Consider the following 144,179-nt stretch of genomic DNA (forward strand, 5'->3'; position numbering starts at 1 on the left):
TATAATTTGCTTGAGTCAGGCAGGTGTACGAGTATGTTTCAGCTATGGCCTTAATGTATGATTTAGGTCCCTCACAGTGTCCATCATTTTGTTCTCCATCTTCTCATCATTAGTCTTACTCAAACTCTCATCCTGGTGTCTTAACACAAGCCCTCATCCCAGTGTCTGTAATTCTGCACATTACACATATCCTACCGCCTGTTAGCCTTGTACCTTTATATATCTGCCATTTTCTGCTATTGTGCAATGGGTGCTGCACAGTTTGAATCTGTATATGCGAGTTTGTATAGGAGAATACGCCATAAATGTGGTAGAAACCTGGTAGACAACAGGCAATTATATTTGGCATTAAAAACAGCTGTGGAAGATAGCACAACTGCACTTAGTAAATTCATACCAAACCAAGCAAGACTGTATAAATATATTCATACATATGGGTCTTGCTATCTATATGTTGCTCAGCCCTGCCTCAAAGTATATCTACACCTATGCCATTATTATTTTTCTTGGGGTATCTTTTTTCTGGAACCCTTATTTTTTGTTTTTACCCTATATTATTCTGTCTCTCTATTCTCCTTATCACATAGCGCCTCTACTTTGTATTTCCAAAGCGCTACAATGGAAACCAGCTCAAGTCCACTACATAGTCTTTGTACATTAAACTTTATTTACCTATATCTTTTGCATGGTTTAGATTTCTTCCTGTAGCATTGCCTTTATTGTTTGGCCTCCCGATAGCACGCAGAGATCTATTTTGTGCAAATTCCCTTTCTTTATCTCACCCTCTAAGTGTATTGGCAAGCTATCAGTTTATCTGTGTGACCTTCTGATTCATCAATAAAGATCGTCTATGCCTGGCTTCCCAGCTTTCTCTAGATACGAGTCTGTGTGACTCTCAGTAAAGAGAACATTTCTTTTGTGTCCCAATGTATATGTATAGCTTTCATATTGCTCTGTCCATGCCTCTCTCATCACTCTTTCCGCTATGCTTCTTCACTGTAGATCTCATTCCTCTGTGTAGGCCGCGTCCTTCTGTGTGACACCCTGCTGCTTTGTTTAGATCTCTCCTCTATGTCCATCTGTCTCTGAACAAATCGAATCGCTCTGTGCCCCTCTAAAGAGATCACAGATCTTTCTATGGCCTATGACTCAGGTGTATAGGTCTCTCTCTCTACACCGTGCCCTTAGGCTCATCCCTGTGCATACAGATCTTCTCTGTGTCCCTGTCCCTCTTACTCTTTGTAAGTAGCTCATCCCTCTACCTGTATGTACCCTTCAGCCTCTTTGTACTGAACTGATCCCTCTTTCTCTCTCTGATCAAAGATTTCAAATTTCCATAAATCTAATGTCTCTGTGCATGTCCCTGCTTGTGTCCCTCTTTATTACACCCACCCCCATGCTTCTGTATAATTACAATCCCACTCTGCCAGTGCTAGCATTCCCTCTGTACATATCTGATCATTTACTTAATCTCTGTCACTCTACCGTGACTGAAATACGGGAAGATTTCAAACCCTTTACACGTATGTATATTAGTGTACACTATCATTATTATAATATTTCACTTAGCGCCAACCAATTCTGCAGAACTGTACAATAATGCATGACGTATTTACCCAGAGACAGAAAAGCAGCCTACACAGGGTTTTTCTGTCCCACTGTTTCCGATGCTTCAAACCTCTGGTTAAATTGTAATAATTGAAAGACTTGTACATTTGTATAGTTCTAAATATGTTTGTGTTAAACAGTGCCAAGAAAAAAAAAAACTACAATAGATTTAAAGCGGACTAAAAAATGGTTATTCAATAATAAATCTGACCACAATGTACTCCATTAGGTCCGTAAAAAAGCCCCGATGGACCGAGTGCGTGTTATTTGTGTATCTGCTGTTTTGAGTGCTTACTGTGTTGCTCTGTACATCTGTGAACATCAAAGAATGTCTTTTGTAAAATGTAACCGTCTCCCCCTCAGTCTGCTTGTTTGGATTCTGTTCAGGTAATATGTATATTAGCCGTATGCCAGTATATCCTTACATCTTATTTCTGTTTAAGCATAGCTCCTTGACTCTATATGTCTGCCTCTTGTTACTACTTGGCCTCTCTATTGGCATAATTCTTCCTCTATGTATGCATGCTCCTCCTCTTTCTAGCTCTAGCTATCCTTCTCTCTTAACATTATCCTGTCTTGTAAATCTGCCCCTCCTCTCTTTCTCAGCATATGGGTTCATTCTCTTAGTCTTACAATTACACTCTTTGTAAATCAATTGTATTCTCTTCATATACCCAGTCGCTCGCTGCACATCATATTTTCTGTATTATTCTGCCTCTGTATCTGTATCTTTCTGTAGCCATCTACATTCTGCGCCAAGTCCAAAAACAGGGACAACTGTCAATCACAGACACACAACAACTGTGATGTCACAGCGCATACAGGACAGGCGTGAAGGACTCTCAGGCCAAAGCATCTTTCACTCTCTATGCCTCTTCCTTTCGCTGTCCTAGGTTTACCTACACACATCCCAGCAAAGGACTGACCATGGGACTGTGTGTAATGTTTGCATGCATGGCTATGTGTCGGTGCTTACATACCCGCGTACATCTGTGTATACAATATCCCTGACACGAACATATGAACATATATGTATGGCTCACACCCCTATCATTTGCAACATTGTTAGCATGCCTTTTTTAAATTGGTTGCCTTCACATAATATACAGCTATTACACATATACATCTATATTTTCTAGAAAAATATGAAAACATTTCAAGCATACGTACATCTATGCATACAGAGTATAAAATTGCTACATATAATTGCACACCTATATATATATATATTTATACATATATATAAACATATCTAATTTATATATAGATATTCATAACTGTAAGTGGATGAATGCATATATATATATATATATATATATATATATATATGTATATATATATATACCTATAAACACATATATACCATTATATTAGGAAGGATAAATTTAAACATTCCGCTATATAATTGTATACGGGTAACATTTTTTGTATCTGTATACAGTGTACGTATATATTTATATAGATGTATCTGCTCCTCTCAATCAATCGCCTTCTGACCTACAAGCCACAGAAACAGAGAAAGAGGGAGAGAGCCGAAAAGAGAGAGAGAGGAAAAAAAACAGGAATAGATTGTAAAATCAATGCTACTTACAGCTTAGCTGGTGCGAGAGGATAAAGCTGTGTCTGAGGGATGCTGAGGAGGCGGTCTCTCCCTCTCTCTTTCTCGCTCTCTCTCGGGCTTTCTTGCTCCCCCTTTACAGAAGGAAGATGAAGACTAGGAAAAAATAAATCAATGTCTTTGTGGTGTGAGGTACTTTCTCTGTGTGGACAGGGCTTTTCCTATTGATTTACAGTCTCCGAGACACCTCTCCCTCTCCCCCTCTCTCTCTCCCAGATCCATTCACAGACAGCTTCTCTCCCTCTCTCTCCCCAGCACAATGGAATAATCAATACGCACAGACACACAGACACACACACTCACACACTGTACAGTGCTGGGAGACTGAGCAGGTGCAAACAGAAGCAGCCTGGGAGAGATGCTGTGTAAAGACACAGCTCCTCGGCTCTGGGCATGAAGGGGTGTACAGAGTGGGAGGTAACAGGAGGACAGTTTAAAGGACAACAGAGGTGTCAAGATACAGACACAGAAGAAACCGTTCCTTCACCTCTCATATGCAATACTGGAGAGAAACAGACAATAAACAGAAACCATAATGAGACCAGGAGAGACAGTAACCTTCTAGGACACAAAACGTAGAGCGCGAAATAAGGGCCAACATCTAAATTTGAGGCCATCCAACCTGTCCTTCCAGGGTCTTCGGTGCAGGAAGAGCAAAGTGAGAGCGTGCATGTGCAGTTAATCAACAAACTTCGTAGTACTCACCATTAACTGATTCATTTCAGGGGCAATAATTCAAAGAACTCTCAGGAAAAGGAATGCTTGTAGTATTACGGCGCTGGGGTAATAAGAATTGCATTTCCTGTAAAAGATATATAAAACATCCTTTAGTTTAAACCTTAAGCAATGCAACGTTGAACATATTTGAGCACATTTGTAGAGCGTATGTTGCCTATGAGTATGTGCCATAAGGTATATGGTCATTTAGGTGTTTTGCTCTTCCCGTTCCTACTTCTTGTTGGATTCTGATTTTTCAAATTTGCTTTATGGCTGTCTAGTCGCTTTTTTTTCCCTTTCAATGAGGAGAAATTAGGAAAAGACTGGAAACTTAATATCCTGCCACGTTTGATGATTATCACTTGATTAACTGCCCTCGGTTACCATAGTATGAATAGATAGCCAGCACCATTTGTGCCAATCATCAGCAGTCAATAGTTTATTTTCCTTGCCCTACACATAGTAATCCTAAGGAGGTCTTCCAATCCAGTAAAATATACTTGGACACACTTGCAATTACAAGACCCTTTTTGGAGATAATAATTAATATTAAGTCATTGGTTGAATAATCTGATACTTGTAGAAAAACACATCAAGTAGTAGTCACACTACTGGGTACTATCTGAGTATGTTCTGATTAAAGGTGGTCTTGAAATGTCAAACAGACAGGGCCTGCCCTCAAAATCTGCTGGGCAACGATCAAATCACATTAGCTAGCCACTCAGAAGTATTTCATCTTACTTTGATCAGTGATTGCTGGTTAGGAGGTAAGGAGGGCCTTGCTCAAAGGAACTTACAATCTATTACCTAACTGTAGTGGGTAAGGGTCCGAAAGTGCTTGGTATCCACGTGAAAGCTCCCGCCTAGTATAATGTTAGCTTGCAGAGTACAGCGTAGTTGTGGCATGTTCGTATGATATTGGCTTTCCGTGCACTAATCCAGCCTTAAGGAAAGAGGTCATTCTACAGTAACACTGAGTCTTCATTTGACTGCAGATTAATAATGAAACTCAGTTTAAAATGTCTTTAGCTGTAATGCTACAGAACTATAGAGTCTATAGAACCTCAAGCTCTATAGACCAAAACCATGGCCATCGATGGAGCCTGCTCACATGACTCAGGTGTGTTAAGATCTTGTGCAAGGGGAGTGGCCTTATGAAAGGTAGAATTTTAGTACATATGTTGATTCCCCCCCCACACTTTATTTGGTATATTGATTATTTGTGTTGTTTTTTTTCATTTAACAGTGAGAAGGTCTGATCTCCGGTTAGGGTTTTTTAAGCACTTTTTCTATACTGCGCTTTTCCCCCCCTCTTCTTTTCCATTACATATTCTATTGCATACATACCCAAAAAATAAAAATCACTGTATTATTTCTACAGTGCATTTCTTTACCGTTAAATCTGAAATGACATCAGTTGTTATCACACAATATTAATATTTTAGTAGTGCATTTAGTGGCGTTATTAAGAATAAAATATAGGCGAGACCTATAGTATTGGGGAGTTACGGGCATTTTTCTTCCCAAGTGCCATTGGATGGGTGGATATATAGTAATGTTCTACCCATATGGCAGACACGTCTAATTTGTCTTATTATGTAAGTAGCGGCCCAAGGCAATGCAGTTTTGAGCTTTGCCTAACTGGTTGTATAAATCATAACCGGGCACTCCCAAGAAAGTTCAATTGTTGTATGTATAGCCAGCAGTACTCAGGAATAGTTACTTACCATCCTGGGCTGACCGTAGTTTAATAGGTGGCGACGTGATCAGCATCTAATGCACCCTTTATTGGTTGAATAATGTATTCAAAGCCAACCTTTGCATTGGTCATCTTAGGCCAGGCCTAACTTTTACACTAGGTTGTAAAGCGTGCAAAGCCATCACACTGCACTTTAAAATTATTTAAAAAAAAAAAAAGTAATATGGAGAAACTGGCTCATGTATTTTGGGCGCCGGCTATCTTATGGTTGGCGATATTACGCCAAGCAAATCTACATTCATAGGCATGCAACGTAAGCGTGCGAAAAAAGCATGACACCAGCGGGTTGCTAGCACTGGTTATTAAAATTATTACTAAAAAATACCTAAAATGATATAGGTTACTTCAGGTAATTATTATTTAATTGAAAAAATACTATATATATACCGTATTGGCTCGGATATAGGCCACCCCCGTATATAGGCCGCACCCTAAAAGTTTGGTGCTTTTTTAAAGAAAAAGTTTTTTTCTTTAAAAAAAGCACCAAAAAAACATGCTGCCACTCTGTCTCCCCCCCCCCCCCCCCGAGATATGCTGCCACTCTGTCTCCCCCCCCGGAGATATGCTGCCACTCTGTCTCCCCCCCCCCCCGAGATATGCTGCCACTGTGTAGGTATATATACTGTTTATATATATAAAATGTGTGCGTATATATGCGTAGGTAAATATACCGTATGTGTGTATATATATATAAAGTTGTGCGTATATATATGACGGCATATATATATAATGTGTGCGTATATATGCGTAGGTATATATACTGTATATATATGTATAGGAATATATATATATATATATATATATAAGATGTGTGCGTATACATGCGAAGGTAAATATACTGTATGCATATATAATTGTAGGTATATATATATAAGGTGTGCGTATATGTGTATGTATATACTGTGCATGTATATATATGTGTGTTTATATACATATATGAGTGCTTATATGTGTAGATATATATATATATATACACTGTGTATATATATATATATAATGTTATGGTTTTTATTTTTTTCTCCCCCCGAATCCCTTCCTTCGTATATTATCGCAGAAGCCGTGAGACTGGAACCAGGTCTGGCCCGTGGCCCGTCTTTGTGTTTCGTGCTCCCACAATCCTCTGTGTCGCCATGTGCACCCTTGGAGGCCCCGCCCCCTCCGGCCATGACCCTCTGCCCTGCACGGAGCGGCTGAGTCCATGTTGATGGGTTAGCAGCCACCTGCAGGGCTGAGGTGTACGCAGTCTGCGGTAAGAGCCGGAACCGGCCTGCGTTATACTTATCGCCGGAGCGCACGCATCTGCATTGCTACTGATTATGGGAACGGGTTTTTCCTCATCCTTGTTTCCCTCTGCAAGGGGGAGTTGATTGCGTTGCAGGTGCGCCGCACGGGGGACCGTTCCGTGCAGGTCCTGCTCGTGATCCGAGGCTGTTTTGTTTTTTTAATATTATTATTTAGAGAAACGAGCACATTAGGTTGTCATTCTATTACTCTGACAAATAGGGGGAGCGGGCTTATGATTCTTCAGTGCTTCACCGCGAAATAGTCTAAAAACACTGGAATGATTCAGATTCCGAGCCCCATGACGCTGAGTTGTTATAAATGCCTATCGCAGGGAAAGTTATTTTTAGATGTGCTGGTCCCATGGTCCGCCCTAAATGTCTAATCAAGTTTTCCCCTCAGTAAGAGTTTAATCAAGTGCCTTCAAACTGTCTCATCTGTCTAGTTGTGACAAGCTTGCCCATGTCTCGCTCATCTGGCCCCATTGAGGTGGAGAGGAAGTTTGTCCCAGGGCCAGGTGTGGAGGGCCACCTCCGTTCTATGGGAGCAGAGTTGCAAGATGAGATGGTGTTCCAAGATTCCTATTATGATACCCCAGACCTGCGCCTCACCCTGGCTGATCTATGGTTGAGGAGAAGAGGAGACACCTGGGAGCTCAAGCACCCACCCGTGCGAGGGGCACGGGGATTAACCGGCGCCTCTACCCAATACCGGGAGCTGAACTGTGAATCAGAAATAAGGCGCAGGGTGAGTGAGGAACTAGGTGTCCCGTGTCCTCCAAGCTTGGAGAATCTGGACCTGGAAGAATTTGCGAGATTTGTGACAACAAGGCGTAGGTTCCTGCTATGCCCACAAGATGGTTCTGACTTTAAAGCGGTGGTGGTGGATTTGGATACAACCGATTTTGGATTTGCCGTGGGAGAGGTGGAGGTTCTGGTTCAGACGCAAGAAGAGGTGCAAAACGCCATGAAGAAAGTGGAGGATATCTGCAGGCAACTGGGTAAGCGTGAAAAATAGAACGCAAGCAGAATGGCTACTGAATTTAATGTTGGTAGCCGATACTATATTATCCATGAATCTACTGAAGTGCTATTCCTAGGAATCTCAATCAGCCGGGGGGGGGGGGGGGGGGGGGGATTGGAGTGATGCAATAGACAGAGCTATTTGGTAGATACTCTTCTCTGACACAAGCTTTGTTTGGAACATTCTAGAAAACATGACGAACACAACATTCCATAGTGTATAAAGAGGCACTTTTGTTTGTCAACAACAATATTGCCTGGCTATATATTTTTTTTAAATCAGTTTAGAATGATTAATGTATCAATGCAGAACTAACAATGTCCACAAAAAAAGTGAAAAGTTCTATTTTTGTGTTACAGGCGTGCTGAGCGAGTCTCCAGTTCCAGGTAAAATGACAACGTTTCTGCAGCGGAATCGTGTTGAACATTACAGGCAGCTGCTGGAGGCGCATGTGCTTTAAAACCCGTTCTGCCACTCTTCACAGCATGCGGAATGCGACCACTACTCTTACAGTTACGTGCCCTTGCATGCCTTGTTTTCAGGTTTTGGCCTGACTTGGTAATTAAAAATATTGTATTAACCCTTTTCTACTCGATTACCACATCAGCAGACTCTCTTTGTATAAAATACAATTAACCCGAAATTAAAAAAAAAATGTTCTGGAGTACCATCCAAGCAGTTTACAGAACAGTTTGGTAACCTATTTATTCCCATTAACAGCTCTAATGTTATTGTAAATTTCTATTCATTTTACCGTGTCTCCTTTGCCAGCGATTGAGATCTTTTCTACAATGTTTGCAGCAAACAACATGTGAGACCGAAGCCAATCACAACCCAGCCGATTTTGGCAGAAATCAAATCTGGATGGAATAGCTCTGATACTTATTTCTACTCCTATCCGGTTTCTCTGTCATTGGATCTCACTTATTCTCATTTTGTCTCTCCCCCTCCCTTGGTCTCTGCCTTTCACGGCCTCCCTCGGTCTCTCCCTGCCCTGCATTGATTTCCTGCTTGCGCATATTGACTTTCACTTAGCGCTGATCAGTGTTTAAGTTGTCTGAAATCCGCTGCCTTCTACCCGCTCAATACCTTCGATCTCATCAGCTCCTCCTAATAGCCCAACAAGATTGTTTTACCCCCAGAGGTGGGGAGCCAAGGCCAATACAGGCTGCAGCTTAGCAAGACGATGGGCAGCCATACTGAAAAACATGTGGGCTAACCAATTACAATAGAGGTGGTCACTCTACTTCATGCCATTAGTAGCCTGGGTCATCAGGGTAAATAGCATTTCCTGCAAATCAGCATCTAGTGATTTTATGGCCGTGCTCATTATTTATACTTCCTGGTTCAAGCAGCAACATAATACCGGCAATCAGAAACAACTTTTATCGTTTTCCTTTCTGTTCTTTGTATTGAGACAATCCACACAAGCTAAGTAGCGAGACCACTTTCACAGCTAAATTTCGTTTTAGGCGTGTTCTTTCATTCAATCCCAGCTTAAAACTTTACAATCTAAACATGCCAGGAACAGAGTTAAATCTCCCACTTTGATTAAAATGATCTTTTTCCATAAGTTAGTAAGTTTTTAAGTTTTATTGTATCATTGAGAGCAGATTAACAATTGCTAGGTCTGATCGAAATACATGTTCTTGCTCTGGACATTGGTCTAGAATACCTCCCATGGCTGTGGCATTTGACATTTGATGGAACGTGGAAACTATTTTCTGCCTTTTGCTCTGCGTGACAGATGTTTCTTCAGAAACAAGATCTGGTAAATGGCCAAACAGCGATGTAAGATTGGACCGGTGGTACTCTGGGCTGTCAGAACTCAACGTTTCCGGAAACCTATAGAAAGTAATACAATTCCAGTTATAATACAAGATATTTGTGAAGATACTAACAAAAGACATAGCAACAAAGAACACACTTACCTCTCTTTTTCTTCCCTTTCTTGGGGCCCTTTTTTGATTTCTTACCCGAAGGTACCAAGTCCTAGAAGACAGGCATAGTTTGCGATATATGACGACATCACCGACCATTACATATCCTGCACAAACTAAGGCTACATTATCTTATTGACTGTCCGTCTAAAACCTGTATTCTAGAATTTAGAATCAAAAGTGTTTTGAAACACCCCCATTATTCTCTCTGTAGCCCCTTCCTTACGCTGCTACTTGTTCTTACCTCAGATCTCCCTTCCCCTCCGGTCAGTGCACTGATATCCGTGAAGTGGGTGAGAGAGTTGAGCTGGGATGTCATGGAAATCACTCTCTTCTTCCGTGCCTTTTCTTGTCGTGTCATATTCAGACGGACCATCATGGACTCCTCATAGTTGGTCCTATAAATAAGTTAGAAAACCATGAGACTGGATCACACAATGTCCAATACAAGAACTCTGACAGACTGATCATAGCTACTTACCGGTGCTGCTCTTCCCTTTCATGTCGCATCATATGATATGCTCTGCCTTCTCGTATCTCTTCTGGAGCATCTGTATACTGCTCCTTCAGTTCCCGTATAACAGAGCTGCTTAAAGCTCGTTTCTTTGCACGTTCTAGAAGTCTGCGTTCCTTCTCCACCTCTGTGTCATCTGATGGGGAGACATTAAAAGCAATGACCAAAATTATAGGAAGACGGCTCCACATATATTTCCAGGATAAGAAAAGGACAGTTTTCTATCTGCAGATTCTAGTTCAGGATGCAGAATGTTTAATGCTGGCTTTATGCTATGGGACTGTACTGGGCACTCGGCTCAAAGACATCCCAAAAAAAATAAATCCTATATATTTCATAAAAGGACACCAGTGTCCATGGCTAGGTTTATGAAGGTCCATAAAACATTAAATTGTCCACTGCCGACCCCAGTAAATGTCCACCATGAACAATGTTAGTGCCTATCCCAGCACAATACATCGGTGAAACAGTCCCTGTTAACGCATATTAACATTTTCAGGCCCAGGGTTTTTTTTTGTGATTTGATTTTATTTATTTTTGTAAACAACATTTGTTAACCCCTTCATTCCCCTATAGACGTACCGGGACGTCCAAAAAACGCCTATTAAGAATCCCCTATGGACGTCCCGATAAGTCCAGCCCTTCGTGCAGCGTCAGGGACAGCCTGTACTCCCCACTGACAGCAGAAGCCGGCATTGCCGGCTTTCTGCTGTTTACAGCATGAAAGCCGGTAAGCTGTTACACTGTAAACTGCCCGATCGCAGTTTCAAACGTGCAATCGGGCATTCCCTTCCGGGTTGCGTCACTGCTGACGTAACCTGGAAGGTCATCGGAGGACAGGATATCCCCTGCGGGGATATCCTGCCCTCCGATGAGGCACAGAGATCACAGTGTGATCGGTGCAGGGGAGTGAGAAACCATGTCTCTCACTCCCCCCAGTCCTGAAAGAGAAAAGCTGGAAAAAAAGAAAAAGTTAATTCGTTAAAAAAATAATATTAAATAAATCATTAAAATATAAATACTAAAAAAAATTATAATGTGAGCTGTGATGTCATTGTGACATCACTGGCATGTTCAGGAGGTCCCTAAGAGGACCTCTAACCATTTGTGTTAAAAAAATATATAAAAAAAATATTAAAAAAACCTTACTTCCCATTGCCCTAGCAAACCATCTAGCCAGTATAACCCCCAAACCCGTTAAGCCATAGGCATAAAAAGTATACAAAATTGTACACCTTATAGTATGCTCCCTGATGCTGGGAAAGTCTGGAAAATCTATATAAATTAGGTATTTCTGAAATCAGGACACCTGAATTGATAAACTTGGAGGGGATTTTCCATCACTTTACCTAATTTTGTGAGGATTCAGAGGGAAAATGTAAAAAAAAAATTTACTTAATTTCTCATTCTAAATTGTCAGCTAATCATCCAACTATGGTATCAAACGAAAGCTCTATCTCTCCTTGAAAAAACAATATATAGTTTACATGGGTACACTATTCACAGGAAAGGAGAATAATCGCTAAACTGACATACCCCAAAAATGGCAAACTTGCTCCGGGCTTTGAGGTACCAAAAACCCCTGGGATTGAAGGGATTAAACCACGATTCGCCTGTTCCATATTTAATGGAAAATTACAATTTTGTTCAGGACAAGTAGGACCTTTTAAAGTCATAGATATACATGAAACATAATTATTAATGCTAATCTGTACCAGTTAAAAAAGAACTATACTAAAATAGAAATACATTTTTTTTTTTTTACAATTTTCCATAGAATTTCTTATACACAGTTGGTCGCACAGCTAAACAATGACCCCATTTATGTTCATCAACATCCCCTGACTACATGAATACCCAACATACATATTTTTTATATGTTCCACATCAATGTTACCCTATATTATCCATTTATTAATACTATTGGCTTAAGGGGTTTCAAGTTATATAGTGTGTGTATATATATATTTATTTTTTTAACATGCAGTTGTAGGGCTATGAGATATAAAGGCACAAAAAAAAACCATTTGCACTGTTCCTAGTGCAGTATGGATTGAGACCCTTTTGGACCTCATACATTTTGGATGCCACGGACGTCAACTTATTTTATTTTTCTTAGTCTTTGGAGGGGGGGGGGCTTTTTCCTCCTTCTCTCCCCCCTGAACTGTCTGTGTTGATAACACTGATCAGCAAGCAGGGCTTCCTAGCCCAGCATTGCTGATCGCAATACGTGCGATTAGGCAGCAGGGGGAGTAATTGTAGTCCTCTGCAAAAACTAGAAAGACCCTGCTGAGTCTATCCTGTGCTCAAGTGAACTTCGGGTAGGTGTCAGCGGTGACACCTAATGGAAGGGAATGCCTGATGAGGGATTCCTTATATAATGTGTGGCAGCGTTTGAGCCAAGCACTGTTGGATACTACTGGTGGGTAGGAACCCAGCAAAGCTGGCTTCTGCCAATAAAATTGTCCAGGTTGTCAATAAACAGCCTGATCTCCCTTATAGCTGCAGGGAGATGTCCCGGCCACCCAACATAATCAGGACCGAGTCAGGTACATCCTGCTGCAGCCACGCAGATTTTAAGGACGTACCAATACCTCTTAAGGCGTGCAAAGGGGTTAAGCACTGACTAGCAGTTACTGTAACAAATAGTCCTGTCCATAAGCTTACACCCATTCTATCAGGGACCCAGTGTGCATAAACAACTGAAGATACATATAGAACGACCAACATTCAGAGCATACCTCGCAAACCAATTGCTAGAACCTACCATAATGCACAGGTGCAAGCCGCGGGGGAATGTATTTCCTGCTTTTGCTCTGAGATTTCTTGGCTGCCCCATTTTCACCTTCCTCTTCACCATCTGACTCTTCAGCAGACTCTTCAAGCTATAGCAAATTTGAGGTCATAAAATATGAGTGACAAGAGTTTTATGCAAGAAAAAAAAAAAAGGTGTGACAGTTCCGAACAAGAGACAATGAACCAAAGTGGTAGTCACCTTTACGAGACAAAACAAAGCTATTTTTAACACTACCGATAGCATGTGCCTTTTCACTGGAATTCTCCGGCTTTATGTTTAAAAGCTTAACTCAAAGAAGCAGAGAACCGTTTACACAACTTGCATTATCTTATTCATTTCCTGTCCAGATATTCCGTTCCTTGCTCTCCCCAACTTTACAAAGGCTCCTTGAACCAATCAGAAACTTAATATTGGGAGACAACGGGGAGGAATGAACATCCAAAAGAGACATTAAGAATACTACTCCTGTTGCATACAAATAAAATGTAAATTCCATAATATAGTTACCGTCATCTGTAAATGCCATGTGTTTAGAGTATTGGTCTGTAGCCTTCGGGGGGGAAAGGCCAGATCCATATAAGTCATATAACCGTACCTTACTGATTAGATTCTTAGGGTTGGGTTTGAAATTCAGAGGGTCATTCTCCCCTAGGCTCCCCGTCACAGCAGCTCTGACCAGCTTATCGATTTGGTATTTCAGTTTCTGATCGATTGGGCGCATCTTCTCTAACACCTATGGACACATATGCACAGACAGTGGATTCAAACTACTAAACCTCCACATCTATCAGCGATTGTAATATTCGTTAACATCACGCCACATTCATCACTAGCAACATATTTCACAGCTTTGGCACTTGAAATATGCTAAGATTATTTATTGCAACTAAGAGAGACAATAGAGTGAGGGCTGGGATTGAAACTCAGTAAATAAAAAGAAAACCGTGATTATTATTAATTTATTTATTTTTAATACAACCGGACTGGCTTAAGTCGTGCTTTGTCTGAAATAGTCCACTTCACTAGCAAGAGCAGGGGATTGTGTTATATTTCATTTACATCAGCACTACAAAAGTCTTGTTCTAAACCATGGCAACAAGGTAAAAATACACTTGGACCACGATACAGGGAGAGATCTACAAATTCTGGCCTACAATGCACATTTTAGGTATTCTATAGGCATAAATAATAGGCACCGCATTAAAACAAGGGGTAAGAATAGAAACACTATACCTATATACAAATTACCATCTTTTTAAAGATGCTATAACATCCTTGGAGGGGATACATACTCAAAATGCTTTGGTCAGCTTATTTCATTAAAATGTGCAAAGTTTCAAACTTTCAGCGGGTGCCGTTTAATGACATTACATGAGCCGCCGTCTTTGAATTCTCTGTAGGTGCTAACAGAGCTGTCTCTTTAGAGAGACGGTGAGAGAGGATATGCTCAATGCAACAGGATTCCTCTGACACAAACATTTTCACTTTGAAAAAACATTGCAGAAGTCAACAAAATATTGGGCAACACTGTCCCACCTTATCGTTCCTAATGAATGACGCACATTTTGCACTTTTCACCATAACCGGTACTAAAATAAAGAAGCAGAGGCTCAGCACTCAAATGATAAGGTCATTTGAGTACTGAGCCTCTGCTTTTTTATTTTGGATTTATTGAGGGACTTGGTGGTACCCTGGCTCATGCACCATTTCACTGCTGAGTGCTGCATTCCAACCTTTCTTTTTGTGCATAACCGGTACTAGACCCAGACAGACAACACGTTCTGACACAGTAAACCAGAGTGAACGTAATGTACCTGAGCTGGCGTGCCATAACTAAAGACTATACCAGCCATAAAGAGTTGAAGGGCATAATTGCTGACTCTTTAAGAAGCCAGGGATACACTGATGATGATCATAACAAATCCTTCCTTACGGGTGCCAGCAAACTATCAGGAGTGAGCCAACATGCATCCCATAAATAACAGATTTAAAAGGTCATTGATTATGTGTGACATCTGTCACCTGGGAGATTATATATATATATATATATATATATATATACACACACACACACACACACACACACACACACACGCACACACGCGTGACCATAAGAAATATTAACTTGGAGTAAGTATTCCTGCAGTACAGTATCCCGTTGTAAGAATCTGGCCTTACTGTGCGTATCTCTACCAATCGCATTATCCCTGGATTTCCTCGTATAGGTTTCCCACATGTCTTCTCCAGGATGAGATGGGTTAGATCCTGCAGATACAGAAGAAGCAGCTGATCCTTCAGCTCCAAGAAGCTTAAACCCTGTAAACAAAACCATGAAAGTATTAGATGCAAACCATTAGCACGAGCCAGTATACAGAGTACACACAATTCACATCTTCTTACCTTCTCGGTCGGATAAACGCCATTACGGACCTTCTGCGTCAAGTTTTTTATGTGTGCAGTAACTGCCGTCACCTGCACAAGGAGGAAAACGTAAATACTTTCAATTCAATAAGTAGAACATCCTGATTGGCAGCTTAATCGTCCCGTGTATTTAATTTTATACATTTACGGTCTACACGTATAGGTTTAGGGACACTTGAATGTGCTATCAGAGGGCATGTACACAGGAGACGGACCCCCGTAGCACAAAACAACCGCACAGGGAAATAGCCAGCTGTATGATGTAAGGATGAGAGCATATAGTCGCACAGTTTAATGCAGTTATTCGGTGATATGGACAGCAGCCAGTGGGAGCTTAGTGTTTAGGAAGGTGTACAGTTGCAGTGCAGAAGATGATTATCAGCGATATTACGAAAGGTCTCAAACTTAATGTATATCTTTGTGCAGATGATACAGAGAGTACAGGTGGAATAACCCGAACGGCAAGCGAGTTAAATTAGGAGAGTGTAGAAGCTGTAGTTTAATGTTCATTAATGTAAACTAATGCACTTAAGAGAAATCCACAAAAAGGACAAAATATAGAGTCTGTCAGTGACAACCAAAAAGAGGTTAAATGTGTGAAGTTTTACTTTACTGGGAGGGTGGTAGATAGGTGGAACAGCCTCCAAGCAAAAGTGGTAGAAGTGAAAATGGCAATTTAAAGGTGCATTGGATAGGGATACAGTACTCTATGGTAAAACCTAGATAAACCAGACGGCCAGAATGGATCTTATACGCTGTGAAATTCTATATTTCCATTCAAACGGAAAATAAACATGAGATGCGGATGTAAGCATATCAATGTATAGTCAGAGGAGGAATTAGCACGAATAGCTTTATAAATATGCCACCTGATCCTGAAGATTGGTCAAAAGGCTCTGTGCTGCCGGAAGATCCTCAGCCACGATTTCCTGGAGGAAAAATGCACATCAGTAAAGTGTGAAGGCCGTTAACGTGTTTTAGGAATCTACGCGTTCAATACACACAACCACAAAACGTGATACGAGAACGGAGCGAATCCCCGTACACAACGCGGTCTCACCACAAAACATGCCGGTAACAAACAGCTTTCCGTGCGCTAAAAGCATTTTAACCCGGGCCTCACTACCGGCGCGTATAAAATATACCAGCTATGTATTTTATTAATATTATTAACACGTGGGTTTCTACCCCTTCTCTCACCCCCGTTGTCGCCATCGTTGACCGTAACGGGGAGACGTGTAAAGGGGCGTGCCTACCACGCAGGCAAATCAGAGACCTTCCCGGAGCTGGAACCGGAACTACCAGGACCAACTACACGAAGCCACCAATCACGAGGCAGAAGTTACCGGCGAGCAGTAGTGACGTAAACAGACTTTACAGAGCAAAAGCTCTTCAGATTAAATATATGTGGTGTATATACTGAACATTAAACTACATTATATTCACGTTATTAGAGGCTGCTATTCGCCTTTAATAGAACTGTCTATATACTAATACATATAATATGACATTATATATATATTATATATATTATGTAATGTGTGTGTATTTGTGTTTTCTATAGTTACGTAGGGTTTAGCGTTCATATCATTCAGAATGTGTTGCTCCAACAGATGAAATATGGCTGGTCAGGTATGCACCACTAGCGTGTCATCAGAGCACCATCTAGTGGGCAGCATTGATAGTGCATCGCTCTTAAAAAATGTGAGTTACTCCTGCAAAGTGCACCTTTGTGCTTCCATTCCTCCTTTTTCTACTTTTGTTTATTTTTCACTGTGGTCCTGCAGTAGCGTGTGCCGCTGCTAATTACATTTCTCCGTCTCTTGTCGCTTTAACGACACAAATTATATATACATGTATTTTCCCCAGGGCCTTTTAGAAACATTACGTATATAGATAAACCATTATTTAGTAGAACCCCTCCCCCCAGGTTTTCAGGATTATAACTAAATTATACATAGCTAGTGCAGATGAAATACATATTTCATATATATATATATATATATATATATATATATACGGTATATATAATTTGTCATGATTTTGGAAGCACCGCACATGCTATATACCATATATGCTTTTGGCCAGAGCAGGTTTAAAATTGTATCGCGTACACTTTTTTTGTCGTTTTATCGCGTACACTCTTTTTCAATTTATTTTCATGATTTTGTATCCTAAATCTATGGACTTCAAAAGAAACCAGCAGCTACACAAAGACTGTTGATCATTGTATAACAGTGAGTGGCAGGTTTTGTAGGGACCTAATATTATGACCTTCATGCTTAAAGGGTTAAAAAGACAAGCAATTGAAATATTCAACATATGTTACATATAGAGTATTAAAGCAGGTGGATACAGCCACTTAAGTGGAAGAGCTGCCTGCCTGCGGATCATGGGAGTTTTTGCTCTGTAACTGTTGAAGAGGAACCCGTTAAAACTCAGCATCATTTTGAAAAGCAATTGTTTTTGACTCTTTTATTAAATATATTAACCCTTCCATACAAATGCTTTTCTATTAGGACATGGTTGACGGTATTTACTTAAAACTTGCTAGTTTGCTTAACAGAATATGTCTCAAATGACCGGTGAACTTTCAAATGAACATGACTAACAATAGGCCAAGTTAAACGTCTACCCTGTTTGTCCGCTGCCATAAAGGATCCAAATGCAAGCAGCACAAATACGACTTGGACAGAAGCGGTATCCATCTCTGCCAGCTATTACGCGTTTCAAATTACAAAGGCTTAATCATAAACACGTTAGACATTTTATGATTTAGTTTGTTTTCTTTCCCGCTTTCTAACTTATGGTTATGGAAATCTGTTCATAAACAGGACTATGCATAGGACACGTGGTCATGCGTTCAGACTGGAAGAAAGGAGATTTGGTCTAAGGCAGAGGAAAGGGTTTTTTACAGTAAGGACAATAAGGATGTGGAATTCTCTGCCTGCAGAGGTAGTTTTATCAGAGTCTGTACAGACGTTTAAACTGCAACTGGATGGATACCTGGAAAAACATAATCTTCAGGCATATAATCTTTAATTATGGGGAAACGGCTTATTGATCCAAGGAGAAATCTGACTGCCATTTTGGGGTCAAGAAGGAATTTTTTTCCCTGGTTAGTGCAAAATTGGAAAGAGCGAAACCGGGGTTTTTTGCCTTCTTTTGGATCAACAGCAACAAATTAACAGATATAGGAAAGGCTGAACTTGATGGACGCATGTCTTTTTTCAGCCTATATAACTATGTAACTATGGTGTTGGAGAAATAAAGTTTGGTGAGATGTTTTTGGCTGTCCGCCAAGTTCCATTTACATTGGTATCCCAAGCGCTCGGTTTCATTCACTGTTCCTTTATCCATCAACCTGTTGGTAACCTGTGCAATCCAATACTTTTAAAAAGCCTTTTTTATGTTAAATGGAGAATTTTAGCTTGGGAGACGACACTTTAGTTAATTGGGGTATTTCTGCCTACATTCTCTCATGCATGTTACATTTCAGACATGTCTTCTGATTCACAATAACAAGCTGTGCTAACACAAAACACCATTCACTGAAACAACATTCTCCTGGATCCTGGATTATGCATGCGCAGAACTGGATGTATCGAATCATGTTGCATTTTGTTTGAATATGCTGAACTACCAGCCATTCAACAGGTACGGAGAGAACGCCGCAGCCAGGCATTACAACTTCCTGAGACACCAAAGTATTTTATCAGGTACCCCCGTGTCCACTTAATTACAAGTTGCAAACACCCGTTCCGTAGCACCGTGCATAATACCAGTCTTGTGTCGAAGTTACGTTAAACGGAGGCCGTATTGAATCAGTAACCTCCGATACAGAACAGGGAGATGTGTTACTATGTATTAGTTGTACATTAATCTCCATGTCTAAGAGGTACAGGTTCGGCTAGCGAGACAGCTGGGGCGTCTGCGACATGCATCCACAGAGCTGGAAGACTTTAAACTATCCTGTTTCCCTTAAAGATGTTTCTGGCATAATTCCCTCGCCTTGTGTCTCATGCTACCATGCATTTTGATGGCTTTAATTGGAATCTCCAAATACTTGCTAGGCAACTTAAATAAAACATTGCTTATGAGACTTGCCAATTGTGTTGTGAGTCCCTGGATTGATGCTGCAGCAGCCTTCACAATCCAGGCCAGGATTGACACAGGTAAAGCTAATTGTAGTTCAACTGGTGTTTAAAAATGGCCAGGCTGGTGAAATTCATTCTCTCACTTATGTCCATGACACGCGGGTGATAGGAAACTGCTGCATTGGTTGCTGTTTAGCTACAGTGTTTGTATTTAGTAGAGAAGAGGAGAAGCTGCACCGTCCCCACTGAGAAAATGCAATACTTTAGTGCCCAGAAGATCAAGAATTAGTTTAGTTTGTGTTGTTTCCTGCTGTTCTGAAGAAAATAAACACACTTAATCCCTTCAGGCTCAGGGGTTTTCATCACCTAAAGACCAGATGTTCTTTAAACCATGATTCCCCTTTTCCATATTTGATGAACCTGCCCAAATGATATAATCGCAGAAATACATAAAACATAATTATTATTTGGAGTTTTGCTGAAATGTTCTTCTATATTTCAGGTTTATTTTATATTTCTAAATTTAAAGTGTATCATACAGGGTTACGTTAAACTCCAGTGCTTTGGGTGACCACATCAGCTAATTTTTTCCAGGACACATATGATTGACTGGCATATGTAAAGTTTTACCGTGCGTTATATGGGATCTATAATTCAGTGATTACTTCCTGTGAGTTTACACACCGCACATAAACTTTACATGTTCCGGCCAACAGTATGTGTGTGTCAGAGAAAAATGGCTGATGTGGTCGCCTTATAAACTATATAAGTTACTATTGTAAACCACTAATGTACAGGATTGGATAACCACCAAAATAACTTAAATCAGTGGTTTAAGGTGGATCAGGATACAAGGATCCTTCAGTGTTTCTTCTTCTTGGCTTGAATTTCCAACTTTGATTTTGCTCACCAAGACTGAGACCACATGCTAAAGGTTTATGAAATATTTATTTTCTGCATGTAAAGCTTTACAGTTGAATATATGCCGTAACAATTATTAATATGAAAAGGAATATAAAGAAATCAAAGTATAAATGCAAAAAAGGATCCCAAGAATTGTTAACAGGCCAATTTTAAAGGGCATGCTTTGTATTCCCATCCCCCACATTCTCTCCCCTTTGCCAATCTGGGGATAGCAGGAATATTTGCATTAAAGCCCTGATCACCCAGAACAGAGCTAGGGATTAGTAATGGTTCTTGAAACAGCAGCTGCTAATACCACATGCGCATCGCATATTTCTCTCGCCTTACATAGTATCTCCTTATTAACACAATGTTTTATTTACCTTCCTTCTGTTTGGCTTCCTTCCCCAAAACTCAACTCACCCCTTATCCAAAGTGTCCTCACGACCCTGTTCTTTTATTTGTTCTTTTTACACTTCTCTGTCTCTTGCCTGCTCCCCAGTTTGAAGCATGAAGGCACTGGGAGAAGTATCAATGTTCAGAAATGTTTATTTCTAGCTCTGTCTGCCCACTACATGTATAAAGTGTCAGTGATACGGGGAGAGGACATAATTGCAATCATTCCTTTTGTCTTTATCACTCACCCTTTCATACTAAGATGGGACTGTGTCACGTCCTACCCAGGCTGTGGAGCTGCATATCTCACTCTTGCTTCAGTTTCCCTGTTTTGCTTCGATCCATTCCTGGATTTCCTTTTGCTCTGTTCTGATCTTCCATTCCTTGCTTCTGCTTCAGCTCTTTGCTTCAGCTCTGTTTCCTTTATAAGGTGTGCTCCACCCGTGTGTTCTGTTTGTCTGTCTGCAGTCTAAAGGTATGACTCAGTGCTATGTGTTTGGATTACATGTTTGGTTTGTTTTGTACCACTGTCAGCAGGGATTAGCGTTAGGACCCACCGTCATTGGAGTACTTTGGCGTAGTGGTGGGCTAAGCATACTATGGCCATATCATGTGACGGAATCTCCAATTGTTATCACGTAGTTCTAGGCTAGTTCCTGTATTCATGTTTGCCTGTCTCTTATGTACCTTTGCCCTTCTTCCTTGTATCATCTCAGAGATGATATGTACCTAGGATGCATTTATCCTCGCTATCCCACAAGTAAAAAGGAACACTAGAAATATAATATCCACCCAGAAGGCCTTTATCCCGGCTATTCTATGTCCACGTTCATATGAACAAAAAGAAAAGACACAATACAGTCATATAGAAATACATATTTTATTGATAATCAATATATTCTTCATTAACCAATTCAATATATTTTTAATTAATAGTAATTCTCTTAGTGGTATAGGAACATATATTTCATTAGAACATAATATACCATTTTATTAATAAACTTAGTATACTTTTATTCAGAATAATTTTAAATATTAATATTTTTATTTTGTTATTTATTATATCTTTCATAGCAAATATCCATACATTTCCCATACATACATAATTTGATAACAGAGTGTCTTTGAGAGCCACATATAAAAACATTCTTATAAGATGAATTAATTAGTGCTCCCACTCTACATCACATTCACATTTATATGTATATAAAACATTTCATGATGTTTTTTTGCTTCTGGTTGGGAATTCTTCACCGTTCCCATCTATCATTTCCTTTATGTTTGCCCCTTTAATCCTGATTCCCTATAAAAGAAAGACCAATACGTAGGATGACGGACACCGCGCACATCTAGGTTAGACGCACGGACGTCGGGAAAAAAACGATGGCGCCCCGCATGGTTTAAAAGGACCGCGTACCGGCACTGAAGACGCTCCTGATGAAGCCACAAACCTGGCGAAACGCGTTGAGGACTATTTCTAGAGCTCTTTTTCATTACCTTTTACCAGATCTTTTATTGTTTTTTAGCCCTGAATAAATAGCATTTATTTTATATAATTATACCTTGGGATCTGTTTAATTTACTTACTGGATGCACATCCACACCAGCTGAAAGCTGGGAAATATCCTGGCAATCTGGAGGCAAGCAGAGGAGAAATATCTGAGCTACATGGGCAATATATTTCTACACAAAGTGTAAGTGTACATCCACTCTGGCGTGTTCCAGAATTCTTTGATACCACACCATTGTGTTCCTATGTGTTTCTGCTTTCTTTTATATATACTTCACACTGCCACCCGGAGGATTTGATGCACATAAGGCTTGAATATAAACATACACATTGTGAGTGCATAAAATAGATACACAGTTTGATTGTCTGTATATACTACTACACTATTAGTGTTTTCTTGTTTTATTTTTTTTTCTACCGGTATACACGAGCGCCCCCTAGTGGTCTTTCTTGCATCTACATATAGCTCAAGGTGCCTAAAAAGGGATCAAGGAACTTTTTTGTGGAATTGGACGGAATGCCTTATTTCTCCATGTACAGGCAGATGGCCCATTTCTGGTCCTCACCTACAGGCCATTTTTAATGTGTCATTTTCTGCAATGCCGTAGCATTTCTGCTGTTCCTGAATAGCATAACTGTCCTCCGTCGCCTCTCCCTAGAGGCCAGTGATTTGTCTTTATTATGCCACATGAACAGGAAAGACAGTAATCACGGTGATTAGAGTAAAGCATCCAGATAGACCCAAAGTCAGCCTGACATTCCAGACCAGTATTGGTGCCAGCTCGGACAGCCCTTGCACCATGTGCTCATGATGTTAACAACTCTCTCCATTTAAAAACAGGTACAGAGAGATGTGTAAATGCATATAAAAAGAGAGAAGACATTAGATGTCACTAGGAGAAGAAGATTATAGCATCCGTTTGTGGTGCTTCCACTGTAGATGGGCTTAATAGTGTGCTTCAAAGACACAACTGGAGTCGGCCTGCAAAGGTCCATACCTGAGCCAAACTAGGATACTATTAAGGCCATGTAACCTTTTTTTCCGTTTTATAGTAAGTTTAACAGAACAGTAATTAATACATCAAGCCCATCATTTTCTCCCCCTTGCAAATGATTGGAGGGATTCAGCCTTCCAACCTTTAGGCTTGCACGTGTTTCTTTATGTATTGGTTTGTCTCTGTGAATCTGAATTTATCATACATCATATACAGGTTATTATTATTATTATCTTTTATTGATATAGCGCCAACAATTTACGCAGCACTTAATACAATACATATATTCAAGGGGTATGACAAGACGAGAATTGGCAGACTAAGACGGATACATTAGGTGGAGAGAGCCCTGCTCGTATGCTTACAATATTTAACTCAGAATATCTTTACCTTCTTACACAGTTTTCATAACAACTATTTAGATTCCCTCATACAGAATAGCTTCAACTGAATAATTTTGATGGGCTATTGAAAGGTAAATACTTGAAGGTTCTCAGGTTCTGCATATTTATAACCTTCCCATGAAGCTGGCAGGGGTACAGAAAGGTGGGTGCATGGCACATGATCCCGCAGTAGTAGTGTGGCTGCTCGCACACACAATGCCAGCTGCATGAAGATAGAGCTCCATGCAAACTAAGCGGGAGAGCATGCAAACCCCATGCAAACTGCACTGATAATAAGAGAGATGTGTTTGTGTGAGCAGGCTTGGCCGCTGGCCAACAGAGCCACAAATTCACCTGATCTGCCTCTCCAGCTGCAGTGCTCAGGTGTTGCAGTGTGAACCACAAGACACTGGATATTCCCAGCTGCACGCTACGTGCACATAATAACATAGTGTGCGTTTGTGCATATCCAGCCGTTGGCCATATACCATATACCTGGGACCTTCCAGCTCCCCAGAGCCCTTCCTCTTTGGGTAGCCTAGTTATGTCAGTGGGCTTTTGATGTCGATGGGAGGGCCCTCGACATTGTGAGCAGGGCTAGCCCCAACCACTTTATATTTATATGACCATAGGAGAAGGGAACTAGCCTTGGCCATGCAGTGGGGCGTGTCTAGACCCAGAGTTCCCAGTTGCAATTGCTTTCATATAGTGTATGGGGTTGGAGTAAGTGTGTGTATTAGTGTTTGGTGTTAGCATGTGTGTGTGAGTGTATGGTAATTGCGTGTGTGTTGCTATGTGGTGTTAAAGTGTGCATGTCATAAGTGCTTGTGTCAGCATATGATGTTAGAGTGGGTATGTTAGTGTATGGTGTTAGCATGAGTTTGTGTGTTAATATATGTGTGTTTGTGGGTATTTGAGTGTATGTGTTAGGTAGGCGGGCAGCATAGATATGCATTTGGGAAATTCTAAAGTTACCCACAAGACAATACAAACTGGTGCTCCAAAAAACAAACAAACAAAAAACAATACAATCCTTGTGTTATAAAGAATCACACTATTTTTATTTTTCTATATATAAAAGGTAATACCAAAAGGTAAGAACCTCTCCTTCACCACCAGTAAGCATGATTACATTTTTATTATACAGTTTTATAATCCATTTTTATAATCAATGAGGGTTGGTGCTGCTCCCCTCCTGGAGTATTGGTCGTATCTGCACCCAGCCTACTCTTTCTTCAATGTTTCAGCTTAAGGAAGGGAGCAGCTGACAACAATTGCTGGATATTAAAGCAGAGGTGACCTCTGCAGACCAGCATTGCCTTTTAAAGCTGCGATACGAAGATAAAGGATACTTTGGTATTTATAGAGACCGACCTTTCTATTAAAATTTCTACCCTCCCCCACCAATCTGCCAGCAATTGTCTCAGATATGATGACAACTGCCATTCAACTAATTGTATACCTAGTTTGCACGTATCTTCTCTAAATGATGTTGTACAATTGTGAAATTGACAGTGTTAATTGATCTCTTATATAGTATTATTAAAACATGTATGTATTTTTTGAAATGCCTCAAACCAGCTCCTGCAATGGCTTACCCAAAGGGTCCAACGAGACCCCCTTGCACACATTAGCAGAATGTGCTCCCATTGATTTCAAGCAGTGGTGCCAAAATGTGACCATGGATGAGGTGGTGCACCGCTGCTCTGGAGTTGCAGCTTCTCTTTAAGGGAAATGCCTTTCTTTGTCCTACAGGTTAAATAATGCATATTGACATTCGCGCTGGTTTAATACACACCATTATGAGTCTTAGTGCCGCAGAGCACTGTGAAACACTCATACCTAGCAAACGTTTTGCACTATAGAATAAAAGGGAAATCAAGGGCAAAGAGGGATTTTGAGTGCCAAAGACGTACCATTGGGAGTTAACACATTCGCCAGTTTACTCCCTTATATGCAGCACTATTAAAATGGGAGAATGGAGCTATTTCAAAATTATTGAGTTTTCACACATAGGCACCACCCATGTCCGAATAGGGGTACACACACCACTGGCAACTTATGTTCCCAGAAGGAAAAAACTGCTTATAGGCAATCACGCTACCAAAGCAAGAGCCAACACCAGCCAAAAATCACCAGCTTTTTCTAAGAAAATCCAGGGAAATTTTATTTGATGTTTCATTTATTCATTAACAAGTCATAAGCAAAGGGCCAGAAAATATACACTGTATTTGGTGGAATTAAAAAAAATGCATTCATCATTTAAGGGTTATCAGAAATAGACATGTTTGTATAGGATATAAATATAAGTTAAACAAGTATTATATTTATATATATATTCATATACCGCACATTAGATATAACTGATTTTATATTTATGAGAAGTATTCAATAGATTTTTGTTCATGACTGCAGCAAATATCCTTAATGATAATTAAAGGAAAAAATGCATTTAAAATATAATTGACCTTTGTGAAAGTTTTCACAGTAGAATTCTTGGGACAGCCACATCAGGCGTTTTCTGCTCCAAACATCACAGATCAGTTTTTAAAAATGTTTTGTTAATTTTTAGTATGAAAAATATATATTTACTCAAAGAGAAAGGGTTAATTCCTCCCACTGCTAATAGGGGTCAAAAGTAATATTCTATTAATACAATTTAGGTAGTGAGTGAGTTAACTAATTCCCACAGTGAACCAGGGATCAGAATTGCCCCCAGTGGTATGTCACACTTGTTGTGTGTCTGCATTTCACGTGTCCTCCACAGTCCCCCACCACAATTCCAACACAGTGACGTGAGACCCTCAATTGTTCTTTGTGGTTTTATTTATTTCTTTCTTTTTATCGGGGTGTGGCTCTGTAACAATGATCCATATCTGGATGGTGGGATATGACAGGTGCGTGTATATATATGTGCGTGTGTTTTGTGCACAGAAAAGAGAACGAGGTGTACACAGAGCTGTCTCTAGAATCTGTAGCCACTAACCGACTGCACTCAGGTGAGAACTCTGTTCCACGATGTCTGTACCATTGAATGTATATTTCTTTGTACACATTTCAGGTCAGGGTTCCAGCAGTATCAGACAATAATGGGTTAGTGTGTGTCTGTGTGTGGTATGTCACATTTAAAATGTGTGTAATTCACTAATGTCACCATGCATTATGAAAGGCTTACCCGGCTAGCTTGTCCTCCAAGGTCAAGATGGGCATGCCCTTTATAATAGCTAAGTAAATAATTAGGGTAACTCAAGACATGTCACTGATATAATTGTGCATTATGCAGGAGCCAACTCACTTCTTCTTGCAGGCAAAGATCACTAGGGTTGGCCTTCGTAATCAGTGAGTTGAGCTTGAAATTCTCCTACAAATTCACCTGAAAACTCCACCTTTAGTGAATAAACATCAACAAATATACACCATTTGATACTCAAGCTAGGTTTGATGAGAGAGGAACCAGACATTCTTTGGTTTTTATAAAAAAAAAAAACCTCTTTGGATCTTATTTACAGAGGGTTTTGCTTTCCAATACATAATTTCAGAGGACAATCCCAAAGGAAAACTAAGTATTAAAACTCCGCTTTTAATTTGTAATTCATTAAAATATAAGCAAATTGGGCAGAAAGAAATGAGCCAAGAAATTAATGAAGTATACCTAATCTGATCCCTTTCTGTAGAATAGTATACTACTCCTTGCATGGAGTAGTTGAGATTGTACGCGACACCCTGCAGTATACTAGAATACATTCTCTAATCTGTGGTTAGGATTCTAGTCTCATGCATATCATCTGAGCATTAATAAATTCTTCCTCACAATGAGTGTTTTGCTAAGAATCTCTTGGCTCCCCCAGAGCATAAATGCTCAGTTATTCTGAGATCTCTCACCGTATTCTAGGGATGGAGGGTGGGATAGATGCACCGTTGTAACAGGACTACCAGACAAACATCAGGAATTGTTAACTAGGTTTGTTTAGTGTAAAGAACTGTAGAATTTGAGGAAATGTGACAAATCTGCTTAAAGTGTGAATTGTCAAGTCATTTTAATAAATGAATTAATCCCTCCTTTAAATTCCAGCAGACGTCAGTTACTGCCATAATTTCCTTGACGAAACAATTTATTTATACCTACTGAATCGTGGGACCCTACGATATATTTTAAAAGACAAAAAAAAATGATGAAATGATTTATCCTAACGTGTTCTTACATTCCCCAATAGGTACAGACATGGGTGATGCTGCAATGTCAGAATTTGGTGTGGCTGCTCCATATCTGAGAAAGTCAGACAAAGAGCGGCTAGAAGCACAGACACGGCCGTTTGACATGAAGAAGGACATCTTTGTACCTGATGATAAAGAAGAATTCATTAAAGCCAAACTGGTTACTCGAGAAGGAGATAACATTACAGCAGAGACTGAGAATGGCAAGGTGTGTACTTATATATAATAATAATCACATTTCTTTCTAGACTGATTATCGTAACCACAATCCATTTTCTCTCAGCCTTTTCAGACTTGTGTGTCTGTGTGTTTGTATTTCAGACAGTAACTGTCAAGGACAGCCTCTTGATGCAGCAGAACCCACCAAAGTTTGATAAAATTGAAGACATGGCGATGCTTACCTTCTTAAATGAGCCAGCTGTGCTGTACAACCTCAAAGAGCGCTACGCAGCTTGGATGATCTATGTGAGACTCCTTCCCTGAGACATAATATGTATCCCAAATTACCTCCCAACACAATGACATAAACTCAACCTCGCCGTCCCTTGTCACGAAATATACCAGCAACAACTACAGAAAAGCACAATGGTCACATGCTAATTAGATGGTCCATTTGCATACTATATACCAGGCATGTCCAAACTTTTTTCGAAGAGTGCCAGATTTGATGAAGTGAACATGTGCGAGGGCCGACCATTTTGCCTGACATTCTTTGAACCATTAAAATTAAATGCAAATTAACTATTTTATGCAAAGTTTATTGAAAACGGCATACTTTTCATTTTGTGACTTGGATGACAAATCTAAACAGGTGTTAAATCACTCTGCGTTTAATATCAAAAAAACAGATCTATATTTGGGCAACTTATCTGTGGGGCCTTATCAGTCCGGAATGCGGGCCGCAATTGGCCCTCGGGCCGGACTTTGGACATGCCTGCTATATACGGTTCTGGAAGCCACATTTCCAGAAGGATGTAACCAACTTAACAGAATTTTAAAAGTTGGCCTTCAAAGTGGAACACAATATAAATATAAATAGTAGGTAGGATGGGTTGGGAAATCACTGGGGTGGCACTAGCAACAGCATGTTCATCCTTTGCCCCCTTATATTTTGTATTTTGTCTGTTCTCTCAATAAATCTGTTAGATATAGTTCTGTATGACCTGTATGTTATCTCTCTTTGCCAAGACATACTCAGGTCTCTTCTGCGTGACAGTGAATCCCTACAAGTGGCTGCCTGTGTACAATGCAGAGGTTGTGTCTGCTTACCGTGGAAAGAAGAGGAGTGAAGCTCCACCTCATATCTTCTCCATCTCTGATAACGCTTATCAGTACATGCTAACAGGTCTGGGATTATATCTATCTGTCCCATTTGTACAATCTGCATGTCCCTCCTATTTGCTTCCTATTCATAATATCCATCATAGTACAACAACTGCATACAACACACAACACATGAACTGCAACTGAAATAACAGTCTAAAAAATCTGATTGTAAGCCTGTTACAAGGTGGACATTACACAAATATACTGTTTCCCCTCTCATCCTCTTTTTTTTTTTTGGCTATGGAGTTACCGTGTAGCTGAAGTAATGCCAACATAATGGTTACTTAGATATTGCCTTTGGTTATAAGAACCAGTTGATACTAAAATTCCGAAATGCAAGGTCAGCAGTTACAATATTTACATATTAAAACATAAGAAGGTACAAACAGTGTTGATAACACTATAGCACGCTAATTAACAATGCTAAGCCTTTCCTCACATCCTCACAAAATGTGATCTTTTAAAGAGTCTAAACAAGAGCCCCGTGCTTTGATCCGCTACCAAATCATTCTAATCCTGGGAACTGCCATTCAAAAAAATCACCAGCAGTGAAATACTATCTATAGCTCTATAACTCCCGGAGAAAGTTAGTTCTTTGTTACTCTTTCCTGCGTTATAAGTACTCACAAAGGGCCACTAAACAAAACATTTTAAGTGTCATTAAAGAGGTTTGGTAACCTTAGGTAACACCCATTGCTATCATTAAAGTGATGGTCTGTAACACACAGAGTAATTCTTATTACATAGATAAAAAGTAGCCTACACAAAGAATGTACTTTTAATGATGCATGAATTTACATTTCCAGTGATGTACAAACTATGAAGCTAAGGTCGCATTTAAGTAACCCCTCCTGTTTTCTTCTTTTTTTCTAGATCGGGAAAATCAGTCTATCCTTATCACGTAAGTAACCTGTGGTTGTTTTGTTACTATATATCTTCTTTCTCTTTGTACGTACCTGGAACTCTAAATTCTGACATTCTGACTGTCTGCAGTGGAGAATCTGGTGCCGGAAAGACTGTGAACACCAAACGTGTCATCCAGTACTTTGCGGTCATTGCTGCCATCGGAGATCGCAAAAAGGACACGGGTCCAACAGGCAAGGTCAGAGCGAGACACAAGAGTGACAACTGTAATCATCCCTCTCGGAATTAAATTTGCATTACTTACATTGGTGCTGTATTGTTCTCAACTCCTGCCAGAGGCCTCGGGAGCTGGAGGGCTTCAAATGTAAAATGGAATTAGCTGAAATGTCACGTCATCTATTCATTTAGTAGACATATGGGCAGCTCATTAAGCCCTTTAAACTATTGTTCAACCGGAGGCTTGCTGGCAGGACACTGCCCTCAAGGGGTCTTGTACAACACCATTGAAAACCTTTAGATTCTGTTGCATCTGGAGTCTGGCCCCCGAGCCTAAGCATCTGAAAGGTGCTCACATAATGATTATCTGAAGTTTAATTATATAACATAAGCATATGAGACCTTCATTAAAACCAGCTCCAGATTTGATAAAAACCAACCTGCAATCTTGGTCATGTGTCAGAGAGGGTATTACTTATTACGTAAATTTGGGGATCACACAAATATGGTTGTCTTTTCTCAGGGGACACTAGAGGATCAAATCATCCAGGCAAACCCTGCCCTTGAGGCCTTTGGAAATGCTAAGACACTTCGAAATGACAACTCCTCCAGATTTGTAAGTACTTTCTTGAACCACTGTGGACATTCTGACCATGCTCTCCCCTTAGCTTCTGAACAAATACATGTATTCTTCAGATAATGACCTACTCTCTGTTTCTTTTCTTTCTGTTCATCATTTTCCCTCATACACCAGGGGAAGTTCATTCGTATCCACTTTGGTGCCTCTGGGAAGTTAGCATCTGCTGACATAGAGACCTGTGAGGAACATACTTTTGCTGCCCCTTCACTTCCACTGATTTCATCCTTCCAAAACATCTAATTTCTTAGAACCAGTTCATAACATCCTCCATTCATCTTACTTCTACATCTTTTCCCATTCCCTTCTTTTCATTACATTATACCATTTCTCTTCTCCTTTTACAATGTTTAACTTTTGTTTAATATCTCCCCTTCTCAGACCTCCTGGAGAAATCTCGCTGTATCTTTCAGTTGAAATCAGAGCGGGATTATCACATCTTTTACCAGATTTTATCTAATAAAAAACCAGAACTTCTGGGTAAGTTTAATAAACATCTATCACTGCTAATTAATGTTGTACCTGGACCTCTGTGAGAAGTAATGGAGGACTCTAGAGGTATACAACACAAACAAACAAGAAGACCTACTGTATACTAGCCCAATAGCAATATCTAAGACAAAGTAATCAAGTGTAATCCACAATAGACAGAATTCATCTCTATAACAGTTCCTATAATCAATACTCTAGAGCAGTGATGTTGAACCTATGGCATGTGTGCCACAACTGGCACGCTAAGCCCTCTATTGTGGCACAAGGCCAGGTTGCCGACTGGCTGTTCTAAATGGGCCCAAAATAAAGGAAGCGAGAGGTGTGATTTACTGCTCTCATGTGAAGACTGCCGTCTATTGATGTTCAGCACCAGAATATGATATCGTATCCTTGTGCTCAGCATGAAGCCGCACGCACTGCGATGTAGCACTGAAACAGAGATCTGTAGAACAGGCCTTGCGCTTCCACCAGAAAGGTAAGAGATAGAGAGAATGGGGAGAGATAGAGAGAATGGGGAGACAATGAGATAGAGGAGAGATGGGAAGAAAGAGGAGAGATAGTTGCAGCAGCAACACATGGGTTCCAGCTGAGAAGCCGCCAAACACCTTGCACCCATCCTGTTTAATTTTAATATATTTATATACATTTAGATTAAACAGTATGGGTGCAAAGTGTTTGCATTTATATGTGTATATATATATATATATTAAAAATGATGGCTGCAAGGTGTTTGGTGGCTTGTGAGATGGATACCATGTGATACTACCACTGCAGTTTTCTTATGACAAAACAAGGGTTAAACATATTGCAGATTATTATTCAAATTGATACATTTATCCCCCAACAGAATCATATATATACCCGTATATATTTACTGTATATATATATATATATGCCTTCCAATATAAACTGTATCTGCCAAGCTGTGTGATCTTGACGTCTGCACCTTTGTTTCATGCAAATAATTGGTCGCTCAGACCCAAAAACATTTACCATCATTACTCTACAGAATCAAAGTTCACCAGCTAGTCAGAAATAGAAAATTAGAATGATGTAATCTCCATATAAATGCAATGTATGCCAAATATAAGCATCTTTGAAGGATCAGCTCTCACCCAATCCAAGTTATAGTCAATATAATGCAGTCTGCCACATGTATAGAGGACAAACAGGAGATGTACAGCCTAGTATAAACTAATCAATATAATATTAATATAAAACTGGTATACTTTCTTTTGTTCTTTATATAAATATTTTTGGAGGATTATATTTTAGTCACCTATACGGGTTGCGTGGTGATTTTTCCCACTTCACTCAACAGATATGATGCTGGTCACAAACAATCCATACGATTATGCGTACATCTCTCAAGGGGAAACAACCGTAGCCTCCATTGATGATGCAGAAGAACTGTTGGCTACTGATGTGAGTACAAACATGCATATTAAAATATTGCAGAAAACATACGATTCTGTTTTCTTGCTCTTGCACTGTTTTTAAGTTAATGACAAACACCTGTTTCACAACCAATAGAGACATTGTCATCCAATGACACCTGCATTCTAGTCCTAAAATTATTTTTTTTATAAATATTGTCCATTTGGCATGTTTTTTCTCCATATACACTGACAGATTACATTTTTCTGACAACATACTCTAGAACACCCCTTAAAATCAATGGGTGTTCCAATCGCTTTTGTGACAGCCAGTGGTACGTATACTAACGTGTATACAGTAGAATTAAGTCCCCTATAGCTTAAAACGAGTATTACAGCACAATTGCTAAGCTCTTTATTTCACTATAAGCAGACAAGGGGAAAAATTAGAGAAAATTCATCCCACTTTGTATGTTGGATTCTTAGTAGTGTGCAAGAGTTGGACATCATCAAGACAAATCATGGATATTGCATGCCTCTACGTGTTGTATCTTTGCTGTACATTGCAACATGTAAATGTACTGCATTGTGTCTTTCTATGTAGAATGCTTTTGACGTCTTGGGTTTTTCTCAAGATGAGAAGAATTCAATCTATAAGCTGACTGGAGCCATTATGCATTTTGGGAACATGAAGTTCAAGCAAAAACAGCGTGAGGAGCAGGCAGAGCCGGATGGCACCGAGGGTGAGCTGGGACAGCAGCTGTGTGAAATAGCCACTGATTGTATGGGGGCAAGACAGCGAGGGTCATACATTACGTACATTGGGCATTGTTTTCTGAATCCTAAGTATGGGCAATCACCATGATAATCAATGGAATGTTCTGCTGATTGCATCACACCAGAGTTACTCTGCATAATCATGGAACAATGTGAGCGCTGTATGTTTAAGACAATATATTTCAGGGATGTACATTGGGTGTTGTTTCAGAGGCTGATAAAGCTGCCTACTTAATGGGCCTAAATTCTGCCGACCTTCTCAAGGGATTATGCCACCCCCGTGTCAAGGTGGGAAATGAGTATGTCACCAAGGGACAGAATGTCCAGCAGGTCAGTTTATGAACAGTTTATGAACTTAAACTCACTACAGACATGTAACATGTGTACAATGCATTGTAAGATATTATCAAATTCCTCAAAATGACTAATCCAAACCAAAACGCAATCCTATAAATATTATAAAAAGGGTGTTGAATAAGTTAAATATTGCTACTTAGTTTACAAAATTACATGAAGACAAAACTAAATTTTACAAATAATTTTAACATTAGCCAAATTTCCCAACCTGGCTATAGACTAGTAGATACTAACAGATACTAAGGTACAGGGTGACAAACAGTACCTGCCTCTACCAATTTGTTCTTCCCTTTAGGTGTACAACTCCACCGGTGCTCTGGCCAAGTCAGTGTACGAGAAGATGTTCCTGTGGATGGTGGTCAGAATTAACAGCACACTGGAGACCAAGCAGCCCAGGCAATACTTCATAGGAGTGCTGGATATTGCAGGATTTGAGATCTTTGATGTATGTAAAAAGTGAAGATGAGAAAAAGTGGAAGCAAATTTAATGTTCACATTGGGTTTATGTAGGGGATGGGGGGTTAAATGAAAAATAAAAAAAGGATGGGTGTAAGCAGGTAGGGGAATGAAAGATCTTGTATGTGGACATTAAGTGAGAAAGTTAAGAATGTGTCTTCTAGTGTAAAATTCAATAGGAAAGTTTGTTTATGCATGGGTAATAATGTAGGCACTCCATATGTTGTTGTTAATAAGATGTGGGTGGAGGAGCCATATCAGACTCTCTCCAGTTTACGTTTTCCAGATTACTTTGCCTCCCAAGTTTTACAAGGTTTTCCATTAATTTCATGCCTAATTTGAATTTTTTTTTCATTATATAACTTTCCTCTCTTAATCTCACCTGTAGTTCCATTTGGTGTCATTTCCACATGTATTATTGTACCAGTTACACACTTCAATCATGGTTTTGCCCCCTGCAGTTCAACAGCTTTGAACAGCTCTGCATTAACTTCACTAATGAGAAGCTGCAGCAGTTCTTCAACCACCACATGTTTGTGCTGGAGCAGGAAGAGTACAAGAAGGAAGGAATTGAGTGGGAATTTATAGACTTTGGCATGGATCTCCAGGCCTGCATAGATCTCATTGAAAAGGTGAGATATGCCCAGCAGATCCAATACATACTTTGTGTGACAATTTCAGGTCATACCATCATTTTCTCTAGAATCTTCAATTTGCTTCTCTTTATTTTTCTTGTCATTTCAAGCTTTAACCCATGTTTCAAATAATTGCTTTTTCCCAACCTACTCCCATCCTTATCGTTCCCCTAGAGTCAGCTTTTTATAGTTAAGAATTACAGTCCTGATAAACTTTCTTCTTATTGTCAAGCTCCTCGATGTCATATTGAAAGTCCTCCAACTCTTTCTTTCCACAGCCCATGGGCATCATGTCCATCTTGGAAGAAGAGTGCATGTTCCCTAAGGCCAGCGACATGACCTTTAAAGCTAAACTGTATGATAACCATCTGGGAAAATCCAATAATTTCCAGAAGCCCAGGAACATCAAGGGGAAGCCTGAAGCTCACTTTGCCCTGATGCACTATGCCGGCACTGTGGACTATAACATCACTGGCTGGTTAGTGAAGAACAAAGACCCCTTGAATGAGACAGTGGTAGGACTCTACCAGAAGTCTTCACTCAAGCTGCTGGCACATCTTTTTGCTAACTATGCAGGTTCAGATGCAGGTAAGAACTATATCTGACTAATCAAAAGGAGATGGCTGTGCGTGATTTTTGTATTTCGATGGAACCCTGGCTTATATTATTCATCTTTACCTCATAATTTTGTATTTTCCCCCTTTATTCAGACATGCCAGTGATCTCATTAATTTTTCTCATTCTGACTCTCCATTCCGGAACAGCCTCCATAGTCTCTTTACCCTTTGCCGTATGTCCTTCTGAGGCAGGGCACTGGGATATGATATCATATTCCAGTGCTCAGCAGAGAGGACCGCGGCCACTGAAGTATATTGTAGAGGTCAAGCCTACGGTATGGCAGTGCCCAAACATGTTTAATCTCTTTTTATCCCTATACCTTGATCTTGTTTAACCATAACTTATCCTTAATCCTTTTCTCTCCACTCAGATCAAGCTGGAAAGGGTAAAGGCAGTAAGAAAAAAGGTTCCTCATTCCAGACAGTGTCAGCTCTGCATCGGGTCAGTCATGCCTAAATGTTTCATATTTCATTTTCACTTGTGAAACCTTCTTATTATACCGTATTTGCTCGATTATAAAACGAGGTCTTATAATCGGGGTCGTCTTATAATCAGACCTCAAATAGGTCTGACTATGAGACGACTAAGATCCAGATCCCCCGCAGCTGCAGGGGACCTGGATCCTCCTGTCTCCCCCCGCCCGCCCCACTTACCGGTACCTCTGAGTCCCCAGTGTGTAGCTGGGGCAGCGTGTAGATGTCTACGCGATTCGCGTAGACAACTTCCGCTGCAGCAGGAAGGAGGTGTGGCTAGAAGCGGGGGTTGTCTGCGTCCATCGCGCAGACCTTCCCCGACTGTCAGAGATCAGAGTTCCCACACCGGTGCCGGTGCGGGGAACTCTGATCTCTGACAGTCGGGGAAGGTCTGCGCGATGGACGCAGACAACCCCCGCTGCTAGCCACGCCTCCTTCCGGCTGCAGCGTAAGTGCGTGGGATCTACACGCTGCCCCGGCTACATGACAGGGAAGTCAGAAGCACCGGTAAGTTTGGGGGGGGGCGGACGAGTGTTAAATGGGGGGCATAAGGCATTTCTGGAGGCAGAGTGCTCTGTGAAATGCCTTTTAACCCCCTTAATGCCACTCTGCCTCCAGAAATGCCTTTTCAACCCTCTATACGCCACTCTGCCTCCTGAATGCCTTAAACCTCCCTATATGCCACTCTTCCCCATAATATGCCTTTTAACCCTCTAAATGTCAAAGTGGCATATAGGGGTATAAGGCATTTCTGGAAGCAGAGTGGCACATAGGGGGTCAAAAGGCATATCACGGGGCACAGTGGCATATAGGGTTAAAAGGCATATCATGGGGCACAGTGGCATTTAGAGGGTTAAAAGGCATATCATGGGGCACAGTGGCATATACGGGGTATAAGGCATTTCTGGGGCAGATGTGCATAACTGGGTGGCAGGTTGGAAAATAGAAGGAAATAAAACCAAAATATTTTTCTCAATCATAGCTTTTATTTAAAAAAAAATAGTTTAGATGAATTAACATTTACTGGTAAACTTTTTTCCTATAGGGTCGTCTTATATTCAGGCTTTTTCTTTTTTTCCTAAATTAATATTCAGATTTGGGGGGTCGTCTTATAATCAGGGTCGTCTTATAATCGAGCAAATACGGTATATCTTATACAGAGTTAAGAAACTACGCCTTTAACTAGAGTTGGGTCACCCTGGACAGCAATGACTTTGCAAATCCAAGTGAATTGACCTTATTGTTGTAACCATCTAATTTGACTAAACTATCCCCACACTCTATTCAGTTATTGATATCTCTATCTGCGCTCACACTTCTCCATCCCATCCAGGAGAACTTGAACAAACTGATGACAAACCTTCGATCCACTCATCCTCACTTTGTACGCTGTATCATCCCAAATGAGTCTAAATCTCCTGGTGAGTGTTCCACATGCTTATCAGTCTGTCTGTGGGTCCGTGACCAAATACACACACAAATATATAAATGTTTATGTTTCACAAATTGTATTAATAACCACAATAATGTTCACTTACCCCAATCTTGCTACAGGTGTGATGGACAATCGTATGGTGATGCATCAGCTGCGTTGTAATGGTGTCTTAGAAGGTATCAGAATCTGCAGGAAGGGATTCCCCAACCGCATCCTTTATGGAGACTTTAAACAACGGTTGGTTTTTGACATTTATGCTAAATTGGCCGCTCACATAGCAAACAGCCTACTAATAGAAACATAAAACACAAAAAATGAATGTTACAATGACCAATATGTGAAAATACCTGCCCTGAATTTTGGTGCTCAGGTACAGAATACTGAACCCTGCAGCCATCCCAGAGGGACAGTTTATAGACAGCAGGAAAGGAGCAGAGAAGCTCTTGACATCACTGGAGATAGACCATACCCAATACAAGTTTGGACACACAAAGGTATAGGAACCACCACAGGAAACAATAGGGGTACCGTATTCTGTTACTGACACAAACTATTGAAACCCTACAGGTATTTTTTAAAGCTGGTTTGCTCGGCCAGTTGGAGGAGATGCGAGATGAACGACTGTCCCGGATCATAACACGAATTCAGGCACAGTCTAGAGGTGTCCTCTCCAGAATAGAATTCAAGAAAATTGTGGAACGCCGGTAATGGTTTTCTCTGAAAATATCACTGTCTGGATTCAGAAGAGTATAGTTTATGTTTGCTTACGCATATTGACCTTCTGACGCACATACATTAATTGAGACAAGTGTAGATACACTCCATGTATTAAACATGTTGATGCATTCCTATATCATTGCTTAATTTATTTATATAAACATTATACATTTATATCAAACTAAACACAGTAATATAGGACAATTGATGCAAACTCCTAATACAAGCCTTTGTAAAATTATGTTTCAAACTGACCAGAGACGCCCTCCTGGTGATCCAGTGGAACATTCGAGCTTTCATGGGTGTCAAAAATTGGCCCTGGATGAAGCTTTACTTCAAGATCAAGCCCTTATTAAAGAGCGCAGAGACTGAAAAGGAAATGCAAACAATGAAAGAGGAGTTCCAAAAGTTAAAGGAAGCTCTGGAGAAGTCAGAGGCCCGACGTAAAGAGCTTGAGGAGAAAATGGTTTCTCTACTGCAGGAAAAGAATGACTTGATGCTGCAAGTACAGGCAGTAAGTGGTCAGCTTGGCTGAATAGATATGTATCCTGTAAGATTCCACACAAAACCCTCAATACACAAGTACAAAACACAACTGACTGTGTACCTTCGGAAATTCAGAGGGTTGATACTTAATTAAACAATATCTCCACAACCAAGTATTCTAATTTATCAAAACTTACTCATTTACTTAAACATTTTTGTTTAATAATAGAATAAACTATAATGCTGACATGGCGCATTTAAAATAATTGCTACAACATACAAAATATACACAAGAAGCTCACCACACCACTCCAAAAATACAGTTTAAAAAGCAGAATCAAACAGTAATATTTATTCACAAAGCTAAGGGTTTAACCTCTCTCCTCTGTCCCTGGTGCGTTTCAAAAAACTTCCAGGTTTTTTTGCTCTTCCTTATCTTCCCTTTTTTCTTCTTGAGCTATATAATATCATATTAGTGATGGTGTTCCAGTTGCTATCTTTTGTCAGTATACCCGCTTCCCCATTCTATGTCTGTTTATTGGCCAATATAACCAAGGCTACTTCTGCATATTTTACAAAAATTTTAATTGAACAAACTACATGTGTTCCTTCAAGGAACAAGACAATCTGAATGATGCAGAGGAGCGATGTGAGCAGTTGATCAAGAACAAAATCCAACTGGAGGCCAAGCTAAAGGAACAGACCGAAAGGCTTGAGGATGAGGAAGAGATGAATGCAGAGCTCACGGCCAAGAAGAGGAAGCTGGAGGACGAGTGCTCCGAGCTTAAGAAAGATATAGATGACCTGGAGCTAACTCTGGCTAAAGTCGAGAAAGAGAAGCATGCCACAGAGAATAAGGTAGATCACGACATTTATGATTTGGGTTAAAATCATAGTTTTCTATCCCTTCCTTTTTTGTTATGGGGTTTATTCACATTTACAGGTCAAAAACCTAACAGAAGAGATGTCTGGCCTGGATGAAATTATTGTAAAGCTAACCAAAGAGAAGAAGGCTCTCCAAGAGGCACACCAGCAGGCACTGGATGACCTCCAGGCAGAAGAGGACAAGGTCAATGTGTTGACTAAAGCCAAAGCCAAGCTGGAGCAGCAAGTAGATGATGTAAGTAACATTTGTTTTTGATAAGTCAAGCAGTTTGTTATAGAAAGCGCTTTTTCTATTGAAGTAACAATTAATTGACTTGTGCAGCTAGAAGGATCACTGGAGCAGGAAAAAAAAGTAAGGATGGATCTAGAACGAGTGAAAAGAAAGTTGGAAGGAGACTTAAAACTGACTCAAGAAAGTCTTATGGACCTGGAAAATGACAAGCAACACCTGGAAGAGAAGCTAAAAAAGTGAGTGACAACTTACCTAAAGCAAAGTCAGAGGAAATTTAATTACCACTGCTTTGTAAACTACCACATATAAACTAAAGTTGCAGAGCAGACAGCTAAGTAGATACAGATCCAGAAGGTTTTGCATTGTTACTTCTTACATTTATACCATTTAGACAGCAATTATGACAAGGGGGTCACCACATAATTAAAGTTGCATCTATAAACTATTTTTTTGCACTATTTTTTTTTTTTTTTTTTTCTTTTTCACTTTTTTCTAGGAAAGACTTTGAGATGAATCAGCTAAATGCGAGAATAGAGGATGAGCAGAATGTGGGTGCTCAGCTCCAGAAGAAGATGAAGGAGTTACAGGTAGCGCTGAATTTGCTTTAACAAAGTTTAGAGCTTTTCATAAAAAGTCAAAATACAGCATGTCAGTGCAGAATGTTGGTAATTTAATAGTGTATGGAAGTTATTTTTATATCTAGGAATACCTAGCTATATGTAAAAGGTATTCCTACTCATATTTCTCCCTGCTTATGTCCATTAAACATTCCTTATGTTCTGTTCAACAAAGGCTCGTATTGAGGAACTAGAGGAAGAGCTGGAAGCTGAAAGAACCGCTCGAGCCAAAGTTGAGAAGCTTCGCTCAGACCTGTCACGAGAATTGGAGGAGATCAGTGAGCGTCTAGAGGAGGCTGGAGGAGCCACCTCGGTGCAGATGGAGCTCAACAAAAAGAGAGAGGCTGAGTTCCTAAAACTCAGGAGGGATTTGGAGGAATCCACTTTGCATTCAGAAGCCACAGCTGCCACACTTCGGAAGAAGCATGCAGACTCTGTGGCAGAGCTAAGTGAACAGATAGACAATCTGCAGAGAGTCAAGCAGAAGCTGGAGAAAGAGAAGAGTGAACTCAAACTAGAGCTAGATGATGTGGCATCAAGCATGGAGCAGGTGGTAAAAGCTAAGGTAAAGATGTGTCTGATGATTTGCAATGACTAGAATTCATCTCAATTGCCGCCTAGTGTACAGGCACACCAAAACACGAGCATGCTCTTCATCCATAGTCATAAAAAAACATATAAATGTCCACTAACTCTGGTATATTTTTATCAGAGCTTCTCTTGCTCCTCTTTCATAGTGACATTTCCTTGGTTCCTATAGGCTAATCTTGAGAAGTTATGCCGCACGTTAGAGGACCAGGTCAATGAGCATCGTTCAAAGTCAGAGGAGACACAGAGAGGTGTAAATGAGCTGTCCACACAGCGTGCCAAGCTTCAGACTGAGAATGGTACTGTGGGTTCATGGAGCCCCAAACTTGCTGTATTGTGTGGCAGGACCTCAGATGAAAAATGAAACTGTGACTCTCATTATAAAGGATTTGGGGAATATGTTATCTCTTTCTCTCTGTATGTATATAAGGGTTGATAAGTAAGACAACCACTCAACAGAAGTAGTAGAGGCTAGCACAGTGAGGGAATTTAAGCAGATTGAAGATAGCAGTATGCCTAACCTGTCAGACAAAATCTGCAGCCTAGATGGGCCAAGTGGTTTTTAAATGCCTGTAGTGTCATTATGTTTTCAGAGATCATGAGCTACAGTAAAAAGGTGTGTTTTCACGAAAGAACATCTTATCTAAGTTGTGAATAAATTCGGCCACAGGGGAGCTATCGCGCCGTCTGGACGAGAAGGAGTCACTAGTATCACAGCTAACCCGTGGCAAACAGACATACACCCAGCAGTTGGAAGATTTGAAGAGGCAGCTTGAGGAGGAATCCAAGGTGTGTTTATGGCAAAGCAAAGTTGAATTTAAAAAATACATGGAATGCCTGACGCCTGATGTTTTTAGTTTAACTACCTTCTTTACTGTTCTTCTTATTAAATAAGGCTAAAAATGCATTGGCCCATGCTCTGCAATCTGCCCGCCATGACTGTGACCTGTTACGGGAGCAGTATGAAGAAGAGCAAGAAGCCAAAGCAGAGCTGCAGCGTGTGTTGTCTAAAGCCAACTCTGAGGTAGCTCAATGGAGAACAAAGTATGAGACTGATGCCATCCAAAGAACTGAGGAGTTAGAAGAAGCCAAGTATGTGTCTCATGGCTGAGAACCAAAACTACCTCAAAATCATATGTTAACTGTTACAGCAACAACATCCTTCTTTCATCTAAATGTGTTCATGTCAGCATTACTAATTAGTCATTAACTTGATAGGAAGAAGCTGGCACAGAGGCTGCAGGATGCGGAGGAGGCTGTAGAAGCGGTGAATGCCAAATGTTCATCCCTTGAGAAGACTAAACACCGTCTCCAAAATGAGATTGAGGACCTCATGGTGGACCTGGAAAGGTCAAACGCAGCAGCAGCTTTAATGGACAAAAAGCAAAGGAACTTTGACAAGGTGAGAAAAATAATGTTAAATGATGCCCTCAAATGCCAAATGTAGAAAATGTCTTTAAGAGGCATTATATATATATTTTTATAGATTCTTGCTGAGTGGAAACAGAAATTTGAGGAGTCTCAGACAGAACTGGAGTCGTCTCAGAAAGAGTCTCGTTCTCTGAGCACTGAGCTCTTCAAGCTGAAGAACGCATATGAAGAGTCTCTGGAACATGTGGAGACTTTCAAAAGGGAAAACAAAAATTTGCAGGGTGAGGCAACTGTTATTTAGGACCAGTATCCAAAAGTGGAACACTGAAATACAGCATGTAGCTCTTGTACGTCAATGCAACTTCAACACTATCAGTATATGGACTCAAGAGTTTCTGCAAAGTAAGGCTTGTGTGCGGGTAAACTCTTGATTATAGAAACAAAGACACTTATCAGCCAGTGATACAATACCTTGGTACCTAAAGGTGGATTCTATGTTAGCTTTTTTTAGTATGGTTTTATCTTTTTCATCCTAGAGGAGATATCAGACTTAACAGAACAACTAGGGGAAAGTGGGAAGAACATCCATGAACTAGAAAAGATCCGGAAGCAGTTGGAACAGGAGAAGATAGAATTGCAATCAGCTCTGGAGGAAGCTGAGGTAAGAATCTGCAGTCATCTTAAGAGACCCATAATTGAGACACATTTAACACAAAACTACCAAAAATCACACTTATGCTCATTAAAGACTGACCCACTTGCAACTCAGACATGTATCAATCTAATTGTTCCATCCACATCCCACAGGCTTCTCTGGAGCATGAGGAGGGTAAGATCTTGCATGCCCAGCTGGAGCTGCACCAGTTGAAGGCCGACTTTGAGCGCAAATTGTCTGAGAAAGATGAAGAGATGGAGCAAGCCAAGAGAAACCACCAGCGTGTGGCTGAGTCATTGCAAACATCACTTGAGGCTGAAACCAGGAGCCGCAATGAGGCCATGAGAATTAAGAAGAAAATGGAGGGCGATCTAAATGAAATGGAGATCCAGCTCAGCCAGGCAAACCGAGTAGCAGTGGAAGCACAAAAACAACTGAAGAGTATACAAGGTTACTTGAAGGTATACTGGTTGTTTTGGACCCTTATAGACAGTAGTTTCTACTCTTTCATACAGCGTCACATTATTGATTGGGTCATTTTAAGAATGTGTGTTGTTATCAAAGACATTTATGTGTAGTGGAAATTATTCCCCAGAGTTGATGTAGATAAGACGCCTAGTGCTAATCCATCTCAAGACAAATTCGGTATATAACGTAATTAATTTTATATAACAACATTTAGACTAAGGCTGTCTTTTTTTATACGGCCACCCACCTTTTGGAATTTATAATGTACCAGGACACCCAGATCCAGCTTGATGATGCAGTGAGAGCCAGTGAGGATCTGAAAGAGAACATAGCAATCGTTGAGAGGAGGAACACATTACTTCAGGCTGAGCTGGAGGAGCTGCGGTCCCTGGTGGAACAGACAGAGAGAGCGCGCAAACTTGCAGAGCAAGAGCTAATAGAAACCAGTGAGAGAGTGCAACTCCTTCATTCCCAGGTCTGGGGACAACTGTATGTACTGTCTGTACTAACAATCACTATCAGTTACATTATTAGTCCATACCACAGATTACTTTCACTAAGGATGTATTACATATCCTAGACCATCAGTTCCCAAAATAGCATTTTCATTTGTACTCCATATATAGTCCACGCAATCCATTCTAAGTGCTGTATGGATCCCACAATTGTCCTTAATCTTTCATACAATAATTTAAACTGTGCCCCCACAATCCATAGGTTATTATTATTATTATTTATTGTTTTATATAGCGCCATCAAATTCCGTAGCGCTGTACAATGGGTAGACAGGACATAACAAGTAGTATGTAACATAACAATATGACTTACAGAACAACAGGTGAGGAGGGCCCTGCTCAAACGAGCTTACAATCATATGTTTCTCATTCCAGTTGTCTCATATCTATAATTATTTCTTATGCTACCCACAGAACACCAGCCTAATAAACCAGAAGAAGAAGATGGAGTCTGACCTTTCCCAACTGCAGACAGAGGTGGAGGAGGCAGTGCAGGAATGTCGCAATGCCGAGGAGAAGGCCAAAAAGGCCATCACTGATGTATGTACCTACAATGCTCATGCAAAGTGCATCCAATAGTCTTGTTATGTCCCTACTTAAAAAGCACTTCTCCTGCCACAGGCTGCCATGATGGCTGAGGAGTTAAAGAAAGAACAAGACACAAGTGCTCACCTGGAGAGGATGAAGAAGAACATGGAGCAAACAATAAAGGACCTTCAGCAACGTCTGGACGAGGCAGAACAGATCGCCATGAAGGGAGGAAAGAAACAGCTGCAGAAACTGGAGGCTCGTGTCCGAGAACTGGATAACGAGCTGGAAGCTGAGCAGAAGCGCAATGTAGAGTCTGTGAAGGGAATGAGAAAATATGAAAGACGCATTAAGGAGCTTACTTACCAGGTATCTGTTAGTGTTCAATGGCCATTTAGAGAAAAAGGGGCATTACAAAAAAATAAAATAAAAATATAGCCGCAGGTCACAAAATGTATTTGTAAATAGGCAAGTACTATGTTTTAGCTGAATTAGGTTATGCTGCATAAGCCGCTGCAGGTTATCACTGTTTTGGGCACCCGGCATATACTGACCACCCTGACATAAATTCAATTTGCAAATCCTTCACTTACTCAAATGACCTTTACCTTACCAACATTTGTTTCTTTCTCTTCAGACTGATGAAGACAGGAAGAATTTGGCACGTCTTCAGGATCTTGTTGATAAGCTGCAACTCAAAGTGAAAGCATATAAGAGACAAGCAGAAGAGTCTGTGAGTGCCCGTTCCTGTTTTATTCCATAATATTCGCCACTAAATCTGTAATCTATTTTACCTTCATAGAACTGCTTTCATCTCACTTCCCCATTCTCGGACATGTATTCTTTCTCCAGGAGGAACAAGCCAATGCAAACCTGTCCAAATTCCGTAAGGTTCAGCATGAGCTGGACGAGGCTGAGGAACGGGCGGACATTGCAGAATCCCAGGTCAACAAGCTGAGAGCAAAGAGCCGGGATTTTACAGTCAAGGTGAGGAACTGTAAGAGAGTACAGGAGAAAAGTCTATTTCTTGTTAGAACAAGAGGACATAATCTAAAACTACAGAAGAGACCAAAGGCTAGTTAAAATTTAAGGCAGACTCGATGGGCCAAATGGTCAAATTCTGTTTCTGTGTTTCTAGTTGGTGTGGGTCTTTTGCAAGAATAGATGAGAAAAATGAATCTCAATTATATTAATGACACACCCGTAACTGATCTTTGCTTTGACGTTCGATAATCCCACTTTCTGACACCTGCATTTTCTTCCCAGAAAAATCTGAATGAGGAATAATCCAAGATCCAGCTGCTCTTGAGGTCCTTCTTCTCTAAAGTTTGCAGTGTCCCAAGACCCTGCTTTCTGTGAAGTGTTTGCTATGTATAATAAAGTATTGAAACTATATTCCGACTCCTCTTTTGTCTCATACATAAAATAATTATATCAACCTGTCTAAAGTAAAACACTCACTATGTACAAATTATTCCCACTACGACAAAATACATCAGCAGCGTATTGTATTGTCTGTACCATTACATTTTTGGATAGGGGATCGAGATTGTGGGGTAGAATTAAGGAGGCAAACGTATTTTACTGTGCAATGTTTGCAATTACACTTTTAAATGTACTACCAGAGCAGATAATCCATTTTGAAGAAATAGGGGAAATATGAAATTCTATTGCCACATGCCTGTATTGGAACAAAATATGCTCGAGGCACAGAATATTATAATTTCTTGATTTATATAGCACAATAATATTCTGTACAATGGGCAAACAGGACTTAAGTAGTTCATCACATAACAATTTGGACTTTCAGAAACAAAAGGTTAAAAGGGCCGTGTTTACAATCTACAATAGCACCTGGTTTGAGTTAACTGCGTAACTCTTTATGGAGTGTCATTAATCTGTTCCAGTCGGGACCCAAGTACATAAAAAATTTAAAGGATGGCAAAGGAGAATGTAAAATGAAATCATGCGTGGCTAATTCTTTTGTGGAGTGTTAATATAAAAAAAAAAATACTGGTCATCATGGTTCCAGGGATTAAACCCAGTCAATGAGATCAGATTTGTGGGTACCTATGTGCATTTAATTTTAGATGTGCTTGATATATGGCAAGAAAAGATGCAGCTAGTGGTATGTGCAGGGTAATACATGGTAGGAAAAGGGTTACAAGAGATCCTTGAGTAAGTGACCGGATGACAATTTACATGTGAGTATGCATACTTTGCCAATGCCTTCCCCCAAGTGGCATGGTCCAGCACTGAACCCAGTGGCACGCTATGTATGCAGATGGCATGTAAGCATGTATACTATGTCATGGAAAGAGGTGGGAGCGAGTCTTCAACAGTATTTCATTAAAAACTGTAAAAACTGTACCACAGAAGGAAGACAGTATTTAATATTATAATAAACTGCTTTATTTTGTCTAGATATTTTAACTGCACTTTCACTGGCAGCACTCCCTACTAATCCATACTCATTCGCAAGACTTTTATGCTCACACTACATTACTGGGCAGACTCCTTCACGCTGCACATTACTGAAATCATATAACACATTGAGTGCTCTGCTATCTCAGTACACTTTTAGATACACAGAGCGCTATGTATAAAAGTGCCTCCATCACGAAAGGTATTAAACCAAGAAACATTAATCAATTGGTAAAAAATAATAATAATTTAGGCACCAGATGCTCTTAAATAGAACATAAACAGATTTCTTAAGGAAAATCTTAAGGAGTGACATGTCATGTTTGCCCACTTTTCTTAAATATGTAATGTGCAATATTTCTCAAATTCCAAATGAATGGTATTCCATTCAATAAAAAAATATAAAAATATAATTTACTTTTATGCTGGGCATCTTATAATGTAATATAAGTTTATGGCATTTTGTCACACCCCATGTTTTTTTTTTTTTTTTAAAGTTGCAAGTTATAGTAATTTGTCCAGATGGCTACTTTAAGATGGGACCTTACAAAATGCCAGTGTAGCCCAGAACACCTTTTCTAATAAACTCCAGTTAAGGGGTTACTTTATTTTCTCAGAAATCACGAAAACGTAATAGGATTATAAACACATTGAAACTGCATTAAAACGTAGAATGCGTACACAGGGAGTAAAATCTTACCAAGGTTTACAAATAACATAGTTTTTCAAAAATGAGTAGCTATGCAGATTATGTTCAACTATAACCCCCATGACTCTTAGTCATCCTTCCAGATGTGAAAGAATACAGAGAATCACAGAGAAGTTGTACAGTTTGAAAGTTTGTATACTCTAGGCACTCTCATGATTCCACAGTTTTCTACATACACTGGTTCGGGCATCACTGCTCATCATTCTCATTGTACAGCGCTACGGAATATGATGGCGCTATATAAAATAATAATTCACAGAAACCCAGACTCTGAAATCATATCCTACACAACCCTGGTTACATAGGGTCTACACGACTTACCTTGGGAACAAGAATAGTAGGTTGTAGACAGATCGAGGCTGAAATACATGATGTGAAAGGCAGATCCACTACCTGGGATGAAAAATAAGAGGACGCTACAAGGGAATAAAGAAAAAATAAGAGATCATCAGCGAATTTCGAACAGCGGATTTGGGGTGCAGAATGACAAATTGGAAACATATGTATATTACAAGGGAAGCGGCATGCTTTATTACACTGCTTCATCATACTTACTGGTCCAGGGAAAGGGGTGGACTGTATGTTCAGCCGACATGCCTGTGATCATGTTACTGGTATAAATGGGGATTAAGTAACGAGACCCCTGTGGAGGTCACTTATGGGAGGAGGGCTATAATACCTCAAACCGCATGATCCTTCAGTGACCAGAAAAAAAAAAGGGATCGCTATTCAATTCCTTTTGACAGATTTATCTTTGGCATTACGTTATACATTACATTTTAAGTGATGTATATACTATTTACAAAACTTTCCAGGTACAACATATATTTATATAGTCATTTTTGTTTGTCTAGATTTTGTCCAGAAAGCATAGTCAAAATTTCAGTACCTGTGAAAGTAAGGGGCCAACGTTCATAGTATGTGAACTAGTGAACCTTAAAGAATGAACCAGAGGCCTGATGTAGTATTAACCTGAGCCCGATGCAGATTGTAGGGGAGAAGGTTTAAAAAAAATACCTTATTGCCTTACACATATTAAGGTGTCAAAGCCAGAGAAAACAACAGAGTTCAGCCAAACCTAAATATATTTTAGTTTTATAGACCACAATGTAAAAACGTGCGTTAAAGAGCTGGCCTTCTAATCCAGCATGAAGGTTGAACTTGTATTCAAGTGTTTGTTTGTTTTTTCCAATTTAACATTTAAGAGAATATTTCTCCCAACTGCGGGGATAATTAGTTATTCACACTGCTTGGCCAGAAATTTGAGTTTTTGTATATTGTGTTGCAAGTCCTAATATTTAAAATACAGTTTCCTCTCTCTCCTAAGAACCTCTCTGTAATCTGTCTTCATTACATATTGACCGCCCAATAATGTCCAATTCCTTTTTTTCTTTCATTGAATATATGTCTTTGCAAAAGAACAAATGGAAACATATAAGCAACATATATGTGAGACATGTATCCGCTCTGTATCCCTTTCCCATGAAACGGTGATTTACCATGAGCTTCTTTCCTTCTCTATTCCTTACCAAAGTGTGTCCTTGTTCCGTCTGAGAAGGTCTGGATCCCCATGGGGACAACATGTTCCTTTACGTCTGCTTTAAACCCTACACCCTATGACGGACATGGTGCAGACGGCTGTGAGATAGTGAGGGGGAGAGCAGGCCTGCTGGCATGCCAGTGATCTTAAATATGTAATGCCATGGAGTGTTAATCCTTTCCAGGCACTGTGCGCCTGCTGTTGGGTTAGCGTGCGTTACTGGATGCTGCTTGTGTCTCATTACGTGTGTTTGATGTATATGATTACTATCCACGGGCTGTGTGTATTATTAAAAAAGGTGATCAAAAATTTATAGAGAGCATGGAAAAAATTACAAGGCAGCGCAAACAAATAACCTGCTTCCTAAACACACACGGGGACATATGTCTGTGGAACTCTTTCACAAATAACAGCATTTTTTAATATTCTTTTTAAATGTGTTTTATATATGTAGAAGTTTGACCGTTTTTAAATTTGTGTTTCGTTCTTTTATCTTTTATAAACCCTTTTGCTGTTTGTTTAAGCGGTATTGTTACTTGTTAGAGCTGTAGAATACGGTGATCCATTCAAACTCACCAAACGTTCAGAGCTCCAACGAACTAGGGGCAGAGAGAGATTTTTAGCCCCAAATGGAATCTTTCTTTCCTAATGAGAAACATTTGATGGGTTTGTTCTATGCATCCTGCGTTTAACCCGTTTTTACCTCAAGGAGTCCACCTTTAACCTGAAGCCGATTTATCTTGGCCCGCATTGGTTTATGGTTTGGTCTCATTTTTGTACGCACCTTTCATCTATACTGGCATGTATGTAATAGTGGCTCCACGCACAACATATTAACACCGCCATTATAATGGTGTTTATGAGTTCAGGCCAATCCTGGATCAAATGCCTTCCTGTTTGTATCGGGGAATAAAAACCCCCAGCTTAGAGGTGCAAATTCTTCTTGTTTCCAGTTAGCATCACACAGAGGTGACTGTGACCTTGTATGACTTGACCAGGAGAGGGCTAGCATGGAGGCAGGGGATCGTTGCCACCTGGGCTGCTCAGTTAAATGACTGTGTGTCATTATGTTAATATTCATAATATTAAGTTTATTTTTTTCCATTGTTTTACTTACACATATAGACATCGGGGTCTCACCCTTTGAGCACGGTGTCTGCCAAATGTCTTTTGGGCTGCCTTATTACTGCGCAACTTGCCCCAGGCTATCAGTGCCTGCCTCTGTGTCACATAAAAAATTAAGCTATCCCAGATAAAATCACGAATATTACTTGTGGATACTCATTACTAGGAAATATATATATATATATATATATATATATATATTCTAATTTCTAATGCTGGATTTAGTTCTAAAAATGTTACATTCTACAGAGTATGTGAAACGGCACCTTTTAATTAGTCATGTAATCAAACATAATTTGTTTGTTTTTTTTCCATACAGTTTTAGAACATTTGTATTATTTTATGTGGCTTGGAAATAAAACAAATCGAACTAATCCACGTGGCTTGGGAATACGGCTCTAGACATAACATTAGAGCTTTCACTAGAGTATTAGCTGTCTATGTACCACTATATATAGAGAATATAGACACGAACAATGAATGCTGTAGTGGTCAAATAACATCATCTATTATAAAGATAGTACTTATTCTTTTAAGGTAGGATAGGAAGCATCAGTGTCAACCTGACCTTGCTATGACCTTGCCCTTCACGGAGTTGTTTTTAATGTGAGGTTCATATTTACATTTTCCACCTTAATTAGGAATCAAAATGTAATCCATTTTGTGCATCCGTTGGCATTTTTGTAAAATTCATGATAACGATGACTTTTGAAAAAACTGTGATATAAAAAAGAATGGAACTTCTTTTTATATTAAACAGAATGCCCCAAATTTATGTCATTAAATTTAAACTTTAAATTAAAAATTTCCCAAATGCATTAAAATGATCAATATGTAACACTTTGTCTGCAAACACTATAAAACTGCAACGCTCTGCACCAAAGGTTGACCAGGGTCACATTTGACATGTCATCCACTAACAGTAGGTAGCATCACAAATGATGATGGGAGTTATGTTTGAATTTGAGCAAATGTGCAATTTTGCTTATCCCTGCTAGGCAAATTGCTAAAGTACAATGTTTTATATGACAACATTTAAAACCTATAGCTGCCGTGTTTAACAACTAGTTCGCTGAGACTATAGCCATCAGTGAACACTTTGAGTAGAAATCAAAAATTGTCAGTGTGCCCTTTTTGAGTCTGTAAAGTCCTTGGAGGCCGATACACATGGAAGGAGTTAATAACTCTCATCAGCTGTATCTTAAAAATAACTTTCTGAAACAAAAGGGTATGAGGAGAGAATGGAGTGCGTACTGCTTGCTTGTAGACAGCTCAAGGCCACCCCATTCCCTGAAATAGCTCCTCACTCTTACTCTGCCTATTGTCCTGGGCTCAGGAATGCGCACAAGTGGATCCTAAATCCAGCTCTTGTAAAGGGCAAGGGGGTCAAGGAATGGAGGGGGGGAGATATGGTGTGAATTTTTAAGAGGTCCCAGCCTGGCCTTACATGGAAAACCTGCTTTTTTCTGTCTCTGTCCTCTCCACGCAATCTGTCCTATGTCATTCAGGGGTTGTGTTACACACGCACAATAATACGCACAACCCCCTCCCTAAAAGCATGAACAATATGATATAGGTGAATGGTGTGGGGCGGATAATAGAGTTGGGAGGAGGGGGGGGGGCAAGGGGTTGAGCTGACAATAGAATTAGACAGCGAATGTGTTCCAAATAAGGTAGAGAGAAGAATATATAAAAGAACAAAAGGGGGCACAGCTACTATTGTCACCAAGGCAGAGGGAACAGCCAGCCCTGGGGTAAGTTGTCTTAGAAATCTATGCAGGACATTTAAGACACCTTCTATGCCTTTGCCTTCGCCTGGATTGGGGAGTCTCTTTCTAATAACTTTGATTCTTTGATTTCATATATCACCTATTTTATTTTAATTTACAAGGGAATTAATAACATTAGATGTGTACTATCTCAGTTCGAGGTTTACCAAGGTCTAGCAGCAAATAGGTCAGAGGCAGGCAGTGCAAAGTTAGGTTCAGATGGGCCAAGGTCACCTCATGTGCTGGAGACAGGTTCCTCAAAGTTGAAGATGAGGAACGGAAGGAGAAGTGTCAAAGTACACATGCTTGACTGCCAAATAACTGCATTTCCTCTAAATCCATCCTTAGACATTTTGGCACGGTGGACTGTTCGCACACTGTGCTATGCACCCCCTGTTAGTATGACAGCTCCCATTCACTGGGTGAACCCAGCTGAGAATTAAATGGATGTCCAAGTAACACATAGCTAAAAGATTTAGGGCCCATTTGTCACGTAAATTAAAAACATAATGTCAATTAATTTGATTGCATGCAAAGTAAGGAATGTGATCTGTAGTTGCATTATGTAAATGGTTGTTTGTTGTAACAAAAATGCAGTATAATGATGTAACATTCCAATTAATCTTTTGAATAGTTTGATGTCATTTTTCATTATACTGTTTTGGGGTCCATAAGCAGGTGCCTAATCTATATATGTGCTGGATATGCTACAGGAGCTGATATGACCACACTTAAGTCATCTATACTACACTTCTTTCTGTGCCTCTGCTGTGGTGTATCTCGAACACTTGATATAACCCCTACCATGATAAAGCACAAGTTAGTTTAAATAGTTGAATTGCTACAGTGCCCCCCAAGATTTTGTCTTGCATAGACTTCTTATTTGGGCTTTGTTTTCATAGGCAAGGAGATGTCTACTTAATTGCACAGATGCATGTATTGGGTTATCTATGGAGTGGGGTTATTGTACGGAGTATCTGTATCTGTATCTCTCTAAAAGTGGCCAAAAGCCACGACTGTGTGTAGTGAACAGACATACATGGCCCTTACGAAAAAATTACTGCAGTTTTTCTGAAGTAATACTGCAGTTTTTTGGACATGAAAAAACTGCAATACTGCACTTTTACTGCACTTTTACTGCACATTTACTGCAGTTTTACTGCATTTGTACTTCACTGTACTGCACTTTTACTGCAGTTGTTTTTGTACGGAAGTACAAATGCAATAAAGCTGCGGTACATTGAAGCACAACTGTAGGTTTGCAATATAAAAAAACAACGCAGTAAATGTGCAGTAAAACGGTAGTACAGTGAAGTACAAATGCAGTAAAACTGCAGTAAAAGTGCAGTATTGCAGTTTTTTCATGTCCAAAAAACTGCAGTATTACTTCAGAAAAACTGCAGTAATTTTTTCGTAAGGGCCGGGGAGGCTGTATTATAAGCAATGACGGTATGGAGGGATGTATAAGTGGCAAACAAACTTTTGGACTGTTAATATAATTTGGGTTTCTACTCATGGCTGTTCTTCAGAATTACCTACCAGAATATGAAAATGGAACCATCTGTTAAATACAAAATAAAAGCAATCATGCTGATTATAGTTATACATAAAAATAATTGTACATATTCTTAAATATGTCACTTCTTATACTCAATAATGTAACACATCTATAAATATCTCTTATCTCTTGACTACCTCTTTATCTCCATTAGTCTGTCTTTTGGCTCTTATCTGACATTCTCTGTCTCTCTCACTGACACCCATGGACATTATCTGTACTGTCCTCTTTTATCATCTGCCACTTAACTGTCATATTCTTCCAACTATACGACGCATTGTGTTGCTCCTCAAGCATAACCAAGTTATTTAAATCTTTCCACTTCTTTCTTTACAGAACTCCCACTTTCTTTCTGTAGTCCCACTGTTGAAGATATATAAGGTAAGATAGTCTGACCATTAATGTCTCTGTAGAATAGATGCTCTGCAATGATCTTCTGTTAATATCACAATTTCCATTTTAAGAACCACCATGGGTGATGCAGCAATGGCAGACTTTGGGGCAGCTGCTCCCTACCTCCGTAAGTCAGATAAGGAGCGTTTGGAGGCTCAGACCAGGATCTTTGACATCAAGACTGAATGTTTCATTCCTGACCCCCAAGAAGAATTTGTGAAAGCCAAAATCACAAGCCGTGATGGGGGCAAAGTGACAGCAGAGACTGAGTCTGGCAAGGTATGGGAAGAGTGCCACCGTGATTGGGTACAATGTGGTGGGTGTAAGATTTGTGGAGGTTTGAGGGTTGTAAGTATACAAATTCTCTCACATACATTGTGAGATTTATTTGTAATCTGCATTGCTCAATTACAACTAGTCGTCATATGGTATAGATAAAGGGCTTGGGTACACACTGATATTCTCAGAAAAGATAACGTGTTGCGGGTTAACATTTCACTGACTTAAAATTGAAGACTTTCATCTGGTTTCATCTTTAATTTCTTCTGATTTCTTCTTCTAGACAGTCACTGTTAAAGAAGCAGACATTTTCCAGCAGAACCCTCCTAAGTTTGATAAAATTGAAGACATGGCCATGTTGACCTTCTTGCACGAGCCAGCTGTCCTCTATAACCTCAAAGAGCGTTATGCAGCTTGGATGATCTATGTGAGAGTCTAGATACTTTTTCTGAAAACTTATTGAATCCTACCCTAAAATCCTTGCCCTACAACCATATATATTATATGAACCAAAAGATACCTGTCTCTTTATTTCTAGACATACTCAGGTCTCTTCTGCGTGACAGTGAATCCCTACAAGTGGCTGCCTGTGTACAATGCAGAGGTTGTGTCTGCTTACCGTGGAAAGAAGAGGAGTGAAGCTCCACCTCATATCTTCTCCATCTCTGATAACGCTTATCAGTACATGCTAACAGGTAACAAGAAGAGTAATAAATTATTGATTTTAAATGTATGAATCCTGTCTTTTAAATAACATGCAATCTATTGGATTGATTTCCTTCTCTACATTTGGAGTAGCCCACAATTTAGGGCATATCGTCAACGACATGCTTGATGTAATGAAGGTGAATTCAAGTTTTATATAGGTCATACTTGCTTAGTTTCAATAGTAGTCTGAGTTTCCTACTACTTTTCTTTTACAGATCGTGAGAATCAGTCTATCCTGATCACGTAAGTTTATATTTTACTACACATTCAATACCTTAAGTTCCTATTTCGTTATGGACATTTTTTCCAACCTTCATAATCTCTTATCTGATTTCTTGTCCTCAGTGGAGAATCTGGTGCCGGAAAGACTGTGAACACCAAACGTGTCATCCAGTACTTTGCCAGTATAGCGGCTATTGGAGATCGCAAAAAGGACGCTGCCAGTGCCAACAAGGTAATTATTGCCCTTTTTAGAATTTACATAGGAGAATAACAGGAGAGGTATAATGAGAAAGAGAAAAGTAGTACAACATTGATATATTGCAGAGAACACTGTAGAAGAAATGGGAAGATATGAGTAATCAACACGGAAACATACTGTATTTAATATGAATGCCTTTGCCATGGGAAAGAGGATCGTCTAATTGCAAGTCTTTAATGTGGACACCTTTTCTCCAACCTAGGGAACTCTGGAAGATCAAATCATCCAGGCCAACCCTGCCCTGGAAGCTTTTGGGAATGCCAAAACCCTGAGAAATGACAACTCTTCTCGATTTGTGAGTATCAGCTGCCCTCCTTGTTCTTTTTGAAGCCTTGTGCGGTCTTCAATATTTTTCTGTCCCTGCAATTCTCTCCCTTATCAATTCTGCTTCATTTTCTCCTTCCTGACTTCTGTCTTTCTGTCATTTTCTTTCTCAATCCATATAATGTTCAGGGTAAATTCATCCGAATTCACTTTGGTGCCTCTGGCAAGCTAGCTTCTGCTGACATAGAAACCTGTGAGTTTAATTCTTTCTTTGATATTAACTTTGTTTTTTTTTATAACCTATTGTAACTTTTCCATGCCATTTTGTGACTCACGATGCATCTTACGTCCTCAGATCTCCTGGAGAAATCCCGGTGCATCTTCCAGTTGAAATCTGAAAGAAATTACCACATTTTCTATCAGATTTTGTCCAATAAAAAGCCAGAGCTTTTGGGTGAGCATTTGTTTTGCCAAAACTGTGAATCATGGTACAAAAACAGATATCGTTGTAATAGAATTCCAGAACAGTTGTCGGAACATGCATAGAAGCAGTTGCATGCTCAAATATCCCTTGGTATCCAAATGTCTGCAGTTGTCTGCCTTAAAAATAATTAACAAATAACTAGAGGGAGATTATTAAACATATTCTGTATGATAGAAAAGAAAAGTGATATCATTATTTTTGGGAACAAAAAGTTCATTTGGTTCTTTGTTACAGACATGTTGCTGGTTACGAACAACCCTTACGACTATTCCTACATCTCCCAAGGAGAAGTCACTGTTGCCTCCATTGATGATACTGAGGAGCTCATAGCTACAGATGTAAGAAAATAAGCATTTTTTTTTTCATGTGGAAAGCAAATGAGCATTTATGGCAGAAGTAATAGATTTTAAGGACATTGTAGGACAAAAATATGGTTTCTGGATAAAATTGAAAATCCCTTCATACTTAATCACTGTGTCTTATGAGTAGTCTCTAGCTAGTAGTTTCTTTTACGTGAAACCTGTCTAACGTCCCATACAAATCCATACCTAGTTGTTCACTCTGTCTGCTAATTTTCACACATTTCATTCTTTCTGTGCTGACATCAGAGTGCCTTTGACATTCTGGGATTTACTCCTGAGGAAAAGGCTGGTGTTTACAAGCTGACTGGAGCTATCATGCATTCTGGGAACATGAGGTTCAAACAGAAGCAGCGTGAGGAGCAGGCAGAGCCAGAAGGCACTGAGGGTGAGCTGCATGTGTGTGTAAGGCAGATACTGTATGTAATATCTCATATATACTATGTGTAACTTTGTAAATAATACAGTACATTTCAGGTACATTGCATTACATTATAATGTGTTGTTTTTTCCCCAGAGGCTGATAAAGCTGCCTACCTCATGGGCCTCAACTCTGCCGACCTGCTAAAGGGTTTATGCCATCCTCGAGTCAAGGTGGGAAATGAGTATGTCACCAAGGGACAGAATGTCCAGCAGGTAACAGCGGCTTAATCTTTATTCCTCAAAGTGTACCCTTCTTTCATCCATCTATGCCCGTTCCTATCTTCCCCACTCTGTACATATAACATCTATTGACTTGTGCGTATTGCCTTCATAATATTTTCAGTACATGTTTCTCTTCTTATTACTGTATTTTTCACTCTTGGTTGACTTTTTTTCTATACAGGTGCATTACTCTATTGGTGCTCTGGCCAAGTCAGTGTACGAGAAGATGTTCCTGTGGATGGTGGTCAGAATTAACAGCACACTGGAGACCAAGCAGCCCAGGCAATACTTCATAGGAGTGCTGGATATTGCAGGATTTGAGATCTTTGATGTAAGAATGGAACTAAATTGTGAAGTAGCTGCATTTTGAAGGAAGCTGGGGCAAAAAAACACAGATGTTTATGGGCAATAATAAGTGTATGTTTTAGAAATAATGCTATCATATGTTAGGCTGTGAGATGCAGTTATGTAAGAATGCAGGTTTTGCCGGGGCCACCCTATGTAATGAAGGTTGGCAATTGAAGAAAGCACAATTGTTGAAGACTATAAAAGTAGGTAAAGAATAAAGGTTGCATAGATGAAACATTATACATTTATATTCAATGAATCTGTTAAGATAAGAGTTTACCAAGTGTCAGAATTGATTCTATTGTAAATCGGCCAAATTTAATTAGACTTCTGCCATTCTTTATTTATTTTCCCTGTGTGTCTCATTCATACAGTTTAACAGCTTTGAACAGCTCTGCATTAACTTCACTAATGAGAAGCTGCAGCAGTTCTTCAACCACCACATGTTTGTGCTGGAGCAGGAAGAGTACAAGAAGGAAGGAATTGAGTGGGAATTTATAGACTTTGGCATGGATCTCCAGGCCTGCATAGATCTCATTGAAAAGGTGAGTGTTTCTTGCACCAGGGAACCCTCGCTTTTTATTATTATTATGCTCACAACATCCGAAAATACTCTCTACAGTATATGTGTTTTTCACCCCTTCTCAATCTTTTTATCACGTGGCCTTCATTGGAACCCATTTTAAGCCTCCAATTTCAAAATTGTACTCTTCTCTTCTTTGTCTCTCCTTAGTATTATCTTAATCAATTTTTTTGATATAAATAATGTTGAGTATAGTTGCTATTATGCTTTCTTACTTCATGTACAAGGATAGACTTCATCAAATACCATCTCTGTTCACAGCCCATGGGCATCATGTCCATCTTGGAAGAAGAGTGCATGTTCCCTAAGGCCAGCGACATGACCTTTAAAGCCAAGCTGTATGATAACCACTTGGGAAAATCCAATAATTTCCAGAAGCCCAGGAACATCAAGGGGAAGCCTGAAGCTCACTTTGCCCTGATGCACTATGCCGGCACTGTGGACTATAACATCACTGGCTGGCTAGAGAAGAACAAAGACCCCTTGAATGAGACAGTGGTAGGACTCTACCAGAAGTCTTCACTCAAGTTGCTGGCAAACCTGTTTTCCAACTATGCAGGTTCAGATGCAGGTAAGTGACAACTCATGTGGCTCTGACAAAGGAAATGATGTACTGTAGTTATCTAACAGTTTTTACATGTCCATTTCTCTTTTAAAAGATAGTGGTAAAGGAAAAGGAGCAAAGAAGAAAGGTTCTTCCTTCCAGACAGTGTCTGCTCTGCACAGGGTAAGAAGGCTTTGTTCCTGTAACAATTTCTGTTCTGTTTTGCAAGAAGATGTAAATTATGTAAATATTAGTTTAAAGTATAATAATATTTAAACATATATTTTGGCATAAAGTAGACAAGCATACAGCCCTGTATTTATGATCTTCCTTCTCACCCATAGGAAAATCTCAACAAGCTAATGAACAACCTGAAAACTACCCACCCTCACTTTGTCCGTTGCATCATTCCCAATGAAAGGAAGGCTCCAGGTAAAATACTGGATTATTGTTGTATAATATTTATCTATAACCATACATTAAACTAGACTGGCTGACATGTACTCAGTGGTGGAGCTAAATATATGAACTGTTCCCAGAACACAAATAGTATAAGCCCATATATATTTTCTCCTGGAGAGAAACGTTACAGTTAATGCAGCTAAGCTTATAGCTTATACCACATAGTATATTGCTTGTAATTGCCTCATTTCCTGCATTCTAACAATGTTACATTGTTCTTTACACCGTAGGAGAGATGGACAATCCTCTGGTGATGCATCAGCTGCGTTGTAATGGTGTCCTGGAAGGTATCAGAATCTGCAGGAAGGGATTCCCCAACCGCATCCTGTATGGTGACTTCAGACAACGGTAAACCTAACTCCACATCTCCTTTCATAATCATTGTATATTATCCTGCTTTGTTACTTTGTTCGTTTAATCCAATCTTGATTATTCATTATCTGCAGATACCGAATTTTAAACCCTGCAGCCATACCTGAAGGTCAATTCATCGACAGCAAGAAAGGAGCTGAAAAGCTTTTGGGGTCACTGGAGATTGACCACACCCAGTACAAGTTTGGGCACACCAAGGTGAGATATAACATGGTTCTATTCCTAATATATTTATGCAGCTGACTTGTGACTTTTAGTGACTTGAACTCAAATAACCAAATTTTCCCCATGAAGGTGTTCTTCAAGGCTGGTCTTCTGGGTCTCCTGGAGGAGATGAGAGATGAGCGTCTTTCCAGGATCATCACGAGAATCCAAGCACAATCCCGAGGAGTGCTTATGAGAAGGGAGTTCAAGAAGATTGTGGAACGCAGGTGAAAATATTATTTTCCCATGCTTTCCCTGAATGTCCACCTTCTGTGCAATCTCAAGGAATGTCCAAAATGTAGCTGTGAATATGCAAGCACTGTTAATGAAAAATAATGCTTAAAATAGCATTGCGACCTCTACCTCTTTTTGAGCGTATACAATCCTTTTATGACACAAAAAATTTTGAGACCAAACAACACGGTCTTGATTACACAAGGCGCACATTCACAGAGTCTAAATCACTTATCATGCTCTTACTTATGTCTTCTCAGAGATGCGCTCCTGGTGATCCAGTGGAACATTCGAGCCTTTATGGGAGTCAAGAATTGGCCTTGGATGAAGCTTTACTTCAAGATTAAGCCCTTACTGAAGAGTGCAGAAACTGAGAAAGAAATGGCCAACATGAAGGAGGAGTTCCAGAGGCTCAAAGAAGCACTAGAAAAGTCAGATGCCAGACGTAAGGAGTTGGAGGAAAAGATGGTTTCCCTGCTGCAAGAGAAGAATGATCTGCAGCTCCAAGTTCAATCTGTGAGTTTGTATTTTAAAGACACAAGCAATGTGTCACATGTCATATGAGTGACATATGATACATGAAAATGTTAAAATGAGTAAATAAAATTGGTAATCTAAAAATTCTCTTGCTACCTAGGAACAAGACAATCTGAATGATGCAGAGGAGCGATGTGAGCAGTTGATCAAGAACAAAATCCAACTGGAGGCCAAGCTAAAGGAACAGACCGAAAGGCTTGAGGATGAAGAAGAGATGAATGCAGAGCTCACGGCCAAGAAGAGGAAGCTGGAGGACGAGTGCTCCGAGCTTAAGAAAGATATAGATGACCTGGAGCTAACTCTGGCTAAAGTGGAGAAAGAGAAACATGCCACAGAGAATAAGGTAACATATTATCTGTAACTGGAGCCAGAGGGTCTACGGGACATCCCTGCCTGTTGATGCTGCCTTCCTCGGTGCGAAAGCCAGCTACAAGATGGGTAGCTCCTCTAGTTCTCAGAGTAAAGGTGGTCCTCCAGGGCAAAAAGGTCTCCCAAAGAACCACACCACAACACACCAGTCAAGATGCAAGAGAACACACAGACAACAGAAGTAAAGGGATTAGAGAAGTAACACTTCCACACAGACTAGACAGTGAGACATTCTTAATACACAGACAAATAGAAAATGTTACAATTTATTTATTTAAGTCAATATAGAAGTGCAGTTCCAATAATTGTCCTAAAATGGGGGTCCAATATAAGACACTATCCCTAGCTGTATGTTTTCCTTTTTTTCCCTCTTCATTAAGATTATTTTTTGATTAAAGGTCAAGAACCTGACTGAAGAGATGGCTGGCCTGGATGAAATTATTGCCAAACTAACCAAGGAAAAGAAGGCACTCCAGGAGGCACACCAGCAGACTCTGGATGACCTCCAGGCTGAAGAGGACAAGGTCAATGTGTTAACTAAAGCCAAAGCCAAGCTGGAGCAACAAGTAGATGATGTAAGCAATAAACATTAGCTAACAGAGGTCGTTTATTTATTGTAGCTATGTTACACATAATATCTAATTAAATCTCATGTGTAGCTGGAAGGATCCCTGGAGCAAGAGAAGAAAATTCGAATGGATCTGGAAAGAGCCAAGAGGAAGTTGGAAGGTGACCTTAAGCTGACTCAGGAGAATGTAATGGATCTGGAAAATGACAAGCAGCAGCTTGAGGAGAAACTGAAAAAGTGAGTGGCCCTTCTTAGGTGGATGTATTACCAGAGCTGAGTGTTTGCAAGTTCAAATTACAATTTCCATGTCCTCCTTTAGGAAAGAATTTGAGCTAAGCCAACAAAACACAAAGATTGAGGATGAGCAAGCCTTAGGAATGCAGCTCCAGAAGAAGATCAAAGAGCTTCAGGTATATATTATCTATTCCCCTTGATCTCATAAAACATAGAAACCAAATAAAATAGTAAGCTTCACTGGTCTATAGCAGTTTATAAGAGACCCTTATTTTTTTGCCTTCTTTTTCAAGGCTCGTATTGAGGAACTAGAGGAAGAGCTGGAAGCTGAAAGAACCGCTCGAGCCAAAGTTGAGAAGCTTCGCTCAGACCTGTCACGAGAATTGGAGGAGATCAGTGAGCGTCTAGAGGAGGCTGGAGGAGCCACCTCGGTGCAGATGGAGCTCAACAAAAAGAGAGAGGCTGAGTTCCTAAAACTCAGGAGGGATTTGGAGGAATCCACTTTGCATTCAGAAGCCACAGCTGCCACACTTCGGAAGAAGCATGCAGACTCTGTGGCAGAGCTAAGTGAACAGATAGACAATCTGCAGAGAGTCAAGCAGAAGCTGGAGAAAGAGAAGAGTGAACTCAAACTAGAGATAGATGATGTGGCATCAAGCATGGAGCAGGTGGTGAAAGCTAAGGTAAAGATGTGATAGAAGTCATAATGATTAACTCACCCCAATGTAAAGTTTACTACATTGACAAATTAAATGTCTTTTTGTTAGTGTCAATAACACACAAACTAACTTGTCAGAATAATTAATACATTGCATTTCCCTGTTGTCCCATTTGGTTTGCAGGCCAATTTGGAGAAGATGTGCCGTACATTAGAGGACCAGATGAATGAGCACAGGACTAAGTATGAAGAGACACAGAGATCACTCAATGATTTCACCTCCCAGAAGGCAAAACTCCAAACAGAGAATGGGGAATTGTCTCGCCGACTGGATGAAAAAGAGGCACTAGTGTCACAGATGACTCGTGGAAAACAAACCTACACACAGCAGCTGGAAGATCTGAAAAGGCAACTGGAAGAAGAAACAAAGGTAATCAGAGTAGAATTACTGGATAGTAGAAACATTGGGAAACCCTGTTAATAAATAAATATTATTGTTATTATTTGTAATACTTTTTTATAAGGTGGTTAACAAAGGTATTGAGAGCAAAGCTTAACATTGTTGGTAAGAATCACACGCTCTTTTCCTTCTGTGTGGTTCAGCATACTAATGGATTTGTAGTTTCCTACTATTTTGTTGAAGCGGTTGCTAATAGAAAACCTTACATAGGGTTTACACATTTGCTGTAATATATTCAATCTTTCCACATAAGGCTAAAAATGCATTGGCCCATGCTCTGCAATCTGCCCGCCATGACTGTGACCTGTTACGGGAGCAGTATGAAGAAGAGCAGGAAGCCAAAGCAGAGCTGCAGCGTGTGTTGTCTAAAGCCAACTCTGAGGTAGCTCAATGGAGAACAAAGTATGAGACTGATGCCATCCAAAGAACTGAAGAACTCGAGGAGGCCAAGTGAGTGATGGTTCCAGCACTTTTTGAGCTGTCCTTGCTCTGTTGCTTACAAAAAAGTGTTGCGTCCTTTTCTTCCTTTCCACATCTTTCTGCTTGTCTGGTGATGTCTGTCTCTAACTTGTACCCAAATATGTGTTTTCTTGCATCTTCTAACACCTGCAAGGTGTCCCGTTGCTTCCTGGCTGTACAATTCCTTTCAACAGAGAAGCTTTTTGCTTGGATTATGTTTCGTACAGTTGTATAAGACGAGCATAAAGCTTGTTTGTTAGAAGGCTCTGCTTCAGTATTTACCACGAAGGTGGGTGAATCATTTGCATGGGTCCCTTAACTAATGGTCCGTACATAATTTGGGTAAAGTGTGATGCTTACAGATTTTAGCCAGCGTTTGTCATTATAACTTTTTGCTGATTTCCCTAGATCCCAAGATCATTCCCTATCCTGCTTGGCTTCCTCTAACTTTTCCTTAACAGAATATAATACACCATTGCCATATATTTTATCATCTAATCTGTCCCTAACAATGTCAGGAAGAAGCTGGCACAGAGGCTGCAGGAGGCAGAGGAGGCTGTAGAAGCGGTGAATGCCAAATGCTCATCCCTTGAGAAGACTAAACACCGTCTCCAAAATGAGATTGAGGATCTCATGGTGGATGTGGAAAGGTCAAACGCAGCAGCAGCCGCACTGGACAAAAAGCAGAGAAACTTTGACAAGGTAAGAGAAAGGAAATCAATAGTGACAAAAATGCAACTAAATCTCTCAACATAACCTGAACCATTTCACCACCCTCCCTACAGATTCTTGCTGAGTGGAAACAAAAGTTTGAGGAGTCTCAGACAGAACTGGATTCATCACAGAAAGAGTCTCGTTCTCTGAGCACTGAGCTCTTCAAGCTGAAGAACGCATATGAAGAGTCTCTGGAACATGTGGAGACTTTCAAGAGAGAAAACAAAAATTTGCAAGGTGAGAATAGAGGACCAGACATTTGCAGTATATTGGCGAATGCCCTTGTAATTATTTCTAATCTGTACACTCAATTATTGCTCTTTATTGCTCAACGTTACTGAGTCACAGTAAATTAGATTTAAATAATACAGTATAAACAGTGTGTAAATGGATTACAGCACTACAGAATCTACTGGCTCAATATAAATAAATGTAGTGTAATTAGAGAGATTCATCTTGGTTGCCTATTAGTATTAGTATGAGATTAGTTTATTCAAGAACAGACAACTTTTACATAGCTTGCCATATGTTGAATCCATGCTCTGGTGAGTCTCCACTTTTAAGATCCCATGGGGTAATACAAAGGCAAAATCTCCATCAGCATACAAGGCTAATACCTGTCTAGAACCAAAACACGGAACAAATGTATTCTGCACAAGGGAACCAACCCCGAAAGTCAACCATTGTTCATTTATATTGATTCTTTAAGATTAACACTTATTACAGAAAACTTTATTTTAACATTGCATGACATGTCCTACAAGAGGGCCGGGTTTTCAGAAAATATTATGGATACCGGAAATGTTTAGAAGGTACCAAGTGATTAATTGCAGATTTGTTTTGTAGAGGAAATCTCAGACTTGACTGAACAGCTTGGTGAAGGTGGGAAGAGTATCCATGAACTGGAAAAGGTTAGGAAGCAGCTGGAGCAGGAGAAGATGGAGCTACAGTCTGCCCTAGAAGAGGCTGAGGTGAGATTACTACAAGTCCAAAAAATACCTATAGAGCTAGCTAGTCCACATCTAATATGCCCATGGTATTATGATAAACGGTCGGACATATTGTTGAATTACGATCTGCCTGTCTACCTATACAATATAGTACTCAGTTTAAACTTGGTTTTAAATTGGTTTTCTCCTCAGGCTTCATTAGAGCATGAAGAGGGCAAGATTTTACGTACTCAGCTAGAGTTTAACCAGGTTAAGTCTGAGTTTGAGCGCAAACTGGCAGAAAAGGATGAGGAAATGGAGCAAACAAAGAGGAATCAACAGCGTTTAGTAGATTCATTGCAGACTTCGCTAGAAGCTGAAACCAGGAGCCGTAATGAGGCCCTTAGAATTAAAAAGAAAATGGAAGGAGATCTGAATGAAATGGAGATTCAGCTTAGTCAGGCCAATCGTGCAGCAACTGAAGCTCACAAGCACCTCAAAATGGCACAAGGGACTCTCAAGGTGAGATATTTAATGGTCCTCTAATTGCATAGAATTAATTCTATGGACATATGGTTGATATCATGAAAATGCAGTTTGTAGTTTGTAAGACATCTTTTTTAAAATAAAAAATAAAAAATTCTGTTTATTTGTATATAAATATTTGGTTCATCCTTTTTTTCTTTTCCAGGACACCCAAATACAACTGGATGACACTCTAAGAGCTAATGAAGACCTTAAAGAGAACATAGCAATCGTTGAGAGGAGGAACACATTACTTCAGGCTGAGCTGGAGGAGCTGCGGTCCCTGGTGGAACAGACAGAGAGAGCGCGCAAACTTGCAGAGCAAGAATTGATAGAAACCAGTGAGAGAGTGCAACTCTTTCACTCCCAGGTCTGTACAATAATCTGTTTTTCCTTAATCTGTCCCTTCATTTTTTTGGGGGGGGTCCCCTCTTTTTATATTCTTAATAGCAAAAGAAAAAGCCATTTCACTCTGTACCTTTTTCAGTACCCACTAGTGTACTTTTTTCTGTTTGCAATGGTCAATCTGTTTTTCATTTTCTTTTCCTCCTTCCTCTCAGATGTATAAACATTCACTTTTTATGAATTGTTCTAAATAGTTCTTTAAAGTTTTCCTTGCTCTATTCGCTTTTGTTAATATAGAGGAGACAACAAGTAAAAAACTTGTGAAGGAAAACATACATCAATGAATTGTTTAGAGTTTATGATTAAATGGGTTTAAGATTATTTCAGTTCCACATTCTGTATGCTATGTTTAGTGAATTTATATGTATTAAATGTCACCCACAGAACACCAGCCTAATAAACCAGAAGAAGAAGATGGAGTCTGACCTTTCTCAACTGCAGACAGAGGTGGAGGAGGCAGTGCAGGAATGTCGCAATGCCGAGGAGAAGGCCAAAAAGGCCATCACTGATGTATGTACCTACAATGCTCATGCAAAGTGCATCCAATAGTCTTGTTATGTCCCTACTTAAAAAGCACTTCTCCTGCCACAGGCTGCCATGATGGCTGAGGAGTTAAAGAAAGAACAAGACACAAGTGCTCACCTGGAGAGGATGAAGAAGAACATGGAGCAAACAATAAAGGACCTTCAGCAACGTCTGGACGAGGCAGAACAGATCGCCATGAAGGGAGGAAAGAAACAGCTGCAGAAACTGGAGGCTCGTGTCCGAGAACTGGATAACGAGCTGGAAGCTGAGCAGAAGCGCAATGTAGAGTCTGTGAAGGGAATGAGAAAATATGAAAGACGCATTAAGGAGCTTACTTACCAAGTAAGCATAACTTCCAAGTGCCTATCTTTGGAAGCGACTGTCCTCACTTGGGTCCAAATCTCTCTGTCTTTCTTTCCTCCCCTGATGTCCTTGTTTTAAGAAGCTTAAAGTTTTGGATTGTATCAGTATTTAAGGGTGTTCTATAGTCCTAAACAACACAATATTGTGGGTGTAAACAAAAACCGTCTTCATAAATTAAACTAAATACAGCCTTCTTCTTCTAGATACCCTAATCAGTTACATAAATATTTATCAATAGATCAGAAAATTACAGTAAATGTCTCAGGAAAGCCCCCCTCCCCCCAAAAAAGTGACCCTTTTTTGCCCATTTTAGATTTTCTAATTTAGTCTGGAGGACAAAACAGACTCAGTAAAGGATGAAGGGAGAAGTAGGTTGGGAATACAGAAAAACAGTAGGGACACGTGGAAATTCCAAGAATTCTAATGATTTCTAACAAATTAAATAAACACATACAAATAAAATGCTATGTGTTAATTACCCATAGTCTGATATTTTGAAAGATAATGATAAGCAAGGCTGTCTGGAGCTGTTTCTCAGAAACAGGTTGCTTATCATTTCAGGCAGTCTGTTATTCTCTCTAATAATTTATGTTCTCTCAAGTGCCCTCTTCTGGTTATCTACCCTATTTTCCATTTGTATTCTTACGCATAGTCTTTATTCTCCTGCAGACTGAAGAAGACAGGAAGAACTTGGCACGTCTTCAGGACCTTGTTGATAAGCTGCAGCTTAAAGTGAAGGCTTATAAGAGACAGGCAGAGGAGGCTGTGAGTGTTTGCCATTCCATTTAGTCTCACATCTTATTTCTGTGAACCTTCTATTTGCTAATCCTGTATTCATTTCATAGACCTCTTTTGTTCATTTCTATTTCACTGAAACTTTCGCATCTTCACAAGTATCTTTTCTCTCCAGGAGGAACAGGCTAACACCAACCTGTCCAAGTTCCGTAAGGTTCAGCATGAGCTGGACGAGGCTGAGGAACGAGCGGACATTGCAGAGTCCCAGGTTAACAAGCTGAGAGCAAAGAGCCGGGATGTGGGAGGCAAGGTGAGTTCTGAGTTTGGAAATTGAACAAGATGAGATGGTAAAGTGTTTAATGTTTTACATTAATCTCATACTGGGGAATCACTCTATTGAACATTCATTTCCCCCACTAAATCCACTTTTTACATGGATTCCTTTTTAGAGCAATAATAATAATAATATATATTTATTTGTTTTTTACAGCAGAAACTTCTTGATGAAGAGTAAAGAGGGTCCCTTCCTACAAGCCCTGAACACGTTATTTAACTGTACATAAACCTACTTCAAATAAAGATTGAGAGCAATAATTGCATACCTCACTCTGTTTCGCTTGCATTCTGTTCTCCAAAGCATGTGTCTCTGTTCCCTTTATGCATCAGTGACTTAAGTGTGCACATCACAGCAAAAGCTATGGTATTTATTACACTATGATACAGTTGTGTGAAAAAGAAAGTACACCCTTTTAAAATTATATTGTCGTACATATCAGAACATAATAACAATTATCTGACTGCAGCAGGTCTAAAAAGTAGGTAAATACTACCTCAGATGAACAACACACGACATATTAAACATTAAACGTGTCATGATTTATTAAACAAAAATAAAGGCAAAATTTAGAAGCCTTGTGTGAAAAACTAAGTACACCCTTACTGCTTTCATAGCAATTAAGATGCTAAGTAGCAGACAGGTGCACAGCACCATGTTTGGCAAAAACCAAACACACCATATCAGCAGAAACACTGCTGAAGTGACTAAAGAAGAAAAAGAATCAAGGTGTTGCAACAGAAAACAATTACTTCGAGTTACTGCTGCTAAAGGTGGTTCTACAAGCTACAACATAAGGTGCACATAGTTTTTCACGCATGGCTTCTCCATTTTGATTTTATTTCCATTTAATAAATCATGACACTGTGTAATAGGTCATGTGTTGTTCATCTGAGGTTGTATTTACCTAATTTTTAGACCTGCTGAGGAACAGATGATTGTTATTATGTAAAACCATAGAATTAAAAGAGGGTGTACTTTCTTTTTCACACAACTTTATGTGCCTGTATAAAATACATAGGGGTATATTTAAAAATAAAATATCATCATATCATATGCAAATCATATGGAAACAACAAAGAAGGCTAATAACTGCTCATCATACATTACTGTCAAAATTACATTAGGATCTTACCAGCAGTGAATGTGTCATTATTTTTGCCTTTGTGATTAAAACTTCACATTCTTGGTGACAGATATAATTAGTTACATCATCAATTTTTTTCTTCTTACTGAAAAATATGTGATTGGAAATATAAGAATAAGATGTAAGAATAAGCATATGCCCATATTCGCCACTTTATTTTCATAATACGATAGCACACAGCATTTGTGAAGGAACATAGTCTTCAATGTCCATATGTATAATACAGTTTGCCTAGTATATTCATTAAGCTATAGGTTTGCATGTGTTTGCATGTGAGCCTTTTAAGCTCATCGACTTCACTATGAATTATAAAGAGCCAACCCAGTAAGTTTCTTCATGTAATCCCCTTATAAGTTGATTTTTTAGTTCTTTTCAACAAGACATTACATGTTGCAGAGGGTCTGTAAAAGTGTGACATCATACCAATATGAGAGGTGGTGTGACATGTTCCTCCCACAGAACATCCTGTCTCTTTTTCCTTGGTACACATTTGTACACATGTGCACAATCCAATTTCAGCAATACACCAGTATTGTTTATTATATATAAACCCCAAATGTATCTCCAGATGGAGATGTTGTTGATTAGACCAGGGTGTTATATTGCTCATTGGATCATTTCTCCATTACCAAGGCCGTTTATGGAAAACTGCATACCAAAAGTATATGTTAATTTATAATTTTATATAATCTCACATCTAAACTAAATTAAATGGAATCATGCCCATGCTTTGAAGCTTCAGGGACCTCTAAGATAGAGAATTCCCCTGCTGTGCCTTTGTTTTTACCGGCACCTCCAAGCTTTCATTTAACTCCCCAGGACATCTCTACTGAAACATCCTTTTGTCTTCTCTGTATTAGGGATGACGGACAGTACGATGATAGGCTGACAACTGTGAGCCTGGGGGAGTCAAATTGCCCAATCTTCCAACATCTTAAATGGATGGCAGCCACAGGCAACCCTGATAAGCTCAACAAAAACTCACCAGTCCCCATAGAAAGTTCAACCATTTTAGCCAGTTTACAAACCATATTTAGGATTTTTTTTTTCTTTGTGTTTATTATTGTCATGTAACCGCTATGTGTTCATGTTTTCAGGTCACACCTTATTAAGCATATGCTTTTATACATGTGTGCAGCATTTTTTAAAAGACCACAGTTCTGCATGTATCACAATGAATAAAAATAGATAAAACTAACACTCAGTTCATTTATTCAAAATTTCATTTTTGGGGTTCAATAAAATTGACTTACCAAAATTAAAGGGTTAGTCAATGTATGAAGAAAAAACAAAAGTTCAAATTTTACCAGCACCAGTCATCCATGTATTACATACACAAAAATAAAGCTTCCCTTAAATAGCATTTTAACAATTTCTAACAATACTAGAAACAAGTCTGCACAGACCAACACAGCAATTAAGAAACATAGAAACACAGAATTTGATGGAAGATAAGAACAATTTTCCCCGATGTAGAGACTCAGTCCTTGCTCTTGTGGAAAAATGCTACAAATTGAAAACTTTGCTGCAACTTTGCTGTCAAGTGTCATGAAGGTGAAATGGAGCTGAAGTAGCATTTTATGACTATGGTTATAGGAAGCACTTTGGATCACAATGAAGTAAGGCGTGAATTCAAGACCATTGTTTTTGGTTTGTAAAAGTTTTTTTATTCTTTGTTATTTCGTTATAAAAAGCCTACAACGTATTCAGCTACAATCTAATGTGTTCCTTTAGTGATATCCCTAGCTCACACTCATCCTCTCCCATGTTCATCTATCGTGCTACCTTCTTACCTACCCTTTCTGTCATGGCTTCAGCTCCCTCGAGATTGTAGACCTGCAAACTTATTTGTACTGCGCTGTGGAATCTGATGGCGCTATATAAAACAATAAATAATAGAAATAACATATACCCGATACATGTATTTGTCTCTCTCCATGGCATATGGGAGGCAGTTTAACACCACAACGTTTCTCCGACCGAACACCCTGTTTCTTTTTCTTCTGTACACAGCCACACAATCTAATTTCAGCCGTGTAAAGCATTTTTGTGATTGCATACTACATAAAAATAATAATAATCGTAATAATAATAATATTCTTACAAACTGCTGTTGAAGATTATTTATTTGCACACCACACTCCAATTTGCTGCTTTCCTATATGGATCCTGAAAGGATAAAATAATTACTCAAGGATCAATGCTGGCCTAGTCCCAAATGATAAGTGCACACAAATCCAAAGTCATCATTTTAATGAATCACTTAGGAAATGTATTTCATGTATAACTTATAGGTAGCAGAACATGAAATTTCCTTCCACATGATCTCCTAGTGCTAACTGCTCATGCAGCTTTCCATGAGGATACAATGGTTGGATTATACATATTCTCTTTATTTATCGGTGATTTCTCATGATATGTTTTTATATGGGTTAGTACTGCAAACCATTAGCAAGACAGGAGCATCCAGCATATCTAGGGATTTCTGGTGCATAATAAATAGTAAACAGTCCCATAGAGTGTTGCTTAGGTGTTCCTCCCCGTCCCTAATTTACGCAATCAAAAAGCTAGCTTCAATATGATGGGAACAAAAAAACAATAAAAAAAACAAACTGCGTACTGTGCAATCCATTCCCAAACCGCTCCATTTCGCACTTCAAAATGAAGAGAAAAATAGCATATAACTGGGTCCCTAGGGCTCATAGGAACGGACAACGTGCATCCTTGGTGTATACCATAAATCCCTTACTTATTAAAAAATACATATGTAAATTTGGTAAATGGTAGCCAAATAAAACGCCAAATCAAGAATGATAACAATGGCTAAAGCAACCCAAAACAAGATTCATGTGAACTTCACATAAATGTTCTTCCATAACTCTAAAGATGGCAACAGACCTCAGCCATGGCATGTTTCATCTGTCTTCTACCTGAGGAACTTGGTCTATATTGAGAAGACTTACCAAGGCACCATTTATTATTTATTTAGTGTAAATCGAGTCAATTTGATTCTATGCTACTGTTTGTTTATAGTAACTTTCATCACGTTAGAAGAGCCAACCCAGAAGCTTTTTGAGTTCTTCTAGATTGTAATCTTGTATGAAAAGGGCCATTCTTACCTTTTGTTTCTGTAAGTCCTAATTGTTATATGGTGTGCTGATTGATACCCATTGTACAGCGCTGTGGAATACAGTGGTGCTATATAAATCAATGCATACACAATAAAAATCTTTGCCTGGATGTCTACGGATCTATTGTGTAAATGAGTAACAAAAGGTGCTTACTTTAACCTAGTATATATATATATATATATATATATATATATATATATATATATATATATATATACACATGTAAAAGGGTGAAGCCGTATTAGTCCAGTAGACACGATGTCAAAAAATAGAGTATTGCAGAGTATGCGGTGATACCTTTTTTATTGGACTAACATAATATTAAAAAGACAAGCTTTCGAGAGTTATCCTCCCTTCATCAGGTCTGAAGCAATACTAATCATCATGATAGAGGTTACAACTTAAAACAAGTGATGGTATAAGGGGGGGGGTTGAGTGGGGTGTCGTAAATAATAGGTCAACAAATAAACTTAGGGAACCAATAACCACAGTAAAACATCAAAGATAACAGCAATTAGACATTGGATGTTTAGATGAAGTTCATATGAAGTTCTGGTAGTGTGTAAGGAAACCAGAATCCACATTAAGTCCCTCTTTTATGGTGTTAAAATGTGTAATCATTTTCATCTCAAATGTTTTTCTTTCCTGAGAGTCTCTGAAATTTCCTTTGAGTACTTTAATTTTTAGGTTTTGGATGGAGTGATTGTTCTGTGTGAAATGATGTCCTACCGGGGTGCAATATTTTTCTTCCTCGTGGTTTTTGATGGAGCTTCGGTGCAGGTTCATTCTAAGGTGCAGCTTAAGCCCAGTTTCTCCAATGTAGCACCCTTTGTCACATGCAGAGCATTGTATGATGTACACCACGTTTGCCGATGTACATGAGTAAGAGTCTTTGATGATGTATGTTTTGTTGTTGTGACTGGCTGTGTTGCTGTCACATATTGTTGGCAAAGTTTGCAGCGGGATTTGTTGCATGGTACAGTGCCATTCTGTGTATGCTCCTGTTCTGGGGCCAGTGTGCTGCGCACCAATCTTTACCTCAGGTTTGGTGGTTGTTTGAATGCCAGTATTGGGGGCTGAGGGAATATTTTTTTCAGTATGGGGTCTTCTGAGAATATCGGCTGTAGGTCTTTAATAATTTTGCGGATTTCCTCAAGAGTTGGGTTGTAGGTAACTACCTTTTCATGGCTGACTTGGAACAGAGATTCCTAGCCACTCACCCCCACAAACCGCATAATTATTACCGTTACATCGACGACATCTTCATAATATGGACAGAAGGAGAAGAAAACCTTTTAAAATTCCACAAATCTTTCAATTCATTCCACCCATCTATAAAACTCAAAATGAATTTCTCAAAACACAGTGTGAGCTTCCTGGACTGCACTATAACTGTCACCTCTGGCTTTCTTCACTCTTCCGTGTATAGAAAACCCACAGACAGGTACAGCTACCTTCACAATTCAAGCTTTCATCCCAAACACACTAAACAAGGTGTCATTTACAGCCAAGCCATCAGATACCACCGTATCTGCTCTGACACTCAGGACAGAGACAAACACCTGGGCGCGCTGGCAGAGTCATTTAAGAAGAAGGGCTACAAGGAAAAAACTATATCCAAAAAAATTAAATCTGCTGTAAGAACACCACGGGAAAGGCTTCTAGAATACAAAAAAAAGGATAACACAAGCAGGATCCCTCTGGTAGAGGAAATCCGCAAAATTATTAAAGACCTACAGCCGATATTCTCAGAAGACCCCATACTGAAAAAAATATTCCCTCAACCCCCAATACTGGCATTCAAACAACCACCAAACCTGAGGAAAAGATTAGTGCGCAGCAAACTGGCCCCAGAACAGGAGCATACACAGAATGGCACTGTACCATGCAACAAATCCCGCTGCAAACTTTGCCAACATATATGTGACAGCAACACAGCCAGTCACAACAACAAAACATACAGCATCAAAGATTCTTACTCATGTACATCGGCAAACGTGGTGTACATCATACAATGCTCTGCATGTGACAAAGGGTGCTACATTGGAGAAACTGGGCTTAAGCTGCACCTTAGAATGAACCTGCACCGAAGCTCCATCAAAAACCACGAGGAAGAAAAATATTGCACCCCTGTAGGACATCATTTCACACAGAACAATCACTCCATCCAAAACCTAAAAATTAAAGTACTCAAAGGAAATTTCAGAGACTCTCAGGAAAGAAAAACATTTGAGATGAAAATGATTACACATTTTAACACCATAAAAGAGGGACTTAATGTGGATTCTGGTTTCCTTACACACTACCAGAACTTCATATGAACTTCATCTAGTCATCCAATGTCTAATTGCTGTTATCTTTGATGTTTTACTGTGGTTATTGGTTCCCTAAGTTTATTTGTTGACCTATTATTTACGACACCCCACTCAACCCCCCCCCTTATACCATCACTTGTTTTAAGTTGTAACCTCTATCATGTTGATTAGTATTGCTTCAGACCTGATGAAGGGAGGATAACTCTCGAAAGCTTGTCTTTTTAATATTATGTTAGTCCAATAAAAAAGGTATCACCGCATACTCTGCAATACTCTATTTTTTGACATCGTATATATATATATACATATAAACATATATAAAGTCAGTCTACAACCCAATTCCGATAGAAAATGCGGGCAGCTTTTTTTTATTAGACAGGAAAAAAAAGAATTAAAATAAATGGAGCTTCTTACATGACTTACGGTACTAAAGTAAGAGTGGTTTATTGAATACATAACAATCTCAGTCTACATTCATTGGATGGGTTTCTTTACCAAATGTGATTGTACAAAAGTGACTTCTATTGATTTATTTGCTTTTAACACTGAATATTTATGTATACAAGAACCAGTACCTAGCGAGGGCTAGTGTTGGCCCTATTCACACTAGAATTGCTAATTCCAAACTGGAAGTTTCAAGTAGGAAGGGAAGAAATGCTGAATTCTGTCAACAAGGTGTGTGTGTCGGGCGACGGGACATGACGACAGGTTTTTGAACAACCAGCGTTCCATTTGACCTAAGATAACATATTTTAGCATTCTTGCCCTTCATTGTCCTTAGTGTTGTTTGTTAATGTTCTTGCTTTAGGTGTCAGTTCCAGGTGTTTGAAGAATAAAGAAATAGGTAAGGTCATGAGGTGTTGTTCTAGAGGTAGAAAGGTGGCAAGAGGTCTAATTATCTTGTTTAGTCAGGAAGACGATTTTCAGATATTGCAGCTAAAAACAATTAGCGTAACAATCAAATTAAAAAACTGCTTGCTTAATTGCATTTTATCACAGCTTAGACTGGAAACAATTCATATTGACTGTAAGGTGCTACTCAACCTCTTCATTGAATTAAACATCAGAATAATAATAGTTAAAGTATTCTATATTGCACAATAACACAATTTACTAATGAACAGTGTGATGCACTAAAAAAATATTTTAAACATTACCCCAAAATTGATGAAGATGGCAAAAACTTGCTGCTGGCAAGTGTTGCGCTCCATTATCTTCCACATTAAATGTTGCATCAGTAATCCGGTGTTGTGAATTGATGTATATGACTTAGAAAACATCTGCCATGGAAACTTTGTGTTTATTTTTGTTCTCCTTTAATTTTTAAGTTATGCATTTCTGGCTCAAATCCGTTTCCTAAAATGCAGTAAAACTGTACAATTAAACAAACAAAACTTTAAGGATACGTTCCCCGATATGAAATTGGGAAAGAATTCACACCATGGCCAAGTGGCACATCTCACATATGTTTTATTTAAGCTGACACTGATCTATAGCCAAGAAAGTAGTTGTTAAATGTAGCATCGTAAATGTTAATTTGTTAATTAACACCCTGGCAGTGCGGGTGATCCATGTTTGTCTTTGAAGAATAGTTGTCATGTTCTGCATTATAAACTACAGTAGAGCAAAAGCAAAAACAAAACATCCACTACATAAAAATATATAATACAAAACAATATTACATGATATCACAGGGCAGTGTGTTTATTATTATCATTTTATTCATTATCATTTACAGAAGGCAGCATTGTCCCACCACATAGAACTCGCACACTCGCACTAGTAGACATACAGAAACTTTGTTTTTTGTTCTATTAGTAAGGAGCACATTGAATATGTTCTTCACATTATATTTCTATGAGTTCTAATGGCCATTATGACAGAAGTAAAGGATTACTGGCATCCATGGAGGTTCCCAAGTATCTTGTTAAGTGAGGTTTTTTTTTTGTAATTTAAGTGAGGTTTTTTTTTTTATTCGAACTTGGGAAAAATAGCATGAAATATCATCGTGAGAAAAAAAGGCATATTTTATGGCACGAATTGCTGATCTTCTTCAGCAACCATTATACACCTGCAACACATAAAAAGAAAGAATCTGAAAAATGTAGAGCATCGACATTGTGACAGACAGAATGCTGTGTGTCGGGGCAGATCAGACCCGCAACGTATTAACGTCTATAATATTAACCCTGACAAACTCAAAACACTGGGTTAAAAAATATATTTACTCAGAATAACTGAGTACAGGTATGCACTCAGTGTAGGCTGTAGTATAGAAGTATTAACATGCCAATTTCTTTTCATATGAAGAAGGTCAGTTAAGTGTCATAGCTGGTTTCTACATACATGTGTGAAGATGTGGGACTGTTATGTGGTATTATACGTGGAACAGCCGCTCAGCAAAGGGGTTAAAGGGCTAAGACAGCGAGGGAATTAAAACATGCGTGGGATATGCATATGGCTATCTTGAATCTAAGATGAGGCCAAGGACTGATTAAGGTTTGAGTCGTTACATTAGGAAAGTGGACTAGTTGAGCTGAATGGTTCATGTGGTACTGCAGGGTAACCGGCTGCAAGGCCCTGTGTCTGCGTGTATTTCTGCCTGTTTTGGGACCAGTATGGCCTTCGCTACGGTTGGAAAAATATACTTCAGAACTATTACTGTAAGAGTGAAATAATCAACTCACCATCTCCCTCCTCTGTTTTCTGACCTTGAATATCTGTCTTATAAATGGTGTAAGCGTCATAACAGAAAACGCCAACCAAGAAGAAACCAAAGATCTTGGAAAGAAAAGATAACAAGTGTCAACAATTAAACGGCAAAAAAGCCTGCAGACTGCAAGCGTTTAGAAACATAACACGCTCTACTCAATGGCTTATTCACACGCACACAGAAGAACTAGTGGGAGTAAACACGGTGACATCAGAGGGTAAATATGAGTGGATTTTGAGGGCAAAAGTTGGCTAACTGAGCTTACTGCAGAACACTGGATCAGTGAGTGAAGGAGGGCAAAGATCAGCTGACTGAATACAAGACAGCATGGGGAGCGGCTGAAGTGTATAGGGAACGATATATTCCTTATTACACTGCCTTGTAGTAAACAAAACAATGGCTCTGTTCTAGCCACACTGACAAGCTAACTAGTGTAAGTCTATAGAAGAAAGTATTTCATTGCACAAGCGGGACTTCATTAGGATTGCCATAAAGAATCAGCTCGGTGTGGTGTTTGAGAAAGCCAAAATAAACCCAAAATAAACAATACATATATTATAAATATCAGATAACACATAGGCCAAATCCCCTTAGTCATTCATCACAAGGTTGATGAGCTTCACAAAAGGGAAAGTGGCTATAAGAAAATAGCAAAAGCATTTGGAAAAGCCCATTTCCACCATCAGGGCAATAATTAAGAAGTCCCAGTCAAACGGAGATGTTACGAATTAACCTGGAAGAGGACACGTGTCTATACTGTCTCAACGTACTGCGAAGAGGATGGTTCGAGTGGCCAAAAAAATCTCCAAGGATCACAGCTGGAGGGTTGCAGAAGTTAGTTGTGTCTCCAAAACTACAATCTGACCTCATCTACATCACCAAAAGCTGCTTGTAAGGGTTTCAAGAAAAAAGCCTCTACTCTCATCCAAAAACAAACTCACAGTTTCCCAGACACTGCTGGAACATCAAATGAGATTGGGTTCTATGAGAAGACTCAAATTAGTATTGACTATTGACAACAAGGGTTCTGATAATTATGGCACACGTATATTTTTTTTTTTATAAACCGGTGTTGTGTTTGCAATTATCTGATTTCCATGAGCCGATTCTTCATAGCCTTCTGTGCTTAAATTTATCAAGGGTGCCAATATTTGTGAAGGGCACTGTATATAGTTTTATATGCAATAGTTCTTGTTGTCAAAGGTCACCAATGGAGTCACAACGGGAGTGTCTGTAGCTTATAAGAAGCCGTAACAGAAAGCTTTTGATGCTGTTTCCTCTTAGCACAATATATACAGCCATTATTTTTAATCTATGCCAATGTATTATCAAGCCATCTCTGTGGTACTTGCTTGGCATCTTCAAATAAGTATACCCAGATCTGCGGAAGCCTTAACCAAGAATTGGAGCGAAAAGCAACAGGCCGTGTGAGGCTACCAGGAAGTAGGGTAAATACTCACAGCTGCTGTTATTGCCCCTCCATAACCTGAACTCCGAGCTGCTGCCACAGCGGACACAACAAACATGATTAGTGCAGCAGAGGCACAGCGCAAAAAATCCTGGAAGAAGGAAAATAGAGTGAGTAGCCATTTCACCAATATCCTACTCACGTGTACCAAGCACCCTTATAATATTATATTGTATCCACTCGAGAGCTGAATATTATCCAAGGCTAAAACCGAACCCTCAAACTAGATAACCTAGACTACTAACCATACAGCTAACTGACAGCTAGCACACATCAAATCACTTCACGGCCTTCTACTGAGTACTTGAAGTGACATTACACTGTCTCTACCCCCCCAAAAAACAGGCATGAGTACTGTAATATGCTTTCTTTAATTTAATTTGATAGAGAGGCGAAGCCCCTCTTTCTTCTTTGTCAGGCGATTCTCAATTGACGCAGCCAATAACTGGCAGGAAAGTGCTGCTACTGAAACCAATGGGAGCGTTTTTCACACATGGCCATGTAGGGTCTCATTAGACACCACACAAAGCTCACCAATCCAGCATGGGAGCATAGTATAGGTTAGCGTATCATATGGCAGAGATGTGTTTGGCCTAATACACCTATGGCAGCATGGTGAGGAAAGGGACAACTGCATATATATATATGGGATTCTATTGAATTATCCATGTTTATGGAATGGGGACACTATGATTATTTAAAGGAACCTCCCAGTTATGAATTCATTAAAGTGCATGTAATGGTTGGAGTGTCCTTTTAATGGATCAATATTGTCAGTATCCACCAGAAGGCAAATAGAACTGCATAATGCACATTGAGAGCGTTTGCCAAAAGTGATTTTAAGCTGCTTTTACCGGGCAATTTGGCACAATGACCATTACATTTTAAAACTTCACTCATGCTTGAGTTCCTGAAAATTATCCTTCCTGCTATTGAGCAGATACCCAACCTACCAATCCCACATCTAGGTTGATCATCTAAATGAAATGTGCACCCATCCAAAGAACTGACAACACAGTTAACTAAGCATCTATCCATCTAAACAATCCAATTAATTATTATTATACAGGCATTGTACAGGTACTTTGTTACCAGGCTCAACCTCTATATCTTGGGGCTATAAGGGAACACACCATGCATGGCCAGTTGAGAGCAGTCAGGCGTAGCTGGTACTGACTGGAGATAAGGATGATGAAGATGATGGTGATGATGAGTTCGAGCAGCGGGGCTGCCAAATAGGAGGAGATGGAGGCAGCAAAGCAGACAAATACCACAAAGCAGAGAACCTGAAGACAAAAACATTCTTGGTCAGATCACAACATATGGTGCACTTATGCTGATGTCTAATGGGAAGAGAATGCACTTTAGATATAACCCTAGGGAGTGAAAGGGAAATGTTCAGTGGGCCCCAGATGGGCATATTTGTCCAGCCAGGGTACATCATGTGGTACTGAAAGCAATATACATAACATCGCATGGAGAAAGCATGCGTGGATAATGGACACAATCTATTCATACTGTGTGTGTTACTCTGTATAACGACAGGGCATGACTGTGGGAGTTTTATTTTGTTTGGGAATCTAGGTGGCCTTGAGCTCGACGTAGTCAAATCAGCTGTTAAAACACTGGAGATGTTTAGGAGAGAAATGAGATGCTCAATGAAGGGGTTGTACGCAGTCCCCAAGGCGGCGGTGAACACATCTGTGGGTAGTGGTACAATGTTTCATGAACCTCGGGGACAGAAAAAGTGACATGCATGTATAATTCTGGGGAAAGGGGCATCTTTGTCGGTGTAAAAGGCATTACGGGGAAGATGCGGAGTTACCAGTTCTGTCAGAAGAACTCGTCCTTTCAGTGATTTGAGAAATTCTTTATCCAGAGGAAAGCCACTGGGGTTGCTGGTTTCTTCGCGTTCACTCATACCCAAGCAGGGACCACGCGTCAACTCAAGGAAACTGGAGTTCTGGAGACACTTCTGAGGAAGAGAACGTCCTGGTGAGCTAGCAGTGAGCTGACACAATGTTCCAAATGTTGTGCTGCAGGGTCGGGAAACTTTTAGATGAAGACGGATGCAAGGAATGGAGGAGGGGATCTGGGGACTTTGAAAGTTATTACGGGATCTTAAGTCTTTAGAAGAAAACTGAAGACATAAGTGTCTTTGGAAGGGGTAAAACAAAAATATTTACCGGATTTCTGCTGATGAAGAAGATGAACAGTGTCTGCTGATCCAGATTGTGTTACAGGAAGAGGGGAAAAAAAGTGGGGGGAGGGATGGAGAGAAAGAGGGGAGGAAAAAGAAAACAGACAGACACATTGCACATATGTATATATATATCTATCCATATAAATATATATATTTACATAGACTATTGGCTTACAGCACCAGGGTCCGTGGAGTGCAGAAGTTATTGGAATACTATATATATATATACATAAACACAAATAGATATGTTCAGTTTGTGGGTGATATATGTGGATGTTGATCTAGTAGTACTAATCTAATTTATCTTAAAATTAGAATGTATACTTTATAGCTTGTATAACTCTGGTTGGTGACCGTGTATGTTGCGCTGGAGCTGATGAACATGATTGATTTTGTAAATGTGTTGTAAATAAAATGTACATACAACAATGTCTTTCACTATAAATCTATAATATAGTTCTTTTTCGGATGACCATCAGGTGCTGACACCTTGAGAGTGTTATTATAACACAGGGGTTATTGCATAGGTCTCCACTCTCATTCTTGCACCTATTACACACGCACAAAGCAGTTATGCTTTCATTCACACAGATCTCATTTACTCAGAAAAGGTATGTTGCTGGAGTATCAGTGGCTGCTTTTGACACTTAAAGGTGCTGTTTCGTTAAACAATAAACTGTGGCAGATCTGTCACTTAATTATTCCCTCTTAAGGTTTGATCACATCAACAGAAACCTTTAGGAAGTTTTGTTCCCTTTTTCTATGATAAAACCCTTTCTGTGTCTATTTTTGTCACAGAACTGTTTCCAAGAAAAAATATGAATGAAGCAAAATTTTACAGAATGGTGTTTCTAATCCCGTGTAAAAGTGTTAAATTAAATGGAGTGGGTGAAACCGGAACTTTAACTCAGGAATCATTAACGATTGTAAATATTAAAATAGGATGACATTTAGAGGAATAGTTTAACTAAGAAGTGAGACTGCTATTCTTTATTAGACCTCAGTGTCTATTATAATGGAGCAGCCTCCCAACAGAAGTGGTAAATGCTAATAAAGAGAGGGAATTAAAACATGTATGGGATAGACATACAGTTGCTCTGAAGACAAGACCAAGAACTGATTAAATTCTGAGTCTTTACACCATTTAAAAGGGGCAGACTAGATGGACTAAATGGTTTGTATTTGCCGTCAAATTCTATGTTTCTTAGTAAGATCATTTTTATTTTTGGCAAAATAATTTCGGTATCAAATATAAATAGGATATATATACATATATATATATAGCCCTCCAAGGTCATTAAACCCAAATATTGCATATGTTGGAAATGGCACATAGGTTTGCTCACGCTTGTGTGTATTTGTAAAATGACAAACACATCATTAAAATGCCTTAATTGGGAGAAATACTGTGTATTTAAATTAGGTCTTTTAACAAAAAAAAATGTGAATTTCCTTCCAAAGCTATGGTGAGGTTTATAATAGCTGGTGTGTGTGTGTGTGTGTGTACAGTGCATGCATGTGTGACACTTCCAGAAGATGGGATGGGGGAGGGAGCAGGCAGGACACAAGCAGCCTGTGTGTGTGTGTGTGTGTGTGTGCAGAGAAGGGGGTAGGCTGGTGCTGACTCTCCCTACAAAACAAGAGACCTTCTGTTCCCACACAAACAAAATTCACAGGAGCCATATTCATAAAACCAACCAGCATGGGATGAGTTAATCATTGCGAAGGAACCGATCAATGAAAGCGCTGAGCGTTTCCCCGAATGCACGGAGGGTTTAACCCTCTGCTACTGTGCTGGGGGTTCCCGTGGCATGGAGCGGGTTAACCCCTTATAGCATGCTTCTGTGGGTTCCCCTACAGGGAAAAGATAGCGCTCTGATTAGCAGCGCGCAGTCTAAGCAGTCAGTGCCATTTACCAAACTAGCTGCTTTTGCCTTATGGTTTGAGTGAAGTTACCCATCAAAGTCTAAATTATTGCTCGCCCACCCCGAACATAAAGGAATACATTTCTATCTCGCTCATCACTTTTGTGCGCTGGTAAGCAACGGGTTAATCCGTGTTTTCCGTGTCCTCCCCCCCACTCCACGCACACACTCTCCATGCGGGTTGCTTTCACACAATCGGATCGCTCAGACACACGTCTCGTATTTCTCTGCTCTACCTTCTCTCCATCGCCCCTCCCCAGCCTTTCTCTCCTCCTCTTTCTCCCCCACCTTTGTGTTCTCGCCTTGCCTTTCTCTCCTCCCTTTCTCCCTGCCTGTAGTCTGGAGGACAGGACCGGATCTGAGGTGACCAAGGACTTCTGGACACCCATTATTGGGGTGAGATTTCCACTGAGCACTTCTCTGGGGTCCTCACTGTATGTCTCTTTTTCTCCTCCAGTCCTCCCAGTGCAGTCTCTCAGCCAACTCTCATTTTCCTTTTTCGTGGAAGTAAGCCCCTTGACCCTCACCCTATATGCACCCACTCATTCCCCCACTCATTCCCCCTCTCATGCACCCTATAAACTCACTACCCCCTGGTAAACGGATAGATTCTGCATTATTGCTTCATCCGTCTCGATGATGTCATGGATTTACCGGCGCATGTCACTGTATTTATTTTTCCACGGTTTTTTTTCACCGTTGTTTATAAATATATACTTATGTGTTTATATACAGTCTTACAGGAGAAAAGGTCTGTGAAGTCCTGTTGACTCTACCTCCTCTATGGCTTGTGTGTGACAGAAGAAAGGACGCAATGCCAGTAAGTAACTAATGATGTTTATTTAACTCCACATGCATGTATTATTATTGTTATTATGTATTGTTTTATATAGCGCCATCATACCCCGCAGCGCAGTACAATGGGTATACATTTAATAAGTGTCCTCCTGCGCTTGTGTCCCAGCTTCACCCATCATGAGGGGTAGTTCAGTTGTAATAAGCGAGAAAACAGAAGGTATTGCTGTTTACGTGAAGTTTGATCCTGAAGTTACCGAGGGTTGTGTGAATATATATCAGGGATCTAGGGCCAGCTCTGGACTGACCGGCACCTCCTGCAAAACCCTACAAAATATTCTATATTCTACACAATACCGTGTTCAGGACGTGTACACTGTGTGACACATTCATTGTTAGATTGTGTGTTTTGTTCCTCTGGTTCTACACTCTAGAAGTTGGTCTGGAACAGATGTCATAAAACCCTCCAAATGGGGCGTGTGTTTTAGCCTTAAATGTCCCGATAATTGACTTTGTTCCATCATGCAGGCCTCGTTGTGGACGGCTAGGTTTCTAGACCAGTCACTTTTATTTGTGAAATCTTGTACTACCAGTTTAGTTGGAAAAGGGGCGATTTGTTGCTGGTTCTATTCTTCCAATGTATTTGCTAAAGTGTATGGTATCTTTATTAAAGTTGGAGTTATTAATAGATGAAGTCACCCGATCACACGGCACGCATTCGTTTTTGCGTGGTGGTTATCTTGGTGAATGACTGGAATGTCGGCACCAGTCGCACCTGTTTTCACTAATCCATGTCCTCCTGGGCATTTCAAACACAGGGAGACACGGGGTCTCCTCTTTTTCTAAGATTTAGTGATTTCTGGAGTGTAGGAACCCTAAAAAGGGTCTGGTGGTTGGCAAGAAACATTGCTCATGTACAGTGGGCTCTTGGTAGGTCTGCTGCTTGTTCTCTCAGGAGTATTCCGAGAGGGATTGTTCATCCATAATTCTTTTGGGTCCCATGATCCTCAACCTCAAGGACGCTGACGCCTTCCGCATTACATCATTGATTTTTTGGGTTCTACAATGCAGCCAGTTGACAGAGTAAAGGATATTCCCTAGATTTCTTTTTACTCTTAACTTTGAGCGCATCTGGCTCTGTCTCCACATGCCCATCGTTTCCTGCTAGGCTCAGCAGAGACACGAGAGAATGATCCTGGTTTATGTGAAGTTAAGGGATTAATGTTAGCGTGGAATACTCTTAAGGCTGTTTATGGACATCTTTCACCTTGCGGTAATCTTTGAATGTACATGTTTATGGGGAGTTTGATCTGCTTTGCATTGTTGGGCTTGTTTCTGGATGATGATGCAAAAAAAGTTAAATATGTGAAGAAGGTTGAGGGGCGGCGTTTCATTTGGTAGCAAGATTGTGTTTCGTGTAATTTTGGTAATAGTGTTTATGGTTTAATCAAACAACAGAGTGGAATGTTAGTGTATTAGGGGGTATAGTAAATATTTCTATAGGCGGGCAAGGTATATATGGGAAAAGTCGTCTAGAGCATGGCACTCCTTATCTATTGTTTTGGTAAATAAAATGATGTTATGGTCTACTTGCTGTGTTCAGCAGTAGCCATTGTACAGAGCCGTGGAATAGTATAGTACTATATAAAACAATAGATAATAAGTCCACTTGGGTAAAAGCTCCTGTAGAGTCACTGCTATTCCAGAAAACAGCAGCCGCTTGGCACTCTGGAATCAGGGTGGTGGTTAATGTTTCATATAATATAGAAGCATAAAAATGTGTATGTTTATGTGTAGAAGAACAAAGTATGGTATAATTGTGTTAGTCTTAAACAAATATCTATCTCATCGCGTAATAATCCATACAGACACATTCCTCCTATGTACAATCCACTCTCTCAACAAACTGGCTTGTACTGGGCATGGACTTGGCCACGGTGCTCCCTGTCTCTTTATTCTGTATCAGAGATGATGTCACTGCCACATGTTCTATTCTCTTAAAGGAACAAGCCCTCACTGCATAATGGGCGAGAGACGGGGCTGGGTGAGGACAGTGCTCGTTTATGCTTTGTAATTACCCATTACAGACGAAAGAGATGCGTGTATTTAGAGATGTATATCAATGCATGGATTGTAGGTTTGTCTTTGGATTGCTGTCTGTTTCTAGGTAGAGATAACTGGATTTTTCATTATTAGTGTGCCTAAGCACAGTGATGTGAAGAGTGAAGAGTTAAGCTGCTTTTGACGGAGGGATGCTTGTGTTGAATATGTCTCTTAAGGTCGTTGTGTTTGGAGTCACTTGCTTTCTCATGGGTTGGGATATACGGATCTCGGTGCCTTGATATCTAAGTATCTCTCAGACGTGTGATATCTCTAGACTGAGGTGTATTTCTAAGGTATTTGATTTGTGCGGTGTGCTCCAGAGAATGGGAATTTTCTGGAGGTTATGATGTCACTGAACTAAGATTCATATGATGTGGTACCCATCTCTGGATTGAGGTGACTGCTTCAAGGTAAAGATCTGCTTACTCTGGTATGTAAGTCCCCCCCGATTCCGGTGAGGTGCTAAGGGGCTCTGGACCTTGGTCTCTGTATTGAAGGGGTTTCCCTTTTTGTTAGAAATCTATTGAACACGATGCCCGCATCCGTGTTAGTCTCTAATCTGTGAGCAGGGGTCCTTGTCTCAGTATAGGTATTCATACGTTGCTGTGTGTATCGGGTCCCAAAACTGAAATTCCTTTCTTCTGTAAGCTAGGGTTTCTGCATTGGCATGCCGTAGCCTGTATATGATATTTAAGCCTTTTTTTTTTAAAGTCCCTTGATTGAGGCTTGTGCACAGGGCTCTCTGGATCTAAATGCCTGTCTTTGTTTAAGATTCTGAGATCCGTTTGCCTGTAAGGGTCCCTGCATTTGTAAAGCTTCCTTACTATTATACATCTGTCTAAGCAGGGTTTGGTTGTTCCTGTCTGCCTTGTTCTCTCCGACAGTATTTCTGTATTATCAAGATACTTGTCTGTGGTTTTCCTCTACAAACTTTAATCCCTGCTGCCTCTCTTCATTTTAAATGGTATTGGTTTATAGGGAATGTTTACTTATGGCCTCCTATGTATTGTCTTTTGGGGGTAGACAGGGCTTTTTATGTGTTTGGCCAGAGGTGGAACTGCCACACAAGTAGATTATTGTACTGTATTAAACTACGCACTACTTTATCATAAAGTCAATTTATATTAATTAGCAATTATATAATTAACAAAGCAAAGACAATCCTATGTGACGACATGCCATGTTTTTCACTGATAATCCAGCCAAAGGTTATATACAATGATCCACCTGTCAACATATTATTGCGGAAGGGAATTCTTAAAGTCGCACGCAGCTCCAAATACCGTGTTCCTGACATTAAATGGTTGAGCTTCTAAATCAGGTGTCTATGATACTAAAGGGGTTAGGTGTTAAATGCGTCGTCTATGTAACCCTTAATATCTTTTCTTATGTCAATTTGAATTGCAGTTCTTGTGTGACAACACCTGTATCCTTAAAAGTTGAAAACCCACTGGACCTTCAGCATAATACAATATTCATTTATTATACGGACAAATCCTAACCTTCAACCTCCTCCCCGGTTTTCTAGCTACTTGGAATTGGGATTTTTGTGTTTTCCTTAAAATGCCTACCTCTAGGCTCAAGGAAACTGTGCGCTTGTATGAACTGTGTTGGACTGTATGGGATTAAACTATGGGATTTTAAATTAAATTTCAATTTATCCCCAGGCACAGCTGGCCCAAGCTCTTTACGATAATGCAGCGGAGAGCCCAGAAGAACTCAGTTTCCGTCGAGGGGACGTGATGTTGGTTCTGGAGAAAGATGCCCCAGCGCTTGGGGGGTGGTGGCGTTGTTCTTTGAGAGGGCAACAAGGAATTGCTCCAGGGAATCGATTAAAACTACTTCCTGAGATATCATCACAGGAATGTGAATATCAGGCACCACGTTTTCTGGGAACAGCAACAGAGGCTGCAGATCTTGGAAGCAGATCTGAGGAGCCACAAAACAAACATAATGTGTCACAAGCTCAGATAAGCAGCGAGGTAAGACCGAAATGGAGTGATGGCTAAGGGCTTGTAGGAGGATGTTCTTGAAAGAATCAATACGGAACAACCAAAATATAAATAAAGCCTGATTCAGCAACCAGCCACACAATGATGCTGGGAATAGCACTCTACAGATAAGACCTTGACTTGAAATGATGATGTGCAACTGTTCTCACTTCTGGGAAGACAAATATCTAGCCATTTAGTCTTTCAGGAAAACAAACTCCTGAAAATTCTAAGACACAATTACACAATATCACTATTAGAAATTGCTGACAGTACCAACTATTTAGCAAACGTCACATCCACATGTGGCCCGGTCTCTGGTCTGCTCTGCGGAAGCCGGCCGTGTCCACTGTTATGTGCTCGATTAACAGCTAGCGTCCAACTGTGCAATACGGACGCAGCCGGCTCCTGTATAGTCAGAGACCGGCTTCTACAGAGAAGACCGGAGCCAAGGCATCAGGCGGAAGTGAGCGTTGGTAAATCAAGTGTTTCTTTGTCTATTCAATCCTATAAAGAGAAAAAAACAAAACAATAGTCTTCAATAATTGTTTTGTCTTTTTTTTGCCTTAATGGCACCTCTACAAGAAGGGGAATTTAACTGCTCTCCTGTTGGTTTGTGTACTAGTTTGCATATGAGAAGTAACAGTATTATAAAGAGATCGATATTTCCCTCTCTCTCAAGGTGTATCAAGTTCCCCCCATTGCACGGCTGTGTCTCTCCCTTCCATCAGTCAAAACTCAGGAAGACATTTACAATTCACCACGCCTCGTTGGAGTATCTTCACAAGAATCGACAGAGGTGAGAACACTTGAAAGCTTCAACACTCATAAAGGCCAAATGCACAGTCTACACCCACAGTCTAAACGTATTCAGTAAGGTCAACCAAAAGGAGCCCAATTACCATCTACCCATAATGAAGAGCACCCCTTTACACACACACACACATCTCTCTCTTTATCCTCTGTAGCTCTTAAACCAACTTTATAAATAACACAGCTGGCAGGGTAGAATACACACTGTCCGAACATTGGCTCTTTGCACGTCTAGCTCTGTTTCACTTAGGCGTGCATCCATTTAAATTATTATTCAGAGCATCTAATTTAACTCTCTACTGTCAACCTTTCCCATTACCCTGCAGGTATATGATATGCCTTCGATACCCATAAGAGATCCATTATCTACCTTAGAGATATACGACAGTCCAGCACTGCGAGCGAAGGATGCGGCTCTTGCACACACTGCGTCTGAAGAGATTCCAGAGGATATATATGATGTACCTCCTGCATTACATGGTCTGTCGCAGGAGATTTCTGAGGAAGATGAAGACGAGGGAATCTATTCCCTTCCCTCTAACTTAAAACGTGTATCTGGGCTGCAGAATTTGTACGAGGCTCCTGAGGATATTCTAAGTACAGGCCATCCTCCTGAAACCGTAGAGCCCGTCAACACTCACCGTCTCTCGGTTTCTAGCACAGGCAGCGCCCGTTCCGCAGATTCTGGAGGGAGTAGGGAGTCTAGCATCCCAACCCTACTGACTTGGGAGAGCCATAGCAATGCCACCTGTACAGTGGAGTCTTTGAGGTTGCTGCATCAGGAACTACAAAGGACCATATCCCTTGTGAACGAGGGTACATTAGAAGGCAAGGGAACAGGGTGTCCAGAATATGTAACAGGAGGGCGGACTGTGGAAGCTCTGAGGGAATTTCTTGGTATGTCACATGTTCTTCTCTTGCGATCGTGCCAAGCCTCAGACCCTGCCCTGCATCGAGAACTCAATGGGCACCTTGAACAGTTGGAGTACGCATTGAGAGATCTTATGGATGGGGGTACTGAGATGACAAAACTCATTCAGGAGCAAAGCGGGTGCATTGTTAGACTTGTCAGTGCTAATGCTGGCATCCTTTTCCCACGGCCACGTTTGTCCTCCAGCGAGAGTCTTTCTCGAAGGCCACTTCCAGCCCTGCCTGCAACAGCATCCCCAGCACCTCACCGCAAGGGCAGCATCCAGGACAGGCCTCTGCCGCCGCCACCTACCCTGGTTCCTCCCCCAAGTGATCCAGGAGAGAATGCAGACAGTGAATACGAGAGGATACAGTGTAGAGACAATCATTATGTGCATCTACAGGTAAGCACACTGCTACAGCTCAGGCTCGTTTACTATTGTTCCATGTGCACCTAGTGCTCTGTATAGTTCTATTGTTGCAGCTCCAAAGCCACCGATTGTGGGCTTTCTGTTGTTCATTAATACCCACCTTCCACAGCACTCTCATTGCTCGTACACTTATAGCAGCTGTTTCTCACACCCATTATTATTATTTATTTTTTTTTTAATTACAACCCCATGGCCACATTCTACAGATCTTCTCCTCCTTCCATCACTTGGCATACTTAACCTGCGCGGATTTTCTTTGCCTACAGGGAACTGTTACAGCTCAGACGGTACAAAAACCCAGAGACATACAGACAGACAAAGAGCAGAGCCAATCACAAGAGAGAGAGGTAAGTGCAGGATAAAAATTAGATGTAAGTCACTGCCATGGAATAACATTATGTCCCTCCAAATTTAGTTTGTGCTGTGCGCAAAAAGCAGTAGGGACCTTTCAGATTTAGACCCTCTGGGGCACATGGCTTTTGGGTCATCCATCAAACACACACACATACACACTCTCCCTATCACTTAGTTACACATTGCTTCAGGTGCCTGAATCCTTTTCATCTCACCCCCTAGCGCTACAACATTAGTATTGCTGGGTGCAGCAGCTACAGCATCATTCATCTAGCCACAAAGCTGTAATAGCCATGTCTGTTAAAGCGGCAGGGGCCTAGTGTGCGTAATGGAGAATTGGGCAGCGTATATGGTGTATAAACATTACATGGGGAAGTGTGCTGGTGAAACTTCTCATCTATACGATCTTATAGTCTCAAATCTTTTGATCCACTTTCTGTAGTCCTGGTACGCAAGGATCTGTAAACAATATATGAAATCTGATTATCCCTCCTAAGGGCTTTATATTAAATTGTTTGATTAAAAATGGCAAGCTTGTGAATGTTTGTTTTTCCTCCTCTTTGTGTGTATGTGCACACCAAACTCATGTTGAGTGAATTTTTCATGAGGAAGATGAGGGAAAGGAAAAAAAAAAAGGAATTATTTATATGAAGATACAATAGAAACCCCTATTTACAGGCTTCTCACATATGTTCTAAAAAGAACATGCATCGTATTGCAGCTACACAAAGTAGAACGAACGAAGACGCACATTTAAAAGAATAAAACATCTTTCAATACAGTAAATTAGCTAACCATTGACAGACAGGATTTTAGCCGATTTTTCTCCAATAAGCTTCCATGCTCAAGCACCACTCTGAGGTAACGCTTTACGACCATGCTAATGAAGTCAGTGTCGCTATGGAGTGATTAGTCAGCGTCCAGCTGGGTGATTAACAATGTCAATTCCAGGCAGTATACAGGGTGTTTGGTAATTTAAGATATGCTCAGGTACCAGAACTAATGAGCGTACCTGATAAATACACAGCGGTCTAAAATGCTTGTATTTAAACGTTAGAACTGGTTTCAATATGATTATATACACACATACATAGAGTAAAATGAGCTTCAGTCTGCAGCTGTGCCTCAAAAGCCTGACCTATACTTGGAACCCAGTAGAACCAGTTGGTTCTGGCTAAAATAGAATTATCATTGGATGGACCCAGCAAGAGGTGATGACTAACTAGTCAAAGATCAACATTTCAATGCTACAGTTTACAGAGAAATCATTTTGTTTCAGATGAACCCTTCAGAGGAGGACCGCCAACTGTTACGTTTTTATGCAGCTCAAAGTCACGGCCACCTACAGACTCTGCAGTCCTGCGTGGGCACCTTTCTTGGCAGCGCCAGTTCACAACCTCCCCGTGTGTTCGTGGGACACGGGAAGCAGTTAGTGATTGCTGCTCACAAGCTTGTGTTCATCGGAGATACTCTTGGTCGACTGCTTGGCTGCGCCCAACTGCAAACAAAACTAGCCGGGGAAGGAGCAGCTCTGTGCCAAGCACTGAAAGAAGTGGTCCTGGCAACAAAAGAAGCCGCCGCAAAATACCCATCACCCGTTGCACTAAAAGCCACAGCCAGCAGCGTCTCAGCCCTCTGTACATGCGCACGCAGCTTTACGGACCTGTTACAAAGTTTAGCTAGCTGAGAACGACGCGCTCTGGCCAACATTATCCATCACCCGCCCCCTGCGTTACTGTTTTATTATGTAATATATCTTTTTGTAATTTTTTTTTAAAGCAAATGTATTTATTTTTATGAGGGCAACTCAATACTGCTATAGTATCAATAAGAAAGTCACCACCTCCCCAATTATGAGTGATATGGGTATACAACATGCTTATTTTGGAAATTTGATATAGATATATCACAGTAATCACTATAAAAGCAAGTGTGCCCATATTAAAACCTCATTAAATTTAGTGTTATACACTTATTACAAGACCACTGTTGTGATGAGTAACTCGAAACTTTACAGAAACGTTGCAATCCAGAAAATGCAACTTAATTATAGACACACCTGTGGCTGACACTTAGGATAGTAACTTCATCCAGGGTGCCACTAAACCTCAGCCGATATTATAGTGAAACATGCATGGGATTGGCAAGCTTATCCTTAACGTCCATTGATGGGTCAGGCACGTCGCGCAATAATGGTCCGTTAACGACGCAACCTGACACGTCATTTCATTAAACAAGCTTAGAAAGTGATCTACAATCACGTTCTCCGCTTAAGCAGCGATGCTGTAGTGCCTCGATGTCGAGGCATTCGGCAACACCAAGATCGGCATCAGGGACCATGTCTGACCCCTGCCCGGGTGTCAACATCCGCCATACACTGTACGGCAGCTAACGGCTGTTTTAAGAGTTTGATCGCCTCCTAATCTCCATTGGTGTGGCTGAAACCTCGATCACGAGGCATTCAGCGACACTGAACATTCACCCCAGGACGTGCTGTTACTGCTCCGGAGAGCGGTCACAACCACCACTACTGCAAGTGACTGCCACTCAAGATGGCGGCGTGCCCTTTAGAAAAAATGTTGGAAAAGTTCACCAGAGGGTCTGCATGCCAAAGACCGAAGGGGTATCAAAAAAAGTTTGATGGGGTAAATTGGACTGGCCGGGCTCAAAGCTAAGGCACAGACTGAGCAAAATGGGAGGAAAAATATGGCCTTTTAACCCCAAACACCAGACAAACCCATGCATGTGGGGTATCAGTCTACTTGGGAGATATTGCTGAACACACATTGCGCTGTTTGATTGACATATACCTGGAGCTGTATATTTATACCCGAAGTACAATTTGTGTGGAAAAAAAAACAAAAAAAAACTACCACAAAGGCTGGTGGTAGAATCTCATGCATGGAAAGGGTTAAAATACTACCATTTGAAATACCTTGGGGTGTCTAGTTTTCAAAAACAATATATGGTTTGATGGGGTAAATTGAATTAGCCGGCTTCAAAGATAGTCTTATTAGGACATGGGGGCAGAATGACCAGATGTTAAAGTTCCAAGTTAAAAAATGCACGCTTCCTAAATGTGGCATTTTACCACCCAAACACCCCGACAAACCCAAGCATTTGGGGTATCGCTGTACTCAGGAGATGTTGCTGAACACACATTGGGGTGTTTGATGGTGACACATACCTGGACCTGTAAATCCATACCTGAAGCGCAATTTTTGTGATAAAAAAAAGAAAGCCACAAAATAAATTACTACCAAAGTTTGACAAAGGGTGGTAGTAGAATTAGTGCATGGAAAGGGTTACAATACCAGCATTTTAAATACCTTGTGGTGTCTAGTTTTCAAAAATATTTGGTTTGATGGGACATTGAATTGGACGGCTTCAAAGATAGCCAAAATAGCACATTAGTGCAGCTAGTGCTTGTCACTCCGAACCCTCATGAGATCGGACTTTTGAACATGGCAGCAATTGGGCCGCATGTGATGCAACAATCTCAAATAGTTTTGTAGCTAACTGCTTCAAACATTCTCTTGCAAGGCACATTTGACAAATGGCAAAATGACTAAATGTTCTTAGGCTGGCACTGACCATTTGTGTCTGAAGTCCAGCTAGGAAAGACAACACACAAGTGTAGCAAACAGGGCATATACTGCAGGTAACCCACAACCATCCAAAAAAAACCCCCACACTTTATAGGCACCCTATGACACCTACAGAGAACAGAGCGAGTTCCCTTTTTACCGTCACCTGGGTCATAAGACTTTAGACCAGAAAACGACCATACAATATGGATGACGCAAAGCAGAATGGAGCAGTCTGCACCCTGCACAAGCAAATTGTGAGCACTGAGTTGAGGAAATCTGTGCAGAATATGTGCGTTGTCCATGTATGGTCCAAACCATCTGCATGTCAACATTAATTGCAAAAAAATATCGCTTTGCATCCTTAGTGGACACACTAAGAAGAGAAGGGCACCCAGTACCAAGCGATGCCGTTTCATGCATTAGGGACAACCAAAAGCAATGAATATATAGGATGGGTTTTGTAAACACAGCACACGCTTTTCCAAAATCTTTTTTTTTTTATTTTTTCTTATGACCCTCTCTGCCATACACTATTATAAAAATAATAAGTCCTTCTGACTTCATAACTAAAAACCAAAAAAAAAAAAATATATTCTCCCAGCTCTTGTCTTCCAAAAGAATGCAGGAAACTTGAGCCAGAATAAAAAGTAAAGTAAAGGCTGTTGTGTAATGGGCAGCCGAGTGTCTCCGGAAAACAAGCTTCTCCCATAGAAAGAAACCTGCAAAGATAAAAACACGCAAAAAACAAAGGGGAGGGGAGAAAAAAAAAAAGGGGGGGAGGGAGGAGAAACAGCAGGATGTTTAGCAGACATCACCCTCCCGCACAGATTGCCAAGATGGGACCCCCCCCCCCCAAGACACATAAGTGACATCCTGAAATCCCCACCTGGAGGTATTACCACCCCAGGACTCATGGAAAAGCTGTACACCCCCCCCACACACACACTAGGACAGCCCATCATTTCCGCCACATACTTGGCATCACATTGCTGCCCTACCACAACCCTCTCTATGCAGTGCTTGAAGAACAGACATGGACAGCAGAAGCACAAGAGGGTGGACCCATATTAACTTAATTTTTTTTCCAGTCTTCTTTTTTTTCTTTTTTTGTTTTCCCCCTTTCAGGTCTTCCTAAAGTTACATTTTTAGTAAGGAGAATACCATGATGTCACTCGAGCCCGACTCCTGAAAGAGACAAGACCAATGTTAAACACACGTGCCACCCGGGCTCCAGCGCATGTTAGAAAGCTTCCAGCATAACCTTAAGCCCCAAGGGTTCTAAACAGTTTTCTCAGACCTGTACACTCGCCCTCTGGGTCTAGCAGTGTAACCGCTGTAGAAGCGCGAACGGGAGCTGTACGAAGCAGCCCTGGCTCGGTATCGGGCGCGTGGAAAGCCTCTGTCTGTTGTACTGATGCCCGGTCTGTTTGTCCGTTTGGGAACCACCTGCAACAAGAAGCACTTTTGAGGGGCTGTTTGACAACATGCATGTGAACATAAACTTGGAGCCGGTAGGTAATTGCAGAGCAGTAGAACATTGTCACTTTATACTAAGACCCTACGTTACTAGAACCTGAAGACAAATCTATTTTATGCAAAAGAATGCGACAGGAGGGCCGCATCACTTGCATATAACTTCCCAGCTTGGCTACTAGGACCAGCTGAAGACCATCAGTATTTGAACCAATCTTTCAATGTGCTACACTATAGTCCGCCTTAAGGAATATTCAGTGATGTTCAAACGTTTTAAGTTATACAAGATCAGGATATCTTGGTGTCTACAGCTCATGAGCAGGAAGCATTCCTTAAGAAAAATGCACAAAAAAGTTTAGCTACAGAAGAGGTGCTTTGTATAAAGAAATTTTTATGTAACGCTTTAAATCTGGATTAGAGGGGACGTGATGGAGTCTTCCTACTCTGTTCTTTAGGCCACACAGAGGAGCGTGGAATGCTACGCTATGTCCCAAGACCAAACACTTCTTACTAGCCAGTAACAAGCACAACAGCCCCAGTATAATAATGGGAAAGCAGTGACAAGTTTCAGCTACCCACCTAATTTAAAAGAAGTGTACAAGTAAATGTTCTGGCTGTCAAATACCTTTATTTGTCGCCCTCTGAAAAGAGACTCGTCTAGCGCCATCGATGTTCTGACTGATTCCTTGTCTGAGAATTCAATATATGCAAACCTAGAAAGAAAAAACAGACTCATCTTATAGGTATATTGGGTGTTTTATATGGCTTACAAGCGGCCCACTTCATCTCATTTACTTTTTTATCACCACGGATCGAATAGAAAAGAAATTCTTCCTAACAGATGACCATAGTCCAAAAAATGCATACCCCTTTGGATGACCTGTATACTTGTCACACAAAATGGTCACCCTATTCACAGAGCCACAGCCATGGAAATGAGCCTCGAGCTCTTCAGCAGTCGCCCCGTAGTCAACCTGTGCGTAAGAGAAAAGGTTAGACAAGGGAAATACCAATTTATCTAAAGGTGTTCATCACCTACTACAGAATTTAATGTTTAACTAAACGATACGTAAAATTAGAATTATTCATGGGACGGTTAACTAAGTCAGCTGCCTAGGGTATAGCACCATGACCTGCTGGAGTGCAGTCTTGTCGAAGCAGACATCACCTTTAAACTGGTAAACATGGTAGTTAAGACAAACATGCACCAAGAAACAAAGATTAGGACTCACATTCCCAACGTATATGGAACGAGCATCAGCTTCCATTTTTTCCTCCACAGACATGATGACCGGTCCAGCTGCAGGAGGTAAAGCAAAGTTGCTATGTTTTAAAGGCCCAGATGTGTTCACTTTGAAAACACGTGTATGTACATATATCCCACGTTCATTCTGAAAAGAGGGATTGAACCGACAGCCGCCTCTGCTGAGATATCTGGGAAGAATGACAGCCTGCGCCAAAAGCGCCAAACACACGATCGTTAATTCAGACGGTAAGCTTGTTTGGGCACGGTCCTCCTTGCTTGGCTTCTGTACTCCGTTATCCACTACTTGTCATTTCCAGTTTATTCATTGTACAGCGCTATAGACTATGATGGCGCTATACAAACCAATACTATTGACTATGCCTACAGTTCATACAGCTGTAAATACCATAAGTAGTAAAGTCAAAGCAGTGAAAAGCATGAAATGTTATGTTAGACATATGCATGGGCTCGTACTTTCACGCAGGACACATTAGAATGCACACAGATTTTAGAGGTATGAATTACAGTGAGTGGAAGCACTGCAGAGGAAAACCAATATAGCATGTGGCCAACGGTAGCCGCTAGCCACCATGCCCCGTACACACAGAGGCGCGAGTGTAAGATTAGTCCACCGGAACACAGAACAAAAGGTTTTATGAACACCTAAACACGCCAATAAAGGGAATAATGTAATATTGGCTTTTAAAAAGAGCTGCACTATGACCTCCGCAAAACGTATTACTATCACTCACGTACCAGCCACATATACGCAATGCTTCATACATGCCGGCCACGACACGCTGATATGAGTGTGCGGCACAAGGAAGAGAATGGCCTTATGTGTTCGCTTACAATCAAGAGGAAGAGGGGGACAAGTCCTCCATTATGGGTGTACACAATAGCTAGTATAATGATAGTACACCAGGGGAAATGTAATCTACCAGGCCTGTGAAGCATAGATAGGATAAAGTATTACACATATACATGTACACTTCTTATACACATACAATAGAGTTAGAAGCTACAGAGAAGACGTTGGCGCATGTACCAAAGACACGGGGGCAGCACAAGAGTCCTGTAAATGAAACCAAGAGGTGAGGAAAGAACGATGACACTAACCATTGCCTGGCGGGGGGCTCATGTTCATCTGTTTCTCAACTTCATTCTGTAACTCCTTCAGCTTCTCTGCCTCTTCCTCCATCTCCCGCACGCGAGCCTTGATGGCCTCCAGCTCCTACAAGGAGATCAGGTAAGCATCTCACAGAAATACAAAATTTAAACATTCTGCCTCCTCGTCTTCTAGGCCACGAGAGATCCAGTCTACTTGGATATTAACAGCCAAGATTTAGAAATAACCAAACACTGCATCATCGCTTTCATTTTTCCTGTGAATTTTGCAGAGTTGCTCTTATGCGTTTACCCCACCGGAGTTAAATGACCCGGCGCAGATGTGTTCAGCAGCAGATATACTCCGACCTCAACGAGAGCCAATCAGCAGCAAACCACAGGACCAGGAGGAGGAGGATGGTAACTACTGCACCTTCTACGCCAGGTAAATACTCAATCCACTCCTAAACTAACACAGCGATGTGCACCTAAATGCCTCTATACCCCAGTGGTGCCTAAACCCCATCACATACCAAGCCAGGAGATGCGTTTACCCAAACCCATCCCCCAACACACGATACACTGCCCAGGTAACACAGCTTCAGTGAAGGACGCAGGGGGGAGATCTAATATTTTCTCCCGCCGTGTGAATTAGTGGTAGGTGTCCTTATTGATTCCAAAAGGAACATTTTCCTGCCACCAACTGCTTTCATGGGGCAGCCAATGGTGGCAAACCCCAGACTATGGAGGAACAGACTGCTGCAGCTTCTATAAACGAATACATACGAAGGTACTTACAAAGCATTCATTGTTCGGGGCGCTGCCTGGGACACTGGAGTGTCCCTTTAAACAAAAACATCCGCTCACCTGTAGGGCCTATATGATGGCTTATAGCACATGGCTGCATAACCCCGCAGTATGCTGTACCGCCAATGTACTGTATCAGACTCAGGTGCCTTAAGCAAAGCAGTCGATGGCCATTATTACTGTGGTAAAGCACACCCACGTTAAAGATCTCATCCGCACAGAGGTATGTGGCGGTCAGGCCTTCCCTCCGAGCATTTCAGGGCCGCTTAGTCGGCTTGAAAGCACCGCATTACCTCAGGATGCACACCATGCGCTTTCCGTACTTCCCATCACTCACCGCAAGATAACCCACCCACCGCCATCTTCACCTCCCTAAAGAAAAAAAATCCCTGACACTAATACACATCGTGTGCGCATGTCCTTACCGGATCCTCGATAGCCGGATCCCCACTGATCTCGCCAGGCTCTTCTTCCTCTAACTCCTCTTCTTCAAGTTCCTCCAATCCTCCGCCCGTGGCACTGCCGGTGGAGCTCCGTCCACCCGGTCTTCTACCGGCAGCACCTCGACTCGCGTTCCTTCGATTCCTTCTACCAGAACCCAGCAACTCGAGATCAAGATCCAATCCTCCTCGGCCCATAGGATCATCCTCGCCCGGTTCCTGCACCACTCCGGTCGAACCAGCGCCGCCACGCAGCCCATTCTCGTAATCAGTCCCACGCAGAGATGCTGCTGAGGACACCGCCGCCATCTTAAGCAAGCCTTGAACGCAGAGCGCTGGGACCCACCCTTATAACCGTCCGCAGCCTAAGAATGGCTCTTGTATATGTCACTCAAGGCAGGGTAGCAGGCAGTTGGCTGAGTAGAATTTTATTGTTTCCTCGGGCGCCAGGGAGAAGACCCACCCATCCGGTTAGAGGGGATTGGTCCTTACGGAAATCTGGGGAGGGCCAGCAAATAGCGTCAACCTGTGTGTTCTGCGGCCTGACGTGTTTGTTCCTTTACAACGTGTAGGTCCCTATTGACCCTCCCTTTACTATAGCTCAGAATGCTTGCCGGGTATCAGTGTATCTCAATGTTCTACCTCCAAAAAGCCATAATAATGCGCATGGAATCAGTTTATAAATGAAATAATATATATATATATAAATATATATAATAACCTTATAGACGTAAATAATCAAAAAGTCACTATTTACTACTTAACAGTAAGAAAACAAGCCAGTGTGTTAGTGGGAGAAGGGCTGAAGCAGCACCTGGTTTAGCCCCTGGAAGCATATTTGTACATCTTCTCATTTTCTTTGACCGTGAAGCTTTGCTCTAAATTGAAACTAATCTGAGGAGATCAATGGACTCGTGGCAGTCCAAATGGAAACAAAATTGTTTTCCCCTTGATGCGGTTTTACCGTTCGATAATTGCTGCACTTCTGGCAGGAAGCCCAGGAATGGTAGCCTTCTCTATTAGTTAAAACCCCAGGTAGGAGAAAAAAACATTGCATGCTAGAAATACGAAATCTCTCCATAACACAACACGCGATTAAAATTATTTCTTTTAGTCTTTAAATTTTCAAACCCAAGATGAGCTTCCCGCCACCAATCCATCACATTCTGCAGCACTCTACAAACATTGATTAATATATTACGTTACAGGACAGAAGCACAGACCGGCAGCAGGAGCGAGACTAGGAAAGGTTAGGCAGAGCTAGGCGGGGGAGAGCTAACCTTTTGGCTTCAATAAAAAAAAGCGTGTTTTAAGGGATTTTTTGAAGGCCTCGAGTAACAGGGTGTTGGGTATTCCAAAGGGCAAGGGCAGCCCAAAGTGAGCTGACTGAAATAGATATAATGCTAAAGCACAGATATGTTACATGGCTTATCACTACGTGCAACCCATATACCCCAAAAGCAGAAATCAAGGAAAAGCTCCCCAAACATGGTAAACATGGATCCTGCACTGGGTCACAGGCAGTGTTAACTCTATGTATTATTATATCGTGTATTATAAATATACACACAGCATTGGTTTTTATTACTACGTTTCTTATTTTCATTATATATTATTATATCCAGCTTCATTATTTGGTGTTATCTTAAAATAAGAGAATTAGGGAATTCTTAGTTGTATATATATTTCACTATGACATTCATTTGTATCAACATACTTAAGTCCCCAAAAAAATGTGTGTATCAAATATTGAGATGCATCTGAAAATATATAGAAACAGCATTTGACAGCAGATATGAAGCATTTAGTCTGGATAATGGAATGGAATTTACTCTAAAGGTGGTGATAACTCAAATTGTATGGGTTGTAGTAGAAGTAGTAGAGTTTCTTGCGTAGTAATTTAGGTTGGAAAAAATAAGACACGATCAAATTTCTTTTTATGATTCAAGTGTTGGCATGAAAGAGGTTGAATTGTCACCAATATCCTTATTTATTATTTATTTATATAGCCCCAACAATTTACACAGCGCTTCTTACAATGCATATATTCAAGGGGTATTACAAGACGAGAATTAGAAACCGATACATTAGGTGGAGAGAGCCCTGCTCGCAAGTTTCTAATCTAGGGAATGGGGTGACAAACATAAGGGTGAGAGGTAGTGTGGCGGTTGTATCAATGACAAGGAAGTTCTAGCAGCTAAGATGGTGCGGCTTCTCTGAATATTGGAAGTGGATTCCAGAGATATGGGGCAGCTCGAGTGAAATCTTGTAGACGGGAAAAGGAGCGAGGAGAAGAGCCTTAGCCCATGGGAAGAACGTAAGGATCGAGTAGGAGAGTATTTGCTTATGAGGGCAGAAATGTACGGAGGAGCAGTGTTATGGAGGGCCTTATATGTTAGTACCAGGATTTTAAATTTTATTCTAAATGGAATTGGGAGCCAGTGGAGGGTTTCACAGAGTTGGGAAGCAGAAGAGGAGCGGCGTGCAAGGAAGATAAGGGAATTAACCAGAGTTTTTGTGGATTATTGGGTAAGGAATGGGCAGATGTGAGAGATGTTACATCAGGCCTGGTTAGTAGGAGAGATAGTCGTGTTGTTAATGCTGATAGAGAATTCAGGTAGTGGAGTGGAGATGGAAGGAGGGTAGATAATGAGTTCAGTTTTAGAACTTTTCTTCCCTTAGTGTTTACCTCAACTTTGTAAAGTGCATCAAGTTTATTTATAAGTGTCTAAAATTTGCTAGACAATGTACTTATTGGTCTACGATATTTGTGTTAAAATGTTTCAATAGGATTCAATTTGAAGAGACCATTGAGGTCACATGTGTATGTAACGTTACATTGTTTCCTATGTTAGCCTTTTAAAAAAGTATCTACGTCTATTTTCTCTTGGGCTAACAGTTCTACATTCATTTTTCTTGCCAATATCTACATGATCAAATGAATTGTTTAGGAGAAATAGTTTTCTGTTAATTAAATATCTTTTTTTCTTTCAGCGGTCACATTCTAGAATCATATCTGAGTTCACACAAATAGATCACAAACTATGCACTTTCCTCTACCAATAAGGTTTGATGATTAACGGCAATGAATAAAAACACAATGTTTCCCCAACGTAAATGCAAATAAATAAAGCAAAAATTTGATATATATATATATATATTTTATTGTATTAAAGTCAACTGCAGTACAAAAATAAAGTTGTATAATGAATGATAGGGTTAACCAAGCAAGCAATAATGCACAGAACTCTGGCATTGTGGGGCAGCCAGTTATAAATCCCTGTATAGGAATACTGCAAGCAGGACACAAATGGGAGCGGGTCGGTTAGGAAGATTTGGGGGTTTTTTTCTTGGTGACATAGGATTACATCAGCGGGAAACAGGCATAATACAACATTAAAACAAATACTATATATAATATAGACCTTTTCATACACAATGATAAGACTGTAAAAGAGCAGAATTCCCACCATTAGCTACAGGACAACCTGGTCATGGTCGCCTGCTACCAGCTCTCCCTTTCATGGCTACGTGCATTATAACTGGCTTACCCTCATCCACCTCTCATTGTGCAGACTACTTCGTGTCTACACCGAACCCTTCATCCTTTACTTATACATTTACTCTTAAATTCAAGTTCCAAAAGAAAATCGATGCCACATTTTTAAACAGTGTGTTTCATTTATTCAGCCCCATGTATATCTGTGAGCAAGTCATGATTGGTGAGATAAAATAAATATGTGGAGATATGACACCCCCTTTAAATCCCCTTTCTGGTCCTCTTATTTGAAAGCATTGTTTTAGCTAAGGCTTCAGAAGCTGTAATTATATAGATCATATACGCACACACGTACATACATATACACACATACATACATATAGTCTGTTGTAAGATTATTGTAGTGTCTTGAGAAGTGTTTAAACAAATGTATGTCTGCAGTAAGGCCAGAAACATATACTTGAATTCATCAAGATTGTTGGCTTTCACTGACCGATCACCAGATTAGGTAAACAATATTTGGCAGAAATTGTGCAAGTTTTAATACATTTATTTAAAAAGAGCCAATTTGGTTTGTAAGCTTGGCAAATTGCTTTACACCACTGTCCAAAATGTGAAAAACATTGCTTTTTTTGGACCTTACCAAATTTTTTTTAAAAAGAACTATTTGAAATAAACCCCACTGTGTGTATGTATAATTATTTGCCTTGGGTGTTCTTTTAATGCGAAGCCGGGTCTTAAACCAGGGAATTTTTGCAAGGGTTTAGAGTAATGTGTTGTGTAATTATATATAGGTCACACTCAAAATATGTCATGGAGGGGACAAGAAAGGTAATGAAAAAGCCTTCCACTTAATTTATAGGAGATGCAAGGAGTGAATTTGAAAGTAACTTCCTATTAACTATGTCCTGAGTTCCCCCTGGTTCAGTCACAGAACCCATATTTTCATTAAAAAGAATAGAGGCACCCCATCTGAACCATCTCGTTGTTTACACCAGAGCCATAGCATCCTAACTCAGCACCACAACCTAGGGTACAGAAAAAAAAGATTACTCAATGATTAATTCTCCTTCGTTCACGTATTGCAAAGGAACAACAGGCTGGTCTTTCTAATTGGTCTGCTAAGTAGGGACAAGGCACATAACACTTGGGCTATGGATCAGTGTGAAAAACTTAGGCTGATTAAGAAATCTACATAGAACATGGAATTTTCTAAAGGCACAATCTTACTTTAGGAGGTCTATCGACTAATAGCTGCCTTATTTAATAATTGACTAATAACTTAAGTGAGCTTTTCAGTGTTCCATCTCAACGATGCATCGTGAAGGTCCAGCCACAGTGTACTTCTCCTGCATGAAAGGCTAAACTGCAAATGTGCAGTGAACAGACCACATCCACCAAGCCAGCTACAGGTCAAATATTAGTGAATAAACCTAAAGGGAGTTAAAATATAGAAAGTAAAAACTCTGATGTTGTTAAAGGAAACCTAATATTAGGTTCTACAGATCATTGGACGTTTTCATGCCTGGTAAACCAAAACGGAGAGTGTATCAATATTAATAAAACTCTTCCATAACAATGAACTGTTCGGCAACATTAACCATTTAAAACATTACAAAACCCGAAATGAGCACATGGAAAAATATGTGTTTCACTAAATAATGCAAAATGTTTTATAGCAGATCTAAACCAATTAACTCATGGAGGGAGTTTTCAGCAAGGTCTTACTGACCCTAGAGGGACTTCACCAAACACATAGAATGGCCCCTTACCTCTGTAGCTCTCCTATACAATCACTTTCTTTTAATAAAGGACTATAGTGCGATTTTTATAGAATGCTACAACAGAGGACTTTATTAGGACTATGTAGAAACTCAAGCCAATGTCTACCCCAATTATACATTCCATTTGGTGAATATAAAAATTACCCGATGCCTGCAGCCATGCTATTTCTTAAAGGAAAAACACAATCCAATACCATTCAAAGTGTATCGGTAGCTACAAGCACATAACAGCCTCTGCCATGTTTATCTAACCCAAGTGGACTTTCCCTAAATTTTGGTCCTCAGGATGTCATAGTCTACACGAGGAAAAAGGTTGTAAGAAGAAAATCTTACTTGATTTCTTATTTGCCGTTAGAACCATTGCTATGATTAGTGTTTGGTTTTCGATGGATGCTGCTTTGGATAAAAAGTAGTACTTTGGCAATCTAATTCCGCATACTTCTATTTATCAACTTCACACCAGATCACTCCCGATCCTAAATGTTAAAAACAAAATGCTCCAAAAAGCTAGAATTGCTTACATGCCCAATAAAATGAGCATACTATCATTGTTTTGAGGAGGAAAAATAAAAGATTTACAGTCCAGATGACAGTCTGGCAATCACTAGAAATCTACTCATCAGAAAGGACTTTAGAATACAGGGCTATTAAAAAAAAAAAAAAAAAAAAAAAAAGGTAATATAGAGCACTTTATATTATGCATTATACTTGGCCCTTTCTGCCTTTCTTATAAATGATACTCTGAGGACTGAGCTCCTGGTTCATTCGCTGCACCTCTAAGCCCATCAATTTCAAATATAGAAGAGAAGGGAAAACCTGCCTTGTTTTGTATCAGAAACACGTTCTCTTTCAAGGCCTATTCTTTACAGTTTATTGGGATCAAAAGACGCGGCAGTCATACTGAGCGTGTTGGCCGCTTGCTCTCTTATAGAATCTGCGGCTGTCCACAGTTATCCTCCTGGCCTGTAGTGATCCCTTTAATCCATGCAGCCATCCAAAACAGTCATTTGTACTTTTAATTAATGCCAGGTCAGCAATTGATAAGCGGTAAGCAGCCCTCCCTTATTACGGCATTCAAATCTCCCGGTGTTAACGTTTCTTCCCCCCATATGTTTAATAATAGATTTCAACCTAACTGCCAAGGAGCCCATTAAGAAAAGGCATCTAGACACATTTCTATCCCACTTCTTTTATATGCCAGTGATAAATTATGTTACAAAGTACTTCAAATAATATAGTGTGAGCAAACTTTAAAGGAACCGGAGGCCATTTAAATGGTGGGATATACGTGCTTAAAGTCAAGCCTCATTTTTATATACATAGAAGCCCCTTCCTTAAAACACAAACATAACATAAACATGAAAAACACATCGTTGCAAAACCTCCTCCTGGATTCCAGCATCTTTTCTGCGGATTACGGGAGTTATGAAGACATGAAGGGGATGCTGCGGGTTCAGTGCTGTATCCTAAAGAAACTCGGCATGGTTGTCCCTTAAATAATACGCTTTAAAAGGATATGTTGAAACATTTAAAACAAAACATACAATTTTGATGTGCAACTTAATGTAGTGAAAGGTCCACAATGAGGAACTACATATTCAAATTTCATGATTACAAGCAAATGTGCATTTTCTTCTGAAGATGTCCACACATATTCATAAAGCTAGCTGCCCTCATCTGTGAGCAACCGTGTTCTCCCAACTTAGTAAAAAAAAAAAAACAAACAAAAAAAACCCCGAAATCTACAATTATAAAACTTAAATCTTCGATAAACCTTCACAATTCCTAAGATTAAAATAAATTGGGTAGCAGCATTTCTCATATACAGAGAATCTCCATTGAAATAAATAATACATAACAAGTGCTAAGGAAAGCAGGACCAGAGCGCCATGCAGAAGCTTGGAGCCTTCTTATTTTGGATGCCGAAAAATAGAAGCCAAAAATCCATTAAAAGGCATACATTCTTAATTAGCAAGTAGAGTGGTACATGTATTTTTATATCATTGAAGCACTATTTGATACCTGAATAACTTTTTATAAGCAAGAGGCCACTGGGCATCATGACTTAATAAAAGATATTGTCTGGATTGTAGGCCACACACTTATAGTAAGGTTTCTTTATTTTAAAGAAAACGTAATTTCTTTTCTTTACCCCAGTAGAAGGGTAAAACAGTATTTTCTCACCAATGCTCTTTTATACTCTCTCCGTCTCCCTACCTCCTCCGCCGACTGCTTCCATGTCCCCATCTCCTTTTCCATAGCTCAGCGTCTTCTTTCCTCGTCCTCTTCAGGTTTCAGGTCTGTTAACCAGGCCCCCTGAAGCGCTTCCTCAAAAGCGTGGCGCCTCCATGCACACCCTCTCATCTGATTGGAGGAGCAGCTGTTCCTGTGGTCCGCACTTTGGCTCCACCTTTTTGAGGAAGTACTCCAAGAGATCAGAAAATAGCAGATGGATTTCCACGTAAAGTGAAGCGTTTCTGCACCACTCTTTATCCGCAAATTCGTCTGCGTTATTCTGGACTCTGGTGAGGCCTGCTTAATGGAGCTGATACCGAGGAGCAGCGGAAGAAAGGAGACAGAAATAGAAGACGACAAGAAGCTGCGGAAAAGGAGACAGAAGAGGTCTGTGGAAAAGGTAGGGAGACACTGAGAGATCGCATGCATTAGGGATATTATTGCGTGTGTCAGGGAGGCAGGAGAAACCACCTCTTTTCCATGAGACTTGGGACCTCCAAGACAGCGCGGGAGAGGAAAAAGGCACCACTTGCCATTCTAAATATGTAAACTCTGATTATAGGCCGTACCCCTAATTTAAAGTTTTATATTTTGGGGAAAAATGTGCGACCTATAATCCAGATAATAAAAAAAAAAAATGTCAGCGTAAAGGGGTCACAATATTAGCAATCGTAGACCATGATTTTTAATTGCGCTATGAGAACTCTTCCTGTTTCCCTTTCGTATTAATGAGTATTCTTAACATATGAGACGCCCAGTTCATCTCTGTGCATTGCTGTATCACTTTCTTTTAACAGCAAAGGACTGCGGTGCATCCTGCATCGAGGTATGGAACAAGTCATGCTTCATGTGTGTTCCTTTTTATGGAGTTTAGGGTCACTGTAGAATCGGGGTTAGAATTGTGAGTCAATCTCCAAGAGAGATTGACCTTTATGAGAGAAATCCGATTTCAGTAGCAGCACAAGGATCAATCTGGGCATAGGCACAGAGTTTTGCTGGTAATCTCTAATTAACCATGGGAACAGCAGCAAATAAACACACTGAATATTGACCTTTGTCTGTCACTGAACAGGATGCGGAACGTGACAGGCCTGCTAAAAGAAAAAGTTCCACTGATCATCACATCATTGCCCCATGTTAGTCATCCTAGTCTAGTAAAGTAAGCTAAGATGTCAAGCTCTACTCCCTGTCCCAGAACAGACAGAATCAGAATTCCTGGAGAACCCCCACTGAAATATACATATCATCACCAAAAGGAGGAGAAGCAATAAATAGAGCACTGCTCAGATAATATTAACATAGATACTACTCTCACAAAAGATCAGAGTAACATAAACCAACAAAACAATGGCATTCTCACACACAGACTGTGCAAGGTAACATGGTGCACATGCACAGAGAACACATTAAAATGCACTGTGCTCAAACACAAGTAAAAACAATAAACTCCGACATGTGGAATGCAGACAAATTCGCCAAGTGTACTTGAAAGGACAAGCATACACCGAATACAGACACTGCACACATAGAGCAACACAGATGCTCAGAAGTTGTGTACTGAACACATATACACCGTGATACACACATGGTGATCAACACAGAATCGCTCACATACAATCACAGCGCATATACACTGTGTCAAATGCATGTCACTACAGAACATAAGCTGCCCACAAATAGGGACAAACAGAAGTGCACAGCAAAGTTTGCCACAACACACACACACACTAACACCCATGCTCACACACCAATACCAAGCTGGTTGCATATGGATAAACTAAGAGTGATGCTTTTCTGCCACTTGTCAGGTATTGGCGTCACTTGCTAGCAAAGAGTGCTCCCACGGTCATCAAAGCTCCCAGGGCAACAGCCCCCGTCAGTACAGTCTTCAGTGACGCCCAGTTCCCTTCACGCTGTCTCCGAGCCTCTTCTATAGCACCGTCTCCATATAAAGCCAGGAACCCGTTCTGAAAGGGACACGGTAACAAGAGTGGAAGTTACACACTGCAGCTGGACAATACGGTCGTGTGCGTCTGCAAGAATTATACACTATGAAAAATGATCTAATGGCCGTAGTGGATACTTTATGTATCTGTGGTGGGTGTATGCATACATTATCAATGAAAAAAGGGCGTTCCTCACCCATCCCCCATTGCTCTGCATCCATTCTCTCAGGTGTGTCTCTAGATACATCACCATCCAGTCTTGGATCTGTGGCAGAAGACGGTCCATCTCTTTATTGACACTTTCGGCACAAAGAGCAGCTCCAAACACAAAGAAGGCCACCACTCGGCCCCAGTTCACCCCACCTTGAAAAAGGCCACCTGCCACCTCCGCAAAGCGTGTGTACGCGGTACCAGGTGTCACGTGAATCTGTGTGGAGATCTCACTGAATGCCTGACGGAAACGTTCTTCAAACTCATCCCCTGCGGCGCGCATGGCAGAATGCAGCGCACAGGATGCTCCTCCGACGGGCTCAGAAATTAACCCACGCTGGTAAAGTTTATACCGTACAAAATCCTCCACCAGGGGACGAGATCCTGGGTCAGACTGCGCCATCCAGCTTCTCTCTAAAAGAAACAAACATGCATATTGTTGACATCTGGCATGTGATGGGCCCAGAGCTCCATGAAATCCTCCTGATCTACTGCTCAGCATAGCCCATGCCAAAGGCCCACACAGCAAGGACTAGCCCCGCATTCACAATACTGAATGAACTGGACCTTACCCAACACTTCTTTTACAGGAGGCACACCTAATACCCCCCTTCCATAAAGGCCCGCATGGCATCCTAAAGTTATAATATCCATGCAAACAGGCTTGAGTAACCCACATTGTGTAAAGGATTTGTTTACGTGCTGGGGAGGGGTTAATCCATGGTGTACCGGGCTCCGGTAGTGTGTTAGTATCAGTGTCTTTTAATGCACTGGCATGAAGGGAGCTACTCGGTGCTCTGCAGGGCACTGCTTATTTGCTACTGTGAGTGGCTCTGGTATGGAAGGGGTTAACCCCGTGAGTGCCGCTGCTTCTCTCACCCGTTAGGTACTTGGCGGGGCTGCCCCGGAAACGTTTAGGTCCTTTCTCATACTGTTCCTTCCATTCACGGTTCTCTTGCCGTTTTTCTGCCTTCTTCTTTGGGTTTTAATTCACGACCACTTCCGGTTGTGTCATGGCGACGCCCGACGACATCCTAAACGCGATCTCCGCCTGCAGATTGGACAGCCCGCCTCGCCTGGGCCAGGAGTACGTTAGGACTGTAAAGTACAGAATAAATGCGTAAAATGGGCAGGTGGGACATCCAACACAGAATGGCAGTAACGTATTAAATGGACCCACAAGACTAATGGTAGAGGCTGGGGTTGTTGGTCCCCGACTGGATTGTGAAGTCATTTCATTACTTATAACCGCATAGCTAATATACGAACAAATAAATAATTATACTGTATACAAATCTCCTGGCGCCCCATCTGTTCTCAGCTGGAATGCCCGTAAGGCTCATAGCCACACTTTATGTGCATGACAACTCCCATCACTCTCTGTCTGCCACTGTGCTGAACAATTATTATTATGAGAAAATTAACACCTGTTGGGGGAAAAACATTATTAAACCCACTAGTAATGGTATGTATTGTATTTGAGCCCAGACAACATAGTAGCCCTGGAATTCGTTAGCCTAGCCACTATCCTGCTCTAAAGGCAATTTATCGCTTTGCCTGGCTGAGCATAATGGGAGTTCGCAGCATATGTCGTGTTTCAGGCTCCAAATGATTATGCTGCTACCGATTTGTTTCCCGTCGTTTCCTCCACCGGCAGGTGCTGATCCCTCCATCGTGTAATCACCTTGTACTCGGTGACCTTCCCCGGTCTATTGCTGGCTGCCAGACGGGGGGAGTGGGTAGACATGGATAGCACACAGAACACACACACAGAGCTAGTGGAGGGGGTGATATACAGATAATTACGGTAGTGGTCCACGGACTCCTGAGATGCAGAATGAATGGGGGGGGGGGGGTGAAGGACAGGCAGTGAGAGGCTCAGGCGGCTGAAACGGGAATGCAGGTGGTTACAGGCGGAGAGGAGGCTCATCACAAGGATGCTTTGACTTAGGTAGACGGATATTCGCATTTAAGGGGGTGTAAAATACCGGCAGGAGTAAAGAAAGTATATGTTGCCGGGAGCCGCGATACGGGCTGTCACTTGTTGGGGTGTTTAACACTGTGAGAGAAGAATGTCTCGCCCCTCGCGGCCTCCCTCGGGTGATATCCCCAGGAACCTAAGTTACATCGCCGGGCTGTATGAACGTGCCTATTACCGGACCGCCAGACCGAGCCTAGAGGAGCAGGAGGAGGAAGCAGAAGCTGCTGCGGGAGGCTCGTGCGCCGTATCCGTACCGCAGCCTCCGCGAAGGTGGCGCTCTCGTTCTGCACCTGCCCTACGCGTGACCCGGGGAGAGCGCCGCCGTAGCCCGGAGACCAGGAAGAGGGTTCGCTTTGCAGACTCGCTGGGGTTAGAGCTGGAGTCTGTGCGCCACTTTAGGCGGGAGGACATGCCCTGTGTACCCCTTTCCGTCACCCACCGGCTACAGACGGAAGCAATGCGACAAGTGGTCGGCTCCTGCATCTCCAGGGAGCAGCCGGTACGTGAGGTGCATTCACCTCTCTCTATATATGTATAATAAGTATACAATATATAACTATATATCATTCTCCATGTGCCTTACCTCACATATAGAACTTTCTCCTCACCCTCATTACTGTAAATCTTTGCATGCCATTAAAGTATATATATAAATATACAGTATCTATCTATCTATCTATCTATCTATCTATCTATCTATCATAGATATATATATATATATATATATATATATACTTCTCCATGTGTAGATCTCTCTCTTTCTCCTTCTTACCCCCATGTACTATATCTGACGCCTTTCCTTTTATTACTATTGCATCCCACATAAGCCTATTCTATAGCCAAAAACATCTGATTTGTTCATAATGTACAAAAAGGCGCCATGTGAAAAATAGCTCTCCTTTGAAGGCAGAATTAAGGACATATTTGTCTTGCTGGAGTAATAAAAATACTGTTTTTGTTTTCACACATAACTCATTTTTAAAATACCTAGCTCTATTTAATAAATAAATAGAAATAAAACATACACCTGTTAATGTTTGTGGATATGTGTCCCTCTTTCATGACCGCAGTCAGGTAGTCATCATGGCCCCACTCGGAGAAGACACTCAAGGGCGTTTCTTGTTGGTGAGAAGAAATGTTTCCTCTCAGCTCATGTCACCGATAGTTTATTATTCAGCTAATAAAGTCCCTTATTATCCGTGACTTCATTAGGGATCTCCTGCTAAATTCCGTACGGTCACCTTCTCTGAAGCAGACACAGCAGCGTTTGCTATAAACCTTATTAGTATAAAAAAATGCACATTATAGTGTGTTCTACAACCCGGTGTAAGGTTTATATCCGTCCCTCTGTTATCTGTCTTGGTGTTGAGATGAGAATCGCAATGGGATCCCTCTAGCTGACTTTGATTATTTCCTTCAATATGTCTACTCATGCATTTCATTCACAAAACCGGATGCTGTATTTGCATACACTGAAGTCATACTGAAAGAGAATAGTAAGATCACCTATATATTTTTTTTTTTTCTGTGTTCCAGAGCTGGTGTGAGGCTCGCCATGTGCTATCTCCCTCGTGGTTGTCTGAGCCTGGGACGTTGGGCAAGCAGGTATGGGAACGTAGTGCATGGGATGAGCAGACATGGGACCAGCGTGTGTGCCTGCAGAGCATGCGCTGCGAAAGCTGTTTCCTATGGGGTACCGTGCGGGTGCTGGACCTGGCGTACGAAAAACGCGTCACTGTACGTTACACCATGGATGGATGGCAATCCCACCATGATACACATGCTCTATATGCTGCTCGGCTGTGCCATGGGGGGGCTGGGCACCCTGGGACCGACCTCTTCACTTTCCGTCTTCCTTTGCCTCCTAGGGATCAGCATCAAGCCTCATCTTTGCTATTTGCCATCCGTTATCAGGTGGGGGAGGAGGAGTTCTGGGACAACAATGGGGGTAAAAATTATAGCCTCTCCCTTTGTAAAGCAGAACCCCCACCTCTGGTGCAGGAGGCAGGGAATGGATGGATACATTTCATTTAGTATACTGGGCTGTAAGCAACCCCTGATCACACTCCAATAACAAACTAGTCACCCTAAAGTGACACCAAAGGAAGTGACCTAACGGCTAACACACACCAACAATGATCAAAACAGAGGTGAAGGGAAGGAGAATGGGAACGATTGGACTATGTAACAAATCCAACAGCAATGGCAGAAATAAGGAAGCTAAGAAAGGTGGTGGGTACAGGAATACAACAAGAAAAATATATCATGAGAAATTTACAGACTGAAGACTTCCGGGTAAAACACAGGGTAAAGGTCATGCTTACAAAGGCTGGAGCAGTTCTATAGCAAAGAGGCTGCTCATAGGTGAAATTTTACTACTTTGCCTTTCAATTTTTGCAATTTTTGATTTCAGCCTTATTATATGGCATGTTAGTTTTTGGGGTTTGTTATATGCAAAAGAAGAGCACTATATGTCAAAATGCAATAGGCAGTTGAGCTCTGTTCATATGGGTAATATGGTAACTGTAGTACACAAGGACTGTTAATAGAAGGGACTGTTAATAAACTGTTACTCGTTTATAGGAGGGTCAGAGACATATTCAGAAAATTATTTGGTGGGAGCTCCCTCCCCTTGCCGAACGACAAGATGCCTTTTTATGTGGTTACCAGTGACCTACGCCTTTTGTCAAACTCCGCTCCTCAAGGGCTAATGCCAGGCCTGGTTTTAATATTGCTGCTTGAACAAAAGTGGCTTAGTTAGCCATTCGTCACATTAGCTTTATCCACCTATGATCAAGCAGCTGCACTCTCAAAACACAGCCTTTCTGGGACCTCGAATCATAAGTGTGTAACTCTGTGGTCCAGTATCTATCTGATGCCAGCAACCTGTGAGTCCACCAGCTGCATCATGAGATCGTCCTTCACCTGGAATCGAAATTCTTCACCGATACCATCATTCCGTTGTAAACGGTGAAGCATTTCCATAACACATTGCAATGAAGTTTTTATTTTAACACAAAACACAGATTCAAAATAACTTCTGATAGTCTATATGTGGCCTTCAGGTTTATCTCAAAGATTTTTTCTTCCTGGCTGGTTCTCCTGGGGCTGCCAAGCGCTGACAGCCTAAGCATGAGCCTGGCAGCATCAGATGAGATCTCCTCGCGTCGTATCTTTTCAGAGATCGCTTTCAATTACGTGAAGCGCGTGAAGGGGCCGTCATCACCTGCTTACACAGATGATCAGCCTTAATCAACAGCAACGTTCAAAGGGACATTATGGCTTTTATTAAAACACAAATGACGTGTATAACCTTTATGGGGGGTGAATATTTCCCGTTCATATGTTAAAGTGTGCAAGAAGGAAAACATGGAGTACAAATGATAAGCTGAACAAGGTTCCTGTGTATAAAAAGAAAGGTCATAGTCTAAACGATTGCTTTCAGTGAAAACAATACTTTGCAACTCATCCAGCTATTGAGTTTTACATTCTAACCTTGCGAGGATGACCAGGGCCCTGTGTCTCTTAAATGTGTCATTGTATAGTTCATTTTGCAAACTGTTGGTGCTGTATATACATATGACCAACGGAAGTCTGTGGCAAGAAATGGTGAATGAAGCATGGCGCAGGACTTTGGATAATGTTTGGGAGCCATCTAACAAGTGGTATGGGGTACACATAATATATTATTTAAGATAGAAAATATGTGGGGTAGAGTGCTAAGTATAATGTGCGTAATGTGCAGGAGCCCCTTATAATGAAAAGGACAAAGCATGCTTTCTATGTCAGATGTGGACATGAGTTACTAGTGGATGTAGTTTATCAGTGCTCAGCATATGAGAGTTGGGTGCATTTGTTTGAGCTTAGTACTGCATATGAGGCTTAATATATGTGGGGTGGGGGAGTTTTAAGTACGTTTGCTTTGGGGAGATAGCTGTCTATATGTATCCATAGGGTCCCCATCTGTCGTCTTCAGGTCCTCTAACTATTTGTGTGCCTCCTCAATATGCCTTCCCGCTTGTCCCCACCTCTAACCTTGTTGCTGTTGTCCAATTTCGTTCTCCTGGCTCCCCATGTCTATGTCTGCTCTCTTCCTTCTCTCCCTCTCATTCTGATTTCTGTTTTCATTTTCTAGCTCCATGTCATTGGGTTTCCCATTCACAATGTCTCTACCTCGTCTGCAGTTCTGCAGCCTCTTGTAACGTGGGAGACCCAAGCCATAGAATGTACCCTGAGCAAACAGGGTAGAGTAGAATTATTACTATGTAAGAGCATGGTTGATTAAACATTATGTTAAAATATTCACCGTACATAAGTTGTGTACAATAGTTATAACATATATAAGGGCAGGAAAGAATATACACAAGTACAAGATGCCTTCATGCGATATACTCTTAATATAGAGAGACTCGCTAAAATATATACTTAGCACATATTTACTCTTTGTGACATCATTTGTAAAAGATGCCCAGTATATGATAGTTTGTGTTGAATGTATGCAGACAGAGTAAATTGTTCATTCTTGATACAAGCCTGCTTCAGGTTATAATATGCAAACTAAGGAGGGACGTTTCGATGAACCAGGTCGACGTGGAAATTACAATATCCAAATACAACGTACTCAATATACAATTGCCTTATAGAATGTACACATTGTTCATAAGCACTGTATTGAATGTAGCAGTTATACAACCTGTAAATAAAGATACACTATCATGGACACTGTGTATTAGCACAGCCTGTACTGTACATTAGGAGTGTTTAGAATGTACAAGCTGTACTGCAGGGCAGAACAGAAGGCGTAACATTCTTCCTTGTAATGTACTTTTTGAAGTAATGATGGAACTGCGTCCTTTCCCGTTTTAGAGGCTCTTGCCATATTACTATGATTATTACCTCTTACACGAGCCGAGTGTATCCCAGGAATGTAACTATAATAAAACCTGATCTAATACGACTAGAAATGGTTATGTGCTTATTGTATGATAAAATGTAGTAAAGGAGCATGCCTAAATGTGATATATAAAAGTGCTTTCCTCCTATTTAGTGGAACTGCCTAACATTGTCCAGATTACTTCAGTCTCTTTCTCTCTCTTATATTTACCCTCCCCCATTTCTGCTGCTTCTCTCACTAGTTACAGCTCTCCATTTTTTCCTGGCTTATGTCCAGCCTGTAATCTTTCCCACATGTTCTTTTTTTTTGGTTTTCCTTCTTTCACTCCCCATAAAAGCTCACAGTTTCCTTACCTCCCTCCATCCTCACACAACCCCCTTCTACACTTCGCCACACACAGTCCTTGCACTGCTTTAAAACACACACACCTCTGCATGGACACTGTGCCCTGGTCTTCAACGCAGCAAAACAAAGCCAGGCTGTAGGCATCATACTTTGCAAGATGAAGAACAAGGTAAGGTAGAGGGTTCAAGCAAGGAACAACCTATCCACCTCCTAGAAACTTTACTTATGCCTTACTGCTCACCCAATATTGCTGTGTGCCATGAATAAAGTAGTTATGGACCAGCATCCTATCATGGAAAATATTTTAGACGTACAATTTGGTCAAGCTATATACCTTATAGGACACAATCTACAGTAGAACAGCCCATCACAACACACTCAGACAATCCTCGTGTTGGGGGTCTGGGAATAAAGCTATAATGCCTGGCTTAGTATTTATATCGTTTTAGTAATTAACTTTTTTTTGCTGTCCCCCTCAGTTCTAAGAAACACCCGTGCTTGAATATGAGTATGTTAAGTCAGTGATGTCTTCATTATTATTGACATTCTCATGTTCAACCAAGGATATCTTCTGTAACAGAACAAAGCCCTCATGATGCTGTGGTAAGAGATACATTGCATCACTATATGGCTTTCCTTCCTCGGCGTCACAACAAGGGTCAGCAACCTAGTTCAGCATCAAGCTTTGGGGTCATACGTCTCGTTACATATTTATTTTAGCAAATATACCTTAGCAGATCCATCATTTCAATGTTTCTTCTGATGGCTTAACCACATAAAATCAACCCAAAAGATACTGTGTTTGTGTCACGTGACAGGTGTTCCAGGCCAATTCACAAATGATGCGTGTAAAAATTTAACATTTTACTAATTAATTGTTTCTGGGGAGGTTTGGGGAATTCAAAAGTACTAGGAATGATGTTTCAAACGCTGAATTTACACAAGAGCAGCAGAGCAGCCGAGGTTGTGCCGCTTGAAGGAAACATAAATGTTTAGCGTTCATACATTTCTTGTGTTCCTTATATAGATTTGATTATACAGGCCTCCTGTGTGCATGTAGGGGGGTGGGGGTGGGGGACATAAGTATTTTGGTGCATGCAGGCAGGCTTAGAAGACTTTTCGCACAGGGACATCATCACTGTCTTCTTCGATGTCAAAGAAGATTTGTAACCCCTTTTGGTGAGAAGGTTATCATAAAAGGAGAGAAATGCAAAGGCTTTATTTTAGGACAGGGGCATCCAACCTGCGGCCCTCCAGCTGCTGCAGGACTACATCTCCCATACTCCTCAGCCAGCCCCTTAGCTGAAAGAGCATTATGGGAGATGTAGTCCTGCAGCAGCTGGAGGGCCGCAGGTTGGACGCCCCTGTTTTAGGAGAAAATAAAGCTGCCAGACAATCTGTTTCAGGGATGCACTTGTCAAAGACTTGCCACTTGGAATTAGTAGGTTTTGTTTTAGATGGTTGATCCTTGAGTGGTCGGAGAGACATTATGTCATCAGAGACATTATGTAATTGTTATGATTCAATAGAAGGTGTTCTGTAGAGCTGAGACTTTAAGGGCCAGGATAGTATGACAGTATTACTAACCATGTGTAAGGGGTTAAGTTAAAATTGCTACTTCAGTTTAAGCCTTTCCATTCTAAGGAAGCCGTAGAGATTAACTTGCTTGTGTCCTGATTTGGCAATGTTGGAGACAAGAGACCTATTTTAATTTGGGTCTAGCAGAGCAGTGAAGTGGCTCATGGTAGCCCCAGGGGTTTTAAATAATAAATAACCTTTCAATAAACAATTATCTGCAGACGCCAACAAGTCAACTAATGGTGCAACTTTTGTTTATGGAAAGGGTGGATTAGGTGAACATTCACCCAGTATTTGGGCACCTCCTCTCTTCCATTATATATCAGCCTCACATGACCCAACCTCTGTGATGCATAGAAGAATCCAAAACTGTAGAACGCAGTCATTCACCCTGCAAGAAACAAAACCTCATCTGATGATGTATTTTTATTCTGAAAACAGAATTTATTCTGTAGAAATACACATGCTCACATATATTCACTCTGTGCACCTACATATTAGCATCATAGGGACAGAGCATGGGAATCACATGTACATTTAACATGTTGCTGATCAGCATATATGAAGTGCTATTCTGTAGAATGCAATATTGCGTAACTGATTTCCTTCCATAAATATACACATACTGTAGGGCATCACTTTACATGTGCTAATCAGCAGTACGTAAAATCGGTATGTATGTCCTAATAAAAACGACTGATATGGTCACTCTACTGTGTCCTATGTTCTAGCTTGGCTAGAATTAAGTCTCTCTATCATTACAATATTGATTGGCTGGCCAAGGCCACAGAATAAATGGAATAATGTTAGGTATTATGTAAGGTGCATAAACCTACAGCGGGGAATCAGTTTACTTAGTTGTGCATCCCTTAAGAAAATAGGCAGTATACATCTCATTGGAGAAATATCCAATGTTGTCAGCTGAGTTCATACCAGTACAGTACTGTGAAAAAGTATTTGCCCCTTCCCGATTTCTTATGTTTTTGCTTATTTGTCAAACTGAAATGTTTCAGGTGATCCAACTAATTTTAACATTATAATTATTTTATAATGATTTTATTTTATAAATATTTTTATAATTATATTATAATATTATATAGACAAAGATAACTCAAGTAAACACAAAATGCAGCTTTTAAATGATCATTTCATTTATTGAAGGTAAAGCATTAATCAAAATATTTACCGTATTTGTCTGAATATAGGCCGCACTTTTTCCCCCCACTTTAAGTCTTTAAAGTGGGGGTGCGGCCTATATCCGGGGTCTAGCGTCCGGGACATGCAGTTCCGGGTGCCGGGCAGGCAGCGGGGTTAGGATACAGATCCCCGCAACGCTGCAGGGGACCCGTATCCTACTCTGATACGCTGAGACAGCCTCCCCTGCCAGCACTTTCCACTGGGGGGGGGGGCTGCGGCACGGGAGGTTGTCTAAGCACATCGTGCAGACGTTCACCGACAGCGGCAATGCACGTAAACAGCCCCCGCTGCCGGCACGTCTGCACGATGTGCTTTAACAATCTCCCTTGCCGGGAATTCCCACGGGGGAGTCCCGGCAAGTGATATTGTTAAAGCACTTCGTGAACGTCTGGGCGATGTACGTTAACAATATTCCTTGCCGGCACACCACGGCGGAAGTTGAATACGTAGATGTCCCCCGCCGTCCCCGCAAGACCCCGGGGAGTCTGCACCAGTAACTCTAGAGAGGGGGGCACATCTTGGGGGCAGAGTGGCAGCATATCTTGGGGGGGGGTAGAGTGGCAGCATATCTCGGGGGGGCACATCTTGGGGGCAGAGTGGCAGCATATCTCGGGGGGGGCAGAGTGGCAGCATATCAGTTCCACTAAGTGGTTTCTTTTACTTAGACAATTTTTTCTTTACAAAAGCACCTAACTTTTAGGGTGCGGCCTATATTCGGGTGCGGCCTGTAATCAAGCCAATACGATATATCCCCCATGTAACATTTGCAATAACTGGCAACGAGTCTTTTACATCGCTGTGGAGGAACTTTAGCCCACTCTTCTTGGCGCAATTGTTTTCATTCAGAAAGACTGGAGGGTTTTCCAGGGACCTTTTTAAGGTCAGACTACAGCATCTCAATTGGATCTAAGGCAGGGCTTTAATTTTGTTTCTTTTCAGCCATTCGGAGGTGGACTTGCTTGTGTGCTTCAGATTATCGTCCTGCTGCTAAATCCAGCTGGGCTCATGGATAGGCAAAGTGTCCTTACAAGGGCGTCAGTGTCCGTGGCAAGGTTTGTGAGATCCATAGAACATCATTAAATTGTCCACCCCATACTCCAGTAAATGTCCACCATGAGCAATGTTGGTGCCCACCCTTGACTGCACTTGAGCTCTTTAGGACACAAACCCATGGCTGGACATTCTACTTCAGGGTTTTCTAGTAGAGTGCAGAATTCATGGTTCCATTAATTATAGCAAGTTGCCCAGGTCCTGAAGCAGGAAAGCAGCCCAAGACCATCACACTATCACCACCATGTTTGACTGTTGGTATGATGTTCTTATTGTGGAATGTACTATACAGCAGATATAATGGGACCCATGTCTTCCAAAAATTTTCACTTTTCACTCATCAGTCCTCAGAATATTATCCCAAAATTGTCTTCATAGTCAAATGTGATAGGAACCTTTATGTTCTTTTTGTCAGCAGTGGTTTTCACCTTGCAATTCTGCCATGGATGCAATATGGATGCAATTGTTTGTGTGCTTAACCCCTTTTATTTTTCTCAGGGATACGTCATTGCTAGGTTTAGTGTCTTCCAACCATGGCAGCTGGGAAAGTGGGACCTCGTGGTGCTCCTTTACGCCGCAGTGTGCTGCTCGGTGATCTCCACTGTGAATGGATGTAATAAAGCCCTCTGCGCAAGTGATGTCAGCAAATGTCTCCTACAGGTGAGAGATGTATTCGGTAACCAAACAGAAATCCGTGCAGGTGCAGCCCAAATGATCTGGCATATTCAGCATTATTAATAAGAGACATGTTTCCAAACCACTATGGTGACCAAATGTCAGAGACTACCCTCAAATAGAGATGGGAAGGTCTGGGTAAAAAACAGAAAATCCGACTGGCACAAATAATGCCAGGTACTTAACTTTTCCATTTGCAGATGGTGCTAAGGTGCTGATCGGGCGATTGAGATGGTTCCTTCATTTATTTTGTTTCAGGGAAAGGGGGGGGGGTTACCTGTTCTCATTTATAGTTTAAATGTTCTCAACAAATACAGACCTTTTCAACAAAAAATAAAATTTTAAAAAGCAAATTTAGTTTATTATTTACTGAATAAGCTGTAGTTTTATTTCAAGCATGATACTTTTATATACACTACAGTTCATGTTTCCAGCGTAGCAGAATAATTTTACATTTAGTAAACCTATTCCACTCTGCATTTTTTTTTCAATTTTTCTGAAAATTTCCATTTGTGGCTGGGTTCATCAATGAATGCAGCAGTGCGGTGGCATGCGATCCTGCTAGATAGCGCATGGATGTGAGATGGGGGTTTGGAACAGTGTTTCTATGCTGAAAGGAAGGATATAGAGCTTTAACCCCTTAATGACAATTGCCGGTCCTGGCACGGCACGGAAAAGCATGTGCTTTACGACAATTGACGTGCCAGGACCGGCACGTCTTTAAACGGGTGCAGAAAGCGATCTACTATCGCTTTCTGCACCCAAAAAGCGTTGCTGAATGCCTCGACCTCGAGGCCCGTTTTAAAAGCGTTTAGGAGGCGATCGACGATCGCCTCCTAAACTTAAATGGTGTCGCTGGAATGCCTCGATCAGGAGGCATCCAGCGACACCAAACACTAACCTTTTGATGGGCTGTGACCGCTCCGGAGAGCGGTCACAGCCGCAGCTGCCGGCAATCTTCGCCATCAAGGAAGATGGCCGCCGTCCTGTAACAGGAACCACAAATTTTAAAAGTTCGCTAGATGGTCCAGACCGTGTCACAGTGTGATTAGTAAAAATAAATTAAAAAATAAAATAAAATTAATAATAATTAGAAAAAAATAGTAAAAAAACAGTAAAATGTAAAAATCATTTCCCACTGATGTCACTATCAGGGGAACCTCCAAGTTGAAAAAAAATGTTAAATTTTTTTTTAAAAAAAATAATAAAAAAAAAATATATATATATATATAAAAAATATATTTTTGTGAGCAAGTCCTAAAATTTGCATATTAGCTTAAAACAATTCTCGCATGGAAAGAGTTAAAATACTGGCATATTAAATGCCCGTGGGGTGTCTACTTTTAAAAAATGTATGATTTGATGGGGTAAATTGAATGGGCCAGGTTCAACAACGTCCCAATTAACATGGGGGGAAGGATGGCCACACATCTAATTTCCAATTAGAAAAATGCACACGTACCAAATGTGGCCTTTTAGTTCCCCCAAAAAATGACACACCCATGCATGTGGGGTATCACTGCACTCAGGAGATGTTGCTGAACACATTATGGGGTGTCGTGTGACAGCGGCATATACCAGGAGCTGTAAATTCATACATAAAGTAGGTGTGTGTGGGAAAAATACACACACAAAAATATTACTGCAAACTTTGAAAAAATGCTGGTGGTAAAATATGTGCATGCAAAGAGTTAAAATACCAGCATTTAAAATACCCTGTGGTGTCTAGTTTTGAAAAATATATGGTTTTGTTGGGCACACTGAAATGGCCTGGCTCAAAGATGTACCAAATAGGGCATGGGCAGTGGATCCCAAATGCCAAAGTTCAACATTGAAAAAAGCGCATGCCCCAAATGTGGCCCTTTTGCCCCAAAACAGCCAGGCAAAATCATTCATGTGAGGTATCGCTGTACTCAGGAGATGTTGCTGAACACATATTGGGGTGTTTTGTGATAGTGACATATACGAGAACATTTTAATTCATACCTGAATTAAAATGTGTGTGGAAAACCAAATGCAAAAAAATGACTACCACAAAGTTTGACAAAGACTGGTGGTAGATATGGTGCATGGAAAGAGTTAAAATACTAGCATTTGAAATACCCTGGGGTGTCTAGTTTTCAAAAATATATGGGTTTATTGGGCACACTGAAATGGCCCGGCTCAAAGATGTACCAAATAGGGCATGGGCAGTGGATCCCCAAATGCCAAAGTTCAACATTGAAAAATGCGCATGCCCCAAATGTGGCCCTTTTGCCCCCAAACAGCCAGGCAAAATCATTCATGTGGGGTATCGCTGCGCTCAGGAGATGTTGCTGAACACATATTGGGGTGTTTTGTGATAGTGACATAAACTAGAACATTTTAATTCATACCTGAAGTAAAATGTGTATGACAAAACAAATGCAAAAAAATGACTACCATAAAGTTTGACAAAGACTGGTGGTAGATATGGTGCATGGAAAGAGTTAAAATACTAGCATTTGGAATACCCTGGGCTGTCTAGTTTTCAAAAATATATGACTTGATGGGGTAAATTGCATTGGCCGGGTTCAAAGATACCCGAAATGGCACATGGGGGGAAGAATTACCAGATTTGGAAAAAATGGCTTTGAAATAGCAAAACGCTACCTGTACTTATTGCCCCATAATGGGTAGAAAAAAGCAAAAAAACATAAAAACATTGGGTATTTCTAAACTCAGGACAAATAGTAGAATCTATTTAGCAGGTTTTTTCATTACCTTTTATAGATGAGTAAAAGATTTTTCAACTAAAAGTTAGAAACAGTCATTTTTTTCTAAATTTTTCACCATATTTTATAATTTTTTTAATAGTAAATAATATGATACAATCAAAACAATGTCATCTAAAGAAAGCCCTTCTTGTCCTGAAAAAAACAATATCTAATGTGTGTGGGTTCAGTAAACGGGAAAGAAGAAAATTACAGCTAAACACAAGCAGCGCAGAAATGTTAAAAAGGCCATTGTCACAAAGGGTACAAAAAGTAAAATCAGCCTTTGTCTCGAAGGGGTTAAAATGGTAATAGATAAATACATACCAAAACATACATGACTCTCCTTAAAGCACGTCTGTCTTGTAGTTGTGTGAATGAGACTCAGTATAGCAGAAATGAAGTGTAGATATATACCGTATATGTAGGTATAATGAAGTGGAGATGTATATATGTAGGTATAATCCTGTTTTGTGATTGACTATAAGATATTACTTATTACGCTAGAACACACTTAGTCTGGCACAAACTTGAGGAATATAATATGGATGACATATAAACATATAAAATTAGTGTTAAAATAAAATAAAAATGTTCGCTCAAAAGGCATGTGCTAAGGTTAAACTGCAGCAATACTAGGACAAAGTGTTATATGTAGAACAATCGACACACACAAGCAATAATACCTGTAATACCTGTTAACTCTCCAGGTTTGGGGCAGAGATTCTGGGAATCACCGCTGATTACTAGAACTGTTGGACACCCTTTGATCTCTCCATGATGGAGTGTATTTGGCTCTGACCACGCTCTAATCCCTGTCATGTCTGTTGGGGTCAATCTTATCCCCTAGCACAGGGGTGTCCAACCTGCGGCCTTGCAGCTGCTGCAGGACTACATCTCCCATAATGCTCTTTCAGCTAAGGAGCTGGCTGAGGAGTATGGGAGATGTAGTCCTGCAGCAGCTGGAGGGCCGCAGGTTGGACACCCTTGCCCTAGCAGAACCTTTCCCGTAAGCAGCCGGAGTGGGATAAGGTCTGGGAAGATCACAAATCAGTTACATAGGTGTCCAGACTTGTGTAGCGTATTTAGTGAAACACTGGGCAAAGCCTGTTGCTGCCAACTACAGATTATGCCTCACAACAGCTGTTAAATGTCCCTGACAGCCCCAGAAAAGAAAAATTCTAATTGATCCATATAAGTACACTGACTTTGAAAAATGGAAAAAAAATATATAGCACTTACTTGCGGTAGAAGCTGAGGCTACAGAGCTGCAGGAAAGTACTCCTATTGAAATCAATGAGACAACTTTTCTCCTGGATGGAAAATACATGGGGGGGGGGAGCAGCACACACCTGTGGGGGAATTCTGCAGAATCCCTCCATGCATTTGCAAGGGGGGCATCAAGTATATTTAAAGGGACCTTTAAAAATATGCATTAAATGATGGTTGGTGTGTTTCTTTAATACACAGCGCCCCAGGTATTTTAAATTAAAAGTTATATTATTTATTTATCTATTTTATTCATGCATCTCTTTCCACTTAATACCATCTGTGTTATTTGTCCTCATCTAGCCCTGGAATAAACTGTAGTATAACGCTTGGTTTCTTTGTTCATGTGCCAGTTTCTTTATTTTCAACTGCGTGCATTGAGGCTTTTAGTCTGTCCAAATGTCTATTTCTCATCATCCCTGCGGTCATCTTTGAAACCACACTCTTTTAAAGTATCGACGCATAATGCTGAAACTGCACGTGGTACAAAATACTGCATTGGCCTAGTCTCTAAAACCCTGTTGTTTGATCTGTTTCTTAAATGGTACCCTAAATAGGTATTGAAAGCATGTCACATTTCAATAAAGAAAAGGAACCCCTAACGTGGGGATACAGAACCTCTTAGTGTTTCAAAAGGGGACAGGTTGTTACAGAAAAATCCAGTAATATTGATTTTCGTCAACGGTACTTAAAGGAAAACACAGGGTTAGGTTTGACATATTCTTTACCCTTAGTCCTAAAATAAGGATCACAAGGGACACTTTCAGGGACAAATACTGTGGATTACAAGTGGTCACCCAAGGTTAGAGGCATGGTTGGGAGGGGTACAACACCTTATTGTGACTTTGTAGCCTATTGATAGATATTTATGTAATTGAGTCTGGTATTTAGAAGATAAATAACATATTTTATTTGAGTGAGTTAATTTATGAACACATTTTCTGATGTGCATATACACACACAATTTGAGCCAAAATGTCTATTTACGTTTATCTACGCAAATGGTGTCTGCTAGATATCTGCCAGTTCCAATAAGCTTGCATCAACACAAATAATCTTAAAAAAAAAAAAAGATCTAGGAATCATGAACAATATAATTTGCAAAAAAAAAATATATATATAACAAAACTTTTTTGAATATCCCAGCTTGAGCAGAGATTTTAATAAAAAATTAAACTATGTGTTTTAGGCAGGGATACAAAGAATTTGTGCGCTGTTTTCAGCCCTCAAGAACAGATCCAAACAATATTAAATTCAAATTTTAAAAATTCCAACCCTCTCATGCCTCTCCACTAACCAGTTTGCGTAACAAAAAAAAAATATCAATATGCGGACGTAATAGACATGGATAGGAATAAGTACAGATCAATCAAACAAAGCAGGGGGTAATTAACAGTTCTATCCCTTGTAGGGTGAAGGATTAGAGTGATTCATTTTACTAAGAAAACTATAAACATTTTTTTTTGTTATTATCTTTTATTTATATAGCACCAACAATCTACGCAGTGCTTAATACAATACATATATATAGACTGATGAGGAGCCAACAATCTCAAATATATGCAAACAGGGAAAAGAAAAAATGTCGGTGCGCTAAGCTAGTCTCAGGCTCAAATAATACATTATTTGAGTATTATTTGAGCCTGAGACTAGCTTAGCGCACCGACATTTTTTCTTTTCCCTGTTTGCACATATTTGAGGTTGTTGGCTCCTCATTAGTCTGGTTGCAGCTTGCTGTCCAGGGGTTAAATGGGAGGAGGTTTAATTGCACCTCCCCAGTGGCGTCTCCAGCTTTCATATTTAGGGGGGGCACATGGGGGGCCAGGAACCAAAGTATGGGGGCCAATTATAAAACGGTACATATACACTATATATATATATATATATATATATATATATATATATATATATATATACACACATATACACACACACGTTAGGCAGTTATTTCTCATTCTTTAATATTAGCCCCTGCTGATGACAATATATAGAAATATTACACCCTGCTTCTGATATATATTAATATTAACCCCTGCTGCGGATATATATTGATATTAGCCCCTGCTGCGGATATATACTTATATTATACCCTGCTGCCGATATACATAAAAATTATACCCTGCTGCCGATATATATTAATATTTGACCCTGCTACCAGTATATATTAATATTAGCCCCTACTGCCAATATATATTATTAGTCCCTGCAGCCAATATATATATAAACTTAGCCCCTGCAGCCAATATATATTAATATTAGCCCCTGCTGCCGATATATATATAAATACTAGACCCTGCTGCCAATATGAATATAAATACTAGACCCTGCTGCCAATTAATATTAATATTAGCCCCTGCTGCCAATATATGTTAATATCTCCCTCTCCCTCCCAAACTATCCTAACTACCCCCTCTCCCTCCCAATCTATCCTAACTACCCCCTCTCCCTCCCAATCTATCCTAACTACCCCCTCTCCCTCAAAATCTATCCTAACTACCCCCTCTCCCTCCCAATCTATCCTAACTACCCCCTCTCCCTCCCAATCTATCCTATCTACCCCCTCTCTCCCTCCCAATGTATCCCTATCTACCTCTTCTCATTTCCTATCTACCTCTTTTCACTCTCTAACCCCCTCCTAACTTTCTACCCTCCCCCCCCCCTTTGAAGTTCACTTACCTTGGGCTTGTAGAAGTCCAGCGGCGGGATCGCGAGGTCTCTGTCTTCCTGGTTCTGCCGCAGTGTGCGCGGCTTCATTGCTGAGCGCCGGATATGACATCATATACCGGCGCTCGGCTTGAAATGCCGGCACTGCGACCAAGGCAGAGGCCTCGCGGTCGCGGAAAAGAGTGAGAGGCGCCGAACGGTCGCTGAGAACTTATTCCTCAGCGACCGCTCGGCGCCTCTCTCTCTCTCCTCCGGATCTATTAAAAAAAAAAAAAAAAAGATGGCGTTTCAATTGGGGGGGCACACCGGGGGGCACAGCATGATTTAGGGGGGCCATGGCCCCCTCTGGCCCCCCCCTGCCGACGCCACTGCACCTCCCCCAACACATTAATAAGGTTTTGGTAGCAGTATAAACTGCTTTGTGTGCCCACTATGTAGGAGGTGAGGGTAGGTTCTCACCCTATTGAGAGTGTGCCTTGACGTGGCGGGTGAGCTTAATTATGCTTTGGCCAATTCATATAACCAAAACCTCTCATTTATATTATGTTTATATATTTGTTGCCAACTTTATTAGGGTGAGAAGCGCAGACAGTATTTTGTTTTTTTTTTACATCAAGCTAGAAATAGTGAGTCATCCCTGTAAAATGTGCCTGTAAAAAATACACACTTTTTTTACTTAACAGACAATGTAGAGCGTGCACAGCTTCTCGGGATATAGTCCATTTCTTTAAATCGACGTCCTGAACAATGGATTTTTGTAACATATATATTTCTTAACATGTGAAATGGCCAATTTGCTCTAGTGTGTAGCTTGCTTGGGGCATTGTTTGAGGTGGCCCATCATGCTCTGTCCTCTGTGATGACTGTTCAATACTTTTTTTGACTATTCAGGAGCTCTGCCAATGCCAGATGAAGGATGGAAACTGTCCTTGTTGTCAGGACTGTGCGCTGTGCCTGGACAGTCTATGGGAGCAGTGTTGTGACTGCGTTGGTAAGTTCACCAGGATGACCTTAATTTAAAATGAACCACTAACCAACACAAATGGTGATTTGGGTAAAGTGGTTGGCATGATGTTATAGAATTCTATAGAATTAAAATATGATTGTGGTGAAAAGTCTGAAAAGTTGTCTTATCACCGTAACACCCCACGCAATGGATACAATCAGCTGGAACATTTCAATGATTGCAAAAGAATCACTTATGATCTAGGTTGGACTTCTGGTGAATACTGGGGTGTATCTTGAAACTGTGTTTGCCTACTACACCCATGGTCTTCACAGCCTTCAGGACATTAAGTCGATCCCATCAGGTAAGGCACACTTCTTACTGTAATTATTTAAGGGAGCTGTCATGTCACCTCGGAGGGCGAGGATAGGTATAGACAGCAGAGGTAGGACACTGAAGCTTAGTTCTACTTCTGACTCATTGATCATTTGTGGCTGGACCATTTTTTGAAGGAAAAACTGGTATTTTTAGTCATAGTCTTCATGTGAGTCACAGTGGCAGCTGATTCTCCAAAAATGTGTTCTTGCAAAAATCTATTACCCTAATCCATGGCGAATAATTACCTCTGCATTGTTAACCCAACATTTTTTTCCCCAGCTATTTTTTTTTTTTACTTCCTCCCTAGGATGAAATTGCCCATCTGTTCCTAGTAGCTTTTGTGCACACGAACACCGCAGCTTCACCAAGACCGCTCAGATGTTTAATTTATATAACGCTGCATATTGTAACAGCAAAAGCAGTGTTAAATAAAAACAGGCTGCAATCTGCCTGGTACGGCGTATTGATCCAGTGATTTTCTATCACAAAGATTGTTTTGTAGCTGCTTGCTAATAGTTACATGTAGATTCTGCCGTTCTATGCTAGCTTGTACTGAAAGACTATAACGAATATTAGTGCTGAATGTTACAGCATTGTGTATTGAAAACTAGTCCAGTGGCCCTCATTCTACACCAGAGTTTTCAAAGGAAACAGTTAAATATTGTATCACCACCATCATCATTCCAAATAGGTTAATGTTAACAAGGCCATAGAATGGATGATGTAATGTTTACATTTTACTTGCAGAAGCCAGACAGTTTTTTTCTGTAGTTACTCATTCTGAAGCTAATCGATAGATACTGTTATATTATACTGAATATGGATTTTTTTAAGTTATGTCAAGAAAGATATTTCTGGTGCTTCAAAGCACTCACTGTATTTCCTTTTTACATAAAACTTCACAACACTTCACAATGTCATATTAGGAGCACATTGTGTTAAAACACAGTGTATATATATATAAAGAGAGAGATTATTTCTAGAGAGAGATGGAGAAATACAAAGAGAGCATTTCTAGAGTCAAAATACGTAAAGTCCAGAGAGTTGTTGAAGGTCACCTCCCTGATCTCACTGGGGATTAGACAGAACCAGCTCAGTCGTTCTTGCAGGAGAACCTGGTTGGCCCAGTGAAGTCAGTGAGTTGAAACTAATGAATAGAGGTAGTTCCAAATGTTGAGCAGTCACCATGAAAACAACAGCAATTCCTGTTCATTGCTCACATATAGGACCATAATTATTATTTCAACATGATGTAATGGTAGTTAGTAAGGAAGAAGTCTTTAGAAGAAGCAGCAGCATCTTAGGCCTACATCATCATCATGCCACCAACTTTGTGTAGAAGTATTGTTAAATGTAGTAGTCTATTGCAGACCAGTTGCTAGCCTGGAAATAACATGTATGATTTGGGCAGTCAGAGATTATTACTACAGTGGATTGTTTTGGGCCTTTCTGTATTGCAGGATTATGCACTGAGGATAAGAAAGGTCGGAGGCATTCGGCTCGGAGGAGTTCACTGGAGGAGCTCCCTGTCCCTGTCCCCTCCCTGTTCCGAGCTCTCAGTGGGGTCCAGGAAGGAGAATTCCGCCATGGGTGGAGTTCTCACTCACTGCCAGTGTCTGAAGAACTTGGTCAAAAATCACACATGGACCACATCCTTCTTGGGGATCATTCAGGTGTGTTGGAAATCTTTGCGTGTAGCTCTGTCTTAGGTTTAGTTTGTAACTGAAAAAGATTAATAATTGGGGACTCACTTGCAGGAAGCTATTCAGTAATCATGTGACAGTGTGCTCCATTTCAGTGAGGCTCAATACACACTAAACATATGCCTATATGTAATCCTCATCAGTGTGCTCGTGCATACTACAATTGTGCAGTCCACGTGTCACACAGAGAAAGCAGCAATAAAAAAACTGGTGACTTATATGTGTAGTGAGCAGTGTCCAAAAATTGTGCGCACAACCAGTAGCGTACCTAAGGGGTGGGGGCAGTCCGCTACTGGTTGTGCGCACAGTAATGTCCGCCACTAGAGGAGCAAGCTCGGTTGGGGAGATCAAGGATCTCCCTCTAACCGTCTTAAAAAAAATCAAGGGAGAGGGAGGTCTGTTAATGCAGACCTCCGATCCTGCTCCCTTGCGATGCGCACGGCAACTGATGCCGTGCGTCGGGATTTGATGTCATATCCCGGCGCACAACACTGAAGCCACGCCCACCGCCTTCACTGCACCGGAAAGGACAGGACACAGAAGAGGAAGAAGGAAGAGGAGGAGGAAAAGTGACAGTGATAGAGAAAAGGTAGGAAAACATTCCGTGAGAGTGGATTAGTAAGTGAGTGATGGCTGTTATGCTGTAGTTCATGCTGAATGAGAGTGTGTGTGTGTGTGATAGCACGGATGTGCAAGTGTGTGGGGGGGGTAGCATGGCATAGGGAGGCTGTAATCACATTCCTATCATGCCCAGGTTCCAGCATGTACTGGCCTGGGCATGATAGGAGTGTGATTGCTGTTAGCAATTATATATTTTTTGTCCAATTTTGGTGTGTTAACCACACTTTTATTAAAAGTAAGTAACACACCAAAATTGGACAGAAAATTTTGATAACAATATTAATATATATATGATTGCTAACAGGAATCACACTCCTATCATGCCCAGGCAACCAGTACATTCTAGAACCTGGGCATGATAGGAGTGCGATTGCTGTTAATCATATATATATATATATATATATATAAATATTGTTATTGATTTTTTTTGTCTAATTTTGGTGTGTTACTTACTTTTAATAAATGTTTTTTTTTTGTTTTTGTTTTTAAAGGCGGGGGGGTCATTTTCGGTTTCAGTCGAGTGAATGCTGAATTTTCAGGTCCAGAATTTTCATTTCGGTGCATCCCTACTATATACCGTATTTGCTCAATTATAAGACGACCCTGATTATAAGACAACCCCCCAAAATCTGAATATTAATTTATGAAAAAAAGAAAAAGCCTGAATATAAGACGACCCTATAGGAAAAAAGGTTACCAGTAAATGTTAATTCATGTAAACTATGTGAACAATTTTTTTTTAATAAAATCTATGATTGAGAAAAAATATTTAGTTTTTATTTCCTTTTTTTTCAACCTGCCCCCCAGTTATGCACATCTGCCCCCTGGCTTGCCACTCTGCCCCAGAAATGCCTTATACCCCCTATATGCCACTGTGCCCCATGATATGCTTTTTAACCCTCTAAATGCCACTGTGCCCCATGATATGCCTTTTGACCCCCTATGTGCCACTCTGCCTCCAGAATTGCTTTATACCCCTATATGCCACTCTGGCATTTAGGGGGTTAAAAGGGATATTATGGGGCAGAGTGGCATATAGGGAGGGATAAGGCATTTCAGGAGGCAGAGTGGCGTATAGAAGGTTAAAAGGCATTTCTGGAGGCAGAGTGGCATTCAGGGAGTTAAAAGGCATTTCACAGAGCACTCTGCCTCCAGAAATGCCTTATGCCCCCCCCATTTAACACTCCCTCCCCCTCCCTCCTCCAAACTTACGGGGAACTCTGATCTCTGACAGCCGGGAAACGTCTGCGCGATGGACGCAGACAACCCCCGCTGCTAACCGCACCTCCTCCCGGCTGCAGCGGAAGTTGTGTACGCGAATCGTGTAGAGCTCTACACGCTGCCCAGACTACGCACCCGATTATAAGACGAGGGGTATTTTTCTGAGCATTTGCTCTGGAAAAAACCTCGTCTTATAATCGAGCAAATACGGTACTAGGCCAGATACTTAAGTGGTAGGACTATACCACATCAATGTTTGGCTTAGTATATAGTAATTGTGGTTATGCTGCATTATTGTCAATGTCTGGCTCAATGTATAGTGATAGGTGTTATGCTGTACCACGGTCAATGTGTGCCTCTGTATATAGTGATAGGTGTTATGCTGTACCACCGTCAATGTTTGCCTCAGTATATAATGATAGGTGTTATGCTGTACCACCGTCAATGTTTGCCTCAGTATATAATGATAGCAGTTATGCTGTACCACCGTCAATGTTTGCCTCAGTATATAATGATAGCAGTTATGTTGCACCCCCGTCAATGTTTGCCTCAGTATCAAATGATAGCAGTTATGCTGTAACACTGTCGATGTTTGCCTAACGATAGAAGCTATGCAGTTTTAAAGTGTGTGTGTGTGTGGGGGGGGTCCCACATACAGGATCCACCCTAGGTGCCAAATACTCTAGGTACGCCCCTGCGCACAACAGTTTTTCCCAATTTATTTTTTTATCCTTTATGCGGCCCGGAGCCTCCGCTCTTGATTTGCTCATAATTTACTTATGCAGTGAAAATTTCACCTTTAAAAAAACATTACAGTAAGTAATACTGTTGTGTAACTAATACTACATTATCACCCTATAATGTAGTGTTATTAACCATGAGCGAGCTGTACCAAAAATATAGAATAACAATTAAAATTTAACATTTGCAGAAGCATATTGTGCGCACAAAATTTTGGCTCTGGGAAAAATTAGAGGGAACATTGGTAGTGAGATATCATTGCCGATAACGCTATTGTTAAATCTGTGGCATGTAATAGAAACCGTTCATTAGCGTACCAGGAATAATATGAAATATCACAGTCATTGCTAATCTTGAATGTTGTTTTTATTATTTTTAAGTAAACCGAGACTATTCTTTCCTCTTCTCAGTTGTGGCTACTCCCACTATGGTGAATATGTCTGCTGTCTGCACAGTGATGTACTTTAACCCCTGCATGTCTATGAGACGTTGCCACCAGTCCTGTGAATCTGTTGGGTCCCCAAGGTATCGATGGTTTCACAACGGCTGCTGTCAGTGTGTGGGACCTGACTGCTATGGATATGGGAGCAAAGACGCAATGTGCCAGCAGTGCCGCCCGTAGGGTCAGAAGCGATGGAGCAATATTATTAACAATTAAAGAAAATATGGAAACACTGGGTAGGGGGGGTTGGATTGAGATGCTTGCATTTTAGAGGCAACAGTGCTCACAAAGAACTGCTGAAGATACTTAGGATGAAAAGGGCATTATACCTATTGGTTAATCAGTTCCTACCTGCCTCCTACCAAATATATTCTGCAGCATCTGATGCCTTGCAGTATCTCCACGATCCACGATCAATGAAAAGGCTTGAGACCATGCTGATATTTGGGGTGTTCTCTGTTTTCTGTCCTACTTTCAAATGTCTATAAAACTATGCTCATGTATTCTCAAGTAGACCTCTGTGTCTTGAAGGCTGAAATCCCATCATATGAAGGAAGGTCAATAGAACAGATGTAAGTCAGCAAGGGTAAGAAAAGCCTATAAGATTATTTCAGTGCAACACAATATACTCCAAGCGCAGCAGGTTTTGGAGACTTGCTGTTTAAAGACTGCTGCAGAATCAAATCTAGTTTGCAATTGGTATTTTTTCAGAGCAATAGACTAGTGTACACCAGTAAGATATGTTTCTTCTGATAGAATAAAGATATGATAGAACCACAAGAGGGCAGCACCCCTTGAATCATGTTAGTTGCTACTACTCCTTTGACAAGCACATCTAGGTGTACTTCCTAGTCAAGCGGTTGTGTTGCCTGGTACCTGTACAGTATTACATGTTATATGAGCAGTGACCCAGTTCTTGTCTACGTTCTATAAAACATAACAAATGTTCCAGATTGTCCAGTTTGTAACTAATATGCATAGTTTTATGAGTTAAATACTATCAAGTTGCATATGCCGTGGTGTTGACTGGTACTTTCCTGAAATGTTAATTTTATTATTACTTGCTCATTTGCAGCTTCATTGCATCTGTTAAGTATCTTCTGTCCTCAGTGTCTTAATAAAACCATGTTAAACTTCAATATGTTTCCAACTTAATTGTTTCACAAGATAGAGCTGGCCGAAATAAAATAATAAAAGTAAAAATACTTTTTGCCAGTACATATATTTTTATGATGTCAGCGTGACATCACTGACATGTGTATGATAAAAGCGAGATCCCCAAAGTGGATTAGTTTATTTTCTGAAGCCCTGACCTCCCATAACACTCATTATGATTAGAGTTACTAAAATCTAAAGTAATGGAGACTACAGGCAATCTTGTGTTGTACCATCGGAGATACAAAAAACCAGAATTCACCGCTCAAGCTGTAGGGGCTTCATATAGCACAAAAATCATTTTTACAAAAAGAAGAGGGTGAGCAAATGTTGCCAAAATCTCTTACAGATAACCAATGGAGCTGTGGAAAGCCTTCTCCATGTCTAAAGACAGCAACGCTCTCAGAATCCTAACTTGATGGGCTTCTGTGGTGGATTTTCACCTGATAAAAAGGTTTTGTACCGTGTTAGCCGTTGGGAAAACAGGAGAAAAGTATAGTTAAAATGATACCATTTATTGGCTGAGAGTTTAGTTGCGAGCTTTCGAGACCAAGTTGTTAGGTCTCTTCTTCAGGATTAATGCCTGAGGAAGAGACCTAACAACTTGGTCTCGAAAGCTGGCAATTAAACTCTGTTAGCCAATAAATGGTATTATTTTAACTATACTTTTCTCCTGGATTCTCACCTGGTCATTGAGAATAAGAGCAGTGGGGACAATTTGCCTGCTGCTATTTATCTTGATGTCTGAATAAAAAGCAGAAAGCAGATACAAGTTGTGTTTGTTTGCCTGGTTTGAGTAATGTTACAATTGTAGCAGACAGCATTTCTTGTGCAAACCCAATTCCTTGAGTTTGTTGAATCATTTCTTTAAAGTGAAAAACACTTTAGGAAATATCCTCCATTACCAATTGAGTATGGAAGGCCAAAGCAGGAAAAGGCTCGCTGGGGTTGGCACTTTATAGTGCATAGTGATAGCAAGTGTTTCGATACGTGCAAATTTATCGCAAACTCCGTTTGAATCGACACCATTGTTACTGGCAAAATAATAGGACAATAAAATAAAGGTAAGATTATTTGTGTATAATTACAATAACAAGCATGGATCTGTTTTATGTACTGGAAACTCACTAGCATCAATGGTCACAAATCTCATAAACTCATTTTTTAAGGCTAGTTAATGCCCAATGTGATAACTTATTATTTGGACAATTTTAAGATTGATATAAAACGCAATACGGTTTGAAGCATCGCTCTATCATTATCCCTGCCCAAATGAATCCGCGGATGCACGTAGTCCTAATATACTATATATAACCGGTTTAGGAAGCCCTACTACAGTGAGAGCTGTGGCTCCTGGCACTTTTACGCAGCCACCAGTCAACATATTCTGAGCAGCCGCTACAATACCTCCTTAGATGTGTGCCCCTTTCCCACTATCATTACATATGCTTAGGTTAGCTATAAGTTTAGGTGTTTATACCGTGAAGGCGTTTTAGCAAGCATGGGATAGGCATAAGGCCAAGCTAGATATAGGATAAGGCCAGGGACTAAGGAAAGTACTCAGAGGTTGGGCAGACTGGACGGGCCGAATAGTTCTTATCTGCTGTCACTTTCTATGTTAGCTTCACATTCAGTTATACTGTATAATGACAGATATACATATTCAAGAATGGTTTATCAATCAGCACAAAATCATCAGGCAAGCAGTCCACACCCGGCCCTGACTGGCCATCTGGCTTACTGAGCAAGTGGCCAACAGGGTCTTATTTTTAATGATGCTGCCCCTCCAGTAGCTGATCGGTTGCCAGCCAGGTACGCTGTGTTGGGATAAAATCGTAACGGGCAGCCTTGTGCATCCATCCGGCTTCCATCACTTAATGGCTCCGGTTACACGTATATCTGTCAGGCCTCTATCTCATAAGGGTACATTTAGCCTGAGTCACACACTGGGCTTCATGGTCGCCTCACTGCCTTCCTCAATTATTTAGGGCCTATTCACGAAAAGTCGACTGACAAAATGTGACACAGTTTGCGCACCACGACTCATGTCTTCACATCTCACTCAACACTATCATGATACAGAGGGGTCACTTATTTAAAGAGAACTGGCTAGCCAAGGACATGGACGTAAAATGTGGCCACCCCTTCAGATATTTCCACTGACTGTTTGTGGAAAGTCATGTCAGGCTCCGAATTGTTGTCGGTTCTTAAACGAATCTGGATAAATAAACAGCCAGGATTTCCAGCCTCGTGAACAATAATACCCCCTCGGCGGGACGTCGCCTCCATGTCTCCACAGATGCCCCCTTTCCCAGCCACTGCAGTGCACTGCACTCAGTGTAAACCAGCGTCACCCCTCCCACTCAGCTGGTGTCACTCGACCAGCCAATCACACTGCGCTCACACGTCCCTCCCTTCCTGCGTGTCCACCAATGTGTGCAAGCGCTCAGGGCCGGAGAAACTGCTAGGCAACGGACGGGCCTGAGACTGCGCGGACAGTAAATATCCCGCCATAGACACCCGGCGGGACAGAGAACCTCGCTGGCTCTACGGGTATGTAGGGGGACCGAGCGGTCGGTGACAGCGGCTCGCACCGAGTGCCCCTTCATTGATTAACGTGACCTCTCCAAAACACAGAGCGCTTCTTGGAGAAGATGCCTCTAGCAGAGGTGAAGAAGAGTATATAGCCGGTCAGCCCTTCGTGGGAGCGGAGAGACACCCGTGGGCGCGCTGCTTGTGTTTACCCGACAACTCGGTTTGCTTTTCCCCGGCTCCTGATGCACTGATGAAGGTAAGACCATAAAGTGCGCACACGCTTGTTTACATTTGCTGTACAGTCCCCTTCTAGCTCACTCACACGTGGCTTCTTGTGTATAACCGCTGCCCCGCCCCCACCGATTACCTTTCTACCGTATATATTTTGGTGCTACCGCCCGCTCGTCGTTATCCTTAAAGATTCTTGTTGCCGAGCTCGGTTTATATTTAGTCCGTATTTGCATTTTCTCATAGTTTGCAGGTATTACGGTAACCTGACCATCAGCACCTCCTCGTATATATGTCTTTTCATCCTTACAATGTTAGAACCTACACGGGTTTATTTAAAGAGTTTTTATGTCAATTCCCACCATTCATCATGAATGACACTGTATAATTTAATGGGTGAAGACGTCTCACTGTTTTAACTATGCATTATTCAGAGCTTATCCCACAGCAGCAGCTCACTGGATTTGTCCTTCGCAATATATAGTGAAGCTGGTGCTTTTATAATCTAAGCTCTCCATTTAGTGAATAGACCCCATACGAGTTGTTTCTGTTGATGCGCGTTCCGTTGGTTGGGAAGAACGTTCGTTACGGTCTTCGGCTATTTGGGATTAGTTACGCCATCGCAGTGTTTGTTCGCATCGGGGTTGCTTTATGACCCGTGTCTTAACATTGAAGCTGCTGGGAGATTCGCTTTGGAAGATGTTCTTTTGATGACGTTATCATTTCCTGCATAACAATACGAGGAAATAAAAACTAACGCTATTCTGAACCCGTTGGGCAATGACACTACTGTCTCTTCCTGTCGCTTTATACCTAACGGGGTGTAATCACTAAACGGTGCGACCGCAACATAGAATTATCGGTAGGTTTACCGGTTGAACCCTCTTGTGGTTTTGTGGAGCTTAGATCTTTCCGTGGGCTGCTTCTAGTTGAATGCAAAACCTTAAACCTTTTTCAGATAGAAAGTGTCCACCCGGCGCAGCTTCGCATCACAGAACCCCAACCACTATCCTTATCCTCTTCTCGTGAAAGCTGCTCTTAATGGCAGCCGCCGGTGGTTTTCATGAAATTATGACATCTATGGGAAGAGGTCCATATTTTGCTGCCCCTGGAATCTACGTTGCCGGCGTCCTTTTTAATGCACACTGATAACGTTTTATGATTCAAATGAGTAAAATTACCAAGTGAAGCCGCAAATGGCTCCCAGAGCGCCTTTTCATGCATCGGCTTTTGTTTGAGAGCCTGTTCTCAAGGAGGGTATTGTGAGTGTGAAACAAACACTAATAGTGCCGACTAATGGATTTCACGACGCGAAAGGGGCCATGATAGAAACGGATTTTTCTACGTAGCTTTTCATGTGTATCTTCACCTTAGTTTCCTTCCATTTCTAGTAAACGGGGTAGCAAAGCCTTACTTTCCACACTATTTGTAGCATTAAAGAACAGCGTCCAAGTGCTCTGTGAGCGTGGGACATGTCCTTTAAACAGCCCTATCATTCCAAACAGAAAGTACTTCACTTTGGGAGGAGAGAGGCTTCCTGCTTCTGCATGCATGCGTTTATGTACCTGGGATCTTCTCTACTGTTCTGTCTCTCTGTGTGGACTTTAGGCATCCCCCTGATACCAGCTCTAGTCAGGTTTGCTCCATCCTTCCAGAAAAGGGTTATTAGGCTTTGCGTCCATCATGATCATTTTACCTTCTACCCATTGTACGAGTGTACTATTCGCCCTGTTTGCACATGGTCTGGACGAACATGTGAGGATATTGGGGCCATATTGTTTTATCGTACCTCGCTGTACATGGAATGAAGGACCTGCGCTGAGTTTAGAAGCTCCTCCATAGCTGAATATTCCACCTCCTTAGCTGGTTGAACCTGTCTGTCGTGTGGTTTAATTTTTAGATCGTTGCAAATGTTCGGGTGACTTTCACTTGATGTTGGGTGGAAAATGCTTCGCTGTAGTTAAGTTCATCCAGGCAATATTGTTCAGCTCCACAGCAACTCACATAGCCTAATGTAAAGAACCTACTGCTGGGTTTGTCAAGGTTCACCGTCCCGTCCCCCCCCCCCCCCGTCGACATTTATTGATCCTCTTTACCCATTGGTCATAAAGTAGTCTAAAATAAAACTATCTACACTAATCCAGCAACTGCTGCATCCGTAACAACTGATAATGTCCATATCGATATCCTAAAAACCTTCATCCTAAAAACCTTCTTGCAAATATGGCCTCTGGTTTAGAGAGGTAGTCTAGATAAACACCGACTCTATTTACTATTTACTTTTCAAGTACTTTGACCTCGGGAAGCATTGCCAACATAACCTCTGGAAATGCAAAGGTTTTCTCTAGATATTTTTGTCTGATTGCATATATTTTCCACCGAGCCCCACATGCTTACTAAAAACACTCAATGTATATGGTTTGTAAGATGTGTTTCCCTACTGTCCATCCATCCATTACACTAAACCGAGTGTGAAGAAGAGAGCTCCGAGATCCCAAAAGCTTAGGTATCTTTCCATCTTTCTCTGTGTTGGTCCAATGAGAGGTATCGCCTTCAACTAAAAAAAAAAACAATTACAAAGTCAATTAAGTTTGAAATTATCTGTACCCCTCCAGGGCATATGTGTCTCCCTTAATGGGCCATAGCCGGACAAAGTTTGTTTAGATTGTCCATTGGCTAGACATACCATCTGTTGGTCGTCTATGGTCGTAAACGGCATTTTCACGTTAACTCGCCAAGAACGACACATCTCACTGTGCAGCAAACTTGGATGCTGTTCCTTAGGGATGGAGTTGAGTATGGGGCTCTGAATAATGATCCATATATAATTATGCTACTCAATTAGAAGTGCGCTCCCAATAGGTGCTTTAAACTAGGGCTGCAACAACTAATCGATAAAATCGATAATAATCGATAATGAAAATCGTTGCCAACGAATTTCATTATCGATTAGTTGAATCGATTTTTATCGATTATTAAATGAGGGTTTTTTCAGAGCAAACGCTCTGAAAAATCCCCCTCATTATATAATCCGTTTAGTCTGACTCACAGCAGCAGCTCCTACTTACCAGCCCCTCCCTGTAATCACTGTGACAACTGGCCCCGCCCCCTTCCTTCTCCCAGAAGGCCAGAACCACATGGCTGTGACACTCATCTAACTGTAAGTATAAAATTAATATTTGGGCTGCTGAAAGTTAGGGGAGGTGGGAGTTAATTTAGGGGCAGTTATGGTTAATGGGGTGTTTAGGGTTAATTTAGGGGCAGTTATGGTTAATGTGGTGTTTAGGGTTAATTTAGGGGCAGCTATGGTTAATAGGGTGTTTAGGGTTAATTTAGGGGCAGCTATGGTTAATGGTGTGTTTAGGGTTAATTTAGGAGCAGCTGTGGTTAATGGGGTGTTTGGGGTTAATTTGAGGCAGTTTTGGTTAATGTTATGTTTAGGGTTAATTTAGGGGCTGTTGTGGTTCATGGGGTCTTTAGGGTTAATTTAGGGGATACTGTGGTTGATGGGGTGTTTAGGGTTAATTTAATGAGGACTGAGGGTTAATTTTATTCATTTATTAAAGTTAACTTAAGGTGCAGTTAGAGATAAAGGGGGGCAAACTAAGGGGAATCTAAATCCTGGGGGCAGTGAAGATTAACCCTGTACTTATTTATAAAAGTATGGTCTGTGACTCTATGAGATATCAGGGGGGTATACGGCATATCTGGGGAGGACGGAGTGACATATCTGGGGGTATAAGGCATATAGGGTATATAAGGCATATGTGGGGAGGGCAGTGTGGCATGTCTGGGGAGGACAGAGTGGTGTATCAGGGTGTATAAGGCAGATCTGGGACCACAGTGGCTTATCTGGGGGTAGAGTGGAGTGGCATATGTGGGGAGGGCAGTGTGGCATGTCTGGGGACGATGGAGTGGTATGTCTGGGGAGGATGGAGTGGTGTATCGGGGTATAAGGTGTATCAGGCACAGTGGCATATGTGGGAGGCAGCGTGGAGTGGCATATGTGGGAGGCAGCGTGGAGTGGCATATGTGGAAGGCAGCGTGGAGTGGCATATGTGTGAGGCAGCGTGGAGTGGCATATGTGTGAGGCAGAGTGGAGTGGCATATGTGTGAGGCAGAGTGGAGTGGTATATGTGGGAGGCAGCGTGGAGTGGCATATGTGGAAGGCAGCGTGGAGTGGCATATGTGGGAGGCAGCGTGGAGTGGCATATGTGGGAGGCAGCGTGGAGTGGCATATGTGGGAGGCAGCGTGGAGTGGCATATGTGGGAGGCAGGGTGGAGTGGCATATGTGGAAGGCAGCGTGGAGTGGCATATGTGGGAGCCAGCGTGGAGTGGCGTATGTGGGAGCCAGCGTGGAGTGGCGTATGTGGGAGGCAGAGTGGCGTATGTGGGAGGCAGAGTGGCATATGTGGGAGGCAGAGTGGCATATGTGGGGGGCAGAGTGGCATATGTGGGGGGCAGAGTGGCATATGTGGGAGGCAGAGTGGCATATGTGGGGGGCAGCGTGGAGTGGTATATGTGGGAGGCAGCGTGGCATGTCTGGGAGGCAGCGTGGAATGGCATGTCTGGGAGGCAGCGTGGCAAGCCTGGGCTCAAACGTGCATAAATTGGGGGGGGGGGCTGGTTGCGAAATAAAGGCAAGAAATGCATTTTATCAAAGTGTTTTTATTATGCTGTTTGTATTTAATATAATTTGTTTATTACATTATTTTAAATAAATGAAAAATTTACATTTTTTTTTATCCGATTAATCGAAAAAATAATTGGCCAACTAATCGATTATGAAAATAATCGTTAGTTGCAGCCCTACTTTAAACAGTTCTTGATCCGTTTGCAGCTGTGTGCACGCTGACCTGTGCAAGTCAGAAAGGATGAAGAACGCAGAAAAGACCAAGCGCGCGTGACTCAAGTGACTACTTTAATAGCCTGATGTAACAGACGTTTCTGTGCACGCAGAAAATCCCCGCCGGCCTATTTATGCTATTAAAGTAGTGACTTGAGTCGCGCTCACATGTTCCTGTGCGCTTGTTTTTTTCCTGCGCTCTTCATCGTGATCTGCACCTTCCGGAGCAAGCGATGACGTTTGCTTATAGCAGCGCATGTATGAAGTACTACCCCAAGCCTGTGCTGGTACTGGGCTGTCAGAGAGGGGTAAAGCGAGTAGGGGTGGGGGTGTCGGTGCCCCAAAGGAGATCAGAGCAGCTAATCCCATTCATGTCATTGAAGAAGTGTGGAAACAAAGGATCCTGACAGACTTGACTGGGTGGACACTAAGGGTGGAGTTAACCTTTTGTTCTTGCATTAAAACAGCTGGGGGAGGACACACATGGGGTTTCATGCATTTCTTTGCTACCTTCTGTTCTGAGCACTGTTCCCCCACCCCCACCCCCACCCCCACCCACATCAGGGCACCCAGGACTACTCATTTCTTTTTCCATGTTTCGGTAGAAAATGATGCTTCGCGTGAACTCGAGTCCTGGCAGCCAATGCGGGTAAGCGTGCCGAAACTTCACACACACTCACATCCAGCTCTAGTTCTTTACTCACTGCTTTTCTGCAGATACACAAAATGCTATCACCCCCCCATCTGAATTTAACTGTTTGTGTCATAGATCCACAAAGGCTCAAGGAACCAGTGTGTGTGTGTGTATGTATATATATATACCTGGCGTTTCCTTACGTGTAGTCAGATTAATAGCCGGTGAGTGTGTGCTGTTGATATCCACAGCGTAAAGCTAAGCCTGCGTTTGCAATAAACGTCCGCGCCTGTGTGATAATATCGTGATTTACATACCAGATTTTCCTGTTTTCAACTCGTGATTGAGACTGTAAATGTTTTCCCCCCTGAAGTATTCCCTGAGACCCTCTTAAACCTAGATAGAAAGTACATTTCAAAAGGAAACGGGGTATTTTGTTGTACATTCTTTGAAACACCAAATCTGGTCTGCCCCTCTTTCTGCAAAAAAAAAAACCATAGCGCTATACTAATGCCATGTGTGTTTGAACTGTTACCTCTTACCAATTCTGCTGGAAGGATGTTCCCCTTATCTACCGCCCATAGTGTCATTATCAAAATGCATTTAGTGAAAGGCAATATTAGATGTTCATTACGGAAAGTGAGTAAAGTAATCCCTACATAAAATCTCTGATATTGATATATGAACGTATTGAACCTCCTGTAAGGTTTTTTTTTGGGGGGGAGGGGGGGGTCCTAATTTGTGTACTTGAATTGTTTGTTAGAACATGTCACTGCATGTCTATGAAGTCAGTATTCAGCTATATGTGGCAAATAAGTTACAGATTCAAAATAAGCTATTGATTCTGCTCCCTGATTAAACAAATTCCAATGTTAACTAATTAGCCATGCATGTAATGAATAGAGCTCGGCAAACTAGCCATTCATGTAATGAATAGAGCTCGGCAAACTAGCCATTCATGTAATGAATAGAGCTCGGCAAACTAGCCATGTATGTAATGAATAGAGCTCGGCAAGCTAGCCATGCATGTAATGAATAGAGCTAGCCATGCATGTAATGAATAGAGCTAGCCATGCATGTAATGAATAGAGCTCGGCAAGCTAGCCATGCATGTAATGAATAGAGCTCGGCAAGCTAGCCATGCATGTAATGAATAGAGCTCGGAAAGCTAGCCATGCATGTAATGAATAGAGCTAGCCATGCATGTAATGAATAGAGCTCGGCAAACTAGCCATGTGTGTATTATTGGTAAATACCGTATTGGCTCAATCGTGGGAATTCCCGGTAAGGGGGATTGTTAAAGCACATCGTGCAGACGTGCCGGCAGCGGAGGCTGTTTACGCTCGCATCACGCTGCCGGTGAACGTCTGCACGATGCGCTTAGGCACCCCCCTTGTGGGAAGTGATGGCAGGGGAGGCTGTCTGAGCGTATCAGAGAGTAGGATGCAGGTCCCCTGCACCGCTGCGGGGGATCTGTATCCTAACCCCGCTGCCTGCCCGGCACCCG

At 40.9% G+C, this 144,179-nt stretch overlaps 8 protein-coding genes across 8 annotated transcripts; 4 read left to right on the forward strand and 4 right to left on the reverse strand.

Annotated features, from left to right (window-relative positions):
- Positions 1 to 7,445: 7,445 nt before the first annotated feature.
- THTPA (thiamine triphosphatase) lies at positions 7,446 to 8,466 on the forward strand. The gene is made up of 2 exons (XM_089484997.1): positions 7,446 to 7,983; positions 8,366 to 8,466. Exons 1-2 carry the CDS (start codon positions 7,446 to 7,448, stop codon positions 8,464 to 8,466), a joined length of 639 nt encoding a protein of 212 aa, XP_089341123.1.
- A 588-nt stretch (positions 8,467 to 9,054) lies between these two features.
- LOC149300485 (neuroguidin-like) lies at positions 9,055 to 16,893 on the reverse strand. Its single transcript, XM_089484999.1, has 10 exons — positions 16,879 to 16,893; positions 16,548 to 16,607; positions 15,658 to 15,729; positions 15,436 to 15,573; positions 13,853 to 13,990; positions 13,228 to 13,345; positions 10,428 to 10,596; positions 10,191 to 10,344; positions 9,938 to 9,998; positions 9,055 to 9,116 (listed from the first exon to the last, which is right to left on the reverse strand). The coding sequence occupies exons 1-10, from the start codon at positions 16,891 to 16,893 to the stop codon at positions 9,055 to 9,057; spliced, it is 987 nt and encodes a 328-aa protein (XP_089341125.1).
- Positions 16,894 to 28,184: 11,291 nt separating this feature from the next.
- LOC149300486 (myosin-7-like) lies at positions 28,185 to 46,188 on the forward strand. The gene is made up of 38 exons (XM_089485000.1): positions 28,185 to 28,385; positions 28,499 to 28,642; positions 29,366 to 29,522; positions 30,377 to 30,404; positions 30,497 to 30,605; positions 31,107 to 31,199; positions 31,338 to 31,401; positions 31,602 to 31,700; positions 33,034 to 33,137; positions 33,693 to 33,831; positions 34,077 to 34,195; positions 34,518 to 34,667; positions 35,140 to 35,310; positions 35,592 to 35,901; positions 36,302 to 36,372; positions 37,738 to 37,825; positions 37,959 to 38,076; positions 38,210 to 38,333; positions 38,407 to 38,543; positions 38,815 to 39,070; positions 39,658 to 39,900; positions 39,986 to 40,162; positions 40,250 to 40,395; positions 40,656 to 40,746; positions 40,952 to 41,341; positions 41,537 to 41,663; positions 42,035 to 42,153; positions 42,260 to 42,456; positions 42,583 to 42,766; positions 42,851 to 43,016; positions 43,272 to 43,396; positions 43,543 to 43,851; positions 44,130 to 44,333; positions 44,788 to 44,913; positions 44,995 to 45,270; positions 45,539 to 45,634; positions 45,754 to 45,888; positions 46,168 to 46,188. The coding sequence occupies exons 1-38, from the start codon at positions 28,185 to 28,187 to the stop codon at positions 46,186 to 46,188; spliced, it is 5,814 nt and encodes a 1,937-aa protein (XP_089341126.1).
- Positions 46,189 to 54,497: 8,309 nt separating this feature from the next.
- LOC149300487 (myosin-6-like) lies at positions 54,498 to 68,423 on the forward strand. The gene is made up of 37 exons (XM_089485199.1): positions 54,498 to 54,698; positions 54,982 to 55,125; positions 55,237 to 55,393; positions 55,622 to 55,649; positions 55,752 to 55,860; positions 56,090 to 56,182; positions 56,341 to 56,404; positions 56,507 to 56,605; positions 56,870 to 56,973; positions 57,244 to 57,382; positions 57,512 to 57,630; positions 57,821 to 57,970; positions 58,362 to 58,532; positions 58,832 to 59,141; positions 59,230 to 59,297; positions 59,459 to 59,546; positions 59,807 to 59,924; positions 60,023 to 60,146; positions 60,243 to 60,379; positions 60,647 to 60,902; positions 61,024 to 61,266; positions 61,691 to 61,867; positions 61,952 to 62,097; positions 62,180 to 62,270; positions 62,388 to 62,777; positions 62,937 to 63,182; positions 63,466 to 63,662; positions 64,190 to 64,373; positions 64,457 to 64,622; positions 65,232 to 65,356; positions 65,528 to 65,836; positions 66,006 to 66,209; positions 66,629 to 66,754; positions 66,836 to 67,111; positions 67,802 to 67,897; positions 68,043 to 68,177; positions 68,358 to 68,423. The coding sequence occupies exons 1-37, from the start codon at positions 54,498 to 54,500 to the stop codon at positions 68,379 to 68,381; spliced, it is 5,814 nt and encodes a 1,937-aa protein (XP_089341325.1). The 3' UTR covers positions 68,382 to 68,423.
- Positions 68,424 to 76,857: 8,434 nt separating this feature from the next.
- On the reverse strand, positions 76,858 to 80,896 carry LOC149300488 (CKLF-like MARVEL transmembrane domain-containing protein 5). The gene is made up of 5 exons (XM_089485001.1): positions 80,801 to 80,896; positions 80,109 to 80,261; positions 78,968 to 79,066; positions 77,482 to 77,575; positions 76,858 to 76,865 (listed from the first exon to the last, which is right to left on the reverse strand). The coding sequence occupies exons 1-5, from the start codon at positions 80,894 to 80,896 to the stop codon at positions 76,858 to 76,860; spliced, it is 450 nt and encodes a 149-aa protein (XP_089341127.1).
- Positions 80,897 to 80,990: 94 nt separating this feature from the next.
- LOC149300489 (embryonal Fyn-associated substrate-like) lies at positions 80,991 to 92,186 on the forward strand (the record flags this gene model as incomplete). The annotated part of the gene is made up of 6 exons (XM_089485002.1): positions 80,991 to 81,008; positions 87,675 to 87,983; positions 88,675 to 88,791; positions 89,132 to 90,118; positions 90,412 to 90,492; positions 91,779 to 92,186. Coding segments are annotated over 6 exons (1,920 nt in total), but the record flags the coding sequence as incomplete, so codon positions are not given.
- A 3,048-nt stretch (positions 92,187 to 95,234) lies between these two features.
- Positions 95,235 to 99,471, reverse strand: LOC149300490 (polyadenylate-binding protein 2). Its single transcript, XM_089485078.1, has 7 exons — positions 99,148 to 99,471; positions 97,928 to 98,042; positions 96,795 to 96,862; positions 96,430 to 96,536; positions 96,188 to 96,275; positions 95,387 to 95,535; positions 95,235 to 95,274 (listed from the first exon to the last, which is right to left on the reverse strand). Exons 1-7 carry the CDS (start codon positions 99,469 to 99,471, stop codon positions 95,235 to 95,237), a joined length of 891 nt encoding a protein of 296 aa, XP_089341204.1.
- A 9,026-nt stretch (positions 99,472 to 108,497) lies between these two features.
- Positions 108,498 to 109,785, reverse strand: BCL2L2 (BCL2 like 2). The gene is made up of 3 exons (XM_089485079.1): positions 109,716 to 109,785; positions 108,823 to 109,250; positions 108,498 to 108,647 (listed from the first exon to the last, which is right to left on the reverse strand). The coding sequence occupies exons 2-3, from the start codon at positions 109,237 to 109,239 to the stop codon at positions 108,498 to 108,500; spliced, it is 567 nt and encodes a 188-aa protein (XP_089341205.1). The 5' UTR covers positions 109,240 to 109,250; positions 109,716 to 109,785.
- Between the last annotated feature and the right edge of the window lie 34,394 nt (positions 109,786 to 144,179).

Source organism: Sceloporus occidentalis, unplaced genomic scaffold, assembly GCF_023333645.1.
Source record: "Sceloporus occidentalis isolate IW3139 unplaced genomic scaffold, rSceOcc1.0.p SCAF_24, whole genome shotgun sequence".
NCBI lineage: Eukaryota > Metazoa > Chordata > Lepidosauria > Squamata > Phrynosomatidae > Sceloporus > Sceloporus occidentalis.

What these genes read in the sequence shown, in the direction of transcription:
- THTPA (XM_089484997.1), top strand. Translation starts at nt 7,446, where the DNA reads ATGTCTCGCTCATCTGGCCCCATTGAGGTGGAGAGGAAGTTTGTCCCA. An exon ending in GGATATCTGCAGGCAACTGG is followed by an intron (nt 7,984 to 8,365) that starts GTAAGCGTGAAA and finishes TTTGTGTTACAG; the next exon opens with GCGTGCTGAGCGAGTCTCCA.
- LOC149300485 (XM_089484999.1), bottom strand. An exon ending in GAAAGGGAAGAGCAGCACCG is followed by an intron (nt 10,345 to 10,427) that starts GTAAGTAGCTAT and finishes ACTTATTTATAG; the next exon opens with GACCAACTATGAGGAGTCCA. An exon ending in GAGGGGAAGGGAGATCTGAG is followed by an intron (nt 9,999 to 10,190) that starts GTAAGAACAAGT and finishes CCTGTCTTCTAG; the next exon opens with GACTTGGTACCTTCGGGTAA.
- LOC149300486 (XM_089485000.1), top strand. Translation starts at nt 28,185, where the DNA reads ATGGGTGATGCTGCAATGTCAGAATTTGGTGTGGCTGCTCCATATCTG. An exon ending in CTGGAAGAGAAGCTAAAAAA is followed by an intron (nt 40,396 to 40,655) that starts GTGAGTGACAAC and finishes ACTTTTTTCTAG; the next exon opens with GAAAGACTTTGAGATGAATC. An exon ending in CAAGCTTCAGACTGAGAATG is followed by an intron (nt 41,664 to 42,034) that starts GTACTGTGGGTT and finishes ATTCGGCCACAG; the next exon opens with GGGAGCTATCGCGCCGTCTG.
- LOC149300487 (XM_089485199.1), top strand. Translation starts at nt 54,498, where the DNA reads ATGGGTGATGCAGCAATGGCAGACTTTGGGGCAGCTGCTCCCTACCTC. An exon ending in CAGAGACTGAGTCTGGCAAG is followed by an intron (nt 54,699 to 54,981) that starts GTATGGGAAGAG and finishes TTCTTCTTCTAG; the next exon opens with ACAGTCACTGTTAAAGAAGC. An exon ending in TATGGTGACTTCAGACAACG is followed by an intron (nt 59,925 to 60,022) that starts GTAAACCTAACT and finishes CATTATCTGCAG; the next exon opens with ATACCGAATTTTAAACCCTG.
- LOC149300488 (XM_089485001.1), bottom strand. Translation starts at nt 80,896, where the DNA reads ATGAGTGAACGCGAAGAAACCAGCAACCCCAGTGGCTTTCCTCTGGAT. An exon ending in GAGTTCTTCTGACAGAACTG is followed by an intron (nt 80,262 to 80,800) that starts GTAACTCCGCAT and finishes TTTTGTCTTCAG; the next exon opens with GTTCTCTGCTTTGTGGTATT. An exon ending in CTCTCAACTGGCCATGCATG is followed by an intron (nt 79,067 to 80,108) that starts GTGTGTTCCCTT and finishes TCCTTCTTCCAG; the next exon opens with GATTTTTTGCGCTGTGCCTC.
- LOC149300490 (XM_089485078.1), bottom strand. Translation starts at nt 99,471, where the DNA reads ATGGCGGCGGTGTCCTCAGCAGCATCTCTGCGTGGGACTGATTACGAG. An exon ending in GAGCCCCCCGCCAGGCAATG is followed by an intron (nt 96,863 to 97,927) that starts GTTAGTGTCATC and finishes TACCTCCTGCAG; the next exon opens with CTGGACCGGTCATCATGTCT. An exon ending in TATACAGGTCATCCAAAGGG is followed by an intron (nt 96,276 to 96,429) that starts GTATGCATTTTT and finishes TTTTCTTTCTAG; the next exon opens with GTTTGCATATATTGAATTCT.
- BCL2L2 (XM_089485079.1), bottom strand. Translation starts at nt 109,239, where the DNA reads ATGGCGCAGTCTGACCCAGGATCTCGTCCCCTGGTGGAGGATTTTGTA. An exon ending in TGCAGAGCAATGGGGGATGG is followed by an intron (nt 108,648 to 108,822) that starts GTGAGGAACGCC and finishes TGTCCCTTTCAG; the next exon opens with AACGGGTTCCTGGCTTTATA.